Source organism: Schistocerca nitens, chromosome 8 (assembly GCF_023898315.1).
Source record: "Schistocerca nitens isolate TAMUIC-IGC-003100 chromosome 8, iqSchNite1.1, whole genome shotgun sequence".
Taxonomy (NCBI): domain Eukaryota; kingdom Metazoa; phylum Arthropoda; class Insecta; order Orthoptera; family Acrididae; genus Schistocerca; species Schistocerca nitens.
The window spans coordinates 257,139,439-257,283,617 of NC_064621.1; the positions used below are offsets into that span (position 1 = coordinate 257,139,439).

The following is a 144,179-nucleotide window of genomic DNA, read 5'->3' on the forward strand; positions in this document are numbered from 1 at the left end:
AATACTTTCAGCCAGAAGGCAAACACATGTTTATAAATAATGAATAATGTATAATGAGGTGTCGCATGGCGACGGTGGAATTTTCTAAATAATGTAATTCGTCGTCTTTGGGCGGCAATATAAACAGAAAAATACGGATAGATATGCGATCCTTCACTATTTTGTTCGCTGGAGAACAAATGAAGCCTTGAGCGCTAAAGAGACTTCTACTGTTTTTATTGAGTAATACGGCCGCAGATTTGTGGCAGTCTGATCTAATTTTTTGCTAAATGTATATAAACGTGTTATGTCTAAGTTTGAGTGAAGTGTAAACAACTGTTATAACTTACCGTGACGACGCACGAGCGACTCAAAGAAGACAATGGCTATATAAAAGAGCGCTCAATGGACATGATACGGACATAAAAATCTACCGTCATTGTAGTACTAAGCTTAAGGTACGATATATGTTTTAGTTATAATAAATATTTGTTGTGGGAATAGTGAATCATTTAGCAGTGCTCATTCCTATCATCTCCTCAGTATTATTTTCATTATAATTATGCATTTTGCTAAGATTACAGACACAGATCAGCAGTCCAATGTGCGTGTTACATTGATAAAAAGAAAACTGTTTTATCGTCTTCTTGCATCAGCTTTAATATTGAATTTCCCTTTTGTGTGATGTTACAGTTGTTTTCGCGCCCTTAAGAACTTTCTGGTCCCTTAGGAAATTGTTTTGTCATAACAATAACTTCACAACCGGGTATGATCGTATCTACGATCATGAAGTAATTAGAAAGACGATAATGCGATTTCTTAATCAATAGCACGCTAGTTGTGACTGCCTCAAGCCACGCGAAACTGCAAGTAAAAACTAATCACATCTCATAATGCAATATTTTATGACAATGGTCAATCCATGATTCTTACGCCAATTGTGATTGATAAAACAGTAAGCTAAATCTCAATTTCCAACTTTCCATTGAACAACAACATCACTTTTATTTTGTAACATCACACAGTCTACATTTTATATCCTCACTACTTCGACCATCATCAGTTACTTTGCTTCCCAATTAACAAAACACATTTGCTAATTGAAGTACCATTGAATAACATCATCACTTTTATTTTGTAACATCACACTTGTCGCCCGAACAGGGACTTGACCAAAAATTAGTTCATATACTTGGAAAATTTTCTATGTGCTTGTGTTAATAAATGTTTTGTCGTTTCGTGTACACATCACCTCTCTGTGAGTAAGACAGAAAATACGCTGGTCGATAACGCAGTTTAATTATCGAGAGAAAGGAAAAGAAAAGAGACGCGAATTTGCTGAGTCAACGTAGTGCAAACCAAGCCATCAAAAAGTAAGTCAGAATTTTGCATACGCAGTGTAGTGCTTCAGTAGCAACGTTGCCTTTCCAAGTCGATCCATACCCTTTCTATCTCCTTCCCGCTGTAGAAAATCTGCTTTATTTTATCTTTCAAAGTAAAACTCTTCGTAGTCTGATAATAGAAATTATTTTTCCCCATTGTTACTATAGCTGTATTACATTTTCAACATGGTGGATAGTGTGTGCAATTTGCAGTGAAGAGCATCTTCATTCATTTGTCTGAAACGTTTAGGTTCCAACTTGTCTTCTCGCCAGATAGAATTTCATTTGTTGCTCACGCGAGTGCGGTGCTCTTAGCGGACTCACCACGTCACTTACAAACGACGAAAGCCTTGCGTAGCACGTGGTTTACTGACGAAAATGGCAGATAGTAAACAGAGACAGGGTACAACAGGAGACGGGAGTGAAGACGTTAATAGTATTCCATACCCTTTACGATCGCTAACGGTAGGTTCCCGTGTGGAAACTGAACTAACCATGTCTGTAACAGGGGAAAGTGACCCTAAAGTCCAAATTCTTCCCGCTGCAGCTACAAATGACCTCGGTGCGTTAATGGAAATGCTGAAACAACAGTTTGACGCAGTAAATGAGACTATAAAAACACAAAATGAGACTGTTAACGCCCGATTAGATGCTGTAAGCGAATCAGTAAAAACACAAAATGAGACTATAAAAACACAAAATGAGACTGTTAACGCCCGATTAGATGCTGTAAGCGAATCAGTAAAAACACAAATTGAGGCTGTTAACGTCCGATTAGATGCTGTAAGCGAATCATTAAAAACACAGCTAGGCACAATCAAAACAGATCTGCATAAAGAAATTTCGGCTGAATTAAATACCCATTTGGGTGAGGTGCAAACTAAGATCAGTGATCAAATTCAGAAAATGCAGAAACAGGTGAAAGGTGAAATAGCTGAAGTATCTGGAACATTAAACACAAAAATTCAGGCAGCTACCAAAGAAATAAACTCAGTTAGAAATGCAGTATCTGACATTGAAGGTGTAGTGGAGGATCTGTCGAGGCAGATAGACTCAATCAATATTGAAGAACACGTTAAGAGCACCGTGAAAGCACACGCGGAGGCATTGTCGGAACACTACGGTGAATGGATAAAGGGTAAAGATATTTTTATCGAAAAGGTCAGGGAGGAGCTTAGGGAGACTGTCAAGGATGTAACTTATGAAATCTTAGCTGCTCATGGTAAGTTGGGAGACACAGTGGTTTCTGAATTGGGACAGATTCGGAGGACACTTACACGGGATCTTCCCGAGTGGAAGCAGCAAGTAGTAGACGAAGTCAGAATGCTGAGAAACTGGGTAGAAAATCCGCAAACACATACGCAAACTATAGGGAACAACTCTTTAGACGGTGACGAATGTCAGTCAACTCCTTATCGTTCACCGCCTGATTACATGCAAAACAACAGTCCTGTTGAGTCCCGAGTAGGGAAAATAAATGATCCGCCCACAATTGTGAGTTTAATGCAAGAGGAAAGTGTGATAAAGCATCGCACTTTTCCTGTTTTTCATCCGCAGAAGCGAGAACTACACCCCATCGTGTTCCTAAAGTATTTTTCCGGCATATTTCCCAGGAGCTGGACAGACAGACAGCGTATTCAGTTCGTCACTGGCTTTATTTCTGGTGATGCAGCATTATGGGGAACGGAAATGGTAGACACGTGTAGGAATTATGAAGAGTTTGAGAAAATGTTCTTGGCAAAATTTTGGAGTAATGGGGTACAGCAAAGATTAAGGAAGGAGGTGTATGGTGCGGAAATTTTCAATGAGAAGCCTGGAAGTCTCCGGCGATACTTCGAGAAGTATCTAGCAAAAATTAAATTCTGGGATTCTCCGATTTCTTCCAAGGACGTAATTATGATTCTCAAAAGCAAACTCCCTGTGTCTATTAGAGAGAAACTAGTAAATGTGTCCGAAGAAGACACGGATGTATTCCTTTCTGTGCTGGATTCCTTAGATTTAATTAGCGAGGATGTGCGCTCCAAGGTTGGCAGCGGCAAATTCTTCCCTGGCAGCCAGCAGAATGCATCGCACGCGGACAAGAATGCGCCGAAGGAGAGAGCGAGCTACTGCGACCGCTGTTGCCAACCTGCCAGCCGTTATGAAAACGCAAACGGCAATAACTTTAAATGGAAGCAGAAAACCAATTACAGTAATCAGCAGAGATATCACCCAATTTACAACCACGAGGTACAACATCAGTACGGAAACCCACCCTTTAATTCTGCGCCTGAGCAGCATGGAAATTCTCCACAAACTAGTGGTAATTTTTCAAATGGGCCAGTGTACAATCAAAGTTATAGGTCGAAAAATAGCAAGTGGCATGGGCAAGGCGGAGGCCACCCAGAACATCAGAACAACTTTTCACAGGATAGAGGACCGCGGAACAATTTTCAAACAGTACCAAATGCGAACTTTCCTTCACAAGGAAATGGTTCTGCCGGCAACCAAAAGATCGGGCAACAGCAGCCGTCTCAAGTATTCTATTCACAAGTGAATGCACCCAGTGGATTTTACCCCTTTACACCGGCATTTGTACCACATAACCAGCACCAATATGAAACGGAACAAACACTTAAGGCCATGAATGACAAACAGGTTAAACATCCTGCGGAAAATTAGAGGCAGCGCCTTTCAGCCTCCTAGAGGTCGCTGCCGGTTCCAGTGGGAGTACTAACGAATACTCTGATTCTGAGTATGTTAATGCGATACGGTACGACCATGAGACCGACTTACGAGATGACCTTGCACCTGACCTAGAAGCTCAAGACATTAATGACATTTATGATGAACAGGTCCAGGCTTCGATTAAGATTTCTATTGCCAACATTCCTGTCACTGCCATTGTTGATACAGGAGCAAACATCAATGTCATGTCATCATGTCTCTTCAGACAGGTGTCTTCTGTTTCAAAAGTTTTATCATTGCCGATTCAGGGTTGCTCCATATCTGGAGTAATTGGTCTATTGAAACAGAGAGTTAGTTTACAGACACAGCCTCAACTCCAGATAGAATCTGTTTTGGTTTCTTGCCTCTTGCTTACTGGAAATTTCCTTGTGTGAACTGTTAATGATAAGTATTGTGTTTAACAGCGCACTGACTACATGGTAACGGCTACTACATGTAAACTTTAAGTATTAAATGCTATGTATGGAAAAATTGTTTATAGTGATGGACATGAACTGATATTTCTTCAACAAGCTGAAGCAGGAAATTAAGGTTGCAGAAAGAATTTCAATTTAGCTTTAAGTTAGTATAAAAAAATGTGCTTGCGAGGTGATTGCCAGGATCTATATAAATACGTAAAGGTGAGAAATGGAGGAGGATGCGTAAATAAGCACTTCTCTCAATATACAAGAAGATTTATAGATTTTTTTTTAGTAATGTAAGTACTTGAAGTTCTGTTGTAAAAGTCCAAATTACCTGCTTAAAAAAAAAAAAAGGTACATGTTCAAACACTCCAGACAGTGGACAGGAGTAGAAGAAATAGCTTAAATTTCAGTTAAAGCGTGCTGTTAAATGGAAAAACAAGTGGTAACCCGCATGTGTTCACGCAAGGAGACAATAAGCTGTAGTAAACTAAGTTAGGTGAAATACAGTACAAATAGAGGCAAACCATGAAGCATCAATAATGTAGCGTAAGTACTCCACGAGGCCATTAATTGCTATGAAAGTAAACTATTTCCCTGTGATCTGAGCCCAATGTAAAGAGTATATGAGGAATGTTAGCTGACGAATTGATTTCAATAGAATCAAGGTACTAAATAACCACACAGCAAGCCCCCTGTATCATAAATAAGTCCAAGTAAAGATCTCCAGAAGATTTGTAGTGTAATCTAGCGACCATTCAATACCCTAATTGAAGGCTAATCTAAAGAACAAGCAATGCAGTGATATTTAAATTAATACTGACTATAACCAGAGTAAGACGTAGAAGTAGCAAAGCATGCTGTAATGAAAGAGGTTGAAATTTATATATGTGCCTATGTTTATTATGATAATTTTATTTACATGCAGATTTTATTGCAAAAATGTCTCCTAAGACACTCCTCTTATGAAATCCCTTTTCCTTGTGCCCGTTCCTTTTGATCCTGGTTCATTAACCCAGACCAAGGGTCGACTTGTAAAAGGCACATGTGCTTCGAGGCAAAGCAGTGCTTATGAGAAATGAGACACGTAGCGCGATGAACTTCGCTAGCTTTGGTAATGTTTGTTATGGACCGGTTGCGTAAACCCAGTGAACTGTTGGTAATTCCATTCATGCGAAAAATAGTAGACACGCGTTACCCTATTCTTTTTTAACAGAGAAAGATTGCTGAGTACATGAAGCGAAGAGGGAGACCTATTGTTATCCAGTCTGCCCTCAAATATAAAAAAAAAAATTGGAAAGCACAAAAAAAGAAAAAAAGATTCAGCGTTAAATGCGTACTCGTTAAGTAGTAGATATGCTGCGTGGCAGTAGAAAATGATCTTGGGTGCACTAAAGAATAAAAGCAACGAGTGTTGCGAAATCTGTAGTTTTCATAATGAGGAGATGAGCCCTTAAAAGAAAGTTTGAAAGAATATTTTTAGGTTCACTAGTGAAAGTAAACCTTGAGATATAAAGAGTCCATTCATAAAGCAGTTGTTCACTGGACTTAACAAAAGGAGTGACCATTAATTGTAAATATTAGCTCGTAAGTGATCTTTTGTAAACAGTAGAATATAAGTCTTTCTGTACCAATGGAGGAAACCTGCAAAATTGATTGTTTTGTAAATGAACTCCATCGGCGAAGGAACTAAGCACGAATGCTGTGTGAAGATGCACAGTAAAGTGCGACGTGCATAATAAAAATAACTGTTCACTGTATATTAGTGGTAGTGTTGTACTGCAAGTGTAAAAATAAGTCAAGGCTACGACAACAGGTGCAACGCAAAGTTCAGTGTTGTTCTAAGTGCAGCGACAGCTAAAACATTCGTCGTCACTTACCTGTGAGCCTCATGGGAGGCAGTTGACAGAGAAGTATGGAGGCGGCTTTAGTGTCCGGCTCCTCCGATGGAAAACGCGCGAGGTGTTTGTATCGATGCACTCGTGTGATACGAAGTTCACAAAAAAAAAAGGAGCAATCGACGACCAGCAGCTCTGTTACAGCCTGAGCGCGAACGGATACTGAGTATTGGAGCTCACGCAACACTGTGAGTGGCTGACGTGTGGGTGACGAAACAATCCAAACTTTAAACTGCTAACCGCCATGACTTCCATCGTACATACTGGAGGAAAGACATTTGTACACTTGTGACTACATTTACATACGTAAATTAAGCAATTTTCTTGAGTTGAAGTTAAGAGGAGTAAGAAGTAGATTGTTAGATTACTCAGACCTTAAAGCCATTAATACCGGCACTCCTGAACACTGTTAAAATGAATTATAATCCTGTCTCTTGATGGACAAAGAAAATGAATGTGCACTATAGGAAGACCCTAAACTCCAGACCAGTCCCGATCCTTAACAAATGTATCCAATAGGTTGTAAGTTATACTAATAATTTTCCACTTCTTCTGTTGCATATTGTAAATAAAAACCCGGGAAGGCACTTGAATTCCTGGCACCACAGTGGAAAGGACAGATGTACTGCATGATGAACGCCGTAGACAGCAAACACAGAAAGTGAAAGTATCACCAAGTGTAGTGCTACGTTATTAAACTGTAATTGAACCACAATGAGTCAACAGATGCTCGAACATTGTCCACTCTAGTTTAGTGAAAATAAGCACTCACTGTACTCATGTATTAGTTGTTAAGCTCAAGAGAAAGTAATTTCTGAATTCTATCCCCTGAAGAGCGAAATGAACGTTCACTTATTGCTATAAGCAAATATGAACCAAACTTAAATATACACATAAATGTTAATCTTGGTATTATGGAATGAAGTGACTGATGAACAAAGAATGAAAAACTTTATTTTGAAAAATGATAAATATCTGATATGTGTTTATAAATGTAATTTCAATTTATGTACATAGTACGCCAGTAACATTATTTAAATGTCACACCAAAAATCACGAATATCTCATGAGGACATGAGGATCGAGGTAATCCTTCGGCATTCCCTCTCTCCTCATGGGAGGCAAAGTGATATTCACTATTTTTGACTTCATTAAAACAGCAAATACGAGTAGTTAATACTTTCAGCCAGAAGGCAAATACATGTTAATAAATAATGATTAATGTATAATGAGGTGTCGCATTGCGACGGTGGAATTTTCTAAATAATGTAATTCGTCGTCTTTGGGCGGCAATATAAACAGAAAAATATGGATAGATATGCGATCCTTCACTATTTTGTTCGCTGGAGAACAAATGAAGCCTTGAGCGCTAAAGAGACTTCTACTGTTTTTATTGAGTAATACGGCCGCAGATTTGTGGCAGTCTGATCTAATTTTTTGCTAAATGTATATAAACATGTTATGTCTAAGTTTGAGTGAAGTGTAAACAACTGTTATAACTTACCGTGACGACGCACGAGCGACTCAAAGAAGACAATGGCTATATAAAAGAGCGCTCAATGGACATGATACGGACATAAAAATCTACCGTCATTGTAGTACTAAGCTTAAGGTATGATATATGTTTTAGTTATAATAAATATTTGTTGTGGGAATAGTGAATCATTTAGCAGTGCTCATTCCTATCATCTCCTCAGTATTATTTTCATTATAATTATGCATTTTGCTAAGATTACAGACACAGATCAGCAGTCCAATGTGCGTGTTACATTGATAAAAAGAAAACTGTTTTATCGTCTTCTTGCATCAGCTTTAATATTGAATTTCCCTTTTGTGTGATGTTACAGTTGTTTTCGCGCCCTTAAGAACTTTCTGGTCCCTTAGGAAATTGTTTTGTCATAACAATAACTTCACAACCGGGTATGATCGTATCTACGATCATGAAGTAATTAGAAAGACGATAATGCGATTTCTTAATCAATAGCACGCTAGTTGTGACTGCCTCAAGCCACGCGAAACTGCAAGTAAAAACTAATCACATCTCATAATGCAATATTTTATGACAATGGTCAATCCATGATTCTTACGCCAATTGTGATTGATAAAACAGTAAGCTAAATCTCAATTTCCAACTTTCCATTGAACAACAACATCACTTTTATTTTGTAACATCACACAGTCTACATTTTATATCCTCACTACTTCGACCATCATCAGTTACTTTGCTTCCCAATTAACGAAACACATTTGCTAATTGAAGTACCATATTTCCTAATACAATTCCCTCAGCATCACCTGATTTAATTCGAGTACATTCCATTATGCTCGTTTTGCTTTTGTTGATGTACATCTTATAACTTCCTTTGCAGATATTGCGCATTCTGTTCAGCTGCTCTTCCAAGTCCGTTGCTGTCTCTGACAATTGCAGTGTTATCGGCAAACCTCAAGGTGTTCGTTTCTTCTCCTTGGACTTTAATTTCTACTCCAAATTTTTCTTTTGTTTCCTTTACTGCTTGCTGAATATACATATTGCGTAACATCGGGGCTAGGCTGCAGCCCTGTCTCACTCTTTTCTCAAACACGGCTTCCCTTTCGTGCCCCTCAACTCTTACAACATCCATCTGGTTTCTGTAAAAATTGTAAATAGCCTTTTGCTCCCTATATTTTTACCATTGCCACTTTGAGAATTTGAAAGAGATTATTCAGTCAACATTGTCAAAAGCTTTCTCAAAGTCTACAAATGCTTTAAACGTAGGTTTGTCTTTCCTTAACCTATCTTCTTTGTGAAGTAGTTGGGTCAGTATTGCTTCGTGTGCTCCTACATTTCTCCACAATCCCAAGTGATCTTCGCCGATGTTGTCTTCTACGAATTTTTCCATTCTTCTGTAAAGGATTCGTGTTAGAATTTTGCAGCTGTTACGCATTAAACTGATACTTCAGTAATTGTCACACCTGTTGAAACGTCCCCTTTAAACATTTATACACGACTGTGCTTAACCTGACACACAATATTTTGTTAGCGCAACGCAATCTGACTTTCAAAATTCCCTACAAAAGAATGGCCCTGACTAACATTAAACTATACCTTTCACAAATCACTTACCTCACAAAAATCTTCGCTGCTCAAGCTACTGCAATACAGCGAGCGCCACTACTGCCAGCTAAATAAAAGATTCAAACTATGGAAGGCACTAACTACTGATAGGGATAGTTAGCAAATGAAAGATATTAATAGAGAACAAACAATGTATTTACGTTGATATCATCATATATATAGCAGTTCATGACAAATTACAAAACTCCGCCATCTCTCTCCCCACATCCACCACTGCTGGCGGCTCACCTCCAACTGCGCAACGCTACGCGCTGTTCACAGCCAGCTGCCTAACACTACAATGGTTGAGTATTACAACAATGCAAAGCAGCCACAGGCTGCACACAGCACAGCCAGTGATTTTCATACAGAGGTGGCATTACCAATAAAAAAACCTAAACAGCCTACTTACATTGTCAGCACCTGCTTTCTTTGGAAATGGGATTATTATATTCTTTTTCACATTTTTTATAATTAACACGAAATTTATCCTTCACTTTTTCTAATTCTGTGGCTCAGTAACACTTTTCCATCTCTCTCTACATTGATTTCTTAGTTTGAGGTAACAAAACGGCCAATGGACGGACGATATAAGTAGACTGCCATACAGTGAGAAGTTATAGACCTGAAGTGCTCTTTTTCCACTCAGCGATCAGTAGTGGTAGAAGAGTAGAACAAGCATACAAAGTTTGTTGTACCAACAGAGACCATTACCGTCCATATCAGTATATAACGACGAACCAAACAGTATTACCGCAAGACCTGAAGGAATTTAAGACTTAGCTGCCAGTGGGCACTGATTTACATCAAACGACCAAGTTGAAAACTTATGCTAGTCTGAGAATCGAATCCAGGTATCCTGTTGTGTAGGCAGGTGCCCTCACCACAGCGCCACCTGGTCACGCTGGTCACCACAATCGCATGGGCTACCCTAGAACGCCTCCCGCCAGACACTTAGTTTCAACATTTTTTTTTTTTTTTGTCATCAGTCTACTGACTGGTTTGATGCGGCCCGCCACCAATTCCTTTCCTGTGCTAACCTCTTCATCTCCTCAGAGTAGCACTTGCAACCTACGTCCTCAATTATTTGCTTGACGGATTCCAATCTCTGTCTTCCTCTACAGTTTTTGCCCTCTACAGCTCCCTCTAGTACCGTGGAAGTCATTCCCTCGTGTCGCAGCAGATGTCCTATCATCCTGTCCCTTCTCCTTATCAGTGTTTTCCACATATTCCTTTCCTATCCGATTCTGCGTAGAACCTCCTCATTCCTTACCTTATCAGCCACCTAATTTTCAACATTCGTCTATAGCACCACATCTCAAATGCTTCGATTCTCTTCTGTTCCGGTTTTCCCACAGTCCATGTTTCACTACCATACAATACTGTACTCCAGACGTACATCCTCAGAAATTTCTTCCTCAAATTAAGGCCGGTATTTGATATTAGTAGACTTCTCTTGTCCAGAAATGCCTTTTTTACCATAGCGAGTCTGCTTTTGATGTCCTCCTTGCTCCGTCCGTCATTGGTTATTTTACTGCCTAGGTAGCAGAATTCCATAACTTCATTGACTTCGTGACCATCAATCCTGATAAGTTTCTCGCTGTTCTCATTTCTACTACTTCTCATTACCTTCGTCTTTTCGATTTACTCTCAAACCATACTGTGTACTCATTAGACTGTTCATTCCGTTCAGCAGATCATTTAATTCTTCTTCACTTTCACTCAGGATAGCAATGTCATCAGCGAATCGTATCATTGATATCCTTTCACCTTGAATTTTAATTCCACTCCTGAACCTTTCTTTTATTTCCATCATTGCTTCCTCGATGTACAGATTGAAGAGTAGGGGCGAAAGGCTACAGCCTTGTCTTACACCCTTCTTAATACGAGCACTTCGTTCTTGATCATCCGCTCTTATTATTCCCTCTTGGTTGTTGTACATATTGTATATGACCCGTCTCTCCCTATAGCTTACCCCTACTTTTCTCAGAATCTCGAACAGCTTGCACCATTTTATATCGTCCAACGCTTTTTCCAGGTCGACAAATCCTATGAAGGTGTCTTGATTTTTCTTTAGCCTTGCTTCCATTATTAGCCGTAACGTCAGAATTGCCTCTCTCGTCCCTTTACTTTTCCTAAAGCCAAACTGATCGTCACCTAGCGCATTCTCAATTTTCTTTTCCATTCTTCTGTATATTATTCTTGTAAGCTGCTTCGATGCATGAGCTGTTAAGCTGATTGTGCGATAATTCTCGCACTTGTCAGCTCTTGCCGTCTTCGGAATTGTGTTGATGATGCTTTTCCGAAAGTCAGATGGTATGTCGCCAGACTCATATATTCCACACACCAACGTGAATAGTCGTTTTGTTGCCACTTCCCCAATTATTTTAGAAATTCTGATGGAATGTTATCAATCCCTTCTGCCTTATTTGACCGTAAGTCCTCCAAAGCTCTTTTAAATTCCGATTCTAATACTGGATCCCCTATCTCTTCTAAATCGACTCCTGTTTCTTCTATCACATCGAACAAATCTTCAGCCTCATAGAGGCTTTCAATGTATTGTTTCCACCTATCTGCTCTCTCCCCTGCATTTAACAGTGGAATTCCCGTTGCACTCTTAATGTTACCACCGTTGCTTTTAAAGTCACCAAAGGTTGTTTTGACTTTCCTGTATGCTGAGTCTGTCCTTCCGACAATCATATCTTTTTCGATGTCTTCACATTTTTCCTGCAGCTATTTCGTCTTAGCTTCCCTGCACTTCCTATTTACTACATTCCTCATTGTATTTCTGTATTCCTGGTTTTTCCGGAACATGTTTGTACTTCCTCCTTTCATCAATCAACTGAAGTATTTCTTCTGTTACCCATGGTTTCTTCGCAGCTACCTTCTTTGTACCTATGTTTTCCTTCCCAACTTCTGTGATGGCCCTTTTTAGAGATGTCCATTCCTCTTCAACTGTACTGCCTACTGCGCTATTCTTTATTGCTGTATCTATAGCGTTAGAGAACTTCAAACGTATCTCGTCATTCCTTAGTACTTCCGTATCCCACTTCTTTGCGTATTGATTCTTCCTGACTAATGTCTTGAACTTCAGCCTACTCTTCATCACTACTATGTTGTGATCTGAGTCTATATTTGCTCCTGGGTACGCCTTACAATTCAGTATCTGATTTCGGAATCTGTCTGACCATGATGTAATCTAATTGAAATCTTCCCGTATCTCCCGGCCTTTTCCAAGTATACCTCCTCCTCTCGTGATTCTTGAAAAGGGTATTGCCTATTACTAGCTGAAACTTGTTATAGAACTCAATTATTCTTTCTCCTCTTTCATTCCTCGTCCCAAACCCATATTCTCCTGTAACCTTTTCGTCTACTCCTTCCCCTACAACTGCATTCCAGTCACCCATGACTATTAGATTTTCGTCCCCCTTTACATACTGCATTACCCTTTCAATATCCTCATACACTTTCTCTAACTGTTCATCTTCAGTTTGCGACGTCGGCATGTATACCTGAACTATCGTTGTCGGTGCTGGTCTGCTGTCGATTCTGTTAGATCAACCCGGTCACTGAACTGTTCAGTCACACACCCTCTGCCCTACCCTCCTATTCATAACGAATCCTACACCTGTTATACCATTTTCTGCTGCTGTTGATATTACCTGATATTCATCTGACCAGAAATCCTTGTTTTCCTTCCACTTCACTTCACTGACCCCTACTATATCTAGATTGAGCCTTTGCATTTCCCTTTTCAGATTTTTTCGTTTCCCTACCACGTTCAAGCTCTGACATTCCACGCCCCGACTCGTAGAACGTTATCCTTTCGTTGATTATTCAATCTTTTTCTCATGGTAACCTCCCCCTTGGCAGTCCCCTCCCGGAGATCCGAATGGGGGACTATTCCGGAATCTTTTGCCAATGGAGAGATCATCATGACACTTCTTCAATTACAGGCTACATGTCCTGTGGACACACGTTACGTGTCTTTAATGCAGTGGTTTTCATTGCCTTCTGCATCCTCGTGTCGTTGATCATTGCTGATTCTTCCGCCTTTAGGGGCAATTTCCCACCCCTAGGACAAGAGAGTGCCCTGAACCTCTATCCGCTCCTCCGCCCTCTTTGACAAGGCCGTTGGCAGAATGAGGCTGACTTCTTATGCCGGAAGTCTTCGGCCGCCAATGCTGATTATTTATCAAAATTTAGGCAGTGGCGGGGATCGAACCCGGGACCGAAAACTTTTTGACTATGAATCAAAGACGCTACCCCTAGACCACTGGTGCCTAATCAACATATACCACACACTAATGATGTAGTACACTGCTCATTAGCCTCATTAATCACTTGATCTCGTCCATTCCTATAAGAGCTCGACCTTGATGTGTGTCTGCACTGAAGGGATCACTGACCGTTATTGCCTTATTTCTGTATGTGATGTCTATCGCTAGACTAAATGCCACCTGGTGGTAAGGAAAATAAGTATGTGAAGTAGAGGCCACTTAAGCATCAGTGTAACGACGATACGAGGAAAAACTGGGGAAATCCACGGACATAAGTGATTTTAATAATAGGCAGATGGTTATAGCCCTACACTTGAGGACGAACATCTCGGAGACAGCGATGCTATTTGGTTATTGACCTATTATTGTCGTCAGCATATCGAAAGTGATTGAAAGATGGAGAAACTAGGAGTTGACCACAACGTGTTGAACATCCGCTTCTCATCACATAAAGTGGAAGTCGCAGATTTTTCCTCTGTAGAGAAGGATAAGCGTGATTTTTGGCTGGTCTGACCACGCAGTACAATGCTGGTGCAGGCACAAGTGTTTCGGAACGCACTGTTCGGAACGCACTGTTCGATACACACTGTTGAACATGGAGCCCCGCAATGAAAGACACTAGCGCGTTACTATGATGATCCAACAACTCAGTCAGTTACGATTTCAGGGAAAATTTACTCCAGATTGAAGCGTGGATCGTCAGAAGAGTCGGTTGGTCGGGTGAATGCTAACAGCTACCCGAAATGGACGCAGGCCTGTGGGAGAAGTCTTGTGCATTGGGGAGAATTCCCCTAGGCTTCCATGTGACCTGTGGTAGTAATCGAAGACATCACGACCAATGTGGGCCACGTGAACGGTCTTAGAGACAACATGGGTCCCTTTATGCCCATGATGACATCTTCCTGGGGTATCGCTGTCTGTGTCACAAGGCCAGAAGGTTGGTGATGATGCCTGAAGAGCATGAAAGCGAAATCACGTTGGTATCTTTCTTAACAAAATCCCCTGATTTGAACCTACTCGGCTCATCTGGGACGCTGTCGGGTGGCAGCTAGCCCACCAACAGCCCATACAGTGGAATTACGTGGCTTATGCTCTGACTCCTGGTGCCACAAATTTTTCGGAAAACTTCCACTAACCGGTGCCCTACTGCAGTCAAAGTGTGTGCTAACATAATATAAAGGTGGTCATAATGTTTCGGCTGATCAGTATATATCGTTTTGCAGTCGATACGGTTTTGACGAGTGACGCCGTCGACTAGAAAAGGCGACGTATATACTGATCAGTCTGAACATTATGACTACCTACTCAATATCTGGTACCGTGCGGATAACAGTGGCTATGTGTCGTGGCATGGAAGCACCAGTTCTGTACACGCCAGACACATAATTTTCATATTTGCGGGGAGGGGGGCGACCAGCACACCAACTGGAACTCGCCAGTGTGTGCCTCGAACCACTTTGTCACATTCCTGGCCTTGGGACATGGCGCATTTTCGTTTTGGGAAATACCACAGCCTTCAGGAAACATGATCGTTATGAAGGGGTGTACGTGGTCGGCAACCAGTGTAAGACAGTCCTTGGCTGTCAGGGCGCCTTGCTCGAGCTCCACTGGCCCATGGATGCCAACGTTAATGTTCCCCAGAGCAAAGTGGAAGCACCAGCAGTTTGTCTCCTTCCCGCATTACAGGTGCCAAGGAGCTTTCCCCTGGAAGACGCCAGTTTCGCGCCCTCCCATCGGCACGATAAATGAGACCATGCAACACTCTGTCAATGGTCCAGCGTCCAGTGTCGATGGTCACGTGACCATTTCAGTTGTAGTTGCCATGTAGTGGTGTTCACATTGGCATCTGTCTGAGTCGTCGCCTGCGTAGATCAATGGCTAGGAATGTTCGGCGCACTGCGATTTCAGACACACTGGTTCTATGCCCAGTATGAAAGTCTGATGTTATTTCCACCACAGTTCACAGAGTGTCCTCTATTATTGGTCTTCCACTCTAAGGTGCCCGACATCTTTAATGAGTGGCTGTCCAGTCCCACGTCGTCTGGACGTGGTTTGAGCCTGGTTTCGCTACGTGTTGAAGACACTCGATACAGCACTCCTCGAACACCCGAAAATCGTGCAGCTTCCCAAATGCCAGTGCTGTGTCTCCGGGCAATGAGAAAAAAATGTTTAAATGTGTGTGAAATCTTATGGGACTTAATTGCTAAGGTCATAAGTCCCTAAGCTTACACACTACTTAACCTAAATTATGCTAAGGACAAACACACACACCCATGCCAGAGGGAGGACTCGAACCTCCGCCGGGACCAGCCGCATAGTCCACGACTGAGGGGCCTTAGACCGCTCGAGGCAATGAAAAGCTACCCTCGGTCAAACTGACATAGATCTCGCGCTTTCCCCTTTCTACACATGGACAGCACGCTCACTGATACTAGATACACCGTGCGTGAGCCTGACAGTCATGATGCTATTGTCTGGACGGGTTAGTGTCGATGGTAGGTTGGTGGCCATAATGCTCTGGCTATGAAGAGCTATGAAGAGTTATTGTCGTAGCGACATTTACAAAATCACGTTGTATGCACGCGAAGGAGCTGCACCCAGCTTACAGAAATTCTCAGGGATACAGTACTTACAAATGGATCAAACGGCTCTAAGCACTATGGGACTTAGCATCTGAGGTCATCAGTCCCCTAGACATAGAACTACTTAAACCTAACTAACTGAAGGACATCACACACATCCATGCCCGAGACAGGATTCGAACCTGCGACCGTAGCAGCAGCGTGATTCTGGACTGAAGCGCCTAGAACCGCTCGGCGACAGCGGCCGGACCAGTATTTACACATTAGTACATTGTGCATATTTCTTTGTACGACTCTTTCATAATTTCAGAGGTGTATTCACAAAAACATGGAAATCACTTTTTTTTTGGTATTACACTACAAATCCAGTTTATTTTATATTGTAGTTTCTAATAGAAAACTGGCAAAATGTATATCTAGGCAATGCCGGGGTGTCAGCTAGTACTACGGTTAAATCCTTCTGAGTAACGACATTGGAGTTACGCATATACTCCATCAATTTACTTTCTTCACTATATTAGTCTTGTCAGCAACTTGGATGCATGAGTTGTTAAGCTGACTGTGCGAAAATTCTCGCACTTCTCTATCCTTGTAATTCTGGGAAGTGTGTGAAAGATGTTCATTCTACACATCAGTGTGTATAATCGTTTTGTTGTCACTCCCCACAGTGATTTTAGAAACTCCGATGAAATGTTATCTATACCTTTTGCCTTATTTTCTTTTAAGGCTTCCACAGTTCATCTAAATTCTGATTCTGATTCTAATACTGATTCTCCCAGCTCTCCCCAATTGACTGCTGTTTATTCTTCTATCACGTCATCAGACAAGTTTTTCCCCTCGTAGAGGCCCCAACGTACACTTTGCACCTGTCCGCCTGTTCTCTGCATTTAACAGCCGAGTTCCCAATGCATTCTTAATGTTACTTCCCTTGTTTTTAGATTCACCAAAGGATGCTTTGACTTTTCTACATTCTGAGTCAGTCATTCTGACTATCACATTTTTCATGCAGTCATTCCACCTTAGCTTCCCTGCACATTCTGTTTATTTCATTCTTCAGTGACTTGTATTTCTGAAATCCTGAAATTCTCGGAACATTTTTTTTTACTTCCTTCTTTTGTCTATTAGCTGAAATATTTCATCCCTTAGCAATGGTTTCTACGCAGTTACATATTTTGTACCTATGTTTATCTCTACAACTTCTGTGACTGTCCTTTTAAGAGATGACTATTCCACTTCAGTTGAACTGTCTACTGAGCCTTTCGCTATCGCAGTTTCTGTAGCCTCAGAGAACTTCCAGGGTATCTCCTAATTCTTTCAAACCATCCCATTTCTTGCACATTGATTAATCCCTACTATTCTCATAACCTTCAGCCTACTCTTCGTAACTACTAAATAGTAACCTGAATCTATATCTGCTTTTGGGGGTGCCTTACAATCCAGTATCTGATTTTGGAATCTGTCTTTTCCACGTATACCTCCTTCTCTTGTGAACAAAGTATGCGCTATTATTATTTGAAATTTATTGTCGTTCCGACTACCGAGACCATATTCTCCCGTAACCTTTACTTCTACTCCTTCCCGTACAACCGCACACCAGCTGCTCGAAACTATTAGATTTTCGTCTCCCTTTAAATACTGATTTACCCGTTCAGTACCCTCATATACGTTCTGTCTCTTCATCCTCTGCTTGCGACGTTGGGATGGATAACTAAATTACTGTTGTCGGAGTTAGTTACCTATTGATTCTGCAGAGAACAACCCTTTCACTAAACTGTTCATAGTAACTCACTCTTTGTCCTACCTTCCTATTCATAAAGAATCATACTACCGTGATACCATTTTCTGCTACGGCTGATATTACCTTATTGTTATTTGACCAAACACCTTTGCCTTCTTTCCAATTCGCTTCATCGACGCCTACTCTATCTAGAATGAGCCTTAGCATTTTCGTTTTCAGATTTTCTAGTTTCCGCGTGACGTTCAAACTTCTGACATTCAGTGCCCCAACTATTATAACGTAATCCTTTTATTTTAGGCATTCAGTCTTTTTCTCATGTTCGCAGTCCTCTACAGGAGATCCGAATAGGCGACTAGTCCAGGATCTATCGCCAATGGATCCATCATCACAACCCTTTTTCAATTACAGGCCATACGTCCTGTGCATACAAGTAACGTGTATTTAATGAAGTGGTTTCCATTGCGTTCTGTGTCCTAATGACGTTGATAATTCGTATTTTAAGGTCAATTTCCCATTCCAAGGGCAAAAAGTGCCCTGATCCTCTGTCCACTCCTCCGCCCTCTTTGAAAAAGGCTTTGTCCGAATGAATGTGACTTCTTCTGGGGCATGTCTTCGGCCGTCATTGCTAATAATTTTTGCCAAAAATGTCCGCACTCCTCGACGTTCGCAGAGCGAATGACGCTCCGTGCTGCGGCGCAGCTGCAGCCAGCAGTCCTTATCGTGACGTCAACGTCCGGTCCATGCGCGCCAGTCCGGCGCCAGGGCGCCTTATCAGAGTGTTGCGCAAGCAGCAGGAAGTGAGTTTTTGAGCAACACGCTCCTAGTAATACTAGGGAGCGTGTTGCCCAGGCGCCTGTGGCGCGTGATTCAAACGGCATGGGCAACACGCTCCCTAGTATTACTAGGAGCGTGTTGCTCAAAAACTCACTTCCTGCTGCTTGCGCAACACTCTGATAAGGCGCCGCAGCACGGAGCGTCATTCGCTCTGCGAACGTCGAGGAGTGTGGACGCATAGCCCTGGGTGTTTCGCTGGGCGTTGGCTTGCTACGTTTACCTGTATTAACGTGCCACAGCAATGCCTCGGCGACGTGGCTACCGTCGTCGCTGGCGGCACAGCGTTCCTGTATATCGTGCTTTGAAGGCGATAGACATTGATCTTTCTGGACAGTTCAATAAACAGCAATTAATTGGAGGTCCAAATGTATTTCATGGACTCCGTTTGAACTTTACATGTGATGTACAAGCCGTGTTTGGAGGTAGTACATGGCTCATACTTGCTGTAGTATGGGGCAATCATTGTGATTATGGTGGCCTTGAAGCTTTCCCAGATGCAAATATTCTTACATGGAAGACATGGAGTATAGCAGAGACAACAGGACTCTTAGCAAAAGTTCCATATGGTACACTTGTTCCCAGTATGCCATTTGTGTTGAGTACTAGGAGGAAGAAGAAACTAAATGCCGATGAGTATCTGTTTATATGGGCTAAAGTTGGTAATGGAAATTGTAAATTAAAAATCAATGGTGACTGTATGTTATATTACAGACAATAAAGTTTGTCCTATTCTAGAACCATCCTTATGCATCCCGTGAGATTTTTTTTAAAAAAATAAAGCACGGTAACCACGTTGCCAAGGCATTGCTGTTGCACGTTAATACAGGTAAACGTAGCAAGCCAACGCCCAGCGAAACACCCGGGGCTATGCGTCCGCACTCCTCGACGTTCGCAGAGCGAATGACGCTCCGTGCTGCAGCACAGCTGCAGCCAGCAGTCCTTATCGTGACGTCAACGTCCGGTCCATGTGCGCCAGTCCGGCGCCAGCGCACCTTATCAGAGTGTTGCGCAAGCAGCAGGAAGTGAGTTTTTGAGCAACACGCTCCTAGTAATACTAGGGAGCGTGTTGCCCAGGCCATTTGAATCGAGCGCCACAGGCTACCCAGCCAATCACAAGCCGCACGGAAGCGAGCGCAGCGGCTAAGTCCGCTTCAAGGTCACCCGCCTAGCGAGCAACCAAGACTTGCAGGGCCACCAAGTTATAAGTGAATAAGGTTTTTAATTTAAAAAAAAAATCTCACGGAATAGATAAGGATGGTTCTAGGGTAGGACAAACTTTATTGTCTGTAATATGACATACAGTCACCGTACACACATACAGTACACTTGTTCCCAGTATGCCATTTGTGTTGAGTACTAGGAGGAAGTAGAAACTAAATGCCGATGAGTATCTGTTTATATGGGCTGAAGTTGGTAATGGAAATTGTAAAATAAAAATCAACAATAATGTTTGTCCTACCCGAGAACCATCCTTATCTATCCCGTGAGAATTTTTTTTAAAATTAAAAACGTTATTCACTTATAACTTGCTGGCCCTGCAAGTCTTGGTTGCTCGTTAGGCGGGTGACCTTGAAGCGGACATAGCCGCTGCGCTCGCTTCCGCGCGGCTTGTGATTGGCTGGGTAGCCTGTGGCGCGCGATTCAAACAGCCTGGGCAACACGCTCGTTACGGCATTCTTAGGGTATTTTGTAACTAATAAATAAATAAATACATCTGCTTAATCCTGCCCCTGATCTAGACCACGTTGTCTCGATGTTGACCATTATCCTATCCGTCGTCCTCCTTCCGCAGCGTTTCCTTAACTCTTTCTTAAAAGGCAGCGTCGACGTGGTTACCGTGCTTTGAAGGCGACAGACATTGATCTTTCTGGACAGTTCAATAAACAACAATTAATTGGAGGTCCAAACGTATTTCGTGGACTCCGTTTGAACTTTACATGTGATGTACAAGCCGTGTTTGGAGGTAGTACATGGCTCATACTTGCTGTAGTATGGGGCAATCATTGTGATTATGGTGGTCTTGAAGCTTTCCCAGATGCAAATATTCTTACATGGAAGACATGGAGTATAGCAGAGACAACAGGACTCTTAGCAAAAGTTCCATATGGTACACTTGTTCCCAGTATGCCATTTGTGTTGAGTACTAGGAGGAAGAAGAAACTAAATGCCGATGAGTATCTGTTTATATGGGCTAAAGTTGGTAATGGAAATTGTAAAATAAAAATCAATGGTGACGGGGTTCGAAGCCAGGACCGAGGACTTTTGGATTTCTAATCAAAGACGCTGCCTTTTAAGAAAGAGTTAAGGAAACGCTGCGGAAGGAGGACGACGGATAGGACAATGGTCAACATCGAGACAACGTGGTCTAGATCAGGGGCAGCATTAAGCAGATGTATTTATTTATTTATTAGTTACAAAATACCCTAAGAATGGCGTAACGAGCGTCCGAGCCGTCTTCTCGTCTGTTGGTAAGTTGTGTCCCCTGTTCTGTCAGTAGCGGATCAGTATGCTCCAAAATCAATTTTAGTAACCGCATCTCATACCCAGAACGACCAGTGACCAGGAGGGTTCACAAGTAGTGAACCTGAATAATTAGCGAAGTGGGTCCTGTACTCCAGGTGGCCGCTGAAAGAAGCATATGTCGTCATCAGTAGGGACCAAGAGTTGAGTTGCCTTCGTGAGCATCACGAAATATGTAGTAAGGAGACATGAATATTAGGCAGTTGTCAGCATTGGTCATGGCAGGTGGAAAATAAATTCTTTCGGGACGTAATAATAGTCAGGGGAGACAAACTCAGGCAACAGACGCAAGAGTAACGCCAGAATGAGCTGCGTGAAGAGCCAGCAGCCGCCGGTCACATGTCAGGCGGTGCCCATCCGAATCATCGACTGAGTATCTGAGACACAGGAGATCGTCCGTCAGACAAAGAGGGAATTTACCGTTCGTAGCACCGTACCACAACGCACGCGCCGCCGTAGGTGGAAAAGGCGTGTGTACTGCTCGCCACACCGTGTTCCAGCCAATTTCGGGGCGCCGGTGTGCGACCATATTGATGCGTGTTGCTGGTAGTAAACGTGATAATAGTCTTTCATGATGGGCATACGTACAGACGGAAAATCTGCTCGTGAGTAGCTGAAGTAAATTAAGAGCTCTCTGATGTGGGCGAGTGCCGGTGAAACGTGTCGCACAGAAATCGGTGGTTTTAGAGAGCGTGTTTCCACTTCGGGTATCAGGGTGCCCGTCAGACTGGTGTGAGCAGAGGGCCACGTACGGCGCATAGTGTGGAGGTAGAGCGATCGCGCACAGTTGTGGACATGATATACGAGGGGCGTTCAGAAAGTAAGCTCCGATCGGTCGCGAAATGGAAACGACTATGAAAATCCGATAAAGCTTCGCACAGATGTGTTGGGTAGTGTCTCTAGTATAACCCCAGTTAGCATCACGTCGCTCTTCTCATTTCTGAGCTCGCAGTGAGTGCGTAAAGATGTCTAGAAAATAGTGTCTGCCGCCAAGTACGAGGGCCTGGTGAGAAATTTCGCCTGAAGCTATGCAGCTAACATTACACAACTGTCGTGCTGTTCCTTCTTCAAGACAATTCTCAGCCGCATTCTGCAGGGGCAATGAAGATGCTCCTGCATCGTTTTCAAATGGAAATGTGAGATTACCCACAATACAGTCCGCAATTGTCTCCCCCTGAGTTTCATCTCTGGTCACAGGAACCGCTGTCTTTGAAGACAATATTTTGACACAGACAACGAGGTGTAGGCCAGCGTGGAGAATTGGCGGAAAGCACTGGCGGCTGCCTTCTATGATGAGGCTATTGAAAAGTTGGTACAACGCTATGACAAAAGTCTAAGTCAGAACGGCGACTACGTAGAGAAGTAGCTGAAAGGTGTAGCTAATTGTTACAAGTAAAACATTTCTGATGTTCACTGTGGTTTCAATTTGGCAATCAATCGGAGCTTACTTTCTGAGCAGGACTCGTATAACGATATAGCCTGTCCGCTGTGCCCTAGACCACTGGAGGTACACCTACGTATACATATAAGGGGCAGTCAACTGAAAATCAAACACCAATCACAACGGTATTGTGGAACGGTCCATTCAAAAATTATTACCACATGCGTTAAGGCATTTATTCCACTGGGAGGCGAAACTATCAGTTCTTGTTTCTTGGAACGACTGTTGCGCTACCTCGTCCAGCTGAAACCGATGGTCACGCTTGTCTTCTTCAGACCGACAGACATGTGAACAGCACACGATGAAATGTCTTGGCTGTACGGTGAACGTTGCAGTGTTTCCCAAGAAAACGGCTGAAGCTTGCTTTCGTCCGATTGGCAGTGTTCAGACGCGCGTTATGGACTGCAGGGGTCCTCTGCACAAGCGAGGAACCACAATCAATGCTCAGAGCTATGAAGACACTTTGCAGAAAATGTGTGACACTCCACAGAGTCAAAAATACTAGGAATACCGTCGGACAGCATCATCTCGTAGCACGATTACGCCTTTCAATCCATTCCATGATCCGGTTGTTCCCGGTGTTAGGTTTTCACTTGACTACTCTTTATATAACCATTTTTCTAATACCTGTGGATTTAACATTCTTTGTTAGAGAATTTTACAATTAAAATATTACTGCGCGAGTTCTCAATTTATGAAATATAATTATTCTTCATTTATTAGGAAATTGCCTGTTCACAGAATTTTGTCAACCGATACAATTTTTCCAAAGCCATAAACAGTTATTGCCTTTTCAATTTGGAATTATTATTTAGCTAAGCAATGAATCATTTATTTCCAGGTACTGAGCCACGACCTTTCTTTTTCTCAGTATCAGCATTACTAATGATCTGACTCACGCATTATCCAGACGAGAAGAAATTAAACATAACTGATAAGAAAGCCTGTGCTGATATCACTGTGTAATGCTCAACAAGGTACTTCGGTACCTTTCCGATAATATCGGTAAGAACAGGCGCTATCGTTATAGAAACATGCTGATTAACGGACGATAAAAGAAAATTAACTGATTTTACCTATTTCCGGACTTACAAACAACTTACGAAATTATAGCCCAACTACACTATATATATATATATGTACAGCTTGCAGCAGGTAGTACAAAGGCTCTGGAGACTCCCAACGATGAGGCTGCTGATTACCTTTACGGCTGTGTTGGCCGTTGCTTCTGCACAGAATGCCACCAACCGATTCCCGGCTGACTTCATGTTTGGAGCTGCAACAGCCGCGTATCAGGTCGAAGGTGCCTGGAATGAAGATGGTGAGTTCAGAAGCATTAAGTGTATTCCAAGGCAATTTTAAAAAGTGTAAAAGAAAACTATCTATTCGAAAACGTGCTGTTATGTTTAGCGTTTATAATAACATGTGCGTTCAGTACGGTCCTCACTGTTGCTTGTCCAAGTCAATAATATACTTCCTTGACAGTAGTTAATAGGTTACACTATTTATTGTGACGTTCTTGCGTCTCTGTACAGGCAAGGGAGAGAGCATTCAGGACTACATGTTCCACAACTATCCGGAATACATGATAGGAGAAGACAACGGAGACGTCGCCTGCGATTCTTACCATCAGTACCTGCAAGATGTGGAGATGCTGAAAACGCTCAACGTAAGTACAATTTCTAATGGCATTGCAGATTGCAACACACCGTTTGTCCTCAAGATATTGTCTCCTGATTTTATTCGAGATAAAATAAAACTGGCGACTGAGTTACTGATTATTAGTACAGTACAAAGTATTCCGTATCTACAGAAATTGTGCTACCTGTTTCAGATTCATGTAGCGCTCTGTCGGGAATTGATTTTTCTCAGCATGCAGTTTGTGTACGAAAATAAAATATTATGTACATTCCAGAAGCAGTTACAGGTTTTACGCTGTAGTAGACAACGTAGGAGTACAACAAAGTAAAATACTTTCCTTAAAACGAAAACAAGAGGAGAGATGATTGTCGCCAACGACTACGTAAATATTCATGGAAAGTATTGAAACAGATAGGATGGCAGAGGACTTTGGTCGCGTACTTTCGAAACATAAAATTGTCTTCAAAATACTCTATTCAGGGAAACTATGGAAAAGTGTTATGAAAACGGGATCAGAAAATCTCGCGTCACCTTTGTGAGTTAATGTTTTAACCAGTGCGCCATATTTCCCTTCTCCCGAAACTTTCAGAGATGTTCATGTTAGGTGCTGATATACAGAGATACAATATTCCTCTATTTCCCTGTTTGTCGGATATGAGTTGGTTTCTTGTTAGAGAAAGTGACGAGCGCTTGTGGAGTATCTTGGTATAATTGTGTTACTGTGGGTTGTTATGGAATGGAAGACAAGGTAGTCGGAGAAATCGAATGGTGCCACGTAGTCTACTCGTTTCCATATTGTCGAGAGAGCGTACGAGCTTCCGTTGGCAATGGTGTGAACCAGAAGAGCTGCAATAGCAGGATCTCAAAAAGTTAAAAAAAACTTCCAGAAGAAACGAATTATAACTAGCCATTCATATTCGAAACGATGGAATTGTACTTTAGGAAATTTAATCAATTTACTCGTTTTGAATGTTTATTTCCAGTGACTGCATTTCACTAATTTAGTTCTGGTTTTCTTACCAGGAGTTCTTTGTAAGAAGAGTGGCGAGGAATTATAGTAATAGATTACTCTTTAAGGTGTGTGCGTAGTCCTTAATTTTCGGTCTCCATTGTCGAATAAAATCATCCATTTAATAATTAGAAGGTACCATTCTTGCAATTAACACAAACTTCCTTATTACTTGCCGGCCGGAGTGGCCGAGCGCTTCTTGGCGATTCAGTCTGGAACCGCGCGACCGCTACGGTTGCAGGTTCGAATCCTGCCTCGGGCATGAATGTGTGTGATGTCCTTAGGTTAGTTAGGTTTAAGTAGTTGTAAGTTCTAGGGGACTGATGACCTCAGCTGTTAAGTTCCATACTGCTCAGAACCATTTGAATTTGAACCTTATCGCATTCTTCGTTTGTATCACTGTCTGTTTCATAATCTCTGTTCATGATTCTTATATATTTCCAGAATGATAAATAATTTTCAGGGTCAATTCATTAAATATTGTCATTGAACACAAAAAGGCAGTGTGGTTTTAAGTTAGATGTTTTCAATTTCTTGGCTTAGTCAACAAAAATATGGTTCAATTGGCCTCGAAAGCGATGGGACTTAATTTCTGAGGTCATCAGTCTCCTAGAACTTAGAACTACTTAAACCTAACTAACATAAGGACATCACAAACATCCATGCCCGAGCCAGGATTCGAACCTGCGACCGTAGCGGCCACGCGGTTCCAGGCCATAGCGCCTAGAACCGCTCGGTCACTTCGGCTGGCCTTTCAGTCAACAAACGGCAAAAATATTATCCATGTGTAACCATTCTCCGGCACATTACTTATTCTTCTGTTATGCTGGTTTAACCGGTTCTTTACAGTTGTAGATATGCCTTAGTGGGTTCAGCAGTAATACATGACTTAATAATGAAGTATCAGCTGTCAATCCCCAGACACTTCGTAGCAACCATTAATACTTCGTTATCGAACAGGCGGACATCTATCGATTTTCGATCGCCTGGTCACGTGTGTTGCCTAACGGGGACCTCGACTTCATCAACCAGGCTGGTATCGACTACTACAACAACCTCATCGACGCCTTGCTCGCCAACGGAATTCAGCCTCTGGTAAGTGGAGAATGATAATTTTCGTGTACTCTTTCTCATGCAGTGAACCTCTCTTCCATTTTCAAACGCTAATAAGCGGCATATAGTATAAATACAACTGATCCTGAGACGAAAAAAAAGAAGCAGCACTGATTCTTTACATTTATGTCAAATTTAAGGCGTAAGTACAGGCTAATTTTCCACAACGTCTTATAAGAATTGAGACCAAAATTGATTTTCCTGTCAGGCTGTCTAGCTCACAAAATAAATTGCCATAGCCCATAGTCAGTCACTTATTTTGTAAAAATGACTAATAAACGCTAATTTTCATTGATTTCGTGGTATTATACGAGATGAACAGCAGAAACTACATTCACTGGTTCATGGGTGAAATTAACGGCAATTACTTCCAAAATACTCCGAGAAACGAGTCAGTCACGCGTGTCTTTGACGGCATAGCGGGCGTAGAGACAAAGGAGAACAGAAAGGGGATAGTGAGAAATTCAACCGTGCGACTGAACTTTTGCTTTCCCTGTAAGTAAACGTTCCATGTGGGTTAACAGAAAACAGTTGTCGCCAGCAACCACCGAAGAAAGCGGTACCTAGATGGTCCATTGCGTCGGTGAGAGTGATATCAGAAAAGTAATTGCTGTGAATGTGCATACCTTCGTATGATCGCATGGAGTGCCACAGTTGCAGTATTGTGCTCAAAGAATTCGAATGAATATTGTTCTTGACTGTATTAGTCTCAAGACTATTCCAGAGCGGAAAAACAACCACAACAGATTGTCCGTACGTACTCTTCGGAAATTTGAGTAAACTCATCCCATTTACTGCTTTTTTAAAGTCTATCATGAGGTGTGTGGCGGTAAATAGTCACACAAATGAATCAGGAAAAAAAATATTACACGTGACTGACTACTTGCTTCGGATTTGCTTGGGTACCGCCTAGTATCTACGACAGGATGACTTTCCCAGCGAAGCGGTAACAAATGATATGCGCAAACCTCCCTCGTCAATCAGTCTACGTATCAGTGGAAAAAGCATCACAATCCCAGCAGTGGTTCTTGATATTAACCGGTAACATACAAACGGAAGTGACATGGGGAACCTAAGTTCATAATATGTAGAGATACAGAAAATTCCAGCAGTATGCAAGGTGGTCAGAAAAAGGCTGAAAAGAATGTAAGGGTGTTGCAGGGTAGGTTTTGCTGAGAAATAATTGTTACAAGAAAAATCACTACGTTGCGCCATTTCAGAGTTAATTAGCATTAAAGGTAGCCAGTTAGGATATCGCGCGCAAACTCGAACGGCCCGGCGGATGTCCGTTGTTCTCATATCGTAGTTTATAGCGCACGAGACTGCTGAGCTTTCGGCTCTGGTTCGATTCTTACTATCGATCCAAGTCCAATGTTTCTATCGCTCTCTCTCTCGGTTTTAGGTAATCACACGAAGAACACGTTTGACGACATCGTCCCTGGCGGTTCGATTGAATTCGCGCGCCCAACAACCTGACTGGCTAACTTTAGTGCTAATTAACTCGGAAACAAGGCAACGAATCGAATTTTCTTCGTAAATTCATTTCTCACCACAACCAACTCTGTAACATTCTTACAGCAGACTGTTTCTGTGTATAAATGATGAACTGCACCGACAAAATTTCGGTCCCTGCTCAGGGATATTTTGTAAGGAGTTTGGTATAAGAGCCCCTTGACCTCCAGTGGCTCGTGGTAGACACGTTCAGAGTACCACGTAGAAGGACTGGTGGCGCGCGTAAACACGTCCAGAGCAGTTAAAGGGTTAACAAATAAAGCCACATTTGAATCAATCTAGCGCAAACCTATCAATCCTGCCAGTTATAAAAATCTTGTACAAATCTTACGAGATGTGAAAATTTATTCCGCATATCAGGTTATGTTTATATGCAAATTGTTAAACTCCTAGCATCCTTGCCTATTTACATGTGTATAGATGCCTACGTACTGCAGTGATTACGGATTTACATTCCTATAAATTCCAATGAAGATAAAAACCTGATGTGTAGAACGAGGACATAACCGTTTCTTATCAAAGATAATTCATTCGACGTTACTATTACATCACATAGAAGCCATTAATATCTCCAAACCACCAGCTACAAACTTTTTACAGATATCGTAAAAGAATTACCATCGTTCTTGTTTGGCAGAATTCTGCGGAAGATCTAGGCATAATTAAGTGAATATAATTACTTCACAAAAATATACGCTCTCTACTTCGTTTCATGAAGTTTGAAGTTGTTTGATGCCGTCTGTAGGTGACGATGTACCACTGGGACCTTCCTCAAGCACTGCAGTACATCGGAGGCTGGCCCAACGAATTGCTGGTCGACTACTTTGTTGAATACGCCAGGTTACTCTTCCAAAACTTCGGAGATAGGGTAAGTTCCAGTGCACTTGTAGCCTCGTTATACAAACACTTTACCTGGCAGCATAATTGACGATCTATTGTTCCACAGGTGAAATGGTGGCTCACCTTCAACGAGCCACATCAGTTCACGATGGGCTACGCTATGTTGGGGGTCGCACCGTCTCAACCAGCTCCGGGCATCGGCGACTACCTGGCGACACATACCGTCATCAAAGCTCACGCCAGGGTCTGGCACATGTATGATGAGGAGTTCAGAGCCACACAGAACGGTCAGTGCCGCCGGACAGCATGAAAGTCACTTCTGATACATTTAACTGTAGGTAAAAACAGTAGGTAAATACGTATGACGAGCCAGTGACCTCAGTCCACCGCGATACCTAATGGGGCTTTGTGCTGTTGCGGAAAATGATGTGATAAGGGAAGCGTGTACAATATCTGATCAAAAGTATCCGGACAGCCCTATGTAATACGTAATTGAGCACTACATGCCACGAGAGAGACACATGGGTCAGTATGAAAGTAGGCGAGGAGTATTGCATTTTCAGTAGATAAGCAATAACCGCAGAATCGGTAGATCTGGAGAGCTCAGTGACTTCGAAGCTGGAGCAAGCATTCGATATCATCTAGGAACTGAATCAGTCAGGAATATGTCAACCTTTCTAAAGTTGCCCGTGACAACTGATGGTGATATGATTGTGACGTGGAACCACGTACGAAGTACCACAGAAGAAATCTTATACGGATGGGCAGGAATCGTAACACTGCGGAGGGTTGTTGCAAAAAATTGCTTGAAATCAGTGGAAGGAATCACTCATGAGTTCCAAAGTGTTTCCAGCAGTCCGACTAGCACAGTACCTAAGCGCAGAAAGTTTAAAATGGGGTACAGTAGTATAACAGTTCCTCGTAATTATGTATCTCTGTAGCCAATGCTAAGCGACTTTTTAAGTGGTGTAAAGAGTTACGCCACCTGATGGAGGGTGACTGTAAACAAGTAACTAGGAGCGATGAACAGTGCAATCAGATGGAAGGATTTCAATTTGGCAAATACCTGGAAAATAATTACATGCCATGATTTGTAATACTAACGGTAAAGTACAGATGCGGGTGTTCCTAGTGGTTAGCCTGTGGTTCCGCCATTGTGCTTTAGCGAACACAGCATTGGGTACTCCTTACAGTAAAAGAATTGTTCGGAAACGATGACCGTATCAGCATGACAATGAAACGTGTCAATGGTTCAAATGGCTCTGAGCACTATGGGACTCAACTGCTGAGGTCATAAGTCCCCTAGAACTTAGAACTACTTAAACCTAACTAACCTAAGGACAACACACACATCCATGCCCGAGGCAGGATTCGAACCTGCGACCGTAGCCGTCGCGCGGTTCCAGACTGTAGTGCCAGAACCGCTCGGCCACCAGCGGCCGGCAAACGTGTCATTAAGCAGCATCTGTGGTTCGTGGACAACAACATTCTTGAAATGTAGTGGCCCGGCCAAAGTTATCACCTGAAACCAATATGGGATTAACTAGAAAATTTACTTTGCACCATACCATGGTATCCAGCACTATCTTCCCTGATTCGGGTTTTGAAGAAGAATGAGCTGCCATCCATACACATCAATAAAAGTGTCCGCGGAGAGGAGAGTTCAAGTCGTCACAAGGACGAAGGTGGGACACTACGTACGTTAAATGAAGATACTTATGGACCGATAATATAAGCGAAGCAGCGATGATTGAGGAATCAGTTTACCGATGATACTGTCTGAAAGTGGAGAAATGTGCTGACATAGGTGACTTTGACAAGGTGCTGATTACTATGGCATCGCGTCTGGAAACAGAAGGAAATGGTGCAATTGTCGTGGAAAAAGGTTGAAGAACTGTGAAACACCGAGTAGGCGACAAGGTTTTGTATGTCTTCCCAGGAAGGTGACATAACATACTTTTCAGTTCCGTATACCCTGGTAGACGACAATCTGCGGCAGACTTGATGATGGAGTAAGTTCAAGTGTATCATGGAAAAACGATTGGAGTGCATTGTTGAAAATAGGGCTCCAGAACAGAAGAACCGCATGGGTTCCAGTGTTGGCCTAGTGACATCGTCTATTACGACTCCTAGTGGTTGCTCGATCATCAAGATTGAAATGTGGACTAATGAAAACATATCACCTGGTCGGATAAATAACCTTTCTTCCTACTCTAGGTCGATGTTTGTGTCTCATATGTCGTCAAACCGGCGAAAGGCTGTACAAAACATGCACCACACCACGCCCACAGACTGGTGGGCGAGCGTTTCCCCTGCGCTTCCATCCAATATGCGGGAGTAAACTGAGGTACCACGAAAGGTGTGGACTATGTAAACATTTGTGAGAATCACCTCCAAGACCAGAACCGTGAAACAGTTGTTTTAGAAGCATTATAGTGAGCTCACATTGATTTCTTGGCCTAAAAATTAGCCTCATCCGAACCAGATGGAACTCACCTCTCATGCTGTCTGGTTCTAGCTCCACACCCACAAACTACGAGCTCGTAATTTACAGACTCTGTGCGACCTGTGTATAGACATTGGGTGCTACACATCCTTCGAAAACTTCGGAAGACGCATTAATTCCATGACAATTACAATAGCTGCTGTAACGCATTAAATAGTTGTACCAATATGCCATTAAGCAGCTAGTCGCATTCTTTTGGCTACTCAAGCCACGCAAAACATGGGTCGAAGAGTCATTCTACAGTGGACGATAGTGGTTGAAGAAGATGCACATGTATTACCAACTGAATTAGTCATCTTTTATAAATGTGTTTTGTCCTGACAGCGGCGACGGTGCATTTTGGCATGGACTGCTCCTGATAATGAAAGTGTTGGGAGTCACTCTGACCAATTACTGCTCAACTGCAGCCTTCGTGTCAAGGCGACTGGTCGTGGCCGGATTTAAAGAGTACACACCTCACTCGATCCCGTTTCCATTACGGCCCCGCCTTACTGTGACTAAAACTACTTGTTACCTAAGCTGTATCACATGTCGTTAGAGCGCTGCCACGTGTGCCTTTGTTAAGCCTCAGGTAACAAGGAGCGGGCAGCCAGCATTGGATACAGATTGTTTTCCCTCTGCACTACTCGAAGAATGGAAGTGAACAGACGCTTTCTTGTGGGTGATTAACAGTTTGTGTTCCACGACTAAAAGTCTGTTTCCAGGTGTGAAGTGTCATTTAAAAAATAATTTTAGTCCTACTGTTGCAACCTGATGCCCATGATTATTGGAATGATGCTCACAAAATAAATACCAAAACCTAGGGCAATGGGATGCTCTATTCAATTGCCACAATTGAAGGTGGCCTCTGGAGTGCTATATTGTAATGAAAATACGCACATGATTAGCCAGTCGGTTTCTTTACCTTTCACTGATGAGAGGAAGCTTTGGCGAGCCCATCTGAAAGCACACTAATACCATCCAAACATTTTCCACCTTCGAATAAAGTTGTTAACTGCCTGAAACGCGCAATTTTCGCATTAATGGCCTACTTTATTTATGAAAAACCGACGCCCTTTCACAGTCCTGTAGCAAATGTATTCCACGACTCATGAGTCCTGTCGACGTAGGATATAACCACTGGTTCCCATTCTACACCTTCTTTCGACGTATCCACCAGCGATGAAGGATGGTTACTCGTCAACTGTTTAGGTCCAGAAAAGAATCTACGAAAGACTGCTGCATTATTGTTGCCTACATGCCGTTATTGTTCGCGAGACTTTATGGCGGCCCATGCCCCAACGAATTGATCCTCACAGCAATCAATATTAGACTATAATTTACGGTGAATCAAAGTAATTACAGCATCCCTGACAAAGTAAGATTTGAAACGGACAGTCCCTGCACTTTCGAAGGTCGTTCAATCACAATATTACGGTAATAAAGTGCGATGATGATCCAAGTGTTGCACTTTCTGTGCTTGAGTGTTACGCTATGTACCAGTATGAAGTTCCGCAATATGGCAATTGTTGCAGCCAGTTCCATTTTCCACGGCGAAGGTGACCTGTTTTCTAACACAAAAGCTATCTATAACTTAGTGGTTGATGCGTCTACTGCACTATGTTGTAGTCAGCATAGATAGTGGCAATTCAAAGTACGAAATAATCAGCAAGAAGATATTATAATTACCCTCAGTATGGGTTTCCACTGTGGAAGGACAAAGAGAAGAAATAGAAACCTGCAATTGGAGAAAAGGCTAATAATGGCAAGCATTATCTTCCTTCCGTTATAACAACAAGTCAGTTTGGTGTAATACCGATTAAGAAGAATATGCATGCACTAGGAATTTTTCAGAGTTCACTTGATATGTCTCCCCTTCCTCCACCTGCCCACTATACATGTTTATTTTACAGTACGTAGCTTTGTCATATGCTACAATATGATGAAAGATGAAACAGATTTGTGAACGCCAGTGTACCATATTTCAGAGAGATTAGTCACAGGTATAAGTATGTCACGAATGGAAGAGACAATTATGTACTTGTTTTCTCTTCACGTGTTATCTAAATGTTATACAGAGCTATCTAGTGTAAATAACCACTCTCGTATTTACAATTTGTATTCACGAAGGAATCAGATGTTCTCTTTTCTTTTCTGTGTGACAAATTTGCAGGGTTAGCAGATAATCAGAAGCCATTAGATACCTTATTCTATTTAACAATATTCATGTTATACTTAGGATATTTTAGAATTATAGAAAAAGTTCCCCAATGGTTCAATCGATATCTAGCAGCCTGGAAGTAAATAGCTGTCCGCAGTGTGTATGTTCTACGTATGTATGGAATGAGTTTGAATCTCGTTGAAATGTTGTCAAATCGTGGGTGCCACAAGATCAAGCTATAGGTTCTATATTTTCTGTAATATACACTAATGATCTATTACTAAATATAAGAGATTGCAAATTTCCGTCGTTTTGTACATAACGCAAGTTTCATTCTCTAAACCGTGAACGACAGTGTAAATAATTTTGCGAAAACAACAGTATTTTACAACCAGTAAACTGTTTCTTACGAGCATTAGAATTCGCTGCATGCACTTCCAGTCCTCAAATTGTAAAAAAGGTGAAAGGTCATTTTATTCTACATGCTGTAAAGGAAACTAAATGTTTTAAGTGTCTTTAGTTTTTGAAATTGTTGTTGTTGTTGTTGTTGTGGTCATCAGTCCTGAGACTGGTTTGATGCAGCTCTCCATGCTACTCTATCCTGTGCAAGCTTCTTCATCTCCCAGTACTTACTGCAACCTACATCCTTCTGAATCTGCTTAGTGTATTCATCTCTTAGTCTCCGTCTACGATTTTTACCCTTCCTTGATGCTTCAGAACGTGTCCTAACAACCGATCCCATCTTATAGTCAAGTTGTGCCACAAACACCTCTTCTCCCCAATTCTATTCAATATCTCCTCATTAGTTATGTGATCTACCCATCTAATCTTCTGCAGTCTTCTGTAGCAGCACATTTCAAAAGCTTCTATTCTCTTCTTTTCTAAACTATTTATCTTCCACATTTTCAATTTATATTTTTAAAAGCGTCATTTCAATACGTAGTTGGGGGCGTGAATATCAATGGTGGCTTCATTTGCTCTTCTAAATTACGAAATTAACATAAATAAGCCATATTCCCTGAATTTACAGAAAAGAAATAAAATTCTTAGTATAATACTTATTGCCGAACTTTGTTGCACTTACCCCACAATAATTTCGTACAAGGAAATAAAAGTGTTGGTATCTATGAAAAGAAGTACACAACATTATTTCCATGATAGAAATGAGGATATAAGTCTGTCTGATATCGGAGAACTTTGGATAAAATGTAATTATACTTTCTGATCCATCAGTATTATTTTGTGCACCAGTTTAATAACTATGAACAATGACCTTTAGTAACATGATCTAATTTGTATGTACATGGATGTTTTGATATACTTTGCAGGTAGCGTGGGAATTACACTTAATATGGACTGGCCTGAACCAGAGACTAACTCGACAGAGGATGCAGAAGCAGCGGATAGAGCACGACAGTTTGTGGTGGGTATTGCAGCTCTGACATCAACCAGTTGTATCTACTGTAACCTTTCAGTGTAATCGTGATTTCTTAGAGGGTGTAACGTATAGTAATCACGTGACAAAATGTATATATGTAGGACATTGATGATTGAGAGAAAACGAACGTGTAATTGTATATTGCAGATGGGTATGTTCGCACACCCTATCTACAGTCAGGATGGGGATTATCCGGCTGTGGTACGACAGCAAGTGGATGCCAATAGTGCGGCTGAAGGACGACCCCGATCAAGGCTACCAACATTCACACAAGAGGAGATCGAGTACATTAGGGGTGAGTAACCAAGTTGTCAGCTGTGGAAGTACCGGGTGTTCAAAAAGTCAGTACAAATTTGAAAACTGAATAAATCACGGAATAATGTAGATAGAGAGGTACAAATTGACACACATGCTTTGAATGACATGGGGTTTTATTAGAACCAAAAAAATACAAACGTTAAAAAAATGTCCGACAGATGGCACTTCATCTAATAAGAATAGCAATAATTAGCATAACAAAATAAGACAAATCAAAGATGATGTTCTTCACAGGAAATGCTCAACATGTCCACCATCATTCCTCGACAATAGATGAAATCGAGGAATAATGTCGTGAACAGCACTGTAAAGCATGTCCGGAGTTATGGTGAGGCATTGGCGTCGGATGTTGTCTTTCAGCATCCCTAGAGATGTCGGTTGCTCACGATACACTTACGACTTCAGGTAACCCCAAAGCCAATAATCGCACGGACTGAGGTCTGGGGACCTGGGAGGCGAAGCATGACGAAAGGGGCGGCTGAGCACACGATCATCACCAAACGACACGCGCAAGAGATCTTTCACGCCTCTAGGAATATGGGGTGGAACGCTATCCTGAATAAACATCGTACGTTCCAGCAGGTGTTTATCAGCCAGGCTGGCGACGATGCGCCTCTTTAACATATCGGGGTACCTCTCACCCGTCACGGTAGCAGTTTTTCTTGCCAGCGCCATCTGTCGGACATTTTGTTAACTTTGTTTTTTTTTTTGTTCTAATAAAACCCCATGTCATTTTAAGCATGTGTGTCAATTTTTACCGCTCTATCAACATTATTCCGTGGTTTATTAAGTTTTCAAATTTATACTGACTTTTTGATCACCCGGTACATTGCGTTTCAACAACTGGAGGCTTAACTTTACTGAATACTGCCACTACATGAATGTGATGTAAATAGATCTTCTCATATGTTCGTCCATCATAGACTCGTCAGTTCTAACAATATTTTCTAAGTCAATCACGTCACAACGCGAAAGTGAGCGACAATGGATGCTGAGTTTCGTCCCACTAGAATTCTTGGCATTCATCTTGCGAGGATGGCCCTGGAATCTGTCAACCACAAGGGTGAAACTAGAGGTTTTGAAGGCTACAAAAGTACTGATTGTAATGGCCATATGTTTTCAACACTATCATTCTCCTTGAGATATTAAGAAAATCCCTTTTTTTTATTATTTCACTGGACAATGTAATTTTATTTGCGGTCAGCTTAATTGTGGGGAGTCACGTTTACCTGTGTAACCAGTTTCAGTACCAAGAGTACACGTATATGGCAGCTGCCTTTTGATATTACCGATCGTTTAAGAAATAGGAACTCCCGAGATGTATCAAAGGAAAGTATGGGGATAACCTATCTGTGGAAGAAGTAAATGTTAAAACTGGTCTTAGGTGATTAAAAAAATAGTGAATATGACAGCAAATAAAGTAGTTCAGAAATAACCGACAACTACTCACGCTCTGCGGGCATATACTTCATTAGGTCTCTTGATAGCTGAATATTTATAGTAAAAGTGAATAGATTTTATGTCCGACTATAAATGTAGCACACTGTGTAATGTTTCCCTGTAGTCTCGCCGTATTACATACGTCTCTCTTACAAGGGGACTGTGTCATATGAAGGTGCTCAATTACCGTAAAATTCCTTCAGCTCGATGTGAAATGTTCCACCGTTGTTGTCCTTCAAACGTTTTACAGTAGTTGTCTCCTGTAGTGGGGAGCTGCTGTATTGTACCATGGTGATTACAGTGCGTAAAAAATGGTTCAGATGGCTCTATGCGCTATGGGACTTAACATGTGAGGTCATCAGACCTCTAGACATAGAACTACTTAAACCTAACTAAACTAAGGACATCACACACATCCATCCCTGAGGCAGGATTCGAACGGCAATCGTAGCAGCAGCGCGGTTCCGAACTGAAGCGCCTAGAACCACTCGGCCAAAACGACCAGCTTCAAAAAACGCAAAACTATTTTCACGACCTGACTTTTTTCGAAACGATGATTAAAGCTTTATGATCACCCCATGTGTGTGACGAAAATATTATTCCTCAACATCTGAACTATTCAGTGTTACTCTTGCCTACGCAGCCAAGAGTGTAAGATAGGGAATAAGTGTAAGGGTCCTCGTCTAAAGAAAAATTGACTGTTCAAGTGGATGAGGAGACCGGAAGCAACACTGTAAGTTAAAGCTTAACAGAAAACTGCGCACTGTGTAGCAAGTATTGTGGGAAAAGCAGCTCCATTCCTATCAATTATATAAAGCGCCGTGTGTGAATTTGGACCCCTTGAAGACTGATTTGCACTGAACTTACGGGCATGTGTACGGTCTATTAACCAGTCAATGTCTGGTACGGCCTGTTAACCAGTCAATGACTGCTTAATAGGTCTTTATCAACCTCCTTACCGATTAACTGCATCAGCGTTCACTGAACGTCTGCGAAACATACTTCTTTTTTTTTTTCTTTTGATGACATGTGCCACTTCAACATCGTTCCATGAGCCCGTATGCACCAACCTTGAAAGTATGCATCAAGGGAACACTCTGTAGAAAACATTCTCACAGCACTGTGGTAGCAGCAGTACAAAAACGTGTTGATAGGCTATATAGTCTAGGTACACGATGTGGTACTCTCATCAACATGCGAGTGGCGACGATGAAACTCGGTGAAGGTGGTACTAAAAGTGCTTGTTTCCTGCGGGTTGTAATAATTTGAAACTGAATATGTTTTATTCTAACGTGACAACAATCTCAACAGAAAACAACGTCTACTGATTCGGGGTTCCGAGAAAATGAAGTGAACTATGTGCGGAGGCTGGATTTCCCAAAGCCTCGACAGAAAAGACCTTTTGTGCTGCACATTTGCTCGCTCACATCACCACAACCACTTTCCACCTTTCGCAACGAAGAACTGAAACAAATTCCACGGTCAGTGCAGTCGCCACAGTCAGTGCATACGCACTTAGTTGAAGGTATTCATTAAGGTTGAGCAGCACACTACCTTACACATAACTTCAGCTTTCAGAAGTAATGGAAGTTTCTGTAAAAAAAAAAAAAAAAAAAAAAAAAAAAAACTAAAGTGATGTGATTCCAAAAGATTCATGGCAACATTGACCATTGCATTTTTATTTTGTACTTCTTGGTATTAGATCTTCTTGTAACACATAACGACTGATTCTTGCAACAGAAGTGTTCTGTACCATTTCATGCATGGCGTTCACCAAGCGTTTATTGTAATATGGAAAATGATTTCTATTTGCTGTAAAGCTTCTTGAAACATTTTAATTTTTGGTAAGCTGTTTTTTTTTTAAATAGGTGGTATCCAATGTTTGATCATACACTCTCTTAAAAACATAGAAAATACAAATGTTGTATGTAAGTATTCGCTATCTGTTTTCTAATTCCATGGTTATAGGTGTATATTTGTTGATGATACAAAAGAGCTATTACACGATTGCGGTAGTTAAATATAAGGTAAGTTATTCATGACGAAACAGTCAACCAGACAAAACTTGTACTTCGATAGGAGCCTTTAGAGCGAAGTGAACTACCATTTGCACTTTCCGAGTCCATCTCAGGGACCGACCGGTTACTTACAGATGTATTTGTATTTATAATTCACATTCACGGAAATCCTTATTCGTATTCAATTTTCATATAATTGTCGTTACACAATGAAAGCATTCTTTACTTGATTGAGTGTCAAGCAAAACCTTACAAATTTGTTGGTAAGACTAGACCTTTCATCTCGGTTTATCAGTTAAATGAAATCAGGTGAAACATACTTTCTTACAGGTTCGGCAGACTTCTTTGGAATGAATCACTACAACACGACTTTCGTGACGCCAGGTCTCACAGGCGAATCACCTTCCAAAACGCGGGACACCGCTGTAATTACATCGGATCCTGTGGTAAGCTGAAAGTACTGTTTGCACAGAGGTGCAAGGGACCATAATGTGTTAGTGCAAAGACATTTGAGGGCACCAGAGCGTTCACAAATTGGCGATCGCAAAGGCAAGAAAACGGTGATAGAACATTTGCTATTTCTCACAGCTCTAGCCAGCCAGGGCATGACGTTTTTGCGTTGAAATATTGTAGGTCATGGGTGTAAACTGGAACAATACATGTCTCAATCCCTGATACGCTGCCGTTTACTTCCCAATAATCAAAAGCTATTTTTCCGGTAGAAATTATTCTCAGATTCAGTACAGACTTTCATAACTGGGTTTCATCGAGAATTTATTTCCAAACATGTTATAATAACAATGTGCAGTACGTGACATAGAACCAGACTCAACGTGTTGACGTAGCATTAATTAATTTATTTTTATTTTTACACTTTTGTGAATCTATACATCAGGTAAAAATTTAATTGAAGTTTCCAGTATTTAAGCTTTTGGGAAAAGACTGCAGTTATGATTACTATTATTATTATCTCAAAGGTAAGTTATGAAAATTTTTAGTTTTGTCTATGTCATTCTTGTTCAATATGTACATTTCTGAAACTGAACAATTTCACAATAGGTTCATATGTTAACATTATTATGAAAATATATATTTACAAGTTGTCTTCTTTCTTTCTCGTTCTCTTTTTCTCACAGTCTCAGTTTTACAAGTTATGTAGGTTAATATCGTCTTTTCCGATTGTAACGAATGTCTTATTTAGACTAAATACAACTTATCGCAGCCACGAAAGATGGTACAAACATACTTAACTTTCAAACGCTTATGTATTGACCACTGATTCACACATACAGAGATGAATTAAGCTGAGCACATGTGAAGCTTCATCATGTTCTCAGAAGAGACAGTGAGTTACAGCCATTTTAGAATTAACGAATACGTAACAAAAAATTAATACTCCACATATATAGTAGACTAATAATACAGAACTAAAAATTCAAAAGAAGAATCACAAATAGCACTATTGATAGTTTAAAAACTATTGGTGGTAGGGTTTTTGTATAAAAAAATATACTTTAATACATCTATACTCGGGCACTAGTGAATGATCCAGTTTTTTCGTAAATCGATAGAATTGAATGGTCTCTGTAATTCCACCCCTGGATTTACTTATACTTAATAATCTATCCAGATACAATCCGATGTCAATAACTGTTAATAAATCAGTGAAACTTTTAAAAAAGTAAATAATTGATGGATTAGTTGAAGGAGCCATTCACTAGATTCAACTATTTGTGAAGGTGGATTTTAAATAACAGGATTTACGTTACTGCGTAGTAATATCTTCAGTGGCAGCAATGTAATATTAGTTATTTTTGTTGAATATTTCGTAAATGTCCCGTAAATCTGAAAGAAACAATGATAGACTAAATAACGAAATTGGAAACAAACTATTTTACTAGTAATTTTTGTCACTACAGAATAAATTGCACTGTACTCAGTATTATATCTAAAATAATTATTTGATTATAGCAGTTTTAACACGTAATTTGCCGCCAACCTCGTTTTACAACTTACATTGACAACTACATTAATGGAAATGGAACGTTCGGTTCCGGTGTATATTAAGTATCCAGAAGCATGGTCTCACACAAATAACAAAGACTCAGGCAGCATACGTAAAAGACTAGTACCATATGAAAATAACAATAAGATAGAAACAACTGTAGCTAATGAACTGAATAAAAATACTACAATTAACCCTGGAGCAATGTAGTAATCTGATAAGGCCTAGTTATTTATTCAAGCATAATAAAAAATATTACTGTAAATAACTGTAATACGAAACTTGGTAATACTAGAGGCTCACGTACTATAATTAAAACTATAAATACACAAAAATAACGATTTTCGTCAACAAGAGTAAAGACGATAGTCTTGTTGCTGCCAAGTTACTACAGCCTGAGAGATGGGTGTTATCCAGGCAACGCCTGCAACAATTATGTCTTCATTTTGTACACCTCTTCCAGGTAAAATTATTTGTTATGTACTCCACTAGGCGAAGGTTGGGGGGTGAAAACGGTAACGAGTGAAACTTATAAAAAACATATTTGGAGCAACCAACTATAGTGTCGCATTGATAGTCGAAGAAACAGATTCAGTTTCTGAGGTTGCTAACGCACGCGAGTGCAGTAGCCCCCATATTGGAGGTAGTCGTCCCTAGTCGAATTTGAAGAAGCAATGTTCTGAGCTAGTATTTGGCTACTACGAAGACGAAAGGTGATGGCGTAAATTCATGATCAGGAGACATTGCGCCACTGTGTTGGATTATATTCCAACTCACTCCGCAGTGCCTCTTGGAGTGAGGGAACGTAACACGATCGACAACCACATGTTGATCTTAGAGAGAATCAGTGTACGCTTGCATCGTGTTTATGTTTCCGGCTTCGTTTCATAGGGATCAACATAAACACAACACTACACTACAAAACCACGCATCACTGTCGTGCTCAGAACACTTGGTACTTCAAAACATGCCAGAAGAGGGGAACGACAGATGAACTCCACTAGCGACTTATTCAGGACGTTAATTTTGGATTCTCGGCTCTACTCATGTCTCATTACCTTAGTAGAGGACTGACATTGACTTTCTTGCTGAGACATATTCCCTGTGCACTTGTGTTCTATACTATATGGATATGGGAGGTACTGAGAAAAGAAATATGTTGGAATTACTTCATTGTATTAATACTTTTAAGAAAGTGAAAAAATAATTACTTTGATTTTAAACTGTGGACAGATTTTAGTGTTTTTTCTGTGCAAATAGAGGACTGGAATAATTGGATGGAAACAATACAGCCACACCAGATTGTAACTAGTGTGGAAAAACTGCCAACAAACTGTATATTTTAACTGAGCACCCATCTTGAATAAACAGGTGGAAATAAGAATAATTTGTGTAATCAGTATCTTAACTTTCAGCGCCTTCCTTGGGGACTGCGGAAACAACTTAACTGGGTGGCCAATCAGTACCCAGGATATCCTATCATTATAACAGAGAACGGTCGCTTGAATTTTGGAGGACGGAATGATACTGACCGCATCGAATACTATACTGTAAGTAGTAATTTCCACACAATTATAGTAACCATTTCATTACCTGCAACGTACTGCATTGGTGTATCATTTCCAGGAATACCTCGGAGCTATGCTAGAGGCGATAAACACTGACGGTGTTCCGGTTATCGGATACACCGCATGGAGTCTCATAGACACTATCGAATGGAACTTGGGATTCACGTGAGTAATTTTAATACTTTCATCTGTTAATTGACATAATACGGATATAACACCTATATGTTTCCTTATCAATAGAGCATTACGTAACTGTGTGAGCTTAGTATAACGTATTGTCAAGTTGATTACTCTGAAATTTTATACAAGGCTTTACTTTGTTAGAGGGAGTTGACAAGGACTGAAAACAGAGAGAGAAAAAGACAGACAACCAGAGACAGATAGACAGTGTGTGTGTGAGAAAGAGAGAGAGAGAGAGAGTGAGAGAAAGAGGACAGCGGTGAGATGTGCTCAGCAGGGTGGTTTAAAGTGCCATGAGTTGGTACATTGACTAACTTGACTAACTTACCAATCGAAGTACTTTGCCGTCTCTACGAAGCGAATCAATTATCTCTAGCAGTCCAAATAAAAACATTTAGGGTGTTAGGAAGAGTTATTGCAAAACAACAAAACAACTATACAAATGAAGGTTCGCCGATCTATTCAGAGATCCTCCTCTGGCAAGCAGTTTATTCGGCTTGAAGAGGACCGCTACAATGTCATCCGAAACGTTGATAGTGTAACTGTTTTGATGTTTCACAATGGGGCGACTTAATACACCAATGGATTTTATTCGATCTTACGCCGGCTTTTTAAGCATATTAACTTCTTTCTCTAGCAGTTTACAGAAAGGAACTCGTTGAATCAGCAACTGCGATGTATATCACACCTGAACGATTAGAAAAATTCATCATCGTCTTTTCTTCCAAATGAACGCGTCTCAGTCATTTGTTATATATTCCTATTCTGTACCAGTTATAACATCCTATAATCTCAACAATACTGAAGCCATTCTGAGTCCAAAGGATTTGACAAGTGTTTGCTAAGTTCCTGGAGGTATGTAGAACCGGATGTTCATACACACTACATGCATTTCCCGTAAATTAGGGGCCAGTTCTTGTGGCCGCGAAGGTGAGACCAGATAGCGTCCCAGATGTGTTCCATCGGGTTCACAAGAGTCGAATTTGTGATCCAAGTCATTAACGCCAATTCACTTAAAAAATCACTGCAGCTTGATTCTGGCCTTGTGACATGGGCACAAATGTTACTGGAAGATGTCATAGTCAGAGGAGACATCAAGCATCAAGGATTACAGATGGCTCCCAATGATATTTAGATCGTCCACTTCTGTCACGGTGCATTCGGTCGCTATCACAGATCAGTTGGAAGCCCATATGAAGATACCCCGTAGTAAAATAGAGTACGAAATAGAGTAACCACCCGCCTGCATATGTGATTGTTTCGATGAGCTGTTCCCCTGTAAATCGGTGTAGCCACATATGACCATCAAGATGGTGTAAAACGAAAATCATTCATCCGGCTAGGCGGCACGTTCGTAATGAGCCACGGTTCACTCTTGATGATTCGGTATCCACTACAATCGTAACTGACGATGAATGGTTGAACATGGAAACATGTAGGGGTCGTCTGTTCAGTCCCGTGTTCAACAAAGTGCGCTAAACGACGTGCTTAAAAATACTCCTCCTCGGACAGGCAGAGTACTCTGTTACAGACCGCCACCTTTTCCTGCTTACAGAGCAGCGTTTTCTCTACGCTCTATAGGCATGGGTGCCCAACACGTTGTCGACAGCTCGTAGTTCCACACTCATTGCGCCATCTTCAATAAATGATCACGGCAGTAGTAAGCGAACAGACGTCCAGCTCTTCGTTCGCACCTTCGGGGTCCAAAAACTCTGGCCTTTGTCAAAGCTGCTTATGTCAGAGAGTTTCGCCGTTTGCCTTATGTGTTGCTTCTGGAACGACTCCACGTTTATAATCGCATAGGGCAGTGGGCGTGTTGTTTTGGTCCATAAGCGAGTAATCAGATTTTGACCATCTTATTCTCTTCCAATTTCTCTTTCCTCAGTTACCAACCTGACTACTGTTCTAATGTCACGTGTTCCTTGTAACTAGTAATCTTCAGGTTTATCATTTTTCATAGGCCTGTTAATGAACGACATGGCGTAGTTATTACGACACTTGGTTCACAGTCGTGAGGGGAGCTGTTCTGATTTCCGTCGAAGCGTCCAGATTTAGGTTTCCAGTAGCTTCCTTAACATCTCTTAATCTGTTGCCGGGATGGTTTGTTTCAGAAAGCACATCCAGTTTCCTTCCAAAACCTTCAGAATCGCAGCTTGTTCTGCGTTTGTAATGACCTAGTCATCAATGTAACGTTAAATAATTATCCTCCTTTTTTCCAAGTATGTGCGATTTATGTTCAACTCATACACTGTTTACTGAAGGCGAAACATCATACACTACATCCACTGAATAACACTACTTTAGGAATATATGTAGTCTCTTATTTTCTGGTGCTACTACCGTTTAGCTTTCACTTCCTCCCAAAACCGAGCGTGCAGGACGCTTTGTCTACATTCTATTTCCACCTTTGACTACGACTGTTCACTTTTGGTGAAAGTAGCTTTAAGCAGTGGTGTCAGGGATACCCTTTGCCTCCATTGCGCCGTCAGTAGTACGAGATCCAGTGTCGCTGATCCATGGATAACTTGCATTTCACCTACTATCTTTTCATCAGTTGCAATATTTCAATCACGTGAGCTAAGCGTGTCCTCTCAAACATTCTTACTATTCACAAAGAAATAACACAGGCTAAGAAACTGAATTTCCCGGCCCCTTGAGGTTCTATCTTCCTTTTTCGCTTTCTTATACGCTCATTTGACATAGGAAAGTGGATAATAACGGAGAGAACGTATTACACATGTAGGATTGGACATGTAAATTCTCAAAAGTAGACAGCAACAGCATTTGTATGAACAGGACAACGCTCCCGAACAAGTGTCGTACCAAATCATCCGACCACTCTCACCATACGCTGCAACACCGCCTTTGCCTCACAAAAACACTGGTAAATATCGTTGTTAGAATAACATAACTATGTCTTAAACGCTTCTTACATTAAGGCTAGGAGGTTATTTCCGTTACTGTCGCTGTTTTATTAGACCCAACAAACTACGTCAGTATCCTCGTGTCCGGATCAATATGTTCGTCGTACGTCCCACATTGATTTCTGCGGTTAATTTGCTTGTTAGGACTGACAGCTCAAAGCAAACGTCGCTGCTCTCTGTCTTTAAGTGAAGGCCCTCGGCCACTGCGTTGTCCATAGTGAGAGGGAATGCGTCATATTTAGTATTCTCGGCACACACTTGGCACCATGGATTTCGGAATATTGAATTCCCTAACAGTTTCCGAAATGGAATGTCCTATGCGACTAGCTCAGACTACCATTCCGCGTTCAAAGTCTGCTAATTCCCGTCGTGTGGGCATCGGAAGCCTTTTCACATGAATCGCCTGAGTACAAATGACAACTCCACTGCTCTTCTATACCTTGAGTACGCTACACTACCGCCATCTGTAAACAGAGTGTTCGAAATTCCCGTTACAAACTTCTAGGACTTATAAAAGAAAATTGAGAGCATAATAATTTGAATAGTAACCCATATCCGGAAAAGTGCCATTTCGTGCAACAGCAAGTTGCAAAGATGTTTCCTAGGTAAACATGCAACAAGGTAGTCCTGGTGGGGCGTGGTTACGTCGGATCGGCTGATTTTATTTGTCGTCTGTCCTATATCTCTGACATGGTTCGAGCCTCGTTCAAGTGTCTGTAAGTGTTAGATCAACATCCCAGAGCATACGTTTGCGGAATACACCGACATGATCCTTCTGAATGGTCAAGCTCACGGCTCTGAAGCAGCTGCTCGTCTTCATTATCAAGTTCGTTATCTAAAACGGGCGACTCCATCGCATATACTTTTCGTCCTAATGAAGCAACAGTTTCGAGACAGGGCACCTCCACCGTCAGCAGGCGTGAATGTAGCGCTAAAAGGAGGCACCACACACACGAACTGGAAGAATCTATAATACATAACGTTGAAGAGAACACCTCAGCGAGTACGCGATCCACTTATTTGTCTATTAATGAGTGGAACTGCAAAAAACAAAAAAGTATGTACTGTGTCACGTTTAATCAGTTACTTGCGGAAGTGGTCACATTACAGACATGTTTTGAAAATGTTATAGCACAGAAGCAGTACTTTTACGGACATCGGTTTTAATTGAGAATGTCTTTTACGAACTCCCCTCTACAAGCCCTAGAAGTGAGTAACGGAAATTTCCGAAAACTCTGTGTATTCATATTGCAATCCGGTGACTATTGTCACCTCATTGTATATGTTAAGTCAGTGATAGCATCAATGGTTACAATAATTCTGTCCACGTATCCCTAATCCACGCAACCATTCACAAAATTTTCCGTATATACTTCACATGGAAATCTGGGATTCAGTGTGAAGAAATATGGATTGAACATAAATAAAAATCCGAGCGGTCTAAGGCGCTGCAGTCATGGACTGTTCGGCTGGTCCTGGCGGAGGTTCGAGTCCTCCCTCGGGCATAGGTGTGTGTGTTTGTCTTTAGGATAATTTAGGTTAAGTAGTGTGTAAGCTTAGGGACTGGAGACCTTAGCAGTTAAGTCCCAAAATATTTCACCCACAAAAAAAATTAAAAAAAATACAATAAAAACCGACAAATGCAGGGACGGACTCCTGACTTCAAATGGAGGAATAAATGTCCTATGAACATATGTAAGCAAGTACATCGTCGCCACAGTGAATGCCGCTGAGTAATCAAAGTTCCTATGTCCAAGTGCCGTCTCCTCCTTGTGTATTGCAGGCTATGTGTTTGCGCTGCAAACTGTAAGCAGCCGAATGGTCCGATATTAACGACAGGAACAAGCCGAGATTATGTGTGTCTACTGCCAAGTAGTTAGAAACGATCGAGAGGTAGCACGACTATGCCAAAATAAGCACCCTCACAGATACCCAATTCATCACACAACATTTCTAGGCTTTTTTGGGCGTTTGTGCGATCACGTGTCCTTTCAGATAGGTGAACGCACAGGGAGGCGGCGGGCTGTGCATACACCAAATTTTGGAGGACCCGATTTTACGGGATGTTGACAAGAACACTAACACAAACTCCAGGCGTATGGCTCGCCAACGTGGTGTAAGCCAAATTACGATTATGTGTACTCTGCGTGACAACCACTAATATCCCCATCATATGCAACGGGTGCAAGGATTATCAGCAGCAGATACCGCTCAATGGGAAGAATTTTGTCCATGGTTTTCGCACGAGACCATCACAGTTATGGGTTTTCTGACATCAGTCCTCTTCACCGACGAAACAACGTTACCAGAACTGGCATCATCAGTCTGTATAATCGTCATTTTACGGCTACAGACCATTCTTGGGATATGCTTGAGGCATCTCATCAACAATCGCTCAGCACCAGTGTGTGGGCCGGCATCCTTGGCGGTCACATACTTGGACCGGTTTTTATTACATGACGCCTCGACGGAGGAACGTACGTGGACTTCCTCCTGGAATACTGTGCTTGGGCGTGAGAATGTGCCATTGGTAACATGGCAAATTACGTGGTTTCTGCATGAGAAGCACCACCCAGTCCTGCATTACAGTTCGCCGACACCTTAATACCATCTTCCCCAGACGTTGTGTCGAAAGCGAAGGACCTCAAGCATGACCTGCTAGATCACCAGACTTAAACTCCCTACATTTTTACCTCCGGGTGTATTTGAAAAGCGTTGTGCATGCTGAACCAGTTCCTGATGTGCAGAACCTTAAATAGCAAGTTCACGACGCCTGTGACGCAATTCGGAGAGAGGCTGGAACTGGTGAAACAGTGCGGCAGTCCATGATGCAACATGTGAACGCGTACATTGCATAACATGGAGGCAACTTTGAACATCTGTCAGAACTTGCATGCGATGCTACTCTGTAGTGTGTTTCGGGACGATTGGTTGTTGCATGCACACCGTGAATTGACGGACACATGTTCATAGGACCTTTTCTTATCCATTCGCACTCAGGGAACGGTGCCTGCATTTTGTCGGTTCCTCATGTATATGCTAGTGGAAATCTGTTCAGTGAGCTACCCGTATTCGTAAGGTAAGACATTTGAAACCCAAAAGTCGCTAAAATGAATCGATATCTGTCGTTACTATCTAGTGGCTGAATATGTGGAATACCGAAAACCAAACCCAAAGACGGCATAAAACCGAATAATATTCTTAGTTACTGTCTAGTTCAGTGTAATACGAGGTGCATTCAAGTTCTAAGGCCTCCGATTTTTTTTCTAATTAACTACTCACCCGAAATCGATGAAACTGGCATTGCTTCTCGACGTAATCGCCCTGCAGACGTACAAATTTTTCCAACGCTGACGCCATGATTGTATGGCAGCGGCGAAGGCTTCTTTAAAAGTCTGTTTTGACCACTGGAAAATCGCTGAGGCAATAGCAGCACGGCTGGTGAATGTGCGGTCATGGAGAGTGTCTTTCATTGTTGGAAAAAGCCAAAAGTCACTAGGAGCCAGGTCAGGTGAGTATGGAGCATGAGGAATCACTTCAAAGTTGTTATCACGAAGAAACTGTTGCGTAACGTTAGCTCGATGTGCGGGTGCGTTGTCTTGGTGAAACAGCACACGCGCAGCCCTCCCCGGATGTTTTTGTTGCAGTGCAGGAGGGAATTTGTTCTTCAAACCATTTTCGTAGGATGCACCGGTTACCGTAGTGCCCTTTGGAACGCAATGGGTAAGGATTACGCCCTCGCTGTCCCAGAACATGGACACCATCATTTTTTCAGCACTGGCGGTTACCCGAAATTTTTTTGGTGGCAGTGAATCTGTGTACTTCCATTGAGCTGACTGGCGCTTCGTTTCTGGATTGAAAAATGGAATCCACGTCTCATCCATTGTCACAACCGACGAAAAGAAAGTCCCATTCATGCTGTCGTTGCACGTCAACATTGCTTGGCAACATGCCACACAGGCAGCCATGTGGTCGTCCGTCAGCATTCGTGGCACCCACCTGGATGACACTTTTCGCATTTTCAGGTCGTCATGCAGGATTGTATGCACAGAACCCACAGAAACGCCAACTCTGGAGGCGATCTGTTCAACAGTCATTCGGCGATTCCCCAAAAACAATTCTCTCCACTTTCTCGATCATGTCGTCAGACTGGCTTGTGCGAGCCCGAGGTTGTTTCGGTTTGTTGTCACACGATGTTCTGCCTTCATTAAACTGTCGCACCCACGAACGCACCTTCGACACATCCATAACTCCATCACCACATGTCTCCTTCAACTGTCGATGAATTTCAATTGGTTTCAAACCACGCAAATTCAGAAAACGAATGATTGCACGCTGTTCAAGTAAGGAAAACGTCGCCATTTTAAGTATTTCAAACAGTTCTCATTCTCGCCGCTGGCGGTAAAATTCCATCTGCCGTACGGTGCTGCCATCTCTGGGAGGTATTGACAATGAACGCGGCCTCATTTTAAAACAATGCGCATGTTTCTATCTCTTTCCAGTCCGGAGAAAAAAATCGGAGGCCTTAGAACTTGAATGCACCTCGTATAACCACTTGTAGTAGCTGCTACTGTAATGTAGTGATTTTCTCATCCCACATAAGTGATAGTCTCATTTTTTCACGTAAACATCGCTGAATAAAAACTTCCACATTTCTCTATACAGGGTTACGTACGGGCTGTGCGAGGTGGACAAAACCAGTCCAAACAAGACGAGGACACCCAAGGAGTCGGCTGCCTTCATGTCAGAAGTGTTCCGCACCAAAGAGCTGCCCAGCCAGTACAACCTGTATTAGATTGTGCGGTCACCACACGAGCCATAGAGTAGTATGTCAACGTAGTGTTTAATTAAATCAGTTACCAAACACAGTGCAGTTACATTTAGCAATGGATGTGAATGTAGTTACGTCGACATGCTTCCTATGTAAACAAGTTTCTAAAAATAAACGTCGTACTTTGATATCTTGTTTCTCTTCACTTCAGATGGTACAGGAGCAAGTAGTACTCTCACAGTCTCACTTGAAGCACAAAATAATAAAAATGGGCGTTAACATCACACTGGTCGCAAGACTGGTGACGTAAAAAATATCCGTACACATATTCTAGTCTGCACAAAGTATTTTACAAAAATCGAAATATATACAAAAATGTAGGCTATTTCTTTTTAAAGAGAAAAGTGAAATGAGAAATAGTTGGAGTCTGGGGTGGACGGTCCACACAATTGTTCAACAAAGCAGTCTGTAGGGTCATCAGAACTTTGGAGAATGATATATCTGGAATAAATACCGGAACAAAAGGCAAACAAATCAATATTAAGTGCCTGGCTCTTGCTGAAGACCTAGCAATAATTACCCGGACTTCCAAGGAATCCAGCCACGCCATTAAGAACCTTCATAAGACCGCCATCTAGCCCGGAATCTATATCCCTTAGAAAAATATACAATACCCACACTCCAAGAGTGCAAACTTGGCATCACTTGCAACAACGTATGACAATATCACACAAGTAAAACACTTGAAATACCTAGGTGAACTTATCCGAAACGCTAAAACCGAAAGAGTGGTTAGCAAAACGCGTGCAGAAAAACTGCTTTAAGTCCAAACAGTTATCTGGAATATATGCAAAAGAAATCCTTGTCTATCTAAACCAATCTTTGTCACTACAGCACAGTCGTCCTCACGTATGCACTCACCCCAACGAAGACGTCATTATTAACTACCAACTTTCAAATAGAAAGACAACTACTGAAAAAAATATTTTGACCCAAAACTCAAGATCGTTTCCGAATGCACAACAGCTCATAAGAAACTCCTGGAACGTGAGGCCGTAAAAGGTCAATGATGTTTCCGGCATTCGCCACCCCACATACTGTGTACCATGGAACAACAATAATTGCTGCTAATGGCAACATGGAGCGGGACTGGTGGTGTCTAATGGTGATCACAGCATTAGGCTACGGAGCGTAGTTGAACTGCTTAGTTGACGAATAATTCACAACGGTGATACGGTACTAGTGGTGTTGATACAAACAGAGCAAAGGCAACGATAAACAAAGCAATCATTTCAAGATATGTACGACAGGTGCCAAAGTTGGCACTATGTCAGAAAGCAACTCAATGAATGTTGCAGAGTGAGAAAGAAGTCGCAGATGAAATATTAGTGTTTCTGCAAAATGCGTCAGTGAAATGTCTGTTATCGTATATGCTCGACAGTGCGGACAATGTACATGAGGAGTACAATGATGACGACACGTGCTTAACAAGTGAAGTTGACATTACAATAGGTGTCGAGCCATCTCGTTTAACATCCTTGTTGGACAGGGAGCCAAAACACCCGTCACCAGTGAAACGCAGTAAAGGACAATCGCTCTCCAAGTAGTGGGTACTCAACATAGTTAAGCACGTGGAAGATCATCTACAGCATAGTAACAAAAAACAGTACGAACAGATTTCGAATAAGTTCACAGCAATATTACTGTGTAGTGCATATGAAAAAATACGGCCATTCAAGGGAGAACAAAGCTCACTTGTTACAAAAACTGGTGTTGGCACGCTTCAAGGATGCACAGTACAATTTGTAGGATGTTCATTAATGTGACCTACTACGTTACGCACACCAAACTTCGCGCGACATAGATTACATTGACTTCAAGGGAAGCAGTAGCTGGTTGTATAACTTCAAACAGTACTACAAACTGGAAGATGTAAAATAACGAAATTTCAAACACAGCATGAATTTGACGATGCAGGGCAAATTGTGGAAACGGCCCGAAAATTTGTAGATGAGATTGCAAGACTACACTGGAGATGCGGTTTGATCTGAAACATTACAGCCAGTTTACACCATGAGAGCAGTCGCTTTAATATTTAAGCCTTCCGCTTCTCTACCTAGCCATGCGTCTGCTAAATTAAATCAGCCCTCTGACAGTGGTCGCTATTGTATTGGAGGTTATCATTTTTGTCAAAATGTTAAAAAAATTGAATGCTAAGAAAAGCTAATAAATAGATGGCCATGCCATTATTGTACTCAATTTGTGACTGGTTTTTAATGTATACCAACACGGAATTAATATTTTATAAACATGGCACGAGTTTATTAACCATAAAACAGGACAAACATGTTAAGCGAAATGACAAAGAAATCATGAACTTTAGGCGACACTAATAGAAGCACAAATAACTATCACTCCACTGGTTGGCATTTGTTTCCCAAAGACATAGGTTCCCCTGTACAATGAAATTACCCTGGCTCAGATAATGTATAATGCAATCTGAAAATACGTAACGCTGAATAGTCTTTGATGGGTTTATGGCACACAGAAGTGGTGTAAGTTCGCGAAGCTCTTGACGACCCCTGCTTACTAGTCTGGGTATTCTGACATTGGCCTCTCGATATATACACGCTTTACTGTCGTTTCTTGTTAACAATGTCAGATTATTACAAAGAATTAGCAGCTTTCACTCAGTCAATACTAGGCAGAAATCCAGTCCGCATCTGGACCGCCCTTCCTTAACTCTTCTGCAGAATTGTGCGTGGTATACTGTTGCATCCATTTTCAATAAGCTACCATAAGAATTCAAAAATCTAGCCGTAAACCACGCGCTTTAAAATCGAAACTGAAGAATTTCCTCATCGGTCACATCTGTCGAGGAGTTCCTTGAAAATTAAGCTGATTCCTATGTTATATAGTTGATTGCATTTACTGAAACTTATGGCTTGACTTTTTTGGACTCATAAACATTTTATTTCATCTGTTATTACTTTTATGTTGCAATTTCATGTAATGACACGTCCCATGACTTTAGAGATTTGCTCTTATTTGGTCCTACGAGACTAGACATGTAAATAAATAAATAAATATGTTGCACTACGTTGGAGCGGCCCAGAACAATTGGTGAGACTGTGATTTTTTGCCTTATAAAGCTGTAACTGTAATAGTATACCGCTTTCTCTATGCGTAGCGCTGTCTCAGGTGACTTCGTGGTGCAAACGTTGTCAGAGTAGTCATGTGCGCTCCCTGTAATTCGCTATCACGGACACATAATAGGCACAGACGCTGCCAGGTGATCTGTCAGACGGATTACAGTTACTCTCAAATGGAGCGCCGATATATTGGGAGATTCCAGCTTGTGACACGCCCATTCGCCAATCCTGCCATGGACCAGTTTCATTCTCTGATACGGCAGTGTGGACAAGGAAATCAAACATCAAGGCGGCAAACTGATATAAATACGGTTGTCCTTGGCACTGCAGTTGACCGAGATGAAGTACGTCCGAACTGTGAGTACAGCTAAGCCTTCGCCACAGGCTCGGCAGTGAAGTGCAGCGCCAGAGCGAAGATACTCACAGCACGGATGGCCGAAGCGTAAACCGCTCATAACAAAAGTTAAGAGCGGACTTACCTCTCCAGACCGGAGTCTGAATCAGAGGTGTTTTTCTCCTCTTCTCACCTTTCCATAAAAACTGCATACATTCGGAAAATGCACCAACGCAAACGCCACCACCACATGATTTTGCGCCAATCACAACCCTCCACAAGGGCCACATGTCTCCTCTAGCTCGTCCGCTCAAGCTCGAACTCAGTCGTAACCAAAGTTAGTAATATTATTTTCTCCAGTGGGGAAGCAGCTGATCTCTGCCCCATAAATTTCCATGTTCGGAGGAAAAGACGTTACGTTCCAAATTGTGTTTCTACGGCCACTGTTCAGTATGTTTTGAGAGTTTTCGTTTAGCCCTAAATTTAACAACAGATTCATTGCAGAAACCATTTTCTTGATGGGGCGAATGTTACAGTACTTCCGACCAGGTGGCACGGATAAGCTGAGAGTAGTGCTTCTCTGTCCCAAAACAGGTCATTTCAGTCCCGCCATAAATGTAGCGTTCCATCCTAAATTTCTTCCAAAGGCCTGAGGCTTCCAGAGAAACTCTGCACACAGAAGAGTGGCAGAGAATGGCACCACATTAGAGCGCCATCTAGTGACCATTCCAAGACAGACATTGACGGATTTGTTCTGTCCTAAAATAAAGGCTAAAGCTTCCCTACAACTCAGATGGACTATAGCAAGTGAGGGCTCTGTCGAAAGCGTCCGGTGCAAGGCGAACATGGTAAGTTGTGGACTTTTATAGACTCCTGCTCTGCAGACAATGGGGGCTCATGATACTGATGAAACGCCTTGGATGATGAATTACTTTGTCTCCCGTACCCCTGTCCCTGCCGTGGCCAGATACGCCTAACAAGTAGATTTAGGTAGGCTGTTTGCCGCCTCTTCGGTCGAAAGCTTTGACTGCCCACCAATTCAAGAAATTCTTAGGGCCAGCGTTCTTTCCCCGGTAAGTACTTAGAACTGTTTCTCTCCCTAGCAACTGCATATGGCTTCCAAGCCCCAAATGTCTACTTCACGGTGTACTGCTGAATAAACAAACCACCTGCTTGTTGTATACTCCAGAAAATACTACTCGAAGGAGAGATCCCATAAAGTTTCTGCGTGCATTAACACTGTACAAGCTCCCATAAACACCTGCTCATGTCGATAACGTCATGTTGTCTCAAAGAAAATGATGTCTAGGATGTAATGACAACACTGAAGAATAGCACTGAATATGATAATAAGCGAGACAGTGAGTTGTCCTCTCTCATTCCCACCACATATAGTTTATTTCCACATGGATACTGTCTCACTTCAAAATGGTATAGTGTGATGCAGAACACAGGAAATCACCAAACAGTTTTGAGATCTTTTAATGATAACATAAGTGAAAAGGCGATTTTACCAACCAAAAACACAAATGAAAAAGCCATGCTATCTTGGCACAATGCTGCAAGAAGAATATAAGAGCATTTCTTTGTGCAGTATGTTTCATGTGGACGCTAAGGTCGGTCCTACACCACAGTCTTCAGATGAACGATTACTAAGTGGTTGAAAAGCTCTTGCAGAAGTATTTTTACACATTCATACAATTTCTGTGGTCAGAGACGTCTGATGTCCTGAATCAGATTACAATTCTGGGGAGCTCGAACCATTCTCAGCCTCGGTGATTTACCTGTGCTCAGTTGTCCACATGGTTTCAGTCACTCATGATATATAAAGAGACAATAATAATAATTTAAGAAACACACTCACTACCAAAATCTAAACAAGCAAATAACATGTGTCATCAGGTGTTCTTATTTACGTGATATTGTTTCTACTACCTAAAAGACATTTGCATGTTACACTTTTCAGATAAATTTGCATATATACATGACAAATTATCTTTAAAAATAGAGCTGTATTAAAAATTAGATCACTTTCAAAAGAAAATATACACAATTACATGAAATAAAGAGTTACACAAAACATCCTATCCACAAAGGTCCCTGGGGACTCGTTTACATTTACAAAGTCACATGGATAAAACATGGTACTAGATACATGGGCAAATTGTCTCTGGAGTAGCTGTAGATCTAAGGTCCATGGAGGATACAGAGTTAGGGCTGCCTTCCACTCAGCGCCTGATGTAGGAGCAGCAGTGGTTGTCTCTGGACCCCCATCTTGTCTTTGTCCTTGACAGCATCAAGATGGCAGCTGGGCTGTTGGCAGCGCTCATATGTGTCGTAGGACATGACTGCATGACCAGCTCATCTGTATCATTGCCACCACACTCCGCACACTGTCTGTAGAGAGGTCTGTCCACCAGGGGTAATCCTCTGGGACTTGTGGTGCCGGCTTATCTGCATGTGTCGTATCAAGGATTATCCTCTTGTCTGGCAGGTCCCATTCACAACTGCTCTGTGGGTGTTGACTGTCTGTTGTCGGCCATTCGGCACCAGGCGGTCTACAAGGCTCTTGAGAGTGTGGCATGACGTCAATGGCGGACTGCTCTCGTCCAGTGCACCACCTCCATTCATAGCGTTGGGGCAGGTAGGCTTATGGCAGCAACGGCGCATTGCTCATTGTGTTACTTAATCGGTGACAAAATTACCTCCAGTCTTCGTCTAGCAGGATCGCCGCTGTAACGGAATACAAAAAGGTAAATTATTTCTCCGCTGTCAACTGACCTTCATCCTCAAAGTGGCTCTATTCTTACTATTGCCTTCCTCTCCCTGAGCCAGATGTATGCCACACCAATGTTACTCGCGCTGTATGTGCTCACGCTTCATAATATATATTTCTTCCACACTACTCTCATGGCACCAGCAAAATTAAAAAGACTTCGAGAAAGGCTTCATGGCAGGACTGGCGATGGCCCAGAATCTCAACAGAATTAGCTGTCCACGCGCCACTCATAACACACCCGATAATCCAGACAAACATGTGCAGTGGCATGGCTTCAAAAAAAAAATGGTTCAAATGGCTCTGAGCACTATGGGACTCAACTGCTGAGGTCATTAGTCCCCTAGAACTTAGAACTAGTTAAACCTACTTAACCTAAGGACATCACACACATCCATGCCCGAGGCAGGATTCGAACCTGCGACCGTAGCGGTCTCGCGGTTCCAGACTGCAGCGCCAGAACCGCGCGGCCACTTCGGCCGGCGGCATGGCTTCAGTCTCGTCACTGTGAGACCGTAGAAAGCAAAGTGAACTCGTGTCTTGGGCAGTGTATAAGATGCTGCGGAAAAGGACGTAAATAATCTCATAGATATATTTTGATATTCTAGAAGATACTTGTAACAGAATTATACAGCTGAATTAGATGTTCATAATACTATCATTTCTTGACTAATATTCTTGCTCTCCTTTTGAGGTTGTTACTGAGCAATGACAATGTGCTCCATAGACATAATGGCCATTTGTAACACAAGTAAAATGCTTGTTTGACAAAGAGCGTAGCACATCAACGTGGATGGGTTTTCATGCCACAAGAAAGTGTCAGTTTGTATTACGAGATGTCACCTATGACGAGCGGAAAGAATGAACACCAATATCTTACTGCACGAGTTCTGATTTCCCTTATTTTATCGTTCCTCCCTATGCAGATCGGTGTCAACAAAATATTCTGGCAGTCGGAGGAGAAATTTGGTGATTGGAATTTCGGGATAAGATTCCGTCCCAACGAAAAACGCCTTCTTTTAACGAATTCCACCACAAATTCTGTATCATTTCTGTGAGACTGTCTCCCATATTTCGTGATAATACAAAACGTGCTGCCTTTCTTTGAACTTTTTCGATGTACTCCGTGAGTCCTACCTGGTAAGGATCCTACACCGCGTACAGTGTTCTAACAGAGGACGGACAAGCGTCGTGTAGGCAGTCTCCATAGTAGGTCTGTTACATTTTCTAAGTGTTCTACCAATAAAACGCATTCTTTGGTTAGCCTTCCGCACAACATTTTCTATGTGTTCCTTCCAATTTAAGTTGTTCGTAATTGTAGTACCTAGGTGTTCAGTTGAATTTACGGCTTTTACATTAGACCGATTTATCGTGTAACCGAAGTTTAACGAGTTCCTTTTAGCACTCACGTGGATGACTTCACACTTTTCGTTATTCAGGCTCAACTGTCACTTTTCGCACCATATACATATTTCTTCTAAATCTTTTTGCAGTTTGTTTTGTTCTACTGATGACTTTATTTGCCGGTAAACGACAGCGTCAACTGCAAACAACAGAAGACTGCTGCTTAGATTGTTTCCCAAATCGTGTATGTAGGTAAGGAATAGCAAAGGGCCTATAACACTACCTTGGGGAACGCCAGAAATCACTTCTGTTTTACTCCATCAATTACTACGAACTGTGACCTCTCTGACAGGAAATCACAAATCCATAAGCACGCAGTTTCGCTACGAGCCACTTGTGTGTGCCGGCCGAAGTGGCCGAACGGTTCTAGGCGCTACAAAATGGAACCGCGCGACCGCTACGGTCGCAGGTTCGAATCCTGCCTCGGGCATGGATGTGTGTGATGTCCTTAGGTTAGTTACGTTTAAGTAGTTCTAAGTTCTAGGGGACTGATGACCTCAGCAGTTAAGTCCCATAGTGCTCAGAGCCATTTGAACCAAGCCCACTTGTGTGGTACAGTGTCAAACGCCTTCCAGTAATACTGAAATACGTAATCGATCTGAAACCCCTTGTCAATAGCACTCAATACTTCATGTGAATAAAGAGCTAATTGTGTTTCACAGTAACGATGTTTACTTTACCCATGTTGACTGTGTCCCAATAGACAGTTTTCTTCGAGGTAATTCATAATGTTCGAACACAATATATGTTCTAAAATCCTGTGACATATCGACGTTAACGATATGGGCCTGTAATTTAGTGATTTACTCATACTACCTCTCTTGAATAATGGTGTGACCTGTGCAACTTTCCAGTCTTTGGGTACGAATCTTTCGTCGAGTGAACGGTTGTATATGATTTGTTGAGTGGTACTTAAGATAGGTAAATAAATTAGTGAAATCAGTGTAGTGAAGTAGAAAGTAAAAAATAAATGAAAAACTTAGTTTAGTTCAGAAGAATTACACATTGGCAAACAGCGGGCAGAGCAGAAGAGACAATGACCGTGAAGCCAGCAAGGACAGAAGAAGCCATCGCCCTCCCCACATAAGTGGACGCTGTCGATTCAGCCGTCAGGGCATCGCCCGACCGGCTCACGTGTTTCTCAATTATCACATGTGATCAAAGGCCCTCGCCTACATTCCAAGAGCCAATGACCGACGTTAAGAAGATTCTTCGACAAGCTTTTCAACGTGACAGAAGAGGCAATGACCGTGAAGTCGTTCACCTCCAGTGAACTGAAGTGAATAAATACGCGAGACGCAGTGGGCCCGACAAGAAGAGTAGCAGTAGTTTTCAGTCAGCTTCAGTGCTGAAGACCGTCATGCAAGAAGAGACTACATCATACACAGACGCACTAAGTCCGCTGCTGTAATGGAATATCAAGCAGCAGCCTCGCCACCAGAAGACAGAAGTTAGAAGGTATTTAAAGACGGATTTTTACGTACCCGGGTGACTCGTGAGAATGGGAAGGAGACGGCCTCACATCAGCAGTCACCTGTGAGCTGGGATGAAGATTGGACAGCCGAAGACTGTCAAGCTGGAGTCCGTTGTTCGAGTCAGGGACACTGGCCTTCCGCCGCGCCGCTCCGCTGGTCGACGCACAACACTGACACAAGCGGCCGCTTAGAGAAGAGAAACACTGGGACGCCACATCCAAGGTATCACCATCCGATGCACGACTTCGTTCTCAATAATTAAACGGGCCACCACACGCTGCGCGTCTCCAGTCAACTGGGCGAGACGGCGACACGAGATACACACCACCACACGTAATCAGACGCCGCCGCTGCTGCAGCAGAAGGCTTCGCAAACGACACAACTGCCGCTCTCCGAGCCAGAACATCCAGTAACGGAACAGTTGTACAAAACTTTCAATAAAAGATATCTTATGTAAAAATGCTGTTTCATTCTACCTCATGCCCGAGCCAAGGGAGAACCCACCCTGCCCACATGTTGTTAGGAGAGAAAAATTAATTTATTTAGTATTTTCACCGTGACATAATGCTTTAGAATCAAATGCCCTTTGCAGTAAGGCTTATCCTGACAATTGACTAACATTAAAAGAGAAAACCCAGTTACATTTAGTATCAGAAGTGTTACAGATTGGTAAGTATGGAGCTAATGCATCAGCATACTCCAAAAGGAATCTGATTGATATACAGTCTGGACCAGAAGACTTAGTTTTATTAAGTGATTTAAGTTGCTTCGCTACTCCGAGGATATTTACTTCTACGTTACTCGTGTTGGCAGCTGTTCTTTATTCGAGTTCTGGAGTATTTTCTTCTTCTTCTTTTGTGAAGCCATTTCGGAAAACTGTGTTTAGTAACTCTGCTTTGGCAGCACTGGCTTCAATAATATCTCCATTGCTATCGCGTAGAGAAGGCATTGATTGTTTCTTGCCGCTAACATAATTCACGTACGACCAGAATCTCTTTGGATTTTCTGGCAGGTTTAGAGACAACGTTTCGCTGTGGAAACTGTTATAGGCATCTCGCATTGACGTCCGCGCTAAATTTCTAGCTTCTATAAAATATCGCCAATCTTGGGGCTTTTGTATCTGTTTCAATGTAATACGATTTAAGATACCACAACGTTGTTAACTGATATTACAAAAACCTTGATTTAGTACACATAAATTTTAGACGGCAGAGAAGAAGAAGCAGAACGAAGACCTGGTCAAATTGAGGACTTGCCGGCCAATGCTATTCCCCCTGAACCTCAGCCCAGGAGAAAAAGTGTGTGAAGGGAGCACAGCTAGAAATCACTGGAGAGGAAGACATTGAAGAACACCGGACAGGCTTATGTTGACCGTAATATGACACTGCATGGGGCTAAAAAGTTACGTGAATACAGTCACGTGTGTAGGTACAAATGAAATGAAAATATTCCACATGAGCAGGGGGAAATAATATTTAGAGTGAAATTACAATGAAATGAACACCCTTAACTGCTTACAGGCGTTGACATAAGTCAACGGGGAGATATGGAAATGTGTGCCCCGACCGGGACTCGAACTCGGGATCTCCTCTATTGTAAGTGAGAGGTAATGGGTCTAAGTACGTATTGTCCATTATTTGTACCTATCAACTATGTTCAACTATGTTCTACTTACTTATTATCATTGGTAATAAATGTTCGAAACGGTGAAAATCTCATGTCCACTCCTACGAAAACTGTTAAACTTTGACTTACGTTTTCTCAAAACTATTATTTTGTCACTTAGACCCCTTGATCTCTGGGGTTCTCAAATAAAATTTAGTACATTTCTTTACAAGAATCGTTTCACAGTCCTCTGCCACCAGAGGACTTAGACATATATCACGTAACATGGCGGTGTGTAATGTAAATATGTCATCGCGTGAGGAACAGCGTGTTGTAATCGAATTTCTAGGCATCTAGACTTGGAGCGCCCTTTTTTTCAGCATGACAATGCCTGACACGAGCACAGCGACGGCTGCATCGAACCGGTGGCTTGGCTTTGTTGCGGGGTGTCGATAGTCGAACCCGAGACTCCAGGTGGGCGAGCTGAAGCCGGGACCCACTTGCCGTATTTTGTGAGGTGGGCGAACAAGTTCAGTAGCGTAGGACAGAGTGATACAGAGGTTTTCGGAAGCGTTTCTTTATTCACATAAATTACTATACTACGATGGGTGCAGCGTAGTGTCGGCGTGCTGCTCGCAATGTTGTCCCGCGAGTCTCTCCAGCTCACAAACTCCTGGTATGCCTACACTGCTGCCCTTCATCAGGGCTGCTCAGCTGTGAGTCAGCCGTGCCTATCCAGTCGCCATTCGTCGATGCGTCGCATCTTGTGCCATGTACCTGCTCTCGATTCCTGAGACTGCTACAGTCCCTGGTCCTCACCGCCCTCCGCCACATTCGGCCTGCTCTGTCCGACCATGGGACGAAGGTGGATGTACTGGTTACCCGTGGCCCTCGGGCCGCTGCTGCTCCCAGGACAGGACCGGACTCGAACCCGCGTCCTCATGGACGCTGTGCCGCAACTTGCCGCTAGTGGTGCTTGCTGGATGGCAACATCCGCCGCCTCGTCTAGCGCTGCTGCAGCGCTGCCGCGCCTCCCACAGCGTACGCCTCGCCTGGACCCCGGTACACCAGGTGGGAAGCAACATGGCCCGTCCTGGAACCGCTGCAGACCACTGTCACTGCCCTCCTTCAGGCAGACGGTGCAATCTCCAAGCACCCAGCTTCCGTTCCGTCCTGATCCGGTGTTGTGTCCTCGGAGGCGGAATACACAAGTACTTAGAGATAAAGAACAGGTTACACAGAATATTTACAACGCTGCCAGACTGGCCACTATAAGCGTAGACCAGCACAGGTCCGTCCCGAATGACCTGTCACACACCTCTAGCTTTAATTAGAGGGCCGGCCGAAGTGGCCGTGCGGTTAAAGGCACTGCAGTCTGGAACCGCAACACTGCTACGGTCGCAGGTTCGAATCCTGCCTCGGGCATGGATGTTTGTGATGTCCTTAGGTTAGTTAGGTTTAACTAGTTCTAAGTTCTAGGGGACTAATGACCTCAGCAGTTGAGTCCCATAGTGCTCAGAGCCATTTGAACCATTTTTTTTAATTAGAGGTAGAGCCCCTCCACGCCCACACCGGCATGATGGCCAACACAAAAGGTCTACTGCCATCTCTGCATAAGGGTTAGTATTCACTAAAGTGAGGTGTCGCAGGATGGTACTGCGATGTTTGCGTACATCTGGTTAGGATTAACCATTAATACGCGCTCATCTGGAGATAGATTGGTCGAAATCTGACGAAGCGTAGCGGTTTGAAGGCCAGAGGGAAAAAAGTGCCAAGGCAAGGGCCAAGGGAAAAAAAACCTCTGCGAAAGTTAGGTCGGGCGGCAAGAGCAGTAGCGGTTGTCTTGCTGCCTGCGATAGGTTGTGTAAGGATAGGCTTTGTTAGTAGTGGGTATCATGAATGTCGATACCTTGACGTAGTGCGTTTGTGCTGCTCGGCGGCTGGCGCTGGGTGCTGGTACAGAGTCCTCGTTCAGCGTCAGCAACCTGCAACAGTTAGGTTTGTTATCGATCTTGTGTCCGATAGGTCATATACCGGAGGCACAGTGTGAGGGAATGTTGGCAGATTGTTTGTGCGTCTGTGGGCGAGCTCGTCGGTGTTCCTGCTGTGGCCTATTGGTCGGCACTAATAGCAGCTGGTAGTTGCCAGTCAGTGTTGCTGATATGCAGGGGCTTGCCGACGTTTGTCGCTGTTTGCGTATGTTAGTTAACAATAGGTGGCTATGCCCTAGCTAGCAGTGTCTTTGGCCGCTTGTGTTTCCACCTGTGGTTGTGATACACACCTCTAGCTAAAAGTGCCTGACTATTTATACGGCTTTTTCCACTCACTTCTGACGTAGTGTCAGAGAGAGACAGAAACTATGAGAAGGGTAAATTCCCATACATGAGCCACTTACATATCGCCCTCCCGGCTCTGTCGTAGATCCCCGCCTCATACATCGCAATAACTTCGAGCAACGCTGCAGTTCCCTGCCTCGTTGTTTCTTCACACCAAACAAATCATACGTGCAATACGCCGCTACAACTCCACGCCATGTTTACCCTGTCTGGCTACTGGCTGCCGATTATTACCACACAGCCGGCCGGTGTGGCCGTGCGGTTAAAGGCGCTTCAGTCTGGAACCGCGTGACCGCTACGGTCGCAGGTTCGAATCCTGCCTCGGGCATGGATGTGTGTGATGTCCTTAGGTTAGTTAGGTTTAATTAGTTCTAAGTTCTAGGCGACTGATGACCTCAGAAGTTAAGTCGCATAGTGCTCAGAGCCATTTGAACCATTACCACACACTACCAGTGGACACATACTTCATCACCCAACCGCGCTTTTACTGAATTTTAACAAAATTCTCCTTTTCTACGACTAAAAGTAGTAATAGCGCACCACACCTCCGACCTTTCAACAAGATTCGTCCCGTTCGAAATATAACAGACGTGGTCTGGGGCTGCGTAAACATACCTTGTTCACAAAACTTATATTCTTCAGACTAAGATTAATGAGAACATAAAAACATTAACGCTACCCCTATACACTGTTTACACTGATTTCCCATGCCATTGGCAACTGATGTATTCTCACCTCCTCTACTGGTGCACATTTCCACACTCTCCACAAAGCTATACTCAAGAAAATTAGGAAAACGGCACATCCTGTGGCTGAAATGCTCACTGTCATTATTCTGTCAGTGCGATGCTGTTGTAACATTCGAACGTGTTCTAATACTGTATCAACAACGACAGATCTTTCCTGTGCATTAGTAAAGGAATGCGGAATGCAACGTTTCCAAAAACTCTGAGTTTAACGTGGAGTTTAAATATGTCAGATTCTGCATTGGTAATATCTCCTGAACCCCTTCCCACTACAAGTCACAACAACATCGTACGACATCCTCAAACATTCCCAATAGTTCAATTTGTCCCTATCGAACTCTCTGGTAATAGTCTCCCCCATACAATGAAAAAACTAAGCTAAAACAACAAACAAGAAAAATGCAACTATTATCTGATCCACCAAAACACACAAAAAACGTATATTATCCCTTGATACAAAACCACAAAACGTAAACATGCCATACAATATTACACAAAAAAATGGTTCAAATGGCTCTGAGCACTATGGGACTTAACTACTGTGGTCATCAGTCCCCTAGAAATTAGAACTACTTAAACCTAACTAACCTAAGGACATCACACACATCCATGCCCAAGGCAGGATTCGAACCTGCGACCGTAGCACACTATTACACATATAATAATTTCTCCCTCCTTGACTGTAACAAATACGGAACATTATGCATCCACTGTTGTCCTCTGCTGTGACCTTCTTCTTCCGTTAACTTTTCCTAGCCTCTGCAATTGGGTCACTTCCTTGTAATTGAGGTAATCTGTCCACCATTCCTTTAAAAGGCTTTACTCTACTTATGTGCAAATCGGATGTTTTTGTTGGCAGCTGACCTGGTACGTCCGTGGTACTTCGTCAAGAATTTTTTCGTCTTACCCTTAGGTGCATATGGATTCGTGATCAGTACCCATTGACCTACGCTGTATTGCGATAAAGGTCCCAACCGCTTATTCTGTTCCTGCTGCCTTTGCAACGCTTTCGTGTTGGCCTTCTGTACCCTCTTCCAGACTTCACATATTGTGCGTGCAAATTTCCTCACTGCGTCCCATTTAGCTCCCGGTTTCGGACATAAAACGTCAAAAGGTGGTTGGATCTTTCTTTCATAGACCACCTCGAACGGTGACATTCCGACCACCGAATCTATTTTGGTGGTATAACTCAATACTACATACGGAAGATAAATGTCCCAGTTATCATGGTTTCCATTCAAATAATAACTTAGCATTTTTGAAATTGTCTTATGTACTCACTCCGTTCTCCCATTCGCCTGCAGATGAAATGGACTGGTCCGTATTTTTTTAATTCTCAATAGCCAACACAACTGTGTCATTAATTCGGACATGAAGTTCGTTCCCTGATCTGTAATTATGGTATCAGGCACCCAAAGCTTAATTGACCAATTATTGACTAAAGCTCGTGCTACTGTACTTGCCTGTTGGTCTGGCATTGCGACCATGGCTAGAAACCGCGAAAAGTGATCAATTGTAGTTAGAACGTAACGATTCCTTGCCATTGTTTTGTTATATGGTCCGCAGATATCTAGCCCGATAAACTCAAAAGGCTTTGAACCGTCTGGTAACCGCTGCAATGGAATTCTTGCGTGTGTCACATGCGCTCGCTGCGCACACGGTACACAATTTACTACATACTGTTCCACATCCCTTCTCCGAATGCGCTACCAAAATCGTTCTGTTACTCATCTTTCCGTTGCTCGACGACCCCCATGGCCTGAGAGCACATGATCATGGGCCTTCTTTAAGACTTCCTCTTTTAAACTCTTTTGTACCACTACCCATGGTCCACACCTGGTCACACTACACAACAAATTTCCGCCCACAATGAAATGTGGTTGAGTTCTGAAACCCTGGCACTCCTCATCCTCTGCTTGTGCCCTTTGCCATTCCGCGACACTTTCACCCATTATTTCTAATGTGTCTAACTTGCGACTTAATGCATATGCATTCCCGTGTTTCTCCCTTGGCTTATGAATTACTTCATAGTCAAACTCACTTCATTTTAGAGCCCACCGTGTCAACTGACAAGAAGGATCCTTGAGTCCCAGCAACCATCTCAATGCTGCATGATCTGTCACGACCTTAAACTTCCTACAATAAAGGTAACAACGAAAATACGTTACTCCATATACTACAGCCAGTATCTCCTTTTCCGTTGTTGAATAATTCCGTTGTGTCTGGAGGCATACGCCACCGGATGCTCCTGTCCATTCACCATTTGCCCCAGAATACATCCTACTGCACCATTTGAAGCGTCACGTGAAAAGATGAAGTGTTCTTCAAAATTCGGACACTCCAACACAAGACCAGAAACTAATCTCATTTTTAATTCATCGAAAGGTCGCTGGCATTCCTCCGTCCATTGAAACTTAACCCTTTTCTTTAAAAGCTTTGTTAGCGGCTCGGCTATTTTAGCAAAATCCTTTATAAATCTACGATAATATGAACATACTCCAATATACGATTGTAATTGCTTCGTTGTACGTGGTGTCGGAAAATTTTGAACTGCCTCTGTTAACCGAGGATCAGTTTGAACCCCTTGTTCACTGATTACATGAGCTAAATACTTGACCTGCGTCTATGTAAAATTACATTTTTCTAAACTTCATGTTAATCATGTCGACCACAATCTTCCAAGGATTTCTCTTAAACGCTATACCTGTTCTGATATATTCTTCGAAAATACTGTAATGTCATCTAGTTAGACCATACAAGTGTTTGGTTTCAATCCCCTTAAAATCCCATCTAATAATCGCTGAAAAGTTGCCAGTACATTCTTCAACCCGAAAGGCAAACGTATATACTGATAGTGTCCCCCAGGAACAGTAGAAGCTGTCTTTGCCCAATCCTCTGGCGCTACTTCCAACTGATGGTATCTGTGGTGTCACCGCCAGACACGACACTTGCTAGGTGGTAGCTTAAATCGGCCGCGGTCCATTAGTACATGTCGGACCCGCATGTCGCCACTGTCAGGAGCAGACCGAGCGCCACCACAAGGCAGGTCTCGAGAGACTTACTAGCACTCGCCCCAGTTGTACGACGACATTGCTAGCGACTACACTGATCGAAGCCTTTCTCTCATTTGCCGAGAGACAGTTAGAATAGCCTTCAGCTAAGTTAATGGCTACGACCTAGCAAGGCGCCATTTGTACCATTGCATGTATCTCAAGATAGTCTCACTTGTATCATCAAGAATGCTGTATACCAAAGGACGATATAAAAGTTAAGTGTTCTGGTAGCTACGTTCTTTTCTTTATTACATTCATTACGAATCCTGTTCCAGAATTCGCGCCAGTCGGCGTCTGAGTACGTGTGCCCTTTCGGCTACCCGTCACTGTGGACGGGCTGCCTTGTCAGTCCACTACAGTATCCACTCCGGAAATCCGTCACTGTAAAATACTTACATTGTCTCAGATTGTCCAATGTTTCCATGATATCCGGAATCGGATATGAATCCGAAATGGTTTTCGCATTCAGAAACCAATAATCACAGTAAAACCTATATTTCCTCGTACCATCCACCGGCGTCTCAGGTACAAGAATTACATTGCTTGAATACAGACTATCGCTATGCACTATGATTCCATCCTGTAGTTGTTGCTCTATAAACTCCTCTAGGAGCAGTTGCATATGACGTGCTACCCTATGTGGTTTCCTAAACACTGATGTATTATCCTCCGTTGGTATGTGATGCTTCGTAATCGATGTAGCCAGTAACCTACCCTCCGTTCCCAATAAATCTCTAAATGTCGATAACAATTCCTCCAACGCGACCTTGTCGTCTCCCTGCAAATGCTGTAATTTTACCCTCAATTGCGCTACATCGAGATTTTGCTTATGGCTCGCCTCTAAGTTCTCCCTATCGAGGTCATCTTCATCAGGAACCCCCAATGTGGCCAATAACTATCCTTTTGACAAGCTAAAATCCGCTCTGCCGAAGTTATCTATACTTACAGGGACCCTATAATCTCCTTCCACATAACTTGCATGAGCTATGCTCCTCCGCACAAAACTGTGAGCATTATCTAACTCGAGAGTGGCTCTAGTATATACAGCGTCTCCTTTGGTAAGTCCGTATTTATCGAAACCCACTGGCGGAGCGGTTCTAGGCGCTTCAGTCTAGGACCGCGCGACCGCCTCGGACGCAGATTCGAACCCTACCTCGGGCATGGATGTGTGTGATGTCCATAGGTTAGTTAGATTTAAGTAGTTCTAAGTTCTAGAGAGCTGATGACCTCAGATGTTAAGTCCCTAAGTGCTCAGAGCCATTTGAACCATTTCGAAACCCAGACTACCTTCACTGTACTTGCCAGTATGTTATCCTGCTGATCGACATTTAATGAATCCGTTTGCAGTTTATCTGACGTCACCTTCGCGTTGAGGGCGCCTTGCTACATTCGTCCGTTTGTAACCGTTTACCCCATGCAAAACATTGTTCCACTGAGTTGCACTGTTCGTTGCCAAAGATCTATCTTCGCACGATGTTTGTTAAGGAAGTCCAGTCCGAGAATCACCAAATACCCCTCACCGACACATGGTAATGGTAACACTTATACATGCTCACTAACCTTAGTCCCTGCCATCAGAAATTGAAGTACAATCTTACCCAATGCCTCCACTTTTTTATCCCCTACCCCACATAACCTATAACGTGGTGGCTCGAGCCTTCTCCTGCTAACCAGGTCTAGACTAATAACAGACATGTGTGCCCCATGTCAACCAGAATCCTCTGTTCCCTTCCGTTCACCAAGCCTAATAAGCAGCATTCCGTCTGTGCACCTACAAGCGCATTACCTAATTTCAGTGGGACCACCCTCCGACGGTTGAAACAGTCCCGTTCTCCTTTAACGGCTGCTGTCGCCGATGCTCTCCCCTACTTATAATCCCGCATTTCACTGTCCGGTGATCCATTTTCCCATATGAGTAAAACCGCAACTGATTCTGACACTGCCTCCTAATACGCCCTACCTGGCCACAACCAAAACACCTAATTTCCGCTGCTCCACCCTTTGCTTCGTCACCTAATCTACCTCCTCAAAGTATGTGACAATCCTTAGAGTCGCCGCAAGATCACTGGGATTCTCCATTCGCACCCGACGTGATGTCTCCGGCGGTACTCCCCGCAAAAACGCATCTAACACCCTGTTCTCGGCCTCCTGTAACAGCACTCTATTCGTCTCCCCATTCAGTGACAGTTCGAACGTTTGTGCAGTTAGCTTTCTAATCCTGTCTGAGAAAACCTCCACAGTCTCATTTCTTCTCATAACTAACGCACCTAATTTTTCCCGAAAAACCTGGTACTATTCTGTTTTTGATACTTCTGGCATAACCCAGCCTCAAGCTTTGCAAACGTCCCCACGTGGTTCAACATTTAATGGTACAGTACATACCACTTGGCACCTCCTATCAAGCATAACTGCGCCACTTTCAACATTACAACATCCAACCACACATTGGTCTCAGCCATTGTGACAATGTCATTAAGGAATACCGACACATCCTCTGTTCTTTTACCCGAAAATGGGTTAAATTCCGTGATTGCCAGGTCAATTGGGCTATGACACTCCCCAACCGGCAATTTACTTTCAGCCGATGTCCCTTCCCCTACTAGCAATGCCTCAAATCTCCCCACCAATTCTTCATATTATTCTTTGTTCCTTATCCTTGCCTCCGACAATACACGAATTTCCTCAGTTAGATTAGCTACAGCTTCCGCTGTAGTCACTGCCGCAGCCTCTGCTGCTTGCCATGTTTCCATCATTCTTGATTAGAGTTCTACTGTTAGTATTAATTTCACTGTGATACTCCTAAAACTTAGTTCTTGCGGCGAATCATCACCCATCTACATTTTGAACAATCGTGTGCCAAATCTGTTACAACTAGAAGAACTCTTTGGCACCCATTTGCACACGGTAACCCGTGACCTGATAGGTTGCAAAAATTACATCGCTTAGGCGCTATGTCATCATGTCCCCCATTTCCCCTGAATTCAGATAAATCTACAGGCTCCTCTCGCCTTACAAAAGACATCTTCAGAAAGTCCATCCTAATTGACACTTAACCCCTTAAAACACAAGAGAATAACACATGATAATTAATCAAACGTCATAAATCACCATCGTACTCTTGCGCAGGTGACAGTCCTGCTTTCCTCCCTGTACTGATATGGACGAACACTTCCCGAACGACAAGAAGTAACAAGAAGTGTACGACCACCCATCACGAACACAGCCAAACACCCCAACTACCCCACTACACAGGCACACCTCAATGCTACTTGCTTGACGTAAGATGTGGGAGTAGAAATCCGGTACCAGCACTGTAACCGGCAACACATCGGGCACCACTGATGTGGGGCGTCGATGGTCGAACACGAGACTCCACATGGCCGAGTTGAAGCCGGGACTCAACACGCCGTATTTGGTCAGGAGGGTGAGCAAGTTCAACAGCGTCAAGGGGTAGTGCAGAGTGATACAGCGGTTTTCGAAAGCGTTTCTTTAGTCACATAATTTACAGTACTACAATGGGTGCAGTGTAGTGTGGGCGTGCCGCCCGCAGCGTTGTCCCGCGAGTCCAGCCAGCTCAGCAACTCCTGGTATGCCGACACCTCTGCTCCGTCATCAAGACCGCTCAGCTGGGAGTGAGCCAGGCCCGCCCAGTCCGCACTCGTCGATTGGTAGCGTCTTGCACCGCGTGGCTGTTCTTGATTCCTGAGACTGGTAGTCCCTGGTCCTCGCTGCCCCCGCCCCATTCGGTATGCTCTGTCCGCCCATGGTACGAAGGTGGATGTACTGGTTACCCATAGCCCTCAGGCCGCCGCTACTCTCAGGACAGGACCGGACTTGATCCACACCTTCCTAGATGCTGTGCCGCAAGTGGCCGCTAGTGGTGCTTGCTGGATCGCAACACCCGCCGCCGCCTCTGGCGCTGCTGCAGCGCTGCCGCGCCCCCTGCAACGTACGCCACGCCCTGACCCCGGTATGCTAGGTGGGAAATGAACGTGGCCCGTCCTGGACCTGCTGCACACCACTGTCACTGCCCTCCTTCAGGCAGTCCGTGCAATCTCCAAGTACCCGGCTCCCATTCTGTGCCGCCCGGGTGTTGTGTCCCCAGAAGCACAATACAGCTCGAACAAGTACATAGAAATAAAGAACAGGTTACACAGGATGTTTACAACATCGCAGCCATACTGGCCCCTATAAGCGTAGACCAGCACAGGTCCGCCCCGACTCTCGACTGACCTGGCACACACCTCTAGATAAAAGTGCCTGACTATTTATACTGATTTTCCCTTCACTTCAGACGTAGTGCCAGTGAGAGACAGAAACTGTGGCAGGGGTAGATTCCCTTACGTCAGCCTCTTACACATCGCCCTCCTGGCTCTGGCCTAGTGCCCCCACCTCATACATCGCAACAACTTCAACCAATGCTGCAGTTCCCTACCTCGCTGTTGCTTCACACCAAAAAAATTGTACGTGCAATACGCCGCCACAGCTCGACGCCACGTTTACCCTGTCTGGCCTACTGGCTGGCGATTATTACCACTCACTGCCAGTGGCCCCAGACTTCATCGACCAACTTCCCCTTTACTGAATTTTAACAAAATTCCTCTTTACTACAACTAAGACTAATACTAGCGCAGCAGCTTCACTGTCGTCGATCATCCTCCATATAATCGTCAAGGTAAGAGTGCTCTTTCAGGTGTGAGTTGTTATCGTCAAGAACTAAGCACGAGACACGGTCGTACAGTACGTCATATCAAGGTAACGTAGCATTGATTATTTATCACAAACCCGTCATCACTATCATTAAATGTCGGCTAATAGTACATCAATGACATAATACATCAAGAGATACTACGATAACCAAGACAGAAGAAAATACCATACGCCTAAGTGCTACTAAAATAGATACCTTATTGGGTTCAGGAGTCGGACGGTGCACATTCGCATCTCGTCACATGAAAAGATGTTCTTGTTTTCTTGTGAGAGCGTTGTTAACACATTTGGGAGTTTCTTATGGAAGTAATACAGGTTGGTTCTGCAGTATTCGACTTTTTTTTGCGTTTCTTTCTAATTAGAATAACAAGAGTGAAATAAACATTTAGCGGTTTCCGATTGTGTGGTTAGCCAGGAATATAAGAAGATAGCTTGAACTGCTGGGAGTGAAACGCGGAGCAGTAACATTCATATTACACCTTATTACAAAATCGATACCAGATCATGCGGTCGCCAGTATTGTGCGTGGGGTTTTGTGAAACGAGCGTTAGTCAAAAATTTGAAGTGCAAAAATATCCATCAATTCCATGGAGTAGTTACACTGCACTAAATTCACGTGTAATCTTGAATTCAGTAGAGATCCTGAACTGCATTTAATAAAATCAAGGTTCACACAGTCACCCATACTTTCAAAGACACCAAGAAAAGTAAAATATTGCTGAAATAACGTGTATTCCTGAGAAATAAACATTGCAAGTACTGTGCCTCGTTAATCCCCAGTTATCTTTTAAATATTCCACTAAATATTAATAGACGTTTATTCAAATAAACTGGTGAAGCGCTACCAACAGAACTTAATTCTTCAATCAACGGCGATAAATCCCGGACGCTGCCTGTCCTTAGACACACGGTCACGCTGCTATCTCTACGCACTCTGTTACTACCAGGTACTTTATTCCCAAGATACTTGAATTACTGTGTGACGGCGCGTCATGTTACAAAATCCTTTCTTAAATGTTTTTATTGGTTTGACTGTATCTGGTTTGACGCAGTTCCTCATGTTATTCTATCATGTGCAAGCCTCTTGATCTCCAAGTAACTACTGCAAACTATATGCCTTTGAATCTGCTTATTGTATTCATCTCTTGGTCTCCCTGTACGACTTTTACGCCACACGCTTCCCTCCAGTATTAAACTGGTGATCCTCTAATGTCTCAGAATGTGTCCTACCAACCGATCACTTCTTTTTGTAAGGGTTTACAACAGATATCTCTTCTCCTCAATTCTATTCAGTACCTCCTCATTAGTTACATGATCTACCCATCTAATCTTCAGCATTCTTTTGCAGCACCACATTTCAATAGCTTCTATTCTCTTCCTGTCCAAACGGTTTATCATCGTTGTTTCACTTCCATACATGGCTACACTCGATACAAATACTTTCAGAAAGGTCTTCCTGATACTTAAATCGATACTCGATGTTAACAAATTTCTCTTCTTCGGAAACGCTTTTCTTCCATTTCCAGTTTACATTGTATATCTTCCCTACTCCGACCATCATCAGTTACTTTGCTTCCCAAATAACAAAATATATTTACTACTTTAAGTGTCTCATTTGCTAATCTAATTCCCTCAGCATTACATGATTTAATTCTGCTACATTAAATTTTCTTCAATTTGCTTTTGTTAATATCCATCATATATCCTCCTTTCAAGATACTGTTGATTCTGATCAGCTGCTCTTCCAAGTCCTTTGCTGTCTCTGACAAAATTGCAATGTCATCGGCAAACCTCAACGTTTTTATTTCTACTCCCTGAACTTTAGCTTCTATTACAAGTATTCCTTTTGTTTCCTTTACAGCTTGCTGAATATACAGATTGAATAACATCGGGGATATTCTACAATCCTGTCGCACGCCTTCCTCAATCAACGCTTCCCTTTTGTGCCCCTAGACTCTTATAATTGCCATCTGATTTCTGTAAACATTGTAAATAGCCTTTTGCTCCCTACATTTTACCACTGCCACCTTCAGAATTTGAAAGAGAGTATTCTCGTCAACATAGCCAAAAGCTTTCTCTAAGACTACAGATGCTACTAACGTAGGTTTCCATATTCTTAACCTATCTTCTATGAGAAGTAGTAGCGTCAGTGTTACCTCAAGTGTTCCTACACTTCTCCGGAATCCAAAGTGATCTTCCGCGAGGTTGTGTTCCACGAGTTTTTCTATTCTTCTGTAAAGATAGTGTTAGTATTTTGCTGCCGTGGCATTAAAGTGATAGTTCGGTAATTTTCACACCTGTCAGCACCTGGAGTTATTATAGTATTCATGTAAGTTTTTTAAATGATTAACACGAAATTTATCCTTCACTTTTACCTAATTCCGTCGCTCAGAAGCGCTTTTACATCTCTCTCTAGATGTATTTCTTAGTTTATGGAAACAAAACGGCCAATGGACAGTCGAGATAAGCGGACGGTTCCACAGTGAGAAGACTATAGACCTGAAGTGATCTTTTTGCACTCAGTGTCAGAATTTCGCGGTCAGTAGTAGTAGAAGAGTAGAACAAGCATCAAAGTTTATTGTACCAGCAGAAATCATCACGGTCCATATCAGTATATAACGATGAACCAAACTCTATTACCGCAAGACATTAAGGAATTAAAGACGTGTCAGCTACCAGTGGACACTGATTTACATCACACGGAGAAATTGAAAATTTATGCCAGTCTGAGAATCGAAAACAGCTCTCCTGTTTTCTAGGCAGATGCTCTGACCACTGCGCCATCTGGACACATTGGTCATCACAACCGCATAGAGTACCCTCAAACGCCTCCCTTCAGTCCCTAAGATTCAACATATACCACACGCTACTGATATAGTGACCAGCTCATTAGCCTCATTGCTCGCGGCATCTCCCCAGTTGCCATAAGAGCTGGAACTTGATGTGCGTCTGTACTGAACGGATCATTTACCGTCACTGAATTATTTCTGTACGTGATGTCTGTTCTTTCAGACATGTTTGAAAGAACAGACACCACATATATAGTACGACCATAGTCTCTGCTAGACTAAATGCCTCATGGTGACAGTGTGGGTACACGATGTAGTAGGGAAAATACGTAAGTCGAGCAGAGGCGACGTAAGCGCCATTCTAGTCACGATAAGAGCAAAAAAGGGGGAAATCCTTTGACGTAATTGACTTTAACACTGGGCAGATGGTTATAGCTTGAGGATGAACATCTCGGAAGCAGGATGCTAATTGATTATTCGCGTCTTATTGTTGTGAGCATATAGAAAGTGGTTTAAAGATGGAGAAATTATGAGTAGGCCACAATGTATTGAATATGCGGTTCTCATCACACTAGTGGAAGTCGCAGATTTTCGCACTCTGTAGACAAGGACAGGCAGGATGTGTGGCAGATCTGATCACAGAGTATAATGCTTGTGCAGGCACAAATGTTTCGGAACGCGATGTTCGATGCACGCTGTTGAAAATGAAGCTCCACAATGAAAGACCCGAGCGAGTTACTATGTTGATCCAACAACTCAGTCAGTTAAGATTTCAGGGAAAAATTACTCCAGATTGAACCGTGGATCATCAGAAGAGTCGGTTGGCCGGATGAATGCTTTTTTTTGTTACGCCAGGTCGATGGCTGGATAACCGTCATCCAGGCCAACGGGTACTCGAAATTGGCGGAGGATGGTGGGAAGAGTATTGTGCGTTGGGGACTACTCACCTAGGCTTCCATGTGAGCTCTTGTAGTAATCGAAGACATCACGACCAATGTGGACCACGTTAACGGTATTTGAGACATCATGGATCCCTTCATACTTCATGCTTCATGATGGAATCTTCCAGGAGGACAGCGGTCCGTGTCACAAGGCCAGAAAGTTGCTGCTGATGTCTGAGCAGCATGATAGCGAACTCACGTTGGTATCTTTGTTAACAAAATCGCCGGATTTGAACCTAATCGACAGATCTGGGACGCTATCCGGTGGCAGCTGGCCCACAAACAAAACCCGATAGTATGGCTCTGAGCACTATGGGACTTAACTGCTGAGGTCATCAGTCCCCTGGAACTTAGAACTACTTAAACCTAACTAACCTAAGGACATCACGCACATCCATGCCCGAGGCAGGATTCGAACCTGTGACCGTAGCGGTCGCGCGGTTCCAGACTGTAGCGCCTAGAACCGCTCGGCCACTCCGGCCGGCCGGCCCACAAGCCGATAGTATGGAATTAGGTGGCTTATGCTTTGACGTCTGGTGCCACAAATTTCTCGGGAAACTTTGACTAACCGGTGCTTTACTGCAGTCGAAGTGTTTGCTAACATTATATTAAGAAAGTGGTCATAATGTTTCGGCTGGTCAGTGTATATCGTTTTACAGTCGATACAGTTTTGACCAGTAACGCTATTGACTGGAAAAGGCGACAAGTATACTGATCAGTCTTAACATTATGCCCACCTACCTAATAGCTGGCATGTCCACCCTTTAGCAAGGATAACAGTGGTGATGTGTCGTGGCAAGGAAACAATGAGTCCTTGGTAGGTCACTGGAGGAATTTGGCACCAATTATGCACACGCATGACACGTAATTCACGTATATTGCGGGGAGGGGGACGATGGGTTCTGATGCTACGTTCAATCACATACCAGATGTGTTCGGTCGAGTTGAGATCTGGGGAGTTTGGGGACCAGCACATCAACTGGCAATTGCCACTGTGTTCCTCGAACCACTCAGTCACAATCCTGGCCTTATGATATGGCGCATCACTACCTTCAGGTAACAAGGAAGTTATGAAGGCCGTCACGGTTTATTGCACGGGCTCTACAGGACCCATGGATGCCAACGTTAATGTTCCCCAGAGCATAATGGAGCCACTGCCGGCTTATCTCCTTCCATAAGTATAGCTGTCAGGGATCTGTTCCCCTGGAAGACGCAAGATTCGTGCCCTCCAATCGGCGTTATAAAGACGACCATGCTACACTCTGTCACTGCTCCAGTGTCCAGTGCCGATAGTCACACTAACATTTTAGTCGTAGTTACCAATTTCTTGGTGTTCACATTAGCACATGCATGGGCCTTCGGCTGCGTAGCCCCATCACTAGGAATGTCCAGTGCACTGTTATTTCAGACAGACTGGTTGTCTGCCCAGGATTAAAGTCTGATGTTAGTCCCACCACAGTTCGCCGAGTGCCCTGTTTTAATGGTCTTCCCAGTCTACGAAGCTCGACACCTGTAATGAGGGGTTGCCTTCCAATCCCACGACGTCTGGACGCGGTTTTACCTTTGATTCGCCACGTGTTGAAGACACCCTCCACAGCACTCCTCGAACACCCGAAAAGTCGTGCAATTTCCCAAATGCTTGTGGCAAGTCTCCGGACCAAGATGATCTGTCCTCGGTCAAACTCAAATCGATCAAGCGCACTCCCCATTCTACACATGGACAGCACACTCACTGATACTACACTACTGGCCATTAAAATGACTACATCAAGAAGAAATGCAGATGATAAACGGGAATTCATTGGAAAAATATATTATACTAGAACTGACATGTGATTACATTTTCACGCAATTTGGGTGCATAGATCCTGAGAAATCAGTACCCAGAACAACCACTTTTGGCCGTAATAACGGCCTTCATACGCCTGGGCATTGAGTCAAACAGAGCCTGGATGGCGTGTACAGGTACAGCTGCCCATGCAGCTTCAACACGATACAGCAGTTCATCAAGAGTATTGACTGGCATATTGTGACGAGCCAGTTGCTCGGCCACCATTGACCAGACGTTTCCAATTGGTGAGAGATCCGGAGAATGTGCTGGCCAGGGCAGCAGTCGAACATTTTCTGTATCCAGAAAGGCCCGTACAGGACGTGCAACATGCGGTCGTGCATTATCCTGCTGAAATGTAGAGTTTCGCAGGGATCGAATGAAGGGTAGAGCCACGGATCGTAACACATCTGAAATGTAACCTCCATTGTTCAAAGTGCCGTCAATGCGAGCAAGACGTGACCGAGACGTGTAACCAATGGCACCACATACCATCACGCCGGGTGATATGCCAGATTGGCGATGACGAATTCACGCTTCAAAGTGCGCTCACCGCGATGTCGCCAAACACGGATGCGACCATCATGATGCTGTAAACAGAACCCGGATTCATCCGAAAAAATGACGTTTTGCCATTCGTGCACCCAGGTTCGTCGTTGAGTACACCATCGCAGGCGCTCCTGTCCGTGATGCAGCGTCAATGGTAACCGCAGCCATGGTCTCCGAGCTGATAGTGCATGCTGCTGCAAACGTCGTCGAACTGTTCGTGGAGATGGTTGTTGTCTTGCAAACGTCTCCATCTGTTGACTCAGGGATCCAGACATGGCTGCACGATCCGTTACAGCCATGCGGATAAGATTCCGGTCACCTCGAATGCTAGGCCGTTGGGATCCAGCAAGGAGTTTCGTATTACCCTCCTGAACCCACCGATTCCATATTCTGCTAACAGTCATTGTATCTCTACCAACGCGAGCAGCAATGTTGCGGTATGATAAACCGCAATCGGGATAGGCTACAATCCGACCTTCATCAAAGTCGGAAACGTGATGGTACGCAATTCTCCTCCTTACAGGAGCCACCACAACAGCGTTTCACCAGACAACGCCGGTCAACTGCTGTTTGTGTATGAGAAATCGGTTGAAAACTTTCCTCATGTCAGCACGTTGTAGGTGTCGCCACCGACGCCAGCGTTGTGTGAATGCTCTGAAAAGCTATTCTACCAACGCGAGCAGCAATGTCGCGATACGATACGATAAACCGCGTCTGTAGCACGTCATCTTCGTGGTGTAGCAAATTTAAGGGCCAGTAGTGTAGATATACCGTGTGTGTGTCTGACTTTCAGTCATGCTGCTATTGCCTGAACGGGTTTATATCGATAGTACAGGTATGTTATCGGTCATAAATGTCCTGGCTGATCGCTGTGTAGAGCTATGAAGAGACACTGAAGTAGAGACATTTGCAAAATCGCGTCGTATACATCTGTAGCAGCTGCACACAGCATATAGAAATTGTCAGGGATATAGTACTTACACTTTTGTACATTGTGCATATTTCTTTGTATGACTGTTTCATAGCTATAGAGGTGTAGTCACGAAAACTTGGAAATCAATTTCTTTTAAATTCCACTACAAAAACAGTTTATTTTATTTTGTAGTACCTAATAGAAAACTTGCAAAATGGATACACAGGCAATGCCGAGTTTGTCAGCTAATATCACAGTTAAGTCCTTTCGAGTAACGAAATTGTTAGAGTTACGCATTTACTCCACCGATTCACATTCTGCTCTATAATATTCATATAATCATCTTGGATGCATGCGATGTTAAGCTGATTGTGCGATAATTCTCATACTTCTCTATGCTTGCAATTCTAGGAATTGTGTGAATGATATTTTTCCGTAAGTCTGATGGCAAATCAGCAGGCACATACATTCTACACACCAACGTGAATAATTGTTTTGTTGTAACTTGCTTCAATGATTTTAGAAATTCCGATAGAGTGTTATTTACACCTTCCGCCTTATTTGATTTTAAAGCTTCCATAGCTCATCTAAATTCTGATTCTAATACTGGTTCCCCTATCGACTGCTGTTTCTTCTTCTGTCATATCATCAGACAAGTTTTTCCCCTCATAGAGGCCCTCAATGTACTACTTCCCAATGTCCGCTCTTTCTCTGCATTTAGAAGTAGAGTTCCAGTGCACTCTTAATGTTACTGCCCTTGCTCGTAGATTCACCTAAGATTGTTTTCATAACACGCTGATTTAGTACTTCCGACAACCATTTCTTTTCCGATATCATCACATTTTTCAAGCAACCATTTCGCCTTAGCTTCCCTGCACATTCTGTTCTTTTTCATTCTTATGTGACTTTTGTTTGTGAAATCCTGAATTTTCCGGAACATTTTTGTACTTCCTTCTTCTGTCGATTAGGTGACGTATTTCTTCAGTTATCCATGGATTCTCCTCAGTTATCTTTTTTGTACCTATATTTTTCTCTACAACTTGTGTGATTGTCCTGTTTAGAGACGTCTATTCAACTGAACTGCCTACTGACCTATTCGCTATAGCAGTTTCTGTAACCTCAGAGAAGTCCAAGTATCTCCTCATTCCTAGTATTACAGTATCCTATCTTTCGCCCATTGTTTCTTTCTTACTACACTCTTAAGCTTCAGGATACTCTTCATCACTACTAAATACTAATCAGAATCTGCTCCTCGGTACGCCTTACAATCCAGTATCTGATTTCGGAATCTCTGCCTGACCATGATGTAATCGAACTGAAGTACTCCCATATCTCCCTGCCTTCTACAAGTATACCGCCTCGTCTTGGGATCCTTGAACAAAGTATTCGCTGTTACTGTCAGAAGTTTATTACGCAACTCAATTAGTCTTTCTGTCATTCCGAATACCAAACCCATATTCTCCAGTAACCTTTTCTTTTACTCATTCCCCTACAACTTCATTCTAATCCCTCATGACTATCATATTTTCATCTCCCTTTAAGTACTGAATTAGCCGTTCAGTATCCTAATATACTTTCTGTGTCTCTTCGGCCTCTGCTGGTGACGACGGAATGAATAACTAAATTATTGTTGTCGGTGGTAGTTTCCTGTCTATTCTGATGAGAACAACCCCATTACTAAACTGTTCACTCTTCGTCCTATCTTCCTATTGATCAAGGGTCTACTACCGTTATACCATGTTCTGCTACAGTTGATATTACCCTATAGTCGTTTGACCAGAAATCCTGTCTTCTTTCCATTTCATTGCACTGACGCCCACTATATCTATATCTTACATTTTCCTTTTCATATTTTTAGTCATGCAACCACGTTCAAACTTCTGATATCCAATGCCCCAACACTTTGAATATTATCCTTTCGTTTGTTATTCAGTCTTTTTGTCCCGGTCATCTCACCCTTCGGAGTCTTCTCCAGGAGATCCAAATGGTGGACTAGACCGGAATCTTTTGCCAATGGAGTGATCATCACAACACTTTTTCGATTACAGTCCACATATCCTTTGGATACACGTTATGTGTCTTTAATGAAGTGGTTTCCATTGCTCTCTGTATCCGCATGACGTCGATAATTCGACTTCTAGGGGCAGTTCCCCATTCCAAGGGCCAGAGAGTGCCCTGATCCTCAGTCCGCTCCTCCACCCTCTTTGACAAGGCGTTTAGCAGAAATTGTGTGACTTCTTGCTTCTTATGACGGAAGTCTTCTGCCGCCATTGCTAATCATTTTTGCTAAAAATTTAGGCACTGACGTGGTTCGAACCCAGGACCGATTAAGTTCGGGTTATCAAGCAAAGACGCTACACCTTTTTATTAAAAAAAAGAATAGAAGCTAAGCAATCGTTGCGGAAGCAGGACTGTGATCGATGGGTACGACAGGGGTTGACAACCGTGGCCTTGCTGTCCCGTCGCCCAGCTTGCTAGAGGATCAGGGAGAGGATTAAGCAGGTTTAGTTATTTACTTACTTTTTTTTTGGTTAGCAATACGCCCTAGGACTGCCATAGCGAGCGTCCGCCCCGTCTTCTCGTATGTTGGTAGGCGTTCCCTCCTATTCTGTCTGTAGGGGATCAATATGCTCCAGAATCTTTTTCAGTGAACGCCGATCATACCCGGAACGACCTAGTGAGCACAAATAGTGAACGTAAGTAATTAGCCAAGTGGATTCTGTACTCCGGGTGGCGGCTGAAATCCGCATGTGTCAACAGTAGGGGCCAAGTGTCGAGTTCCCTTCATTTGCACCACGAAATGTGTAGTAAGGAGCCATGCATGTTAACCAGTTGTCAGCATTGGTCCTGGCAAATGGAAAATGTACTCTTTCGGGATGTAATAATAGTCAAGGCAGATAGACTCCGGCAACAGCCTCAGGGGTAACGCCAGCATGCGCTGCGTGAAGAGCCAGCAGCCGCAGGTCGCGTCACAAGTCAAGCTGCCCCCGTCCGAATCATCGACTGAGATCTGGGACACAGGGGACCGTCCATCAGATAAATAGGGAACTTCCTGTTCGTAGCACCGTACCACAACGCGCGCGCCGCCGTAGATGGAAAAGGCGCGTGTACTGCTCGCCATACCGTGTTGAAGCCAATTTCGGGGCGCCTGTGTGCAACCATATTGATGAGTATTGCTGGTAGTAAAGGTGATAATAGTCTTTCGTGGTGGCCATACGTATAGACGGAAGATCTGATCGTCAGAAGCTGAAGTAAATTAAGAACTCTCTGATGTGGGAGAGTGCCGGTGAGACGTGTCGCACAGAAATCCGTGGTTGCAGAGAGCATGTTGCCACTTCGTGTGTCAGGGTGCCCGTCAGATTAGTGTGGGCAGAGGGCAAAGTGCGGCACACAGCACTGAGGTAGAGCGATCGCTCACGGTTGTAGAAAGGAATTAAACCGACACCGCCTACCCGCTGTGCCCTAGACCACTAGAGTATAGCCTAGATACGCCTACGTTTACAAATAAGGGGCAGTCAAATGAAATGCCAACATCCGCCACAACCGGCCCGTGGAATAGACCCTTCAAATGTTATCACCATACGCGTTAAGACATTTATGGCACTGGCTGGAGGGACGATCAGTTCTTGTTTTTTGGACCACCCTCGGGCACCGACTGTTCCAGAACCGCACCCACTCTTGCGCTAGCTCGTCCAGCTGAAACCGACGATCATGCATGTCTTTCTTCAAGTCACCAAAGATGTGAACATCACATGATGAAAGGTCCGGACTGCACCGAGGACCTTGCAGTGTTTCCCAACGAAGCCACTGAAGCGTAGCATTCGTAAAATTGGCAGTATGGGGACGAGCGTTATCGATTGCAGGGGACCTGTGCACAAGCGAGGAACCACACAATCAATGCAAACAGCAATGAAGATACTTTGCAGGAACTACGGCGGTCACTAAGTCAAAACTCCTAGAATACTGCCGCACAGCATCACCTTGTTGCACGATTACGCCCACCCCCACACTGACAATCGGACGAATGGTACGCATCAGCGGTTTGATAGCGATACACTGCAATATACTCCGTACGGCCAAGGTCTTTACCGTGTGATTTTTCACATTTTTGCTGACATGATGTCGGACGAGGAAGTACAAAAATAGGTGCGGTTGTGGATCCGTCAGCGGCCGAGCCCGTTCTGTGAATCAGGAACTGATCGTCTCGTCTCTCTTTGGGATTAATGTCTTAACACGTGTGGTGATTACTTTCCATTCCATGATCCGGTTGTGGCGGGTGTTTGGTGTTCATTTGACTGCTCCTCACACATCCATTTTTCTAATATGTATGGATAAAACAGTCTTTGGTAGAGGATGTTACAATTAAAATATTACTGCACTAGTGTTCCATTTATGAAATATAATTATTCTTTATATATTCGGAAATTGCCTGTCTACAGAATTTTGTTGATACAATTATTTGAAAAGAATAAGCAGTTGTTGCCCTTTTAATTTCGAATTATTATTTGGCTAAAACATCAGTCATTTATTTCCATGTAATGAGTGACGACCTTCCTTTTTCTCAGGATCAGCATTGCTAATGATCGGACCCGCGCGTTATTGAGACGAGAATACAGCAAACGTAACTGATAACAAAGTCCCTACTGATATCACTATGTGATGCTCAACAAGCTACTTCGGTATCTTTCCGATTATATCGGTAAGAACAAAGGCTCCCCCTAAAGAAACATGCTGATTAACGGAAATAAAAGAAAATTAACTGATTTTATCTACCTTACGAAATTATAACCTAACTGCACTATATATATATATATATATGTATAGCTTGCAGCCGGTCGTACAAAGGCTCTGGACACTCCCAACGATGAGGCTGCTGATCACCTTTACGGCTGTGTTGGCCGTCGCTTCTGGACAGAATGCCACCAACCGATTCCCGGATGACTTCATGTTTGGAGCTGCAACAGCCGCGTATCAGGTAGAAGGAGCCTGGAATGAAGATGGTGGGTTCAGAAGCTTTAAGTGTCTTCCTCGGCAAATTAACGAAGAGGGAAAAAAAACTATGTATTTGAAAAGGCGTCGTTATTTTTTACGTTTATAATAACTTGTGCGTTCAATACGTTCCTTAGTGTTGTTTGTCCAAGTCAATAATATATATATATATATATATATATATATATATATATATATATATATATATATATATGTGTGTGTGTGTGTGTGTGTGTGTGTGTGTGTATACATATACAATGTGGCAGTAGTTAATGAGTTGTATTATTTATTGTCTGTACAGGCAAGGGAGAGAGCATTCAGGACTACATGTTCCACAACCATCCGGAACTCATCATTGGAGGCGACACCGGTGACGTCGCCTGTGATTCTTACCATCAGTACCAGCAAGATGTAGAGATGCTGAAGACACTCAACGTAAGTACAATTTCTAATGATAAGCATATCAACTTCTTCTGCAAGTTGCAACGCCACGTCTGTCTTCAAGAAATTGTCTCCTCATTTTATTCGGGATAAAAGAAAACTGGTGACTGACTTACCCATTATGAGTTCATTACAAAGTATTCCATAACTCCCGAAACTGTGCTACCTTTTCTTGAGAAAAAGAAAGAAAGAAAGGAAACGTTGCATCTGATCATATACAGACGTGTAAGCATCTATGGGCGAACTACATCTACATGGATATTCTGCAAATCACATTCAGTTGCCTCGCGGAGGCTTCATCGAACCACCTTCCCAATTCTCTATTATTCCAATCTCGTAAAGCGCGCGGAAAGAATGAACACATATATCTTTCCGTACGAGTTCTTATATCCTTTATTTTATCATGGTGATCGTTTCTCCCTATGTAGGTCGGTGTCAACAAAATATTTTCGCATTCGGAGGAGAATGTTGGTGATTGGAATTTCGTGGGAAGATTCCATCGCAACGAAAAACGCCTTTCTTTTAATGATTTCCAGCACAAATCCTCTATCATTTTTGTGACACTCTCTCCCATATTTCGCGATAATACATAACGTGCTGCCTTTCTTTGAACTTTTTCGATGTACTCCGTCAATCCTGTCTGGTAAGGATCCCACACCGCGCAACAGTATTCTAAAAGAGGACGGACAAGCGTAGTGTAGGCAGTCTCCTTAATAGATGTGTTACATTTTCTAAGGGCCCTGCCAATTACGCAGTTTTTGGTTAGCCTTGCCCCACAACATTTTCTATGTGTTCCTTCCAATTTAAGTTGTTCGTAATTGTTATACCTAGATATTTACTTGAATTTACGGCTTTTAGATTAGGCTGATTTATTGTGTAACCGACGTTTAACGAGTCCCATTTAGCACTCATGTGCACGACCTCACACTTTTCGTTATTTAGGGTCAACTGCCACTTTTCGCACCATTCAGATATATTTTCTAAGTCGTTTTGCAGTTTGTTTTGACCTTCTGATGACTTTATTAGTTGATAAACGACAGCGTTATCTGCCAACAACTGTAGAAGGCTGCTCAGATTGTCCCCCAAATCGTTTATATCGATAAGAAACAGCAAAGGCTCTATAACATTACCTTGGGGAACGCCAGAAATGACTTCTGTTGTACTCGATGACTTTCCGTCAGTTACTACAAACTGTTACCTCCCTGACAGGAAACCACAAATCCCATCACATAACTGAAACGATATTCCATAAGCACGCTATTTCACTACAAGCCGCTTGTGTGGTACAGTGTCAAAAGCCTTCCGGAAATCCAGAAATTCGGAATCGATCTGAAATCCCTTGTCAATAGCACTCAGCACGTCATGTGAATAAAAAGCTAGTTGTGTTTCACAGGAACGTTTTCTAAACCCATGTTGACTGTGTCTCAATAGCCAGTTTTCTTCGACGTAATTCATAATGTTTGAACACAATATACGTTCCAAAATCCGGCTGCAGATTGACCTTAACGATATGGGCCTGTAATTTTGTGGATTACTCCTACTACCTTTCTTGAATATTGGTATGACCTATGTGACTTTCCAGTCCTTGGATACGGATCTTTCGTCAAGCAAACGGTTGTATATGATTGTTAAGTATAAGCTAATGCATCAACATACTCCTAAAGGATCCTAATTGGTATACTGTATGGACCAGAAGACTTACTTTTATTAAGTGATTTAAGTTGCTTCACTACTCCGAGGATATTTACTTCTACGTTACTCATGTAGGCAGCGGTTCTCGATTCGAATTCTGGAATATTTACTTCGTCTTCTTTTGTGAAGCCATTTCGGAAGGCTGTGTTTAGTAACTTTGCTTTGGCAGCACTGTCTTCGATAGTATTTCCATTGCTATCACGCTGATAAGGCATTGATTGTTTCTTGCCGCTAACATACTTTACATACGACCAGAATCTCTTTGGATTTTCTGGCAGGCTTCGAGAAAAAGTTTCGCTGTGGAAATTGTTATAGGCATCTCGCATTGAAGTCCGCGCTAAATTTCGAGCTTCTGTAAAAGATCGCTAATCTTGGGGATTTTGCGTCTTCTTAAATTTGGCATGTTTGTTTCGTTGTTGCTGCGACAGTGTTCTAAACCGTTTTGTTTACCAAGGAGGATCAGCTCCGTCGTTTGTTAATTTATTTGGTATAAATCTTTCAATTGCTGCCGATAATATTTCTTTGAATTTAAGCCACATCTAATCGGTACTTATATTATTAATTTGGAATGAGTGGAGATTCCCTCTTAGGAAGGCGTCAAGTGAATTTTAATCTGCCTTTTTGAATAGGTATATTTTTCGCTTATTTTTCGAGGATTTGGGGATCACAATATTCAGTCTCGCTACGACAAGTTTGTGTTCACTAATCGCTGAATCAGTTTTGATGCTCGATATTAAGTCAGGATTATTTGTTGCTAAGAGGTCAAGTGTGTTTTCACAAACGTTAACTATTCGCGTCGACTCATGAACTAACTGCTAGAAATAATTTTCAGAGAATGTGTTAAGCACAATTTCGGATGATATTTTATGCGTACCTCCGGAATTAAACATGTGTTGTAGCCAGAATATCGAGAGTAGATTAAAGTCACCACCAACTATTATCGTATGAGACGGGTACGTGTTTGAAATGAAACTCAAGTTTTCTTTGAAACTTTCAGCAACTGTATCATCTGAATTGGGAGGTCGGTAAAATGATCCAATTATTATTTTATTCCAGGTTGCCAACAATGACCTCTGCCCATACTAACTCACAGGAAGTATCTACTTCAATTTCGCGACAAGATAAACTACTTCTGACAGCAACAAACACGCAAACGCCAACCGTGCTTATCCTATCTTTTCGGAACACCGTTAGGTTCTTCGCAAAAATTTCGGCTGAGCTTATATCCGGCTTTAGCCAGCTTTCAGTGCCTATAACGATTTGAGGATCAGTGCTTTCTATTAGCGCTTGGAGCTCTGGTACTTTACGAACACAGCTACGACAATTTACAACTGTTATACCAATGGTCCCTGTATCTACGTTCTTCCTGTGTTCAGCCTGCACCCTTCGTGACTGAAGCCCTTGTTGTGTTTTCCCGAGACGCTCTAACCCAAAAACCACCCAGTCCACGCCACACAGCTCCTGTTACCCGTGTAGCCACATCCTGCGTATAGTGGACACCTGACCTATTCAGTGGAACCCGAAACCAAACTACCCTTTGGCCAAGTCGAGGAATCTGCAGCCTACATGGTCGTAGAACCGTCTGAGCCTCTGATTGAGACCCTCCACTCGGCTCTGTACCAGAGGTCCGCAATCGGTCCCGTCGACTATGCTGCAAATGGTCAGCTCTGCTTTCATCTTGCAAGCCAGACTGGCAGCCTTTACCACTTCTATTAGCCGCTCAAATCCAGAGAGAGTCTCTTCTGATCCAAAGTGACACAGAAATGGTTCAGATGACTCTGAGCACTATGGGACTTACTGCGACCATAGCGGTCGCGCGGTTCCAGACTGTAGCGCCTAGAACCGCTCGGCCACTCCGGCCGGCCAGAGTGACACACATCACTGTTACTGACGTGAGAAACGACCTTCAGTTGGCTGCACCCTGTGCTCTTCATGGCATCCGAGAGGACCTTTTCCACATCTGGAATAACTCCACCCAGTATGCATACGGAGTGCACATTGGTTTTCTTACCCTTCTTGTCAGCCAAGTCCCTAAGGGGCACCATAACGCGCCTAACGTTAGAGCTCCCAACTACCAATAATCCCACCCTCTGCGATTGCCCAGATCTTGCAGGCTCAGTGGTTTCGTCTGAAACAGGACAGATGACAGAATCTGGCTCAGCGACAGTGTCAGCCAGAGACAGCACCTGGAACCTGTTTGTCAGACAAACCGGGGAGGCCTTACGTGCGGTCGCCTGGGAAGTCTTTCGCCGCCTGCTTCGTCCTGGGGCGACCTCTCACTCGAGGTGACGGGTCATCCTCACTGCGAGCAGTAACTGGGTTGGCCACCGGTGAGGAACGAAGGGAGGACTTTGACGTGCTGGACGTCCGTTGGATACCCACGGCCCTACCAAAACAGTGGTGCCCATCCACTGCAGCCTCAAGCTGTGTAACCGAAACCATCACAGCCTGAAGCTGAGAGCGAAGTGTCACCAACTCGGCTCGCATCTGCACAAAACAATCGCAGTCCCTGTCCATACTAAAGACCGTGGGAAACTAAACTATGCAAATAAACGGACTATAGGCGCATGCTGCGCAACTCTATTCTAGACCCTGATGGAAATGCACGAACTGTGTCTAGTAATACGCAGATATTCGAAAACCTAACTACCAAAGCACTCAGGTCAAACTAAATAATTTTCTATTGATTAGGAACTTGTAATATGCCACAAAATCGATTCGCAAACGAAAACGCGACAACTGTGGCTCTTAGATATTAAATTTACACGCAGAAACTCAAGAAACTATTAAAGCACGGAGATGATACAATAAAATTCGCTCCTGTTTAGGAACTCGTAAATGACACAAAAGCGGCTATTTCCCTGTTGCTGCGTTTGTCTCTGTCGGCTACTGCTGCCTGACTTGTAAACCCAAAGTACCTGCAATATTATTAAAACCAGGTGTACGCAAAACTACGGTCTTCTGTTTCTGTCTTTGTCGGGAATTCGTGTCTCTTAGTTGCGTTCCAGAAATAGGGAATTCGTGTCTCTTAGTTGCGTTCCAGAAGTAGTTACCGGATTACACTGTAGCACACTTCGTAAAACAAAGCAAAAGAATTTCGTTAAAACAAAAACGAAATGGTGAGGGGCTGTCGTAAACGACGAAGTTAGTATTCATGGAATAAGTATTGAAACAGATAGGATGGAAAAGGAATTCGGTTTGCTCCCTTCCAAACAAAAAATGCAGCTTGCAGTTAATCGATTCAATTAAAATATGGAAAACTGTGATGGAAACCGGATCTGAAACCTATTCGTCGCTTTTTTGAGTTAGTGCTTTAGCCAGTGGGCCATATTCCCATATTCCCTTTCTCCCGAAGCTCTCGTTGGTGCTCACGTTGTCTCCTGATATACAGACGTACAGTATTCCTCTATTTCCCAGTGGGTCACATATGAGTTGGTTTCGTGTTAGTGACAGTGATGAGTACTTGTGGACTATCTTGGCATTAGCGTGTTACTGTGGTTCTTACGGAAAGCAAGACAAGAGAGCCGGGAAGAAGAACGGTGCCGTGTATTCTACACGTTTCCATATTGGTGAGAGAGCCTACGAGATTACGTTGCCAATGTTATAAACCAGAAGAGCTGTCGTAACAGAAACTGAAAAAGTAAAATAGAAAGTTTTAATTGTACTTTAGTAAATTTAATCAATTTACACGCTTTGAATGTTTATTTCCAGTGACTACGTTTCACTACCTTAGTTCCGGTTTTGTAACCGCGGGTTATTTGTGAAATTTCCTCGACAGTTAGAGATGGATGGATGGATCGAGTGGCGAGGAAGTATATTACAAGTAATACAGTATTATCTAAGATGTGTGTAGTCCTCAATTTTGGGTCTCCACTGCCGAATCCAATCATCCATTTAATAATTAAAAAGTACTCTTGTTGTATATTACACAAAATTCCCCATCGCATTCTTTGTTTCTATCAATGTCTATTTCTAAATCTCTGTTCATGGGTCTTATAGATTTTCAGAATTATAAATAACTTCCAGGGTTATTTCATTAAATATTCTCTTAGATTACAAAAATGGAGTGTGATTTTATCTTAAATGGTCTATTTTTTTTATTTTTTATTTTTTGGATTAGTCCTAAAGCGCAAAAAATTATCCATGTGTAACCATCTTCCGGCACACTATTTATTCTTCTATTATACTGATTTAACCCGGTGTTTACAGTTTTAGATATGACTTATTTGGCGAGTTCAGCATTAATATATGACTTAACAACGAGATATCAGTTATTAATCCCCAGTCAGTCATTGCGTTGCAACTATTAATACTTCGTTGTCGAACAGGCGGACGTGTATCGATTTTCGATCGCCTGGTCACGAGTGTTGCCTAACGGAGACCTCGACGTCATCAATCAGGCTGGTATCGACTACTACAACAACCTCATCGACGAGTTGCTCGCCAACGGAATTCAGCCTCTGGTAAGTAAAGAATGATAGTATTAGCATACTCTTTCTCGTGTAGTAAGCTTCTCTTCCATTTAGTAACAGTAAGAAGCAGCATATAGTGTAATTACAATTGATCCCGATACGAAAGAAGAAAAATAGCAATGATTATTTACAGCCATGCCAAAGTTAAGGCGGAACAAAACGCTAATTTTTCCGCGACATCTTATAAGTAATGAGACCGACAGTGCTTTTCATGTCAGCTGTCCAGTTCACAATGTAAATTGAGTCACATGTTTTGTATAAAATGAGTGATAAAAGATAAGTTTGATTGACAAACTTTAGGCACATGGCATTACACGTTGTGAATAGCACATCCCAGAGATATGCACTGGCTCATGGGTGAAATTGACGGAAACTGCTAACAAAAATACTCCTAGGTGACCAGAAAGGATATAACAAGAGATCTAATGATGCGAATATATCATACTTGCTCCGTAAATCAACGGTCCGTGTGGATGTACAGAAAGCAATTATCCTCAGTAACCACCAAAGAAAGCGGTATGTAGATGGTCCATTGCGTTAGTGAGAGTAGTTCAATATGTGATCAAAAGTATCCGAGCGCCCACGAAAACATACATTTTTCATATTAGGTACACTGTGCTGCCACCTACTGCCAGGTACTCCATATCAGCGACGTCAGTGCTCATTAGACATTGTGAGAGAGAAGAATGGGGCACTCCGAGGAACTCACGGACTTCGAACTTGGTCAGGTGATTGGGTGTCATTTGTGTCATACGTCTGTAAGCGAGATCTCCACACTCCAAAACATTCCTATTTCCACAGTTTCCAATGTGACAGTGAAGTGGAAACATGAAGGGACAACCGGAGAGCAAAAACGTACAGGCCGACCTCGTCTGTTGACTGACAGAGACCGCCGACACTTGAAGAGGGTTGTAAAGTGTAATAGACAGACATCTATCCAGACCATCACACAGGAATTCCAAACTGCATCAGGATCCACTGCAAGTACTATGACAGTCAGGCGGGAGGTGGGAAGGATTTCATGGACGAGCGGCTGCTCATAAGCCACACATCACACCGGTAAACGACAAATGACGCCTCGCTTGGTGTAAGGAGAGTAAACATTGGACGATTGAACAGTGTATAAACTTCGTGTGGAGTGACGAATCACGGTACACAACGTGGCGATCAGATGACAGGGTGTGGGAATGGCGAATCCCGGTGAACGTCATCTGCCAGCGTGTGTAGTGCCAACAGTAAAATTCGGAGGCGGTGATATTATGGTGTGATCGTGTTTTTCATGGAGGTGGGCTTGCACCCCTTGTTGTCTTGCGTGACGCCTTCACAGCGCAGGCCTACTTTGATGTTTTAAGCACCTCCGTGCTTCCCAATGTTGAAGAGCTATTCTGGAATGGCGATTGTATCTTTCAACACGGCCGAACACCTGTTCATAATACACGGCCTGTAGTAGAGGTTAAACAACAATAACATCTCTATTATGGACTGGCCTGCAAGGAGTCCTGACATTAATCCTATAGAACACCTTTGGGATGTTTTGGACCGCCGACTTCGTACCAGGCCTCACAGACCGACATCGATACCACTCCTCAGTGCAACACTCCGTGAAAGAATGGGCTGTCATTCCCGAAGAAACCTTTCAGCACCTGTCTGAACGTGTGGCTGCGATAGTGGAAGCTGTCATCAAGGCTAAGGGTGAGCAAACACTATATTGAATAACAGCAGTACCGACGGAGGGCGCCATGAACATCTAAGTCATTTTCACCTAGGTGTCCAGATACCGTTGATCACATAGTGTATCAGAAGATTAATATCTGTGAAGGTGCATAAATTCGTATGATGCAGTGGAATGCCACAGAGTTGCAGTGTTGTTGCCCAAAGAATCCGAATAAATATTGTTGTTTACTGGAATAGTCTCAAGACTATTCCAGAGAGGAAAAAACAACCACGAACAGTTGGTCAATACGTACTCTTCAGGAATTTCAATGAACTTGTCCCATTTACAATTTTTTTAAAGAGTGTCACTAAGTGTGTGGCAAGAAATACTCATACCGATGAATCAGTAACAAAAATATTATACATGACTGGCTATTTGCCTCGGCTTCGCATAGTACCGCCAAGTACCTACGACCGAATGAGTTGTCTGGCGAAGTGATAACAAATGACATGCACAAACTTTCCCGTGAATCAGTTTATGTATCAGTAGAAACAGCATCAAAATCCCTGCAGTGGTTCCTGAAATTAGCTTGAACATAGAAACAGAAATAGCGTGGGGTACTTCAATTTATAATATGTACAGATACATAAAATTCCAGCAGCATGCAAGGTGGTCACAAACAGTCTGGGCCGCGCGGGGTAGCTGCACAGTCGAAGCGCCTTTCCGAAGTACACGCGCCTCGCACCTCGTCGGAGGTTCGATTCCTCTCTTGGGCATGGTTGTGTGTTTGTTGTCCTTTGTGTAAGTTAGTTTAAGTTAGATTAAGCAATTTGTAAGCTTAGGCGCCGATGACCTCAGCAGTTTAGTCCCATCTGAGCGTATTAAAATAGAATAAATAGTCTGGAAAGCATGTAAGGGTGTTGCAGGGTAGTTTTTGCTATGAAATAATTGTTACGAAAATTCACTACGTTACACCATTTCCGAGGTAACTAGCATTAAAATTAGCCAGTTAGGCGGTTGGGCGTGCAAATTCAAATGACGCGGCGGATGTCAATTGTTTTCTTACTATCGTTCCAAGTCCAATGTTTTTATCGCTCTCTCGCTCGGTTTTAGGAAATCACACGAAGAGCACGTTTGGCGACACCGTCTGTGGCGGGTCGGATGAATTCGCGCGCCCAACGACCTGACTGGCAAATTTCAGAGCTAATTAACTCGGAAACAGGGCAACGAATCGAATTTTTTTCGTAACATTTATTTCTCAGCACAACATACTCTGCAACATGCTTACAAGTTTCACAGACTGTTTCCGTATGTACATGATGAAATGCACCGGAAATATTTCGGTAGCTGTTCAGGGATATTTTGTGAGTAGTTTGGTATGAGAGCCCCGTGGTCTCCATCGGCTCGTAACAGAATAATTACATATTTATCATACCTATTACTTTTATGTATGGGAAAATATCTGACCAACAGTGGAAGAATCTGTAATACGGCAACACAAAGCACAGAGTAATACGATAAAGCAGCAACCTTCAGTGAGCTGCATAAGTAGAGTAATGGGATTGGCTTGACGGGAAAATATGTGACCATGGGGTCGTTGTGGTGCTCTTCGATTGCATTCAGTGAACCCGTAAAGGAAGTGCATTTCGGCAGACTCTCTGTCAGTAAACTTATCCGTACTGCTGTGTATCATTATTAAGAAACAATTGATTCAGATGGAAGTAAAACTAGGCACAGTCGGGCCGTATCAAAAGCAATCTTAAGGTCAAAGAGTAGCGTCGTCTCTGCTGTTGTCAGCATGTCAATAACATGTACCATGAATGTATGGAACAAGTGTTTCCAAAGAAGACACACACTGCATACCATCGACATTCGCAGTGTTATGGAGATATAGTCAGTGCAGTACCGATACGAAGCTAGTTATAAGAATGAGTAGTGTCTGCACCATCACAAATGTCCAAAGGAACAGACACTACGTGGAATCAGCAGCTGTGATGTACATTATGTAAATTAAAGTTGGAGGGGGAGGGGAAAGGAAAGGGAAGACCCTAATGATATCAGCTGCGTATGGACTTTATCCGGAATCAGCGGCGATGAGTGAAAATGTTTGCTGAACCTGCACTTGAATCTGCGATCTCCTGCTTACTAGGGATTTGCGTTAACTACTGCGACGACGAGACACACTTCTTATTACAAATTTAAGGAATAAATTGGCACGCACCTCAGCTGACAAACGTACGCAACTGTTCCCACCTATCCGCAGTCCCTGTCCACACCGCCCACGCATTTTAATTTTAGATTCCCGCTGCAGGTCGACAGTAAAGCAGAATCCACCCTGAATGTTGCATATTCGTTGTCCATCTAGCCGAATCATATGAAAGTGTGATATCTGTTCTCCCAAACAAGGAAGCAGGAGGTCCCAGGTTCGAGTCATGGTCCGGCACACATTTACACCAGTCGTCACTGGTTCTGCACAAAGTCGCAATGGAATTGCTATCATTAGTTCCTTCACTTTCCTTTTCTATGTCCCTCCTCCGCCTTCAAATTTCATAATACCCATCACAGCTGCGGATATAGGGTAGTGTCTGTTTTTCGGGACATGTTCGGAAGAACAGATACCACGGAATCATATAACTGGTTCGCCTCGATGGGCAACGAATATACACTCTTAAGTGAGGATGCACATTTACGTTCGACCTCCAGCGGCAATCTAATATTATCGAGCATGGAGGACACGGATAGGGAATGCGAATAGCTAGCGCTAGGTGGGAGTTTGGGGCAGCTGTGGACCATGCCGAGGTGGTCCACGCATTTGCGATGAACATATTGTCCGAATGGGGCAGTGGTTTACACAACTGCCTAGCTAGCAGAATATCCCATGGTTGGGTGCCGGTCCTGCACATATTTTCACTATCTGCGTTGATTCTGTATAAAAGCCCAATGCCACTGACATCATTAGTTCCTTCTGATTCCTTGCCTTTCTCTCCGTTCCGCGTTCAACCTACATAACGAAGACAAATGAAGGAAAGGAATTAATTGGACTGCTACTGGTCTTTGAGTCAGAGTAGACCACGCATCCCTTACACAAAAATATTGGTCAACTTCGGAAAGTTTGACGTTGGATTTCTCGTTCCCCCTGCAGGTACCAGTGTTATAATATATAATATATAATGAAATATATAAATGAAATTTGACACTGTTGTGTCTGTAGGTGACGATGTACCACTGGGACCTGCCTCAAGCACTGCAGTACATCGGAGGCTGGCCCAACGAATTGCTGGTCGACTACTTCGTTGAATACGCCAGGATACTGTTCCAAAACTTCGGAGATAGGGTAAGTTTCAGTTACTTGCAGACGCGTCTCACAGTCAGTCCATTGGCAGCATAATTGGCGGTCCATCGTTCCACAGGTGAAATGGTGGCTCACCTTCAACGAGCCACATCAATTCACGATGGGTTACTCGACGTTGTGGGTCGCACCTTCTCAACCAGCTCCGGGCATCGGCGACTACCTGGCGACACATACCGTCATCAAAGCTCACGCCCGGGTCTGGCACATGTACGATGAGGAGTTCAGAGCCACTCAGAACGGTCAGTGCCTCGAGACAACATGCAAGTCACTTCTTATACATATAACTGCTTCAGTAGGTAAATACGTATGACGAGCCAGTGACCACAGTCTACCGCGATACTTAATGGGACTTGGTTCTGTTGCGGAAAATGATGTGATAAGGGAAACGTGTACACTATCTGATCAAAAGTGTCCGGACAGCCCTATGTAATACGTAATTGACCACGACGTGTCATGAGAGAGACAGACGGGCCAGTATAAAAGGGGGCGAGCAATACTGTGTGATCGGTAGAGTTGGAGTAACAGCAGAATGTGTGGATCTGCAGACACCAGTGAGTTCGAATGTGGGAGTAGGCGTTCGATATCACTTGCGCACTGAATTCTTCAGGATTCTAAAGCTGCCCATGGCAACTGATGGTAATGGAAAAATTTAGCAACAACTACAGCTAAACCAAGAAATCTTGTACGCATGGGCAGGGATCGTAGAACACTGCAGAAGCGCATTGTCAAATATTGCATGAAATCAGTAGAAGGAATCACTCATGAGTTCCAAAGTTCTGCCAGCAGTCCATCTAGCACAATAACTGGGTTTAGAAAGTTAAAATGTGGCACAGTAGTATAACAGTCAAGATACAGTAGTATAACAGTTGCTCATGCATTTCTGTAGCCAATGCTAAGCGACTTTTCAAGTAGAGTCAAGAGTTACGCAACCTGATAGAGGGTGACTCTAAACAAATGACTAGGAGCAATGAGTAGTGCCATCAGATGGAAGGATTTGAATTTGGTGAACACCTGGAGAACATTACGTGCCGTGATATGTAGTTCTAAAGGTGAAGTGCGGATGTGGGTGTTCTCAGTGGTTAGCGTGTGGTCCCCCTATTGTGCTTTAGCGATCACAGCGTTGTGTACTCCATACAGAAAAAAAAATTGTTCGGAACGGCGGCCCTATCTGCATGACAATGTAACTTGTCATACAGCAGCACCCGTGGTTCGTGGACAAATGGACAAAAACATTCTTGAAATGTAGTGGCCTGCCCGAAGTTCTCACCTCAACCCAATAAAACACTTATGAGATCAGTTAGAAAATTTATTTTGCACCAGACCATGGTATCCTGCACTATCTTCCCTGATTCGGGTTCAGAAGAAGAATGAGCTGCCGTCCATACACATCCATAGAAGTGTCTCCGGAGAGGAGAGTTCAAGCCGTGATAAAGGTGACGGTGGGACACTCCGTACTCTAATATCCAGATACTTATGACCAGATAATGTAAGCGAAGCAGCGATGATTGAGGAATCAATTTAGTGATGATACTCTCTGAAAGTGGAGAAATGCACTGACATGGGTGACTTTGCCAAGGAGCTGATTACGATGGCCTAGCGTCTGGAAACAGGCTGAAATGTTGCAATAGTCGTAGAAAAAGGTTGAAAGACTATGAAACACCGAGTAGGCCACAGGGTTTTGTATGTCTTCCCAGGAAGCTGACGTCACATACTTTTCAGTTCCGTATACCTTGGTAGACGGCGATTTGCGGCAGATTTGATGATGGAATAAGTTCAAGTGTATCAGGGCAAAACGACTGGAGTGCATTGTTGAAAGGCTAGGAAACAGAAGACCCCGATGGATTCCAGTGTTGTCCTAACGACGTCGTCAATTACGACTGCAAGTGCGCGCTGGATCATCAAGATTGAAATGTTGTTGTTGTTGTGGTCTTCAGTCCTGAGACTGGTTTGATGCAGCTCTCCATGCTACTCTATCCTGTGCAAGCTCCTTCTTCTCCCAGTGCCTACTGCAACCTACATCCTTCTAAATCTGCTTAGTGTATTCATCTCTTGGTCTCCCTCTACAATTTTTACCCTCCACACTGCCCTGCAATGCTAAATTTGTGATCCCTTGATGTCTCAGAACATGTCCTACCTACCGATCCTTTCTTCTAGTCACGTTGTGCCACAAACTTCTCTTCTCCCCAATCTTATTCAATACTTCCTCATTAGTTACGTGATCTACCCACCTAATCTTCAACATTCTTCTGTAGCACCACATTTCGAAAGCTTCTATTCTCTTCTGTCCAAACTATTTATCGTCCATGTTTCACTTCCATACATGGCTATACTCCATATGCTGTTTGTAGTAGCTTACCCGCACTCCTATTTTTTTATTCATTATTAAACCTACTCCTGCATCACCCCTATCTGAATTTGTATTTATAGCCCTGTATTCGCCTGACCTAAAGTCTTGTTCCTCCTGCCGCCGAACTTCACTAATTCCCATTATATCTAACTTTAAGCTACCCATTTCCCTTTTTAAATTTTCTAACCTACCTGCCCGATTAAGGGATCTGACATTCCACGCTCCGATCTGTAGAACGTCAGGTATCTTTCTCCTGATAACGACGTTCTCTTGAGTAGTCCCAGCCCGGAGATCCGAATGGGGGACTTTTTACCTCCGGAATATTTTACCAAAGAGGACGCCATCATCATTTAACCATACAGTAAAGCTGCATGCCCTCGGGAAAAATTACGGCTGGAGTTTCCCCTTCCTTTCAGCCGTTCGCAGTACCAGCACAGCAAAGCCGTTTTGGTTAGTGTTACAAGGCCAGATCAGTCAATCATCCAGACTGTTGCCCCTGCAACTACTGAAAAGGCTGCTGCCCCTCTTCAGGAACCATACGTTTGTCTGGCCTCTCAACAGATACCCCTCCGTTGTGGTTGCACCTACGGTACGGCTATCTGTATCGTTGAGGCACGCAAGCCTCTCCACCAACGGCAAGGTCCATGGTTCATGAGGGGGATTGAACATTGAAATGTGAACTAATGAAAACAAATCGGCAGGTTGGATGGATAACTTTTCTTCCTACTCTAGGTCCATGTTTGTGTCTCAATATGACGTCAACCAGGTGAACGGATGTACAAAAAATGCACCACACCACGCATACAGACTGATGTGGGCAGCGTTGAGCTGTGGAGGAATTTCCCCTGCGCTTCCATCAAACATGCGGGAGCAAACTAAGGTACCACGAAAGGTGTGGACCATGTAAACATTTGTGAGGATCACCTCCAAGACCAGAATCATGATATAGTTGTTTGAGAAGCATAACAGTGAACGCACATTGATTTCTTGGCCAGCAAATTAGCCTCAACCGAACGAGATGGAACTCATCTCTGATGCTGTCTGGTTCTAGCTGCACACCCACAAACCTCCAACTCGTAATTTACAGACATTGTGTGACCTGTGTGTAGAAATCGGGTGCTACGTATCTCTGAAAAACTACGAAGTACGCGTCATTTCCATGACAACTAAAAAAGCTGTCTTAACGCATTAAATAGGTGTACCAACGTGCTATTGAGCAGGTACTCATATTGTTTTGGCTGCTCACGGCAGCGCAAAACATGGATGGCAGAGTTTTTTTAGAGTGGATGACAGCGGCTGAAGAAGATGCATATGCATTACCAGCTGATTTACAGTCATCTGCATAAATGTGTTTTTTCCTGACAACGGCGGTGATGGATTTTGGCATCGACTGTTCGAGACAATTAATGTGTTGGGGAATCACTCCGACCAATTACTGCTCAACTGCTACTATCGTGCCAAAGAGACTGCTGAATTTAAGGCGTACGCATCTCACTCAATTTCATTTCCACTACGGCCCCAGTTCATTGTGACTAAAACTCCTTGTTACCTAATATGTATCACACGTCACTACAGCGTTGCCACTTGTGCACATTAATAGAATCCAGGCATTTTCCACTTTCGAATAAAGCCATTAACTGCCAGAAGTGCGTAATTTTGGCATTAACCGCCCTCACTCTGTCACAATCTTTCACCACATTCGTGAAACGACTCATGAGTCCAGTCGACTTAGAATGTAAACACTGGTGGCCATTATATTCCTTTTTTCAACGTGTCCACTAGTGCTGAAGGATGGATACTCATAAATTGTTTAGCTCCAGAAAGTAATCACCGAAAGAGCCGCTGCCTTATCGATTGCCTACAGGCTGTTAGCGGTCGCGAGAATCTATGACGACCTATGTTAATTGGTGCTCACAGCAGCCTACATCTGACTCTAATTTCCGGTGAACCAAGGTAATCACGGCATACCCCTGACAAAGTAAGATTTGAAACGGACAGTGCCCATACAATCTCGAAGGTCGTTCAATCACGATATTACCGTTATAAAGTGCGATGATGTCTAAATGTTGCACTTTCTCTGCTTGACTGTTACGCTGTAGTCCTGTATGAAGTTCCACAATATGGCGATTATTTCAGCCACTTCCATTTCCCGTGTAGTAGGTGAGCTTTTTTTCTAATACAAAAACTATCTCTAACTCAGTCGTTGATGCGTGTACTCTGCTATGTTGTAGAAAACGTAAGTAGTGGCAGATTAGAGAACGAAATAAACAGCAGGAAGATTTTATAATTACCCATAATATGACAGGAGTTTCAACAGTGGAAGGTCAAGGTCAAGAAATAAAAACCTGCTATTGGCGAAAAAACTAATAATGGCAAGCTGTATCTTTCTTCCTGAATAGCAACAAGTCAGTTAAATGTATTCCCCATTGAGAAAAATGTGCATGCACTAGGAATTTTTCAGAGTTCACTTGATGTGTTCTCCCATTCCTCCATCTGCCAACTTTACAAGTTTCTTTTACCATATGTAGTATTGTCATCTGCTAAAGCATGACGAAAGACGAAACAAACTTGTGAACACCAGAGCACCATATTGCAGAGTGCTCAGTGATATGTACAAATACACTCCTGGAAATTGAAATAAGAACACCGTGAATTCATTGTCCCAGGAAGGGGAAACTTTATTGACACATTCCTGGGGTCAGATCCATCACATGATCACACTGACAGAACCACAGGCAACAGAGCATGCACAATGTCGGCACTAGTACAGTGTATATCCACCTTTCGCAGCAATGCAGGCTGCTATTCTCCCATGGAGACGATCGTAGAGATGCTGGATGTAGTCCTGTGGAACGGCTTGCCATGCCATTTCCACCTGGCGCCTCAGTTGGACCAGCGTTCGTGCTGGACGTGCAGACCGCGTGAGACGACGCTTCATCCATTCCCAAACATGCTCAATGGGGGACAGATCCGGAGATCTTGCTGGCCAGGGTAGTTGACTTACACCTTCTAGAGTACGTTGGGTGGCACGGGATACATGCGGACGTGCATTGTCCTGTTGGAACAGCAAGTTCCCTTGCCGGTCTAGGAATGGTAGAACGATGGGTTCGATGACGGTTTGGATGTACCGTGCACTATTCAGTGTCCCCTCGACGATCACCAGTGGTGTACGGCCAGTGTAGGAGATCGCTCCCCACACCATGATGCCGGGTGTTGGCCCTGTGTGCCTCGGTCGTATGCAGTCCTGATTGTGGCGCTCACCTGCACGGCGCCAAACACGCATACGACCATCATTGGCACCAAGGCAGAAGCGACTCTCATCGCTGAAGACGACACGTCTCCATTCGTCCCTCCATTCACGCCTGTCGCGACACCACTGGAGGCGGGCTGCACGATGTTTGGGCGTTAGCGGAAGACGGCCTAACGGTGTGCGGGACCGTAGCCCAGCTTCATGGAGACGGTTGCGAATGGTCCTCGCCGATACCCCAGGAGCAACAGTGTCCCTAATTTGCTGGGAAGTGGCGGTGCGGTCCCCTACGGCACTGCGTAGGATCCTACGGTCTTGGCGTGCATCCGTGCGTCGCTGCGGTCCGGTCCCAGGTCGACGGGCACGTGCACCTTCCGCCGACCACTGGCGACTACATCGATGTACTGTGGAGACCTCACGCCCCACGTGTTGAGCAATTCGGCGGTACGTCCACCCGGCCTCCCGCATGCCCACTATACGCCCTCGCTCAAAGTCCGTCAACTGCACATACGGTTCACGTCCACGCTGTCGCGGCATGCTACCAGTGTTAAAGACTGCGATGGAGCTCCGTATGCCACGGCAAACTGGCTGACACTGACGGCGGCGGTGCACAAATGCTGCGCAGCTAGCGCCATTCGACGGCCAACACCGCGGTTCCTGGTGTGTCCGCTGTGCCGTGCGTGTGATCATTGCTTGTACAGCCCTCTCGCAGTGTCCGGAGCAAGTATGGTGGGTCTGACACACCGGTGTCAATGTGTTCTTTTTTCCATTTCCAGGAGTGTACATATCACAGATGGAAGAGACAATTATGTTTCAGTTTTCTCTTCACGTGTTATCTAAAAGCTATAAGGGGCTCTCTTACTGAACGTAATTTCTGTCGTATTTGCAGTTTGTATTCACGAAGGAATCACAAGTTATTTTTTTCTTTTCTTTGTGATATACTTGCAGGGTTAAATGATAAGCAGAGGCCATTAGATATCTTGTTCAATCTAACAATATTCATGTTATTCTTCTGATATTATAGAGTTATGAAAAAGTTCCCCGATGGTTCATTCAATATCTAGCAACTTGGAAGGAAAAAAAGCTGTCCGCAGTATATATGTACATATATATGGAACAAATTTGAATCTCATTGAAGTGGTGTGAAATCGTAGATGCCACAAGATCATGTTCTAGGTTATGACTAAATATAAGACATTGTTATTTTCCGTCGTTTTGCACATAACGCGAGTTTCACTCTCTAAACCGTGAACGACAGTGTAAATAATTTTGTGAAAACAGCAGTAGTTTACAAGCAGTAAACTGTATCTTATGTGCATTAGAATTTGCTGCATACCCTTTCAGTCCTGAAACTGTAAAAAGTGGAAAGTCATTTTATTCCATATATTGTAAATAAAATTGAACTTTTTAAGTGCCTTCCTTTTTTGAATTTATATTTCTAAAAGGGCCATTTGATTTGCTCTTCTAAAGTATGAAATTAACGTAAATAAACCATGTTCCCTGAGTTTACAAAACAAGAAATAAAATTGTTAGTATAAACCTATTACAGCACTTTGTTTCGCTGACTCGACAAAGAATAAAATTGTTAATAGCAATGAGAAGAAGTACATAAGATTATTTCCGTGTTAGAAATGAGGATAAATGTCTATTTGGAATAGGAGAACGTTGGATAAATTGAAATTATAGTTTCTGGTCCATCAGTATTATTTTGTGCATAAATTTAATGACTATACACAATCATCTATAGTAACATGATCTGATCATTATGTACGTCGTTGTTTTGATATACTTTGCAGGAAGCGTGGGAATTACACTTAATATGGACTGGCCTGAACCAGAGACTAACTCGACAGAGGATGCAGAAGCAGCGGAAAGAGCAAGACAGTTTGTGGTGCGTATTGGAGTTCTGTAACTTTTCAGTGTAATGTCAATTTCTTAGAGGGTGTAACGTATAATAATCACGTGACGTGAATGGTATTGTGCCACATTGATGATTGTGAGAAAACTAGCGTGTAAATTGTATATTGCAGATGGGTATATTCGCACACCCTATCTACAGTCAGGATGGGGATTATCCGGCTGTGGTGCGACAGCAAGTGGATGCCAATAGTGAGGCTGAGGGACGGCCCCGATCAAGGCTACCAACCTTCACACAGGAAGAGATCGAGTACATTAGGGGTGAGTAACCAAACTCACAGTAGTAGAAGTACATTGGGGTTCAACAAGTGGGGGTGTAACGTTAGCCAGTACAGCCACTACATGAATGTGATAAAAATAAATCATATGTTCGTCCATCTTAGATTCGTCAGTTCTAGCGATATTTTCTTAGTGAATCACGTCACAAGGCGAAAGTGAGCGACAGTGGATGTTGAGTTTCGTCCGATTAGAAGTTCTTGGCATACATCTTGCTAGTATCGTCCTGCAATCTGTCAACCTCAAGGGTAAAAGCACAGGTTTTGGAGGCTACAAAGGTACTGATTGTAATGACCATATGTTTCCAACAATATCATTCTTCTTGGGATATTAAGAAAATCAAATAATTTTTTTATTTTTCTTGACAAAGCAATTTTATTTGCAGTCAACTTGATTGTGGAGAGTCTACTTTTGTCTGTGTAACCAGTTTCTGCACTATGAGTGCACTTGTATGGCAGATGGCTTTGACATTGCCGGTCGTTTAAGAAAGATGAAATCCCGAGATGTAGCATTAACTTGAAGGGGGAGTATGAGGTTAGGATACCTGGGGAAGAAGTAAATGTTAAAACTGGTCTTAGCTGTTTAAAAAAAGTGGTGAATATGACACTAAATAACGTAATTTCAAAATAAATGACAATTTCTGACGCTGTTGAGCATAAGTTTCAGTACATGTCTGATAACTGGGTACTTAGAGTAAAACCGAATACATTTTTTATTTCCCACTATAAATGTAGGACAAAGTTCAACGTTTCCTTGTACTCTCTTACAGGAGCACTGTGTCACATAAAGGTGTATAATTACCATAAAATTCCTTCTGCTCGATGTGGACTGTTCCAGCGTTGTTTTCCTTAAAAAGCGGAAAACTTAACATCACACAATGCTCCGTGATGTCAGTGGCTGGCGAAATTATGCTTTGTCTCTTGTGGGGTACTGCTGTACTGTGCCACGGTGTACCTGGAGTGCAGACACACACCTGAAAACAAACGCAAAACGATTTTCACTACCTGACTTTTTTCAAAATGGTGATTACAGCTCTATGATCACCCCATGTGTGTGACGAAAGTACACACATCAAAAAAAGTTTTCCATCACCTCAGTTCCAAGAGTTCAGGAACCTGTACTGGCTACTGGAAAAGAGATCAGTATAAACATCATTTCCGCCCTTTTTACTGATAATGAAAACCACACATTGCATGTTGTACCAACGTAGAGCGAGACCTTCAGGGGTGGCGGTCCAGACTGCCGTATACAGGTACCTCTAATACCCAGTAGCACGTCCACTTGCATTGATGCATGCCTGTATTCGTCGTGGTATACTATCCACGAGTTCTTCAAGGCACTGTTGATCCAGATTGTCCCACACCTCAACGGCGACTCGGCATATATCCCTTAGAGTGGTTAGTGGGTCATGTCGTCCATGAGCAGCCCTTTTCAATTTATCCTAAGCATGTTCGATAGGTTTCCTGTCTGGAGAACATGCTGGCCACTCTAATCGAGCGATGTCATTATCGTGAAGGAAACAGTTCAGAAAATGTGCACAACGGGAGCGCGAATTGTTGTCCATGAAAACGAGTGCCTCTTTAATATGCTGCCGATATGGCTGCACTGTCCGTCGGAGGATGGCATTCACGTATCGTACAGCCGTTACGGCACCTTCCATGACCACCAGCGGCGTACGTCGGCCCCATATAATGCCGCCCCAAAACAGCAGGGAACGTCCACCTTCCACCTTGCAGCACTCGCTGGACAGTGTATCCAAGGCTTTCAGCCTGACCGGGTTGCCTACAAACACGTCTCCGATGATTGTGTGGTTGAAGGCATATGCGACACTCATCGGTGAAGAGAACGTGATGCCAATGCTGAGCGGTCCATTCGGCATGTTGTTGGGCCCATCTGTACCGCGCTGCATGGTGTCGTGTTTGTGATGGACATCGGGAGTGAAGTTGCGCTTCATGGAGCCTATTGAGCACAGTTGTGACACGATGTCCTGTGGCTGCACAAAAAGCATTATTCAACATGGTGGCGTGGTTGTCAGGGTCTCTCCGAGTTATAATCCGTAGGCGGCGGTCATCCACTGCAGTAGTAGCCGTTGGGTGGCATGAGCGAGGCATGCCATCGACAGTTCGTGTCTTTCTGAATCCCCTACATGTCCGAACAACATCGCTTTGATTCACTCCGAGACGCCTGGGCACTTCCCTTGTTGTGAGTCCTTCCTGGCACAAAGTAACAATGCGGACGCTGTCGAATCGCGGTATTGACTGTCTAGGCATGGCTGAACTACAGACTACACGAGTTGTGCACCTCCTTCCTGGTGGAATGACTGGAACTGATCGGCTGTCGGACCCCCCTCCGTCTAATACGCACTGCTTGTGCATGGTTGCCGGCCGCGGTGGACTAGCGATTCTCGGCGCTCAGTCCGGAACCGCGCGACTGCTACGGTCGCAGGTTCGAATCCTGCCTCGGGCATGGATGTGTGTGATGTCCTTAGGTTAGTTAGGTTTAAGTAGTTCTGAGTTCTAGGGGATTGATGACCACAGATGTTAAGTCCCATAGTGCTCAGAGCCATTTGAACCATTTTTTTGTGCATGGTTGTTTACATCCTTTTCCGGGCTTAGTGACGTCTCTGAACAGTCAAAGGGACTGTGTCTGTGATACAATATCCACAGTCAACGACTGTCTTCAGGAGTTCTGGGAACTGGGGTCATGCAAAACTTTTTTTGATGTATGTATTGTGCCACACCATTTGAAATCTTCCGTGTTACTTTCGCCTAAGCAGCCAAGAAAGCAAGACAAGGAGTACATGTAACGATTGTCATTGTTAAAGAAACATTAACTGTTCAAGTGGATGAAGACACCGGAATCAATATTCTAAGTTACACTTTAACAGGAAATTGTGCACTGTGTAACAGGTAATGCGGGAAGAGCAGCTTCACCCTTTGAATTACAGAAAGCGCCGTGTTTTTCCATCGTGAATTCGGATCTCCGGAAGACTGATTTACATTGAACAAATTGGCTTGTGTAGTAAGTGACTGGTTAATAGGTCAGTATCAGCCTCCATTTCGATTAACTGTAGCAGCATACACTGAATGTCTGCGAGACTTACTACTTCATATCCCTTTTTTTAGTATTTGGTGTCATATACAATTTAAACCGCGTTCCGTATGCCCTTATATACCATCCTTGAAAGTATGCATCGTTGTCATCAATGGGGGGAACCGTTACAGAACATTTTCACAGCACTGTGGAAGCAGCCGTACAAAAGTGTTTTGACGGGCTATATAGTATCGGTACACGATGTGGTACTCACTTTAGCATGCGAGTGGCGACGATGAAATTCAGTGAAGGTGGTATTAAAAGTGCTTGTTTTCAACAAGTGGTAATAGCTTCAAATCAAACATATTTTATACTAGCGTTACGATAATCTGAAGAGGAAACAATACCTACTGCATCGTGGTTCCGAGAAAATGAAAGCAACTATGTGCGAAGTCTGGATTTCCCAAAGCCTCGACAAAACTCCTTTAGAATGAACTATTGTATTCATTGTGCTGCACATTTGCTTGCTTAAATCCCCACAACAACTTTCCACCTTTCGCAATGAGAAACGGAAACAAATTCCACAGTGAGTGCATTCGAACTTAAAATTGGAAATTTGTGGTAAGGTATTACGGGACCAAACTGCAGAGGTCATCGGTCCCTAAGCCTACGCACTACTTAATTTAATCTAAACTAACTTACACTAAGGACAACACAGACACATCCATGCCCGAGGGAGGACTCGAGCCTCCGACGGGGAGAGCCGCACGGACCGTCACAAGGCGCCCTTAGACGTACGTAGAACGTAGTTGAAAGCATAGCTGAACGGCGCGATACCTTACACATAACTTCAGCCTTCAGAAGTAATGGAAGTTGCTGTAAAGAAACTACAGTAATGTGATTCCAAAAGATTCCTGGCAACGTTGATCATCACTGATTTATTTAGTACCATTTCATGCGTGGTGTTCATCAAGCGTTTATTCTAATATAGGAAATGGTTCATATATGCTGTAAGGCCGAAAGACACATTTGGATTTTTTGCAAGATTTTTTTTTTAAATTGGTAGTTTTCAATATTTTGATCGTACACTCTTTTAAAAACATGGAAAATGCATATACTGTCTGTAACTATTCTCTGTCTGTTTTCTAAACCCATTGGTTATAGGTAGTGAGAAATATTCGCTAATCTAATATATGTTGATGATACAAATGGGTATTACCCGATTTCAGTGGTTAAATATAAGGTAAGTTATTGGTGACGAAACTGTGAACCAGACAAGACCTGTACTCCGATAGGAGGCTTCAGCGCGAAGTGAACTACCATCTGCAGCCTCCGAGTCCATCTCAGGGACAGACTGAAAAATTAAAATCGGTACTGGTTACTTCCTGATGCATCTGTCTTCATAATACACATCCACGGAAATGATTATTCGTGTTCAGTTTTCACAGAATTGTCGTTAGACAATGGAAGCAGCCGTTACTTGAGTGAGTCTCAAAGAAAACCTTACAAATTTGTTGGTAAGACTAGACCTTTCGTCTCGGTTCATCAGTTAACTGAAATCACGGGAAATATACCTTGTTACAGGTTCGGCAGACTTCTTTGGGATGAATCACTACAACACGACTTTCGTGACGCCAGGTCTCACAGGCGAATCACCTTCCAAAACGCGGGACACCGCTGTAATTACATCAGATCCTGTGGTAAGCTGAAAGTACTGTTTGTACAGAGGTGCAAGAACCACAATGTGTTAGTGAAAAGATATCTGACGGCAAAGCGTTCACAAATTGGCGATCTCAAAGACAAGAAAATGGTGACAGCGCATTTGCTAATTCTAACGCCTCCAGCCAGCCAGGGCATGAAGTTTTTGCTTTGAAACATTGCTTGTCGTGGATTGTAAAGTGGAAGAGAAAATGTCTCAGTACCGGATGCTGCAGTTTAATTCTCAATAATCAAAAGCTATTTTTTCAATAGAAAGTATTCTCTGTTTCGGTACGGACTTTCATATCTTGGTTTCATCGAGAATTTCTTTCCGAACATACTATAATAAACGGTACGCAGCACGTGATATAGAGTCAGTCTCAACATTGTTTGATTGTTTTGTGAATCTGTGCAGTATGTAAAAAGTTAATTGCAGTTAGCAGTTTTCAAGCTTTTGGGAAAAATTAAATTATTGTTTTTGTTATTATTATTATTATTATTATTATTATCTGAAAGATAGATTGCAAGACTTTTTAGGTTTGTATGTGTCATTCTTGTTCAGTATGTACGTTCCACAAATGATTTATTTGACAATAAGTTCATTTGTTGACTTGATTAAGAAAATATATATTTACAAGTTGTCTTTTTCCTTCCTCGTCTTCTTTTTCACGCAGTCGCAGTTTTACAAGTTATGTATATTAATACCGACTTTTACGATTGTAATGAATGTCTTATTTCGACTAAACATGACTTATTGCAGCAGAAAAAGATGGTACTAACGTACTTTATTTGCAAACGTGTAAGTAATGACCGCTGATTCACACACAGAGATGAATTAAACTGGGCATATATGTAGCTTCATGATGTTCTCAGAAGAGGCGGTGAGCTACAGTCGTTTTAGCATTAACGAATACGCTAGAAAGAATTAAGACTATCCCACGTATAAAATAGACTCATAACAGAGAACTAAAAAATCAAACGAAGAAGAATAATTGGCATTACTGAAAGTTAGAAAAGTATTCACGTGCTGTTATTATATAAATAAAGTATATTTTAAAACATCTATGTTTGGGCAGTAGCGAATGATCCTATTTTTTCGTAAATCGATCAAGTTGAGCGGTCTCTGGTATTCCACCCCTTGATTTACTCACACTTAATAATCTATCCAGATACAAGCCGATGTAAAGAACTGTTTATAAATCAGTACAATGTTTAAAAAAGTAAATTATTAACGAATTAGTTGAAGGAGCTAAATATTACTAAATTGGAAACAAACTATTCTACTAGCAATTTTTCTCACTTCACAATAAATTCCACAGTACAAAGTGTTATATCTAAAAAAATATTTTAATATAGTAATTTTAACACGTAATTTGGCACCAACCTCATTTTACAATTTACGCTAATGTTTTCAGAAGCAGTATATCCTACGCACCCAATAAAACTGACAACTACGACAATGGAACGCTCAGTTCCAGTGGGCGTTAACTATCTAGAAGCACAGTCTCACACAAATAAAAAGAGTCAGACAGCATATCTAAAAGAGCTAGAACCATATGAAAATAACTAGAAGATAGCAACAACTGTAGCTAATGAACTGAATAAAAATACAACAAATAAACCGGGAATAATGTAATATAATTATTTAGTTATTTAGTAACGCCTGTATAAAAGAGAAATGCAAGTATAATAACAAAAAAATTATCATCAATAACTGTAATACGAAACCTGGCAATATTACAGTCTCACGTATTATTATGGAAATTATAAATACACGAAAATAGTGATTTTCGTCAACAAGAGGAAAGACGTCAGTCGTGTTGCTGCGGAGTTACTATAGCATCCTAGATGGGTGTTAGCTCGACAAGCCAGCAACAATAATGTCTAAATTTTGTATACTTCTTCCAGGTAAAATTATTTGTTACGTACTCCACTAAGCGAGGGCGGGGGATGGAAATGGGAAACAGCGAAACTTAAAAGAAAGTTACCTGGAACGACCAATAATACTGTCGCATTGATAGTCGCAGAAACCGTTTCAGTTCCTTTGGTTGCTAACACACGCTCGTACAGTAGCGCTCATACTGGAAGTAGGCGTCTCGAATACTGGTTGAAGAAGCCATTATCTGATCCAGTATTTACCTACTATGAAGACGAAAGGTGATGGTGTAAATTCCTGATCGGCAGTCATTGCGCCACTGTGGTGGATTATATTCGAACTCACCCCGCAGTGCCTCCTGGAGTGAGGGAATGTCACACTGCTGATGCTAACCCGTCCGTTGGATGGGGGAGTTACGTTCGAGAGCCACATGTTGGTTTTGGAGACAAGCAGTGAACGCTTGCATCGTGTTTCAGCTTGCCCTTTAGTTTTATCCGGAACAACCCACACTACGAAACAACTCATCGCTGTCGTGCCCAGGACGCTTGATACATCACAACAGGCCAGGAGAAGGCAACGGCAGATCATCTGCACCAGTGACTTATTCAGGACGTCAATATGGGATTCTCGGCTCTGCTCCCAAACCTCATTACCTTAGTAGAGGACTTGACATATCCATGTGCACATACGTTCTATACAGTATGGATAAAGGAGTAGTTGAGGAAAGAAAGGTGTTGCAATTACTACATTGTATTAATACTTTTAGGAAAGTGCCAAGAATTACTTCTAATTGAAAATGTGGACAGAGTTTGGTGTTTTTTTTCTGTTCAAATAGAGGACTGGAATAATAGGATGGGCACAACATAGCCATATGGCATTGTAACTAGTGCGGAAATAAAACTGCCAACAAACTGTATATTATAGCTGAGCATCCATCTTCAATAAACAGCTGGGGATAAGAATACTTTCTGTAGTAAGTATCTTAACTTTCAGCGCCTTCCTTGGGGACTGCGGAAGCAACTTAACTGGGTGGCCAATCAGTATCCAGGATATCAAATCATTATAACAGAGAACGGTCTCTCGAATTCTGGAGGACGGAGTGATACTGACCGCATCGAATACTATATTGTAAGTAGTAATTTCCACACAATTATAGTAACCATTTCATTACCTGCAACGTGTTTTATTGGTGTATCATTTCTAGGAATACCTCGGAGCTTTGCTAGAGGCGATATACACTGACGGTGTTCCGGTTATCGGATACACTGCGTGGAGTCTCATAGACACTCTCGAATGGGGCTTTGGATTCACGTGAGTTATTGTAATACTATGGTGTGGTAATTAAAATAGTACTGACAAAACACGAATATATTTACTTATCAATAAAGCACTACGTAACTGTGTGCGCTTAGTAAAACTTATTGTCAAGCTGATTATTCAAAATTTTTTTACTAGGCTTCACTTCGTTAGTGGGAGTTGACAAGGACTGAAAACAGAGAGAGAGAGAGAAACAGATAGACACACAGACAGAGAGGAAAGAGAACAGCGGTAACATCTGCTCAGCAGGGTGGTTTAAAGTGCCATGAGTTGGTTCATTGACTAACTTACCAATCGAAGTACTTTGCCCGCCTCTACAAAGCGAATCAAATATCTCTAGCAGTCCAAATAAAAACATTTTGAGTGTTAGAAAGAGTTATTGCAAAACAATAAAACAACTATACAAATGACGGTTCGCCGATCTATTCAGTGAACCTCCTCTGGCAAGCAGTTTATTCCCCTTGAAGTGGACCGCTACAATGACGTCTGAAACGTTGGTTGTGTAACTTTTTTAATGTTTCACCGTGGGGCTACCTAATACACAAATAGATTTCATTCAATCTTCCAACGGCCTTTGATGCATTCGAAATTATTTCTCTGGCACGTTACAGAAAGAAACTCGATGAATGAGCAACTGCGATGTATATCACACCTAATCGATTACAAGACTTTATCAGCGTCTTTTTTTCCAAATGAACGTGTTGCAGTCATTTCTGATATATTCCTATTCTGTACCAATCATAACATCTCATAATCTGAAAAATACTGAAGCCTTTCTGCGTGGAATGGACTTGACAAGTGGTTGCTAAGTTCCTGGGTGTATATAGACCGGATGATTACCCACACGAAATGCATTTCCCGTTCATTACTGTCCGGTTGGTGTGGCCGCGGAAGTGACACCAGATAGCGTCCCAGATGTGTTCTATCGGGTTATAAGAGTCGAATTTGTGATCCTAGACAAAAACGTCAGTTCACCATCACGCTTCTAAAACCACTGCAGCTTGATTCTGACCTTGTGACATGGGCACTCGTCTTGCTGGAAGAGGCCATCGTCAGAGGAGACTTCGGGCAACAATACAGGTGGTCGTCAATGAAGTTCAGATCGTCCACTTCTGTCATGGTGCTTTCGGTCGCTACCACTGGTTCCTTCAAAGCCTATATGATTATACCCCCTATCATAATAGAGCAACCACGTTGTGGATGTCTCGATGAACTGGTCCCTTATAAGGCGTTGTATCCACATATGACCATCGACATGGTGTAACACGAAAAGTCATTCATCCGGCTAGGTGCCACGTTCATAATCAGCCACGGTTCAATCTCGATGATTCTGTATCCACTACAGTTGTAATTGACGATGAATGGATGAACATGGAAACATGTCTGTGTCGTCTGTTCAGCCCCATGTTCAACAAAGCGTGCTGAACGATGTTCTTAAAAATACTCCTGCTCGGACAGGCAGTATCCTACGTTACAGACCGCCACCTTTACTGGCTTACAGAGGAGCGTTTTCTCTACGCTCTAGAGTCATGGGCGTCCAACACCTTGTCGAGAGCTCGTGGTTTCACACTCATTCAGCAAACTTCAATAAATGATCGTTACAGTACTAAGCGAATAGGTGCCCAGATATTCGTTCGCAGCTTCAGGATCCTAATACTCTTTCCTATGTCAAAGCTGCTTATGTCAGCGAATATCCCCGTTTGCATTATGTGTCGTTTCTGGAATGACTCCACATTTATACTCGCAGAGGGCAGTGGGAGTATTGTTTTGGCCCATCTGCGAGTAATCATATTTTGACTATCTTATTCTCCTCCAGTTTCTCCTCTCTCAGTTACGAAATTGACTATTTCCGATTTCCGTCGATTGCCGTAGATTCCAGTAGCTTCCTTAACGTGTCTTAATCTAGCGCCGGGATGGTTACTTTCAGAAGGCCACGACCAGTTTCCTTCCCAAACTTCCACAGTCGCAGCTTGTTCTCCGTTTGTAATGGCGTAGTCATCAATGTAATTTTGAATAATTACCCTCCTTTGTACCATGTGCGATTTATGTTCAACTCATACACTGTTTACTGAAGGCGAGATATTGTACAGTACATCCACTGAATAACACTACTTTTGAAATACCTGAATTTTCTTATTTTTTGGTACTACTACCGTTTAGCTTTCACTTCCTCGCAAAACCATGGATTCCAGGAGTCTTTCCCTACATTCTATATCCACGTTTGACTACGGCCGATCACGTTTGGTAAAAATAGCTTCAATCAGTGGTGTCAGGATACACTTTGTCTTCGTTGAGCCGTCTGCAGTACGAGATCTGGTTTCGTTGATCCATGGATAACGTTCATTACATCTACTACCTTTTCATCAGTTGCAATATTTTAATCACGAAAGCTAAGCGTGTCCTCTCTACCATTTTTACTGCTGCTCACCAAAAAATAATACAGGCTAAGAAACTGAATTTCCCTGCCCTTTGATGTTCGATCTTTCTTTTTCACTTTCTTATATGCTAGTTTGACATAGGAAAGTGGATATTAACGGAAAGAATGTATTACACATGTAGAATTAGACTTGTGAATTCTCAAAATTAGAAAGCAGTAGCATTTGTATTATTAGAGCAGCGCCTCCGAACAAGTGTCGTACTAAATCATCCGATCACTCTCATCATGTGCCGCAACACCACTTTTGCCTCACAAAAACACTGGTAATTATCGATGTTAGAGAAATTAAACTACTGTATGTCTTAAATGCATCTTCCATTTACGCTAAGAGGTTATTTCCGTGACAGTCGTCGTTTTATTAGACCCAAAAATCTACGTCAGTGTCCTCGTGTCTGGATCGATACGTTCGTTGTACGCCCCACATTGATTTCTGCGGTTATTTCGCACTGTCTTGGTTGCTTCTTAGGACTGACAGCTCTACGCTAACGTCGCTGCTCTCTGTCTTTAAGTGTAGGCCCTCGTCCACCGCGTTGTCCATAGTGAGAGGTAATGCCTCATATTTAGTATTCTGGGCACAGTATTCTTGACACAGTAAATCTCGGAATGTCGAATTCCCTGACAATTTCCTAAATGGAATGTCCTAAGCGACTAGCTCCTACTACCATTCCGCGTTCAAAGTCTGATACTTCCCGTCGTATGGCTGTCGGAAGCCTTTTCACATGAATCGCCTGAGTACAAGCGACAACTCCTCCAATGCACTGTTCTTTTATACCTTGAGTACGCTACACTACCGCCATCTGAAAACAGAGTGTTCGCAATTACCGTTACAAATTTCTAGGACTTATAAAAGGGAATAAGAGCATAATAATTTGAATAGGAACCCATGTCCGGAAAAGTGCCGTTTCGTGCAACAGCAGTTTGAAAACATGTAACAATGTAGTCATGGTATTGCTTGGTTACGTCGGATCGGCGTATGTTATCTGACGTCTGTCCTATATCTCTGACCTGGTTCGAGCCTCGTTCAAGTGTCTATAAGTGTTAGATCAACATCCCAGAGCATACGTTTGCGGAGTACACCGACATGATCCTTCTGAATGGTCAAGCTCACGGCAGTTGAAGAGCTGCTCTTCTTCTTTATCAAGATCGTTCTCTAAAACGTCCGACTCCATCACACATACTTTTCGTCCTAGTGAAGCAACAGTTTCGAGACAGGGTACCTCCACCGTCAGCAAGCGTGACTGTGGCACTCCAAGGAGACGCCGCCCAATCTAACTGGAAGAATCTATAATACATCACGTTGAAGAGAACCCGTCAGCGAGTAGACGAGCAGTTTATTTGGCTATGGGACACGTTTAATCAGTTAATTATGAATGTGGTCACATTACAAACATGATTTGAAAACGTTATAGCACGAAAGCGGTACGTTTACGGACATTGGTTTTAGTTAAAAATATTATCTATTAACTTCCCTCTACAAGCTCTGGAAGTGTCTAAAGGGAAATTCCAAGCTCTCTACGTATGCATATTGCTATCTTGCGACAATAGTCACCTCATTGTACATGTTAAGTCTGTGATAGCATCAGTGGTTAGACTAATTCTGTCCACTTAACTCCAAATCCACACAACCAAGACATTACATTCAGACAAATTTCCATATATACTTTGCGTGGTAATCTGGGATTCTGTGTGAAGAAATATGGGCTGACGGTAAATAAAACCGAGAAACTGCAGGACGGATTCCTGACTTCAAACATAGGAGAAAAGGCCATATGAACATGTGTCCGCATGTGCATCGTCGCCACTGCGAATGGCACTGAGGAATGAAAGTTCCTATGCCTCCTCCTTGTGTATTGCAGGCTATGTGTTTGATGCTGCCTACTGTAAGCAGCTGCATGGTCCTATATTAGCTACAGGAACAAGCCGAGCTTATGCATGTGTACGGCCAAGTAGGTGAAAACGGTCGAGATGCAGCACGGCTATACCAAAACAAGAACCCTACACATACCAAACTCATCACACAACATTTCAAGCTATTTTCAGGCGTTTGTGTGATCACGGGTCATTTCAGACAGATGAACGTTCAGGGAGACGGAGGACTGTGCATACGCCAGATTTGGAGGACCAGATTCTACAGGGTGTTGACACGAACCCTAGTACAAACTCCAGGCGTATGTCTAGCCAACGTTGTGTAAGCCAAAGTAAGATTATGTGTACCCTGCGTGACAACCGCTAATATCCCTATCATATGCAACGAGTGCAAGGATTACCACCAGCAGATTTCGCTCAATGGGAAGGATTTTATCGATGGCTTTCGTACGAGGCCATCACAATTATGGGATTTCTGTCATTAGTCCTCTTCACCGACGAAGCAACCTTACCAGAACTGGCATCATCAGTCTGTGTAATCGTCATGTATCGGATACAGAAAATTCTCGGGGAATGCATGAGGCATCTCATCAGCAACGGATCAGCATCAGTGTGTGGGTAGGGATCCTTGGCGACCACATACTTGGACCGGTTATTATTCCACGACGCCTCGACGAAGGAAGGTATCTGGACTTCCTGCGGATTGCTCTGCCTGGGCTTGATAATGTGCCTTTGGCAATATGGTAGGTTATATAGTTTCTACATGACAAGATCAACCCAATTCGCCGACACCTTAACCACACTTTCCCCAGGCGTTGTATGGAACGTGAAGGCCCTGTAGGACGGCCTGCTACATCACCAGACTTAAACTCCCTGGATTTTTACCTGTGGGTGTATTTGAAAAGCGTTGTGTATGCTGAATCAGATTCTGATGTGCAGACCCTTCAACAGCATGTTTGTGTCGCCTGGGACGGTATTCGGAGAGGGGCTGGAACGTGCAAACAGTGCGGCAGTCCATGATGCAACATGTGAACGCGTACATCGCATAACATGGAGGCAACTTTGAACATCTGTCAGAACGTGGATGCGATGGTGCTCTATACTGTGTTTCGGGACGATTGGTTGTTGCATGCACACCGTCCATTGCCGCACACATGTTTATAGGACCTTTTTTCTCCATTTCCATTCAGGAAACGGTTACTGCAGTCTGTCGACTTATCCCATATACAGGGCTATTACAAATGATTGAAGCGATTTCATAAATTCACTGTAGCTCCATTCATTGACATATGGTCACGACACACTACAGATACGTAGAAAAACTCATAAAGTTTTGTTAGGCTGAAGCCGCACTTCAGATTTCTGCCGCGATAGCGCTCGAGAGCGCAGTGAGCAAAATGGCGACAGGAGCCGAGAAAGCATATGTCGTGCTTGAAATGCACTCACATCAGTCAGTCATAACAGTGCAACGACGCTTCAGGACGAAGTTCAACAAAGATCCACCAACTGCTAACTCCATTCGGCGATGGTATGCGCAGTTTAAAGCTTCTGGATGCCTCTGTAAGGGGAAATCAACGGGTCGGCCTGCAGTGAGCGAAGAAACGGTTGAACGCGTGTGGGCAAGTTTCACGCGTAGCTCGCGGAAGTCGACGAATAAAGCAAGCAGGGAGCTAAACGTACCACAGCCGACGGTTTGGAAAATCTTACGGAAAAGGCTAAAGCAGAAGCCTTACCGTTTACAATTGCTACAAGCCCTGACACCCGATGACAAAGTCAGACGCTTTGAATTTTCGGCGCGGTTGCAACAGCTCATGGAAGAGGATGCGTTCAGTGCGAAACTTGTTTCCAGTGATGAAACAACATTTTTTCTTAATGGTGAAGTGAACAGACACAATGTGCGAATCTGGGCGGTAGAGAATCCTCACGCATTCGTGCAGCAAATTCGCAATTCCCCAAAAGTTAACATGTTTTGTGCAATCTCACGGTTTAAAATTTCTTCTGCGAAAAAAACGTTACAGGACACGTGTATCTGGACATGCTCGAAAATTGGCTCATGCCACAACTGGAGACCGACAGCGCCGACTTCATCTTTCAACAGGATGGTGCTCCACCGCACTTCCATCATGATGTTCGGCATTTCTTAAACAGGAGATTGGAAAACCGATGGATCGGTCGTGGTGGAGATCATGATCAGCAATTCATGTCGTGGCCTCCACGCTCTCCAGACTTAACCCTATGCGATTTCTTTCTGTGGGGTTATGTGAAAGATTCAGTGTTTAAACCTCCTCTACCAAGAAACGTGCCAGAACTGCGAGTTCGCATCAACGATGCTGTCGAACTCATTGATGGGGACATGCTGCGCCGAGTGTGGGAGGAAATTGATTATCGGCTTGATGTCCTGCTTGATGTCTGCCGAATCACTAAAGGGGCACATATCGAACATTTGTGAATGCCTAAAAAAACTTTTTGAGTTTTTGTATGTGTGTGCAAAGCATTGTGAAAATATCTCAAATAATAAAGTTATTGTAGAGCTGTGAAATCGCTTCAATCATTTGTAATAACCCTGTATACTTGTGGAAATCTGTTCAGTAATCTACCCGTATTGGTGAGGTAAGATATTTGAAACCCAAAAGTTGATAAAATGAATCGTAATCTGTCTTTACTAGCTACTTCTGTCTAATGGCTGAATATGTGGATTACCGAAAAGCAAATCCAAGGATGACACAAAATCGAGTTATATTCGTAGTTACTGTCTAGCTCAGTATAGCATAACCACTTCTAGTAACTGCTACTCTGTCATATAGTAATTTTCTCATCCTACATAAGTGATAGTCTCATTTTATATACCAAAGCACCGCTGTATCATCTGATTTCAATGAATAAACTCTTCCATAATTCTCTATACAGGGTTACGTACGGGCTGTGCGAGGTGGACAGAAGCAGTCCAAACATGACGAGGACACCCAAGGAGTCGGCTGCCTTCATGTCAGAAGTGTTCCGCACCAAGGAACTGCCCACCCAGTACAACCTGTAGGAGGTGGCGCAGTCACCACACGAGCCATTTGGTTGTATGTCAACGTAGTACTTAATTACATCAGTTACCAATCACAATGCAGTTACATGTAGCAATGGATGTGAACGTGGACTCGTCCACATGCTTCCTATGTAAACAAGTCTCTAACAATAAACGTTGTACTTTGACATCATCGCTCTTAACTTCAGAAGGTACAGAAGCAAGTAGTGCTCTCACAGTCTCACTTGAAGCACAAAATAAGAAAAATGGGTGTTAACATCATACTCGTCGCAAGACTGGTGACGTAAACAATATCCACACACATATTATAGTCTGCACAAAGGATTTTACAAAAATCGAAATATGTACTAAAATGTAGGCTATTTATTTTTTAAAGAGAAAAGTGAAAGAAGGAAGAGTTGCAGCCCTGAGAGGATGGTCACAGCTATTGTTGAACATAGCAGTCGATAGGATCATCAGAACTTGGGAGAAAGATATACCTGGAATAAATACCGGAACAAAAGGCAAACAAATCAATATTAAGTGCCTGGCTCTTGCTGAAGACCTAGCAGTAACTACCCGAACTTCCGACGATGCCACCCACGCCACCAAGAACCTTCATAAGACCGCCATCGCGCACGGAATATAGATCCCTTACAAAAATACACAATACACAGACTCCAAGAGCGCAAACTTGGCATCACTTGCAACCAATTATCACAATATCACACAATCAAAAAACACTTGAAATACCTAGGTGAACTTATTTCAAACACTAAAACCAAAAGATTAGCTAGTAAACGGCGTGCAGAAAACAATTATCTGGAATATGTACAATAAGAAATCACTGTCCATCTAAGCCAAACTTTTAGTCACTACAGTACAGTTGTCCTTACTGAAGCACTCACCCCAACGAAGATGTCCTTATTAACAACCAACGTCTAAGACATCGGGTAAACAGAAAGACAAATATTGAGAGAAATATTTGGGCGCACAATTCAAGATCGTTTCCGGATGCATAACAGCTCATAAGAAACCCCTTGACTATGAGGTCGCAAAAGGTCAGTGATGTTTAAGGCATTCGACACCCCACATACTGTGTACCATGGAACAACAATATTTGCTGCTAATGGCAACAGGGAGCGGGACTGATGGTGTCTAATGGTGCTCACAGCATTAGGCTATGGAGCGTAGTTGAACTGCTTAGCTGACGAATAGTTCACAATGGTCATACAGTACTAGTGGTGTTGATACAAACAGAACAATGGCAACGAAACACAAGGCAGTCATTTAAAGACATCTATGACAGGTGCAAACGTTGCCACTGCATCATAAAGCAACTCAATGAATGTTACAGAGTGAGAAAGAAGTGGCAGATGAAATATTAGTGTTTCTGAAAAATGCGTCAGTGAAATGAATGGTATCGTACATGTTCGACAGTGCAGACAGTGTACATGAAGACTACAATGATGAAGACACGTGCTTTCTAAGTGAAGGTGACATTACAACAGGTATCGAGCCATGTCGTTTATCATCCATGTTGGACAGGGAGACAACACTCCCGTTATCAGTGAAACGTTTTCCTAGAGGGGGTATCAACATAGTGTTGCAGCCACATGTAGTAAGTATTGCTTCATGCAGTGGAAGTGGCAAAACAGAGGCAAGTCGGTGACTGAGGCGGTGCGAAGTAAGCACGCACAGATAGCCTTGTTGACAGCAGCAGGCTACCAACAGACTGACGCAAGGACGCACACAGACCGAGCGCCAAGCGAAGCCTGGAGAGTGCTGAGTAAGGAGAAGTGAGGCCAGCATGCTAAGTTACGCTGCAATATACTGCGGGAGTAATAACAAAAAGCTACCACTGAGGGTAAAAACGTCCTCCTGCCAGATATAAATAGTGGAGCGCAGGCAGCAACAGACAGAAGCCATTAGGAAGCAGTTCGGATCTGAGGACGGACGTGGTCCGTGTCCGAATGTCCAACCTTGGTAGGTGACGAATGAGGAAGTCTGTTCCAGCTCGCAGGAGTCATCCAGTCGCCGCCATATGTCAACTTCAGCCCTGGAGGTCGGGCCGAGTTCGGTCGGCACCGTGGCTGACTAACTACAGCGATAACTTCCAGCAGGACCGGTCATAGCGCGGTCTTGGTCACAGGCGCCGCCAGGGAGTGACACCCGGAATTCACAGCAACCCGGCCCCACGGCGCGTGATCCATCCATGACTGGACCTCGCGGGCATCGCGACTGACGGCTTCCCAGCCGCCAGTGCAGCGGGCGTCGGCAGCTGACCTCACGGCGACGAGTTCATCTCAACCACAGGGCACCCTGGCTTCAGCGGAGCACTAGTGGCCTGAGGCTCCCGAGTGCGATCAAGCGGCGCAAGTTGCGTTCATTGTTGGAGAATCTACACAGCAGCAGCCAGGCGGAGACATCTGCAGGACTGGCCAGTGACGATGTGGAAGAAATTGTAAAGAAATTTCAATAAATAATTGTAAAACTCTACGTCGTCTCAGTCTTTGGCGAGGCCACTGTGTCTGCTGCTAACAAGTGGTGCAGAAGACGTAACAAGTGGTGTCAACCGCACCCACGCCACGACTTTGATTAGCACCGTGCAGAGCAACCGAGAAACACCAAATAGGGTGAGTCCAGCAACTGACTTCTTTCTATGTTTTCTGTGTAGCTAGACATGTCGAGGGTAACGTTAAGGAATGTGAGAGTGTCGTCTGAAAGGCCTAGCAGTCCTGTATACTTATTGCAGTTTCGTAGGAATGATAGCCACGTTAACTTAGTACCATCTAAATATGTAGTGTGTGGATTGACAGGTCACCTCGTTCCTTGCGATAAATTTGTACCAAGCACTTGTGATGTGTGTGGCTTCTATGGTCATCTAACGGGGCAATGTGGTAAGTCAAGATGGCTTGCCATTAGACGAGCTAGGAAATACCATGCTTCTGGATAATACAATTTTATTTTTGTGAGGTGAGGTATACCACACGCAAAATGCCAGAGACACTTGGAACCGGGACAAGCTACGCCGTAATCGCATTGACAGAGCAAGTTAAGAAACTGATTGAAGAAAATAAGTTGCAAAAGCAGCACAAGCTCAGGATGGAGCAACAGTTGTCGCAAAATACTCAATCATGCTCGGGAAGCGATAGTGTAGAATGCAAGGGTACTCTCTTTTCCGTTGTGGCAGATTGTTCAGCGGCTAATTTGAAACCTTCCGTCTCGGGTAAAACAACAGAGGATGTGAATGTTTTCATTGGTGACGTACGTAGTACAGCTAGACTGTGTGGCTGGTCGGATAAAATGTGTTTGCAAATGACGAGGTTACGGTTAGAAGGTGATGCCAAGACTTATGTGGCATACCACGAAGGGTTAAAGGATGCTACTACGTTCACAGAGTTGTCTGAGGTATTATTGCAAACGTTTAGGAAACAAAACAGAGCCAGATTCTTTAGAGAAAAATTGGGGAGAATGATGCAAAAAACGGGTGAAACGGTAGAAAAATCGTCAGACAAAATAGGCAAACGAATGCGCACGCGTATGAGTTAACGCAAGAGGCGAGTGCAAATGAAGTTCTATTGATAGAAGCAGAGAATAGAGTTTAAGACGCATTTTTCCGAGGGGTCTCGCCGGATTTTTTACGCCGGCTAGGGATGGAAAATCCAAGTGACTTAGCAGCAGCATTGAGCGTAGCTACAGATTTGCAGGAAGTGGATAGCGCCACTATAAGTCGCAAGGACAAGAACATTTTTTCGCCTTCCGAAGAGTGTTACCGTTGTGGGAAGCAAGGTCATATTAAGGGACAATGTCGTGAACCGCAGTGTTTCAATTGTCAGAAAATAGGACATAAGGCACAGCAGTGTAAAGCAAAGAAACGGGTTAGTGATACAGCAGCTAAAAAACTGTTAAACGAAAAATGGAGTGTTCCTGCCGTCGGGAGGCATTCCCAGTAAAAAGAGGTACTCAGAGAGTGCACGAGCCGGCCGAAGTGGCCGCGCGGTTCTAGGCGCTACAGTCTGGAACCGAGTGACGCTGCGGTCGCAGGTTCGAATCGTGCCTCGGGCATGGATGGGTGTGATGTCCTCAGGTTAGTTAGGTTTAATTAGTTCTAAGTTCTAGGCGACTGATGATCTCAGAATTTAAGTCGCATAGTGCTCAGAGCCATTTGAACCAGAGTGCACGAAGAGCCGTATTGTAGTTTGCTGGTTTGGATGAAAGATAAGTGGCGAAGAGTTTTAGTGGATACTGGAGCGCATGTATCAGTTGGCAGTGTGGACCCCTTGGGCAAGAAAGGATTCGAAGCTCCGAGATACAGATTGCGCGCCTTAAGTGATAAAAAATTAGATGCACTAGGGACAGCACAGCTCAAGTTGAAGATAGGGAACGTGTGGTTCCGGGTGAAAATGCAGATGTTGTCAACTGTGGGACAGAGATTTTCAGCGATACTTGGGTTGGACTTTCTGATTAAACATCACGCCAAAATTGACATTTCGCAACATACGCTGGAACTCGATGGGAACTTGTTCTCAATGGATACAGCCACTGTAAATGTTTCAGAGTCGTAAGGTACACCGATAGCTAAGGTGATACCAACTAAAGTGCGTACAAGTGCATTAAAGGTAATTTGGTGTGACAAAGTACGAACAGGTACAGGGAAGTTGATCTGGGTACCGGTGGATGTCGAGCAGGGGTTATTCTTGGTAGAGCCACTACCAAGTAATGAGGTTTTAGACGAAAAGAATCGCTTTATTCGTAGCAGTGTATCACGGGTAACGGACATAAACAGGCAGCTTATGGATCCGGTGAGTTTAGATAACTTCGGGCATGATGATGTCGATCTGCCGAAGGGATCAGTAATCGCCACAGTAGAGTTAATGGATGAAGAGGACATCATAGTTCGAGGCTAGACTATGATGTAAAGCAAACCGTCAACAAGTCTGCACTTTGTGACAAGGTAAATCATTTGAGAGGAAATGATCGCTCGGGTATGGACGCATTATTAGTAAAGTATAAAGCATTGTTTGAAGCACAGGGTACGTTATCTGCTACACCGATAACACAGCATCGTATTCCGACAGGGAATCACGCTCTGAAGTATCGTAAGCCATACAGACTACCGAAACAATTACAACCAGTAATAGAGCAATTAATAGAGCAACAACTGGAAGATGGGATAATCCAGCACAGTAATAGTCTTTGGTCTAGTGGCGTGGTCCTAGTTCCGCAGAAGACACTGGACGGGTCGAAAAAATTTCGCTTTTGTTGCGATTACAGACATTTGAATGAACGGACAGTGGCGGACGTATATTCGATTGCGAATATCACAGAAACGTTAGACAACCTAGGGCAGTGTAAATTTTTCTCCTCTGTGGATTTGCGAAGCGGTTATCACCAGATTGAAGTATGTCTGGAGGACAGGCCAAAAACAGCATTTACGACGCATTGTGGTCACTTCGAGTATAGAAGAATGCCGTTTGGACTAAAAAAAGCTCCAGTAACATTGCAGAGGTTGTTGGATGGAGTCCTTCACCGGTTGAAACCGAAAAAATGCATGGTGTATCTGGATGACATTATAGTTTTTTCAAGAGATATAGAGCAGCATGTGGAACTATTAGAGGAGGTGTTTAAAAGATTAGAGGCAGCACGGCTAACATTATGTTTGGACAAATGCCATTTTGCCCAAGCACAAGTAAATTATCTCGGGTATGTTATCAGTCAGGACAGGGTACAGACAAATCCTCGTCTCACTTCTGCAGTATGAGATTTTCCGGTTCCGCAAACGGTTAAACAACTGCAATCTTATATTGGTCTTGCGAACTATTATCGAAAATTCGTCCAGGGGCTCGGAGAAATAGCCATTTACTAAGTTGCTAAGAAAAGGTGTTACGTTCCAGTAGACGTCAGAGTGCGAGAAAGCATTTCAAGAGTTGAAATGGATACTGACATCAGATCCAGTTTTGAAGTTTCCAGACTTTTCGAAGGAATTTATATTACAATGTGACACGTCTAATCACGCTCTTGGGGTTGTAGTTGGGCAAGAAATTGATGGCAAAGAACATCTGATTGCGTTTGCGTCTCGTCAACTTAACAAGGCAGAACAAAATTACTCCACGACGGAGAAGGAATTGTAACATACAGGATTTCGTACTTCAATGTTATCTGTACAGTAGAAGGTTTCAGGTTGTGACGGATCATTCAGCTCTGAAATAGTTATTAGGTCTGAAAGACTCAGCGAGTAGGCTAGTGAGATGAGCGCTGAAACTCAGTGAGTTCGATTATGAGGTGATACACAAGCCAGGTGTGAAACATGCCAATGCTGACACACTGAGCAGGAAAGTGGCTGAATTACAAGTAATAGGGGTGGCTGAAGATGAGTGGAAAAGGGCACAAGCCATTGATAGTGATTGCCAATTGTTCAGAAAGCAACCGCAGTTCCTAATACAGGATGGGTTACTTTGCAGGTCGACGAAATGCGGCCCGCGCGTCGTCGTACCAGCAGCGTTAAGATCGGAAGTTTTGCAACAGGCGCCATGACCATTTTCTTTCAGGACATGGCGGGAGAAGAGCTACGGATAGGCGGATAGCAGAGAAGTTTTGGTGGAGGACACGACATCAAGACGTGGACGAGTGCGTCAGGAATTGTGTGCCATGCTCACAGCGTGCGGAATTGAGCCATTAAAAGATTCAGCTTCAAAGATTACCAGAGACAGACAGACCATTCCAACAAATCGGAATTGATGTATTAGGCCCATGTAATAGGAGTGCAGCAGGGAATAAGTATGTGATAACAGTGATTGACCACTTTTCTAGGTATTTAGTCATGGTCGCATTACCAGATCAGAAAGCAAGATCGGTGGTACACGCTTTAGTTAACAATTGGTTACTCAGGTATGGGATACCTCTGTCCTTAAGCTCAGATCAAGGTACTAATTTCACGCATGATCTGATGAAGCAACTGAGTAAGTTACTGAAGGTAAAGAAACTATGGACTAGTCCATTCCATCCGCAAGCAAACGGACGAACGGAGAGAGTGCATCGCACGATCGCTAAGATGTTAGTCACTATGTACATAGTCAACACACCGACTGGGATGTGTACTTGCAATTCGTAACCAGTGCATATAACAGTAAGGTACATACGTCGAAAGGATTGTCGGTGTACGAAGTGGTCTATGGGCGGAACATGCCATCACCTTTTAACATGCTTCGTCCAAGGCTGGGAGCGGAGGGCGAGCATGTAAGGCAGTTTGCGGAAACCATTAAGGAAGTATGGAAGAGAGTTAGACGATCTAACACGAAAGGTTTGGAACGACAAGATCGGATGGGAGGTACAACGAGGAAGTTGCCACAGTACAGAGTAGGTCAATGGGTGCTACTAGCTAATTCGTATGTTCCAAAAGGGAGAACCAAGAAGTTCACAAACAAGTTCCAGGGACCGTACCAGGTAGTGGAAATGACATTCCCTGTCAATGTAAAATTACAATTGCCTACCATGACAACGGTGATTCACGTTAGTAGAGTTAAGCCATTCTAGGGGGTAGTAGATCCGTGTATATGCACTTCTCCTTCTTGGCAGAAAGCGACAAGAAGCGCCAGAAGCAGACAGTAAATCAGGTATTATGTATAAGTTGCGTTCGAGGGATGTGTAGTTAGCAGTAATTATCATGTATGTATTATTTTTGTGCACCGACTAGGGTTATTTTATTGGTATTAAGGGGTAGTGATGGGAGTTTTCTCCTTCTCTCTCCATTCTGTAGGTGACGCAGGATGGGGTACAAGTGGATAGTATGGGGCGTAGTCCTCTGGCAGCTGAAACAAGCTGGCCAGGTACAGGATATGCCGTTGCGAAGTCGGGTGTTGTTCGGGAAACAATCAGATGTGGTTCTCATGAGTCACGAGTGGACGCTTCGGCTGCAGGTAAGGAACGAGATGCGGCAGCTACAGGAGGTTGTATCGAGTGTGGAAACGGTTGCATCTAAGAACAGAATATTACGGGACGTGCAAGAAGAGTACGAGGCTTTGGATAGGTCATGTAAGGAAATAAGGGAACGACTGTGCCAAGTCGTGAGCATGATTCCAGAGAGGAAAGCATAGGGAAGTTAGTGGATATACACACAACAGAGATACAGGGATTAGGTTTAGAGTTGTTGAATGTGACATACGTGGTGCGTGCGATGGCTACAGGATTACGAGCATATATAGAACAAATACAGAAATTATTGAATACGGATCTGGAACAGGTACAAGCGTGATTGGATATAGTGGAAAGGAAGCTGGAAAGGCTAAATTGCTGTGGGAACTGGTTAACAGCATTCGTGATGCACGAGTGAGGCTGGATGAATGCAAGAGGCAGTACATCAAACATTGCACGGGAAGGTGAGTGTGACGTTGATGTCAACAGAAAAATTCAGACGGAGTCTGAAGCAGGCAGCGGGAGCGTTTCCAGAGGGGGAAGAGCACGTAGTGCCGATAATTGAAGCGAGTATGTCATTTTTTTATCATATGTCTAAGATTAAGGTAACAACGGATCTAGAGATTAGATTTCCAGTAACTAGTGTGGGGAGACAGTATCACTGTTACACAGTGCATCCTTATCCGGTCAGATGGGAGTGCATGGGGAAGGGCGTACAGTTCAGGACACAGGAGGTTTTATTAATTTCTAAGGAGGGGGATACTCATGTTACTATGCCGAGTTTAGATTTGAGTACATGTCTAACGGAGTCAGTTTCCATATGTCCATCACGGGTTGTTTTCATGAGCAAGGGGTCGTGTGAGATCTAGTTATATAGGGCAGAAGCAAAAGCTTCGGAGTGTCGGAGAATAATAGTGAAGTCTACGCCACATTTTCAGCAAGTTGGGAGGCATTGGTTGTATTCAGTATTCGCTATGGAGAGGATATCAGCCAAGAGTTATTACAACGAGAATTGGACAGCAACCACAGAGATGGAATTATGGGACAGTGGTTTGCTAATCAACGGGAAAAATTGTGAAATAGTAGGGAATCGTTTCAGCTTACCAGCGACAGTCACGGGAGTCACAAAGGTTACAGATACACATCTGACGTTGTACTGGCCAGATGCGTCATTCAGCATCGCTCCAGGAGAAAATTTAACGTATATTAACAACACCTTGGATGTTACACTATTGCAAACGATAGATAAACTAGTATATTTGGAGAAAGATAAAATTTAAATGCAGCAATTACTAAGACATGTGGAGGAGTGCAATACCAGGAGGAAACGTAGCATAGTGACCATTGGTATTTCAACCAGTACCATTACTCTATTGATTGTATTTATCGGTGTAGTATATGTCTTTTAAAATGGAGGATTCAGCATGTTAATGCAAGACCGCTCCATGAGATTCCTTTAGAATGGATTACCAGCTGGGCATGAGTCACGACAACCTGGATGTATATAGGGAAGAAGTAGAATACAGCATAGAACTAGAGTTAACGTAGAGGGTAAATTCGGGGACGAATTTAATTTTTAGGAGGAGGCAGTGTTGCAGCCACATGTAGTAAGCATTGCTTCACGCAGTGGACAATGGCAAAACAGAGGCACGCCGGCGACTAAGGCGTTGCAAAATAAACACACACAGATAGCCTTGCTGACAGCAGCAGGCTACCAACAGACTGACGCAAGGACGCACACAGACCAAGCGCCAAGTGAAGCCTGGAGAGTGCTGAGTAAGGGAAAGTGAGGCCAGCAAGCTAAGTTACGCTGAAATATAGCGCAGAAGTAATAACAAAGAGCTACCACCGAGGGTAAAAACGTCCTCCTGCCGGATATAAATGGTGGAGCGCAGGCAGCAACAGACAGAAGCCATTAGGACGCAGTTCGGATCTTAGGACGGACGTTGTCCGTGTCCGGATGTCCAACCTTGGTAGGTGACGATTCTGGAAGTCTGTTCCAGCTCGCAGGAGTCATCCGTTCGCCGCCAGATGTCAACTTCAGCTCTGCAGGTCGGGCCTAGTTTGGTCGGCACCATGGCTGACTAAATACAGCGAGGACTTCCAGCAGGACCGGCCGTAGCGCGGTCTTGGTCACAGGAGCCGCCGGGGACTGACGCCCGGAGTTCACAGCAACCTGGCCCCATGGCGCGTGGTCCATCCATGATGGGACCTCGCAGACATCGCGACTGACAGCTTCACAGCCGCCAGTGCAGCAGGCGTCGGCAGCTGACCTCACTGCGACGAGTTCATCTCAACCACAGGGCATCCTGCCCACAGGGGCAGGCGGAGCACTGGTGGCCTGAGGCTCCCGAGTGCGATCAGCGGGGCGCGTTGCGTGCATTGTCGGAGAATCTACACAGCAGCAGCCAGGCTGAGGGATCCGCAGGGCTGAGCAGCGACGATGATGGAGAAATTGTAAAGAAAGTTCAATAAATAATTGTAAAACTACACGCCGTTTCAGTCTTTGGCGCAGCGACTGTGTCTGCTGCTAACAAGTGGTGCAGAAGACGTAACAATAGTTAAGCACATGGAAGATCATCTGCAGCATAGTAACAAAAAAACACTGCGAACAGATTTCGAATAAGTTCACAGCAATAGGACTACGTAGTGCATACGAAAAACTACAGACATTCAAGGGAGAAGAAAGCGCACTTGTTACAAAAACTGGTGCTGGCACACTTCAAGGATGCCCAGTATAATTCACAAGATGTTCATGAGAGTGATCTAAGATGCTACGCACATCAAATTGCGCGGGATGTGCGACATAGATTGCATTAATTTCAAGAAAAGCGGTATATGGTAGCATAACTTCAAAGAGTACTAAAATTGAAAGACATAACATGACAAAATTTCAAACAAAGCGTAAATTGGACGATGCAGGGCAAATTGTGGAAACGGCCAGAAAATTTGTAGATGAGATTAAAAGACCACATTAGAGTTGAGGTTTGCTTTGAAAAACTACAGTTAACCACAAGTTTACAACATCAGAGCAATTGCGTTAATATTTAAGCCTTTCGCTTCTCTGTCTATTGATGCGTCTGCTAAATTAAATCAGCCCTCTGATAATGGTCGCTATTGCTAGCTTGAACTGAAGATTATCACTTTTATCGGACTCTTAAAAAAATTGCATGCGAGAAAAACTAATAAAAATGTGGCCATGCCATTATTGTACTCAATTAGTGACTGGTTATTAATGCATGCAACACGGATTCAATATTTTATAAAAATGGTACGATTTCATTGAACATAAAACAGGACAGGCATGTTAAGCGAAATGACAAATTAATCATGAACTTTAGGAGACATAAATACAAGAACAAATAATTGCAGTTCCCCTGGCTGACGTTTGATTCCCAAAGACAAAGGTTCACCTCTACAATGTACACCACTGGCCATTAAAATTGCTAACCTAGAAGAAATGCAGTTGATAAACGGGTATTCATTGGACAAATATATTATACTATAACTGACATGTGATTACATTTTCACGCAATTTGGGTGCATAGATCATGAGAAATCAGTAGCCAGAACAAACACCTCTGGCCGTCAGCTGCCCATGCAACTTCAACACGATACCACAGTTCATGAAGAGTAGTGATTGGCGTATTGTGACGAGCCAGTTGCTCGGCCACCATTGACCAGACGTTTTCAATTGGTGAGAGATCTGGAGAATGTGCTGACCAGGGCAGCAGTCGAACATTTTCTCTACCCAGAAAGGCCGGTACAGGACCTGCAACATGCGGTCGTGCATTATCCTGCTGAAATGTAGGATTTCGCAGGGATCGAATGAAGGGTAGAGCTACGGGTCGTAACACATCTGAAATGTAACGTACACCGTTCAAAGTGCCGTCAACGCGAACAAGAGGTGACCGAGACGTGTAACCAATGACACCCCATACCATCACGCTGGGTGATACGCCAGTATGGCGATGACGAATACACGCTTCCAATGTGCGTTCACCGCGATGTCGCCAAACATGGATGCGACCATCATGATGTTGTAAACAGAAACTGGATTCATCCGAAAAAATGACGTTCTGCCATTCGTGCACCGAGGTTCGTCGTTGAGTACACCATCGCAGACGCTCCTGCCTGTGATGCAGCGTCAAGGGTAACCGCAGCCATGGTCACCGAGCTGATAGTCCATGTTGCTGCATACGTCGTTGAACTGTTCGTGCGGATGGTTGTTGTTTTGCAAACGTCCCCATCTGTTGACTCAGGGATCGGTACGTGGCTGCACGATCCGCTACAGCCATGTGGATAAGATATCTGTCATCTCGACTGCTACTGATACGAGGCCGCCGGCCGAAGTGGCCGTGCGGTTAAAGGCGCTGCAGTCTGGAACCGCAGGACCGCTACGGTCGCAGGTTCGAATCCTACCTCGGGCATGGATGTTTGTGATGTCCTTAGGTTAGTTAGGTTTAACTAGTTCTAAGTTCTAGGGGACTAATGACCTCAGCAGTTGAGTCCCATAGTGCTCAGAGCCATTTTGGATACGAGGCCGTTGGGATCCAGCACGGCGTTCCGTGTTACCCCCCTGAACCCACCGATTCCATATTCTGCTAACAGTCATTGGATCTCGACGAACGGGAGCAGCAATGTCGCGATACGATAAACCGCAATCGCAATAGGCTGCAACCCGACCTTTATCAAAGTCGGAAACGTGATGGTACGCATTTCTCCTTCTTACACGAGGCATCACAACAACGTTTCACCAGGCAACGCCGGTCAACTGCTGTTTGTGTATGAGACATCGTTTGGAAACTTTCCTCATGTCAGCACGTTGTAGGTGTCGCCACCGGCGCCTACCTTGTGTCAATCCTCTGAAAATCTAATCATTTGCATATCACAGCACCTTCTTCCTGTAGGTTAAATTTCACGTCTGTAGTACGTCATCTTTGTGGTTTAGCAATTTTAATGGCCAACAGTGTATTTACGCTGGTTCTGAACATGGATAACGCAATCTGAAATTATGTAACGCTGAATAGACTTTGATGGGTTTATTGTGCATAGAAGTGGTGTTAGTTCGCGAAACTCTTGTCCATTCCTGTTGACTAGTGTGGGTACTTTGACATTGGGATCTCAATATATATTTTTATTGTCTTTTCTTGTTAACAATATCAGCTTATCCCAAAAAATTAGCAGCTTTTACTCAGTCAATACTAGGCAGAAATCCAATCTGCATTTGGATGGCACTTCCTTTATAGTGCAGAAAGGTGTGCAGTTGTGCAGCAATCGCGCAGTTCCGGACACCGTCTTAAGTGTACTTTACCGACAATTACGCCCGGCAGGAGCGTGAGTGAAGCACTTATTATGCGGAACGGACACAAGAAAGTATCATGATAATACGTGGGACCTGAATCTATACTTTCATAAAAATATTTCTTTGATTATTTAATAGCGCGCGACTCACCACTTTGTTAATATAGTGCCAGGGCATGTATCTCGTGTTATCATATTAAAATATTGCTGCGTGATATCTTTGCTGAAGTGAAAATTAATTAGAATAATCCTTTGTAATAAAAGAAAGCATTTCCTCTATTTTTCTTAACGTAATAATCTTCGTCTTGCCGAGAACCGGCTGATACCTGATCTAAACGGAATGTTCTGAGTTTCTATTTTAATGGAAGATAAAATTTGTATATCCACATTCCTTTTCTTAACAATTAGGTGCAAGTCTTTTAAAGGCGTCCGTTGATGACGGAACGCAATGAAATTATAATGAAATTCTTTCTATGCAAGATGTCTGCCAAGAATGGGCGATTGTTCGATTTTTTTTTCGTGTACCTAGCGTGCTGGAAACTTTACAAATGATATTTTTATTTCTGCATGAAGGGCACTAGGCATACGAGAGAAAAAAAAATTACGATCGGCATAAATAAATATATATAATTAAACCATTTACACTTACAATGTGTAAGGGCCGGCGTAGCTTCATTTTAGTAGCGTGTGTTAGCTTTGACACTAGAATAGAGAGTGAGTAATACCGCTGGTCTAATATAGTTCCTTTCGCCAGCGAATAAAGTAACCATTCATTAGCACAGAGAATTTATACACTTTTTCTATAGAGTTTATTTGTACCATTGTTATTTAAATTTATTATAAATTACTATAATGGCAGATAATTGCACACACATTTTCAGAGTTATTTTACAATTCTCATTATACTTTGCTTTTGTGTCTGACTTGTCGTGACACAATTCCATATTTTGTACCATGTATCGGTACACAGTGTACTACTGCATCCATTTTCAATAAGCTACCATAAGAATTCAAAAATCTTAGCAGTAATCCACGCGCTTTAAAATCGAAACTGCAGAGTTTCCCCGTCGGTCACTTCTTCTATTCTGTCGAGAAGTTCCTTGAAAAATCAAACTGATTACTATGTTACATTGTTGATTGCGTTTACTGAAACTTATCGCTTGCCTTTTTTGGGTTTATAAACATTTTATTTTATCTGTTATTACTTTTATGTTGTAATTTCACGTAATGGCACGTCCCATGAACTTGAAGATTTGCTCTCCTGTTTGGTCCTACGAGACTAGACATGTAAATAAATAAATAAAATAAGTTGTACTAGAATGGAGCAGCTCAGAACAATTGGTGAGATTGTGATTCTGTTTTCCTTAAAAAGCTCGAACTGTAATACAATACCGCTTTCTCTGTGCTTAGCGCTGTCTCAGGTGACTTCGTGGTGCAAACGTTGACCGAGTAACAATGTGCGGTGCCTGTAATTCGCTACCACAGACACAGAATAGGCAAAGTCGCGGGCAGGTGATCTGTCAGACGGATTACAGTTCCTCTCTAACTGAACCCTTATCGCCAGATTCCAGTTTGTGTCACTCCCGTTCGCCAGTCCTGCCATTGACTAGTTTGATTCACTGATATGGCAGTGTGGACACGGAAATCAAACATCAAGGCGGCAAACTGATACAAATACGGTTGTCCTTGCCACTACAGATGACCGAGATGAAGTACGTCCGAACTGTGAGTACAGCTAAGCCTTCACCACAGGCTCCGCACTCAACTCCAGTGCCAGCGAAGATACTCATAGGACGGATGTTCCAAGTATAAAACACTCATAACAGAAGTTAAGAGCCGAATTTCCTTTCCAGACCGTAGTCTGAATCAGAGGTATTTTTCTCCACTTGTTACCTTTCCATCAAAACTAGGTAAATTCGGAAAGAGCACCAACAGAAACTCCACCACCACATGGTTTTGCGCCAATCACAAGGCTCCACAAAAGCCATATATCCCCTCTAGGTCGTCCGCTCAAGATGGAGACCATTTCTAACCAAAGTTAGTAATATTCTTTTCCCCAATAGGGAAGCAGTTGATCCCTGACCCATATATTTCCACGCGGGGAATAATAGACGTTACGTTCCCGAATTGTGATTCTCACGACTACTGTAGGCGGTGTGTTCTGAGAGTTTTCGTGTAGGCCTAAATTGAACAACACATTAACTTCAGAAATCATTTTCTTGATGGGGCAAATGTTACAGTACCTCCGACCAGGTGGTTCACAAATGGCTCTGAGCACTATGGGACTTAACATCTATGGCCATCAGTCCCCTAGAACTTAGAACTACTTAAACCTAACTAACCTAAGGACATCAGCCAACACCCAGTCATCACGAGGCAGAGAAAATCCCTGACCCCGCCGGGAATCGAACCCGGGAACCCGGGCGTGGGAAGCGAGAACGCTACCGCACGACCACGAGCAGCGGACTCCGACCAGGTGGCTCGGATAAACTAAGATAAGTGCTTCTCTGTCCCAACACAGATCATTTCAGTCCTGGCATAAATGTTGCATTCAATACTAAAATTCATCCAAAGGCCTGAGGCTTCCCAAAAAACTCTACCCACAGAGGAATGGCACAACATTAGAAATCCGTCTATAGTGTCCATTCCAGGACAGAAAAGGAAACTTGCGGATTTGTTCTGTCCTAAAATTCTTCCGAAGGCCCAAAGCTTCCGAAAATCTCAGAGGGACGACACCACATGAGGGCACTGACAAAAGCGTCCGGTCCAAGGCGAACATGGTAAGTTGTGGACTTTCATAGACTCCTGCTCTGCAAGCAATGGGGGCTTATATCACTGATGAAACACCTTGGTGGATGACCTACTTTGGGTCCCGTGACCCCGTCCTTACTGTGGTCGGAAACGCCTAGAAGGTAAATCCATGTAGGCTGTTTGCCGCCTCTTCGGTCGAAAGCGTTGTCTGCACACCACTGCAAGAAATTCTTAGGACCAGCATTCTTTCCTCGGAAGGTATTTTGAAATGTTTCTCTGCCTAACAACTGCAATTGGCTTCCAAGCCCCAAATGTCCACTGCAATGTGTACTGCTAAACCACCAACCCGCGTGCTTGTTGTCTACTCAAGAAAATACCGTTCGAACGTGAGCTCCCATAGTTCTGTGTGCATTAACACTGTACAGGCTCCCCTCAACACCTGCACATGTTGATCTCTTCATATTGTCTCACAGAAAATGATAGATGTAATAACAACATTGAACAATAGCACTGAATATGAAAATAAGTAGGGGAGTGACTTGTCATCTTGTAAGAGGTCCGAGCGGATGTAATTTCGATGTATTGCTCACGCGCTGCCTGCGATATGCAAGGTATAAGAGAATCTCAGACCAGAGAGCAGTGTTGACTGCAGTAGGAACTGTGTAGCTTTAGCAGTAAGTTGTTGCTAGCGAGCAGTCTGGTCTGGTGTATCGTGTATCTCCTAATAATAATCTTTCTCATAAAAAATAACTTTTATCAACCATTCAGTTCAGTTTAAAGAATTTACTAATTTCTCCAATCCATGATCATCCCGATTATTGCAAATGAAAAATCAGTTGTTTCCTTTCATAAATGACAAATCTATCGGCCAGCATTGCACAGGGCTGTGCCACAAAAATTTTTATTGTAAGAGCAGATATATATGCGTTATCCGGCGACTTCATTGAGGTAAGAATTTTTCTTTTTTTATTCAGAATGATCTTTCAGGGCCATGACGCAGCACTGCTGACGTCCAAAATTTACCAGGTTAAATTCACAGTCAATTATTGAAAAGTTGTAAGTGAGCGACAATTTAATTGAGAGGTTAGTTACATTGTATTATCACCGGTTACTGAATTTATTTTTTGTTGGGACGTTACACTGAATGTGAACGACATAATTATAATTTTTACTGTTTATAAAATAAATAAAATAAAATAGAATAAAATATTAATTATTCTATCTGTATGTATGATGGTGATTGGTTGTAATTGATATTTGCTTATCTGGAACGTGGACGTTTAATTATTCAGTATCAGACGCTTGACAATGGCTATTTGGAAAAGGCAATGTACTCGTAGTTGACCGTGAGATAAAACTAAAATAATCGGACTTCGTAATTAAATCGTTTCCAAAGACTGCTGCGGTAGGTACGGACTCATGATCTGATCTCAATATTACAATGATTTGCCAGCCATGCCAATACGTCGTACAGAGGTGATTGTCTACTAAACATAAAAAAGTTACACAGTTAGTTAAATCAGATATATTCAATGAAATAGCCTACAGTTCATAATCCTACTTACTTTTATAAATATAAATTCATTACAGAATCGAGTGCCTAGTGTGGTTGCATCTCGCAGTATTCTTCTATAACATGAAAATATGGCGGTGTGCCAGACAATAAAATAAAATACGTGCTTCTCGCACCACTTCTACCTGAGCTCTCTCTTCTTAATCAAACATAAGAGTAACGTAATTATTCTTTTGTCTTTATCAGCGACACAGCGCTGCAGTTGTGTGCCATAGGCTTTATTTATTAGTCACTGATTATTTATTTAATTAATATTTCGCGTTTCCGCGGAAACTCACGCTCGGCATGCAAATGTGCCTTTATATGTTGGGAAGTTTAGGAATTGTTCTGTTTTGAGGTTACACTAAATGAGAAGGATTTTTGTGGGGAGGTTACACTTGGCGACAACCGGCCAGGATCGTATTTCTATGTGAATTTCTGAGAAGAAGTCAGTTATATATCTGCTCTTATTTACTTAAATGTAGTTTGCATCTGGCGCAACGCATTTACTAATTTGTCACTCTTTCTTTCACAGATCATCGGCAATTTACTGCTCTTTGTTGTAATTGTGTTTGTTCCATTTTTGCTTCGTCTTTGTTTCATTTTGTGCTTAATTTTGATCTGTGAAAAATGCCGCGAAAAACTGTTAACAGTACATCGCGATGTGCAATGAGTGAAATAGCTGACTCGAATAATTTGACCGATAATACTTGCAACACTCAGTGTAATAGTGATAATCCTCTAATTAATCAGTGCGTGCCGATCACTAATATTGACTTTGATCCTAATGATGGGCAAACAAATGCAATTATGTCCAGAGTAAATGTAAGAATTGATGACACGGCACGTTCCGTTACAATGAACGCTGCCCAGCATGACACACCCGATTTGCAAAATTTACGTAACGAACAGATAATTGTTTCTAACGAAGGTGAACAGTGTATTCAAAATATGTCAGATTTATTTGATTCCGGTGTAGTGACTAACAGTGCACATCCAATTGGCGAACCTTTTCAAGAATCAGAGAATGACCAAATGGTTACACAAAACGTGACAAATGCAGATATACCAACACACATCATAGAAAATAGAGTCGCTAATTTTGGCTGGGATCAAGTTATCGCATTATTGCTACAACTTAATAAAAAAAATAGTCAACAATTCCAAACAGTCGAGTGAAAAACAAGACGACAATTTCAAACGACTTAATAAATCGAACAAACAACTAAATGAAAAACAAGACAACCTTAATGAAAATTTCAAACAACTTAATGAACAGAATAAACAACTTAGTGAACAAATTACAGCCGTTGCCGTGCAATGTCATGATTCCAAAGAACAATTACGTGACGAAATTAAGGCTTGTGCTAGGAATAGTAGTGAAGAAATTAGATCTGTGGCACAAGAATTAGGTAATACACATGCAGCCACAACTAAATTACTTAGAGATGAAATTAGTGCAGTCGCTAAACAACGTTCTGAAAATGCAACACAGTTACGCGTCGAGTTTAAATTAATGTCATCAGAACCTTCACGCCAGACAAACATGTGGTTCCTGAAGAGGGGCAGCAGCCTTTTCAGTAGTTGCAGGGGCAACAGTCTGGATGATTGACTGATCTGGCCTTGTAACATTAACCAAAACGGCCTTGCTGTGCTGGTACTGCGACCGGCTGAAAGCAAGGGGAAACTACAGCCGTAATTTTTCCCGAGGACATGCAGCTTTACTGTATGATTAAATGATGATGGCGTCCTCTTGGGTAAAATATTCCGGAGGTAAAATAGTCCCCCATTCGGATCTCCGGGCGGGGACTACTCAAGAGGACGTCGTTATCAGGAGAAAGAGAACTGGCATTCTACGGATCGGAGCGTGGAATGTCAGATCTCTTAATCGGGCAGGTAGGTTAGAAAATTTAAAAAGGGAAATGGATAGGTTAAAGTTAGATATAGTGGGAATTAGTGAAGTTCGGTGGCAGGAGGAACAAGACTTTTGGTCAGGTGATTACAGGGTTATAAATACAAAATCAAAGAGGGGTAATGCAGGAGTAGGTTTAATAATGAATAAAAAAATAGGAGTGCGGGTTAGCTACTACAAACAGCATAGTGAACGCATTATTGTGGCCAAGATAGACACAAAGCCCATGCCTACTACAGTAGTACAAGTTTATATGCCAACTAGCTCTGCAGATGAGGAAGAAATTGATGAAATGTATGACGAGATAAAAGAAATTATTCAGGTAGTGAAGGGAGACGAAAATTTAATAGTCATGGGTGACTGGAATTCGTCAGTAGGAAAAGGGAGAGAAGGAAACATAGTAGGTGAATATGGACTGGGGGGAAGAAATGAAAGAGGAAGCCGCCTTGTAGAATTTTGCACAGAGCATAACTTAATCATAGCTAACACTTGGTTCAAGAATCATAAAAGAAGGTTGTATACCTGGAAGAATCCTGGAGATACTAATAGGGATCAGATAGATTATATAATGGTAAGACAGAGATTTAGGAACCAGGTTTTAAATTGTAAAACATTTCCAGGGGCAGATGTGGATTCTGACCACAATCTATTGGTTATGAACTGCAGATTGAAACTGAAGAAACTGCAAAAAGGTGGGAATTTAAGGAGATGGGACCTGGATAAACTGAAAGAACCAGAGGTTGTAGAGAGTTTCAGGGAGAGCATAAGGGAACAATTGACAGGAATGGGGGAAAGAAATACAGTAGAAGAAGAATGGGTAGCTCTGAGGGATGAAGTAGTGAAGACAGCAGAGGATCAAGTAGGTAAAAAGACGAGGGCTAATAGAAATCCTTGGGTAACAGAAGAAATATTGAATTTAATTGATGAAAGGAGAAAATATAAAAATGCAGTAAATGAAGCAGGCAAAAGGGAATACAAACGTCTCAAAAATGAGATCGACAGAAAGTGCAAAATGGCTAAGCAGGTATGGCTAGAGGAAAAATGTAAGGATGTAGAGGCTTGTCTCACTAGGGGTAAGATAGATACTGCCTACAGGAAAATTAAAGAGACCTTTGGAGAGAAGAGAGCCACTTGTATGAATATCAAGAGCTCAGATGGCAACCCAGTTCTAAGCAAAGAAGGGAAGGCAGAAAGGTGGAAGGAGTATATAGAGGGTTTATACAAGGGCGATTTACTTGAGGACAGTATTATGGAAATGGAAGAGGATGTAGATGAAGATGAAATGGGAGATAAGATACTGCGTGAAGAGTTTGACAGAGCACTGAAAGACCTGAGTCGAAACAAGGCCCCGGGAGTAGACAACATTCCATTAGAACTACTGATGGCCTTGGGAGAGCCAGTCATGACAAAACTCTACCATCTGGTGAGCAAGATGTATGAGACAGGCGAAATAGCCACAGACTTCAAGAAGAATATAATAATTCCAATCCCAAAGAAAGCAGGTGTTGACAGATGTGAAAATTACCGAACTATCAGTTTAATAAGTCACAGCTGCAAAATACTAACGCGAATTCTTTACAGACGAATGGAAAAACTGGTAGAAGCGGACCTCGGGGAAGATCAGTTTGGATTCCGTAGAAATGTTGGAACACGTGAGGCAATACTAACCTTACGACTTATCTTAGAAGAAAGATTAAGAAAAGGCAAACCTACGTTTCTAGCATTTGTAGACTTAGAGAAAGCTTTTGACAACATTAACTGGAATACTCTCTTTCAAATTCTGAAGGTGGCAGGGGTAAAATACAGGGAGCGAAAGGCTATTTACAATTTGTACAGAAACCAGATGGCAGTTATAAGAGTCGAGGGGCATGAAAGGGAAGCGGTGGTTGGGAAAGGAGTGAGACAGGGTTGTAGCCTCTCCCCGATGTTATTCAATCTGTATATTGAGCAAGCAGTAAAGGAAACAAAAGAAAAATTCGGAGTAGGTATTAAAATTCATGGAGAAGAAGTAAAAACTTTGAGGTTCGCCGATGACATTGTAATTCTGTCAGAGACAGCAAAGGACTTGGAAGAGCAGTTGAACGGAATGGACAGTGTCTTGAGAGGAGGATATAAGATGAACATCAACAAAAGCAAAACGAGGATAATGGAATGTAGTCAAATTAAATCGGGTGATGCTGAGGGGATTAGATTAGGAAATGAGACACTTAAAGTAGTAAAGGAGTTTTGCTATTTAGGGAGTAAAATAACTGATGATGGTCGAAGTAGAGAAGATATAAAATGTAGACTGGCAATGGCAAGGAAATCGTTTCTGAAGAAGAGAAATTTGTTAACATCGAGTATAGATTTAAGTGTCAGGAAGTCGTTTCTGAAAGTATTTGTATGGAGTGTAGCCATGTATGGAAGTGAAACATGGACGATAACCAGTTTGGACAAGAAGAGAATAGAAGCTTTCGAAATGTGGTGCTACAGAAGAATGCTGAAGATAAGGTGGGTAGATCACGTAACAAATGAGGAGGTATTGAATAGGATTGGGGAGAAGAGAAGTTTGTGGCACAACTTGACTAGAAGAAGGGATCGGTTGGTAGGACATGTTTTGAGGCATCAAGGGATCTCAAATTTAGCATTGGAGGGTAGCGTGGAGGGTAAAAATCGTAGAGGGAGACCAAGAGATCAATACACTAAGCAGATTCAGAAGGATGTAGGTTGCAGTAGGTACTGGGATATGAAGAAGCTTGCACAGGATAGAGTAGCATGGAGAGCTGCATCAAACCAGTCTCAGGACTGAAGACGACAACAACAACAACAGAACTTTCACGCACACTGGATGCGAAAGTAGACACGAAATTTGAACAACAAAACAGCCAAATTGACGAACGTTTTAATCACCACCTACAAAACAGTGAAACGCGTTACCGTAAATGTATACAGGAACAGAATAAAGTAAAGCAATAAGTCATGGTAACAATTACTGCACAGAGACAGGAAGATAAGAGTAAATTGTTTACGAAAGCAAAAACATACGTAGACAACAATACTACTACAGTATCAGACGAAATTAATACTATCAAACAGTTGAACACCGAATTTCATGATGAAATCTCCGATCTTAAAACAAAAACAGGCACACACACATTAGACTTTCAGACAATGACAAACAGACTTGAAAAATTGGAACTAACACAGGATCCCGATGCCATCAAAGCAGACGTTAAAAAATTGAACAAAACCACACGTAAAATACAAAAACAAATTATTGCTTGTGATACTAAAAATGATGATCAGGTAAAAGCACTGACTGGAAAATATGATCAATTGACCAGTCGTATTGATGTTATCGAAAATAATAATGACACCAAATCAGACGATACGTCACCAGTTTCGCTTAATCAAACACCCGAATTCCAAAATTTACAGCAGATGATCAGTGAGATAGGTTCCTCTAATAATACATTACGCAGAAAATTGTCATCTTTACAGCACGAATTGATGGAGATGAAAAATATTTCAGCCTTTAACACATCACAGCATACGCCACTTTCCGAACATTTGTCGCACTCACACAGCCAGTGTAATTTAGGTAATTTACAGAGAGTACTTGACTTAGATTCCGAAAAGTCACAGACAAACAGACTAGCATACAATCCTGAACATGTTCATACATACAGAGACGATAATTTTGATTAAAAGCATCTTCTATCCGTTGGGAAATTAAGAATGACAGAACACAGATTCACCCTTTTGACTGGATACGACAATTTATTTTTGTACTTTCACCAGCTTGGCCTGTAATGCAGACACTAGAAATGGACTGGATACAACAATTTGCTTTTGAATTTTCACCGGCATTGCCTGTAACGCAGAATCTAAAATTTATTTGCAGCGCGTAAGAGACCTCAGGGGATTCATTACACTTCGATAAATATGTGCCGTAGCGTGCACAGGGCCCCGAGCCGTAGTAGTGCCATTTCATCTCTAGTTTTCTGCACTGCTGCCTTCTCTTTTACTATCCTTTATATCTATCAGAACAGCTCTCCAACTATCGATCTATCTAAGATTAAGAATGAGTAAAGAAAACCTAATGTGACAAGTTTTACCTGAAAGTGACAGTTCTCATTAGACGCTCGCGAAACGACAAGAACTACAAGAAGTTGAATAACAGACAAAATTTTAATCATCAGTATGTACAAAATTTTCAGCAATCGCAGACACATTTTGGTAACAATAGAAGGTTTTCACCACAACAGCATCAAAGCCAGCCGGTTAGCATACCTAACCAACAATGTAGTCAACAAGGTCAACCAAGCTTTAATGTTTCGCCGCCTACACGTATAGCGTCGGCTCCACCAAATAGTAACCCACAGCAACAAGGAAATCAGCATGTACAGAAAACACATCATTTTAACTCCTATCGCAACGCGCCGTACAGTAATGACTATCATGACAGACGTAAAAGTAATGTGCACAGTTTTCAGTGTAACAGTCGGTCTTACCAGCAGCAGAATCAACCACAACAACAGATAATCATGAATGAACCAGGCAGTAGGTATCATCCGGAACCTAATACGTCAGGACGAAGTAACAGAACAGTACAAATAGTTGAAATGCCACAGCATCCTCCCGCAAATAACAGCACGTCAGAAAGAATTTGACTAGATACAGTACAGGTTGCATCTTCCAGCAACGCAAGCAATACTTTTGACACAGAGAATCATGTTCACGAAAATGTTATTACTTTTGACGACATCCGAGACACTCCTTTGCATGAAAAACCTGTTATTCAAAAATCCATTTCCCACCCTATCATTGAAGTAAAGATTGGATCATCCAAATTTTCAGCAGTAATCGATTTTGCATCATCTATGTCAGTTATAAATGAAGAAACTTTCATCGAATGTAACAAAGAGAATACCTATCCTACGTTACCATTAGGCAAAACTAAAGTAAAAGGAGCAGTGTCTGATAAAGGAGTAGATGTAAAATTACAAACACACTTATCATTTTGTATTGCAGGTCATAAGTTTCACTCAAATTTTTGGATTGTTCCCTTAATGAAAACAGACGTTATTTTAGGTACGAGTTTTTTGGTACAACATGACGCAATTATTGACTTTCAAAGTTCCTATTTAATGTTAAAGGATGAAAATGTACAACTGGCATTAGAATTTCAGCACTCTATCTGTAGAAGAACAAAAATTAATCGGACAGAGGTCATTCCTACATAGCGTAACATTGACTGTCATTCCACATTGTTCAGAGATACGTATGTTCACAACTACAATACACCAGACGAAGCCGACTATGACGTTATGCAAATGATTTCTGATAAAGTAAAACAAAGCAGAATACAGACGTCGAACGTACTCAACTACGCAAAATTCTTTTACAGCAAGCTCCAGTTTTTGACAACGTCCGTGGTACTATGTTCGGTTTTATGTATGAATTTCAAGTTAAACAGCACGACACATTTAAAGCCAAACATTATCCCATTCCGTATATTCATAGAAAACAAGTTAAGAAAGAATTGCAAGCTATGCTAGACCAAGGTATTTTTGAACCGGCAGTTAGTCCGTACATAAACCCGCTCCATATTGTTAAGAAAAAGGATGGCTCACTTCGGCTCGTACTTGATTCGCGTCATGTCAACGACATTATTATTAATGAAACAGATCGCCCTCAAACACTAGAAGAACTTCTACAGAAATTTTATAGAACTGCTAATTATTCCACATTAGATTTGAAATCGGGATTTTGGCAAATTCAGCTCCATCCGAACTGCAGAAAGTACACAGCATTTCTCTGTTTTGGTGACTGTTATCAATTTTGCAAATTACCGTTCGGTTTAACAATTTCTTCAGCAGCATTTATTCGCGGTTTGAATAGTATACTTCCGACACAACTAAAAGACAGAATCACAACGTAAGTAGACGACATTCTTATTGGAGAAGCTACCTGGTCTGAACACAATCTGATTCTTGACCAACTGTTACAAACTTTTCGTGCACAAGGACTCACAGTTAATCTTAGCAAATCGCACTTTGGTAAAACTTCCATAAAATTTCTTGGACATGTAATTTCAGCAGAAGGCATTGCGCCTGACCCAGAAAAACTTCAGGCTTTACGTGACATTACTGTTCCAACGAAGAAGAAACAACTACGCAGCTTTTTGGGATTAAGTAACTTTTTCCGTAAATTTATTCATTACTCT

At 42.9% G+C, this 144,179-nt stretch overlaps 1 protein-coding gene across 3 annotated transcripts; it reads left to right on the forward strand.

Moving 5' to 3' along the window:
- The first annotated feature begins 24,048 nt into the window (after positions 1 to 24,048).
- LOC126198706 (myrosinase 1-like) lies at positions 24,049 to 118,607 on the forward strand. 3 transcript variants are annotated; one of them, XM_049935211.1, is made up of 12 exons: positions 24,058 to 24,172; positions 83,887 to 83,911; positions 84,202 to 84,335; positions 90,362 to 90,496; positions 95,371 to 95,493; positions 95,570 to 95,750; positions 102,902 to 102,996; positions 103,136 to 103,283; positions 107,916 to 108,031; positions 110,899 to 111,033; positions 111,110 to 111,216; positions 118,433 to 118,607. In XM_049935211.1, exons 1-12 carry the CDS (start codon positions 24,062 to 24,064, stop codon positions 118,557 to 118,559), a joined length of 1,437 nt encoding a protein of 478 aa, XP_049791168.1. In that variant the 5' UTR covers positions 24,058 to 24,061; the 3' UTR covers positions 118,560 to 118,607. The 3 variants fall into 3 exon arrangements, with proteins under 3 accessions (XP_049791167.1, XP_049791166.1, XP_049791168.1); XM_049935210.1 differs by lacking the exons at positions 83,887 to 83,911; positions 84,202 to 84,335; positions 90,362 to 90,496; ... (5 more) ...; positions 110,899 to 111,033; positions 111,110 to 111,216 and adding exons at positions 24,412 to 24,545; positions 26,487 to 26,621; positions 28,897 to 29,019; ... (4 more) ...; positions 42,272 to 42,406; positions 42,483 to 42,589 and having other exon boundaries at positions 24,049 to 24,197; positions 118,433 to 118,599; XM_049935209.1 differs by lacking the exons at positions 83,887 to 83,911; positions 84,202 to 84,335; positions 90,362 to 90,496; ... (6 more) ...; positions 111,110 to 111,216; positions 118,433 to 118,607 and adding exons at positions 24,412 to 24,545; positions 26,487 to 26,621; positions 28,897 to 29,019; ... (5 more) ...; positions 42,483 to 42,589; positions 50,194 to 50,487 and having other exon boundaries at positions 24,049 to 24,197.
- The last annotated feature ends 25,572 nt before the right edge of the window (positions 118,608 to 144,179 follow it).

What these genes read in the sequence shown, in the direction of transcription:
- LOC126198706 (XM_049935209.1), top strand. Translation starts at nt 24,062, where the DNA reads ATGAGGCTGCTGATTACCTTTACGGCTGTGTTGGCCGTTGCTTCTGCA. An exon ending in AGATGCTGAAAACGCTCAAC is followed by an intron (nt 24,546 to 26,486) that starts GTAAGTACAATT and finishes GTTATCGAACAG; the next exon opens with GCGGACATCTATCGATTTTC. An exon ending in ATAGAGCACGACAGTTTGTG is followed by an intron (nt 35,061 to 35,222) that starts GTGGGTATTGCA and finishes TGTATATTGCAG; the next exon opens with ATGGGTATGTTCGCACACCC.